At 39.4% G+C, this 144,179-nt stretch overlaps 3 protein-coding genes across 8 annotated transcripts; 1 reads left to right on the top strand and 2 right to left on the bottom strand.

The window, feature by feature from the left end:
* Positions 1 to 38,677: 38,677 nt before the first annotated feature.
* BCAS1 (brain enriched myelin associated protein 1) lies at positions 38,678 to 92,067 on the bottom strand. Of its 6 annotated transcripts, none has more exons than XM_062009019.1 (14): positions 91,958 to 92,067; positions 91,296 to 91,402; positions 86,514 to 86,587; positions 86,319 to 86,400; positions 77,670 to 78,244; positions 72,042 to 72,197; positions 71,449 to 71,493; positions 66,721 to 66,861; positions 63,699 to 63,734; positions 63,222 to 63,425; positions 55,708 to 55,875; positions 49,029 to 49,094; positions 45,104 to 45,370; positions 38,678 to 39,768 (listed from the first exon to the last, which is right to left on the bottom strand). In XM_062009019.1, the coding sequence occupies exons 3-14, from the start codon at positions 86,580 to 86,582 to the stop codon at positions 39,694 to 39,696; spliced, it is 1,884 nt and encodes a 627-aa protein (XP_061865003.1). In that variant the 5' UTR covers positions 86,583 to 86,587; positions 91,296 to 91,402; positions 91,958 to 92,067; the 3' UTR covers positions 38,678 to 39,693. The 6 variants fall into 6 exon arrangements, with proteins under 6 accessions (XP_061865003.1, XP_061865004.1, XP_061865008.1 ...); XM_062009020.1 differs by having other exon boundaries at positions 91,296 to 91,325; XM_062009024.1 differs by lacking the exon at positions 45,104 to 45,370.
* Positions 92,068 to 120,582: 28,515 nt separating this feature from the next.
* Positions 120,583 to 127,218, bottom strand: LOC104559611 (1,25-dihydroxyvitamin D(3) 24-hydroxylase, mitochondrial). Its single transcript, XM_062009311.1, has 11 exons — positions 127,123 to 127,218; positions 126,832 to 127,022; positions 126,387 to 126,480; positions 125,585 to 125,681; positions 124,353 to 124,444; positions 123,461 to 123,572; positions 122,172 to 122,317; positions 121,678 to 121,844; positions 121,416 to 121,494; positions 120,802 to 120,996; positions 120,583 to 120,693 (listed from the first exon to the last, which is right to left on the bottom strand). The coding sequence occupies exons 1-11, from the start codon at positions 127,180 to 127,182 to the stop codon at positions 120,583 to 120,585; spliced, it is 1,344 nt and encodes a 447-aa protein (XP_061865295.1). The 5' UTR covers positions 127,183 to 127,218.
* A 12,868-nt stretch (positions 127,219 to 140,086) lies between these two features.
* Positions 140,087 to 143,179, top strand: PFDN4 (prefoldin subunit 4). Its single transcript, XM_010201045.2, has 4 exons — positions 140,087 to 140,220; positions 141,216 to 141,323; positions 142,326 to 142,469; positions 142,799 to 143,179. The coding sequence occupies exons 1-4, from the start codon at positions 140,197 to 140,199 to the stop codon at positions 142,928 to 142,930; spliced, it is 408 nt and encodes a 135-aa protein (XP_010199347.1). The 5' UTR covers positions 140,087 to 140,196; the 3' UTR covers positions 142,931 to 143,179.
* Positions 143,180 to 144,179: the final 1,000 nt, after the last annotated feature.

The following is a 144,179-nucleotide window of genomic DNA, read 5'->3' as shown; positions in this document are numbered from 1 at the left end:
CCCAGGTCCCTGCACTGGCTCCTGCCCTGGGGCTCCAGACTCGCTGAAGGCAGGCTTACACTTACACGAAGTGTGGATAACACAGAGGTATGTACCTCCTCCAGCCAGATCAGCAAATGGAGTTTGTCAAGTTACTAGATATGTTAAAGTATAGACTTCAAAAGTCCCTGATCGAAAGACGGTGACAATGAAGAACACCATGTAAACAAATAATCTAACACTCTAGTCTTGTTTAAGAGCTGAAAGTAACATAGAGAAGAATTTTCTCTCCCTTGCCCCCTTGGTTTTCAGAAAAAGGTCTTTGAACTTCTTTATCTGAGCACTTATATTTTTATTACAGGAAATTAAGAGTCTGAATGATGTGTGATTCAACTGTGGATCCCTGGACATCAAATGAAGCCATAATAAAACATTTTAATATTAAATCAAAACCATAAGCTTGACTCTTTCCTACTTCTGACCTCTACTCTATGCAGGGGCAAGTACATAGTGGGAGCCAACAATGGTTCCTTCGTTCAGTTTTTGCATTAAGCCTTTAGACAGGTTATGTGCTGCTTTAGACTATAATGCTGGCCATGGAGTTTTTAAGAGCAGATCTCTTGCATAACAGAAGGCAGTCCAGGGATGCTGACCAGTGTATGCCCATGACAAGGCACGATACTAGTGTGCCTCTCTATTAACACATACTGTGTGTGCTCTCATACGCCTGGCTGGCCTTGAAACTCAAGCCTATGAGTCCCAGCCCATTAATTTGCTTTGCGTCTTCAACCACAGTAAAATGAGACACTGGGAAGATACAGATTTTGGTCTGTCTTTCAGAAGGGTAAAGTCAAGAAATGAGATTAGGCATTAGAAGGTTACTTCAAAGATATTTTTTTGCTTTGAATGTCACTACTTAGGAAGAACAAATGCAGATACTTGGTGTCATGCTGCTGCTAGCTGAGCTGGCAGAGAAAAACGTGAGAACTGTAAGCATTAGTCAAAGAAATCAAGCTAATGCTCTAATCAAGTACAGCTAAAATCTGTAATGTCCAATAAAAGACAGTCACCATAATTGGAAGAGTGCCAAACAACTGAACAATACAAATTTAGTTTTCCAAGGAGGCCCCTCATATTAAACTAAAAAATCAACAAAGACTACAGTCTGAAGTTACAGCTAAACCAGTTCAATGGCTCAGCCTGCTGCAAGCTCCTTTCCCCTCCCCTGGGCCAGCTTCTCTGCCCACAAGGATCTGGTTCAGGTGACTAAACCAGTCAAATACTAACAATTTTTTCCTGACACTCGGGCTTCGTGAAATGACAAATTGTCAGTGTCAACATAAAGAAGTGGTAAGAATATATATATCTGTGCACAGATAAGGAGAATCTTATCATTAGATTGAGTACTTTGATATTACTGGTAAGGCAAAGACAAGAACCAAAGCATCCGACCTGTACTCCATCAGGGAAACCAAACTAGGACTTGCAACAACAAGCCACAGCATGTGTGCAACAGCATAATAAATTTACACCAATGGATTTGAATTTATAATTGAATTGCAGTTGTAAATCTGAATAACTAATGGTAGAGGCAAAATGTCATGTCTAGATGTCCAGAACAGTTCTCCAGTGAGTTATCTCTGTCTGCCTTCCTGGGCTGCCTGACCTCCAAGGGAGTATTTGGAGTCACACTGACTTTTATATAGTGATCAGCTTCCAGCAGCCACAGTGTTTCTCTCAGTCTTTGGAAGTCTGAATAAACTACTATAAGAGTTCTCTGGCAAATAAATCAGGTGTATATCTGTAAACTGGGTCGCATTTATTCATTAATTAAGTCTGTAATGGAAACTTAGGGGAACTCGTGATGGCAGGAGGTTAGAGAAGGTGGCCTCCTCAGGTCCCTTCCAATTTGAATTATCCTAGAGCCCTGTGATCCTGTGAGTTATCCTTTTTCTCCCTTTGTTCACAGTAGCTACTTTGCATAGAAATTATTCACCTGTGATCCTGGAGAAAATAGCCCTTCCACTCTTCTTATGCAAGACAATAAGGAATATGGTAAGGAAAAAAAGACTGATATCTTTCAGCAGACATGGCTAGCTAAATGGGACACCTTGCTCCTGCTCCTCACTCTTCATATGGAACCGCACATTCTGCCTTTTGCGTCAGATTTCTGCTCAGAAATCTCTTTCATATTCACATACCAGACCTTTAGGGCAGCCCCTTCTTCATCTCTTCATTAAAATGGAAATAACAAGGGTAAATAAGGGATACCAGTGTTAAGCCATGATTATGCCACCTATACTGAAGAGTCAGACAGTAATAGTTCAAAACACCCAGGACAAAAGCCTCTGGCACTCTAAAGTGAAATAGTCACATTGGCACATTATACCAGAAGTGTAAATATAGGTGATGAAATGATACAGAGTGGGATGACTATTCTGTCAACTATTCCTCACCCAAAAGTCTGTACTTGAACTCACATGCTATGCAAACAAAGTGTACATTACCAACGCTATGAGAGCCTTGGTTTCTCAGAGAAAGAACACCACCAGACTTGTCAAACATGGGCAACAAAGAGGCTGTATAGTTGCCCTGTGAAGGCTGGTAGGGCGTGAGAGATTAATTACCACTGAAAAGTGATACCTAAGAAGGACAGAAACAAAACATGGAGAAGTGATACAGAAACAAGGAGATAGAAGATAAAAATCAATCCAAATCTAAGGTTGTTTTTCTGTTACTCAGATCTGAAATTAAGAGTTTGTTCTTATTCTATGTGGTCTTTGCCTTCTTTTATACTTCTGCCATCACGTATGCTTTCCAGAGCACTCAAAGTCTGAGAGGATGCAAAGGACAGGAAGACTGGGACTGCTGGTTTTGGTGCAGCTTCTGCAAGAGTGTGCTCCTGGATGTGACCAACAGCTTTCAAAAAAAAAAAAAACATCTATTGAAAGAGTTGATACTACAGCATCTTTGTCACTACTTCAGAATCAATTCACCCACCTGTAGTGCTTGGCTTTTCATTTACATTTAAAAGGATGTGAAATATACAGTAACAAAACAGTAGTAGAACAAATAAAGCCAAGTAGATAACTAAAAGAGGAAGTGAAAGGCCTAAAAACAAAAATAAAAATGAAGTATGGCACTTGTCTCTGACAATATTTGCTGATACATCTGAAGTGCAAAGTCATATGGAAAAGGCAGGCACAATGCCATGAAGTCAAGGCTCTTCCACACTATGAGAAATCTTGGAGTAGTTTTTATTTCCATTCCAAATTAGACATAAAATAAATTTGAACAGGGAACCTAATACATTCTCTATCGGTCACCTGTGTTAGAAGTGCTTCTCCCACTACTCTAACCAAGAAGTCCCCAAGTATATCTCACAGTTATTTCCTACAAAGGCCATAAGTGTGTTGGACCACAAGAGCAGATGCTATGCTGGTTAACATGACTGAAACGTGTCTCGTTCCCAAACCTTTCCTCTCACATGGCAGAGAAAACAGCAGCAGCTACTGAGTCATGAGCACTATGTGTTTCACTCCCATCTCCACTGGGGAGAAGACATCAGGAAGCATTATTTCCTTTATTTCCTTGGTGTACTGCTTCAAAATGGCTTGTGTATCACACTAGCAGATGTGGGCTTGTGTTTAGAAATTCACCATTCAACTTATGATACAATAGTCCCTAGAAGCCCTGAACTTGATTGATCAGGGTCGTAAGATCTCTCCAAGCTTTCACAATCCAGGTAATGACTTGTAGGGAAAATCCAGATACTAAATGCAGATACTAAACTGAAGGTGAGAGTCAGATAACAACCAATAATAGGAATCAGTCTTCCCCAACACCGGACATGCCATGTTCACCAGATCATATCACCTGTACACCCAGCTTGCGTGGACCAATCACTAAAGGGCTCTTACTTCATATTGAAGCATCTACAAGCTGTCATCAAGTATTTATAGCTTCAACCAGACTTTTGTGCAATGCAAGCAGATTGACAAGTATTAGAGTGAGTTAATTTATTCTGGAGTTGAACTCTTCAAAGTTTGGGAAATGCTTCTCAATTCATCATCACAACATCTCCTCCTTTCACACTGTGTATTTGAAGCCTCAGCCTGAGTTATTGAGATTATCAGAAGCCCATTGACCTTTACTAAGCACCTCTAAATCTATCAGCAAAACTCAAGAACAGAATGATGAGGATTATGATAGCTGTCATATAGAAGTTGTCTTTCCTTAATTTTCATGGATACCTGCAAGATACATGCCTTTTTATTAAAAAAATATATTTTAAGAGGAGACCTGAAAAAGGTCTTCTCTCATTCATTGATTTTGTTTAGAAGTGTATTTCCTAAACCTGAACACTTTCTGAAAGATACAGGCTTAATGAAGTAACAGTACCACAGCAACCGAGAACACCATTGTGTAACAATCAAGAAGGGAAAGGATTTTTACCTTAATAGCATACAAGAAATTGTGTTATTTTACATGGTAATGAAGGGACATTCTGGTAAGGTCCAGACTGTCTGCCAATTCACATAGCAAGAAATTACAATAAATATTTTCACACTTCCTCAGAGAGGGCAAAAGCTTTGTTGCTGTTAAAAATCCAAACCCAAACACACAAAACCAAACACAAAAGAGAAGAAATTAAAGGCAAAATATTTTTAGAATTGCCTAGTTCTCAAAATAAACACAAATTAAAGCTCAGCAACTCCCCTTTTGCCAACTTTGTAGGTCTTTAAAATGAGAAAGAATAGTTTTTAAAGTCATAATAAATTGCTGATTTTTTCAGAGTCTTTTCAGTTATACAGTATAAATCTCCTACAATACCCAGCATCTTTATTTAGGAAGCTTTTCCAAGATAGTTTCTAGGGAAAAGAAACTAGGAAATTACTATATTTGCTGTTGTTTCAGTATTGTGTTGTGGTTTTTTCTTTTAACCTGGTCATTTAGACATGACTGAAATGTACAGGAGCAACCCATATGCAGAAAAATGAAATTAAAAAATAATTTGATCACATATCCCCAAAAAACACAAGCCTGGTAATTTTTCTCATTTCCTTCTGCCACAAAATAGAAATGCTTTCTGGTTCACTGAGCAAATTGGTGGGTCTGAATTCCAGAAATTCAGATATCCTCACAAAGGCAGCATTATGACCAAACAGGTTACGTGTTCAGAATTCTGGCTGGGTGCCACTTTGTTAATAAATACAAGTGTTGAATTCAGCTGAATTTAAAGGTTGTGTTCGTTGCTTCAGCAAGTCTAAAAGTGCCAGAGTTGTAAAATTATTGTTGTAGCTTGTCCTTTGAAACTTGGAAACACTGTTGCAGATAAAAACTGTCCCTGATCCTGCAAAGAGAATCAGATGGGCAGGTCTCACACGGAGCCCAGCTAACTTCAGTGACCTAAACTAGTGGTTTGCTGCAAGGAACTGTAAAAATATTGCACAACTTGTAATAAATTAGATACTCAGATAAACTATAGAATATATTTAATATAGATATTAAAAAAGTAATAATTTTAGAAATATTAGAGAAAGCAGTAAAGAATATTACTACAGATCAGAGCTAAAATTGTTTCTTTTTTGGTTCTCTGTGCTCTAGTTTATTAAAAAGAATTTCATTTTCCTCAATAAAATGGATTATATTCCACAATCAACAACAGTAACCAGCTAGAACTTCAATGATACTCTCCTAACGGTTGTTTAGGGTTTTGTGGGGTTTTTTTGCGGGTTTTTTTGAGTTAGGATATAGTTGATTGATTGATCAAAAAACAAACAAACAAACCCTTATGTGTCTTAATTACACAAGAAAATGTTTGTATTATACAGGGGCAGTTATCAGAGCTGAACAATTCCAGGCAAGTGATTTATTTTTCTATCTGCTTCAGTTCATTAAAAAAAAAAATCTAAATTACTCAAAATATATTTGTTATTCAAAATTAGCCAGTAAGTACTGTTTGCAATTAGTGGTTAATAACCAGACAATTTTTTTTCCTGTGTGCAGAGCTACCAGATCTATCTTACAGATTAACATCTGAGGCATAGAAAGGCATCTAACCCTGCACAAAACCAGCAGCATATACTGTCTTTCTGCTGAAGCACTGGACTACATCAGTTGACAATGGTGAGATTCTTTGCAGGTAACTGCCCGTGTATATTTATCCAAGGATAGTCATACTTGGATTTTATGCATACAGGTACACATACATATGTATCTGTGCCAACACTCCAGTTTTATCAATACCAGCTTCTCCATATGCAAGACTGTTAACAACTCAAGCTTTGTTAATTTTTTGTTCTTAAATAAGTTTAAGTGCCAATGAACTGCCATCACTTAAGCAGCCTAGAGGCAAATCCTCTTTCATTGGACACCTTTCTAAGTGCTCGATATTCCCTTTCCATCTTCCTAAAAAATTGAAACTGTGCTGATATTACCAAGAAAGAGACAATTTTGGCCCTCTAACCAGTTAGAGACTCAGAGTCGAGTGAAAGCTTTGTTTCATGAGAAAAACAATTATTTGAAGTGACTCAAATAAGAACTCTATTCTGACTTGCTTCAGGGAAAACTGTTTGTAAAATCCTCTTGTTATTAGCTAAGATAGTTTATTATTGGCATAGTGCAAAAAACAGACCCTAACATCTGGACTGTCACTGTCTGCAAGAGATACACAGGTCTTCCATCAGGTGCTGAATGCTCTGACCTCTCGATTAAAGCATCTTCAACACAACATAGCTCCCTCTAGAAAGCTGAACTGAACCTTCACAACGTGTAGTAGCAAGATACAGACAGGCAGTAGTGAGAAACTTAGACAATTCCTACTTTTCCTTACCATTCAAATGCTCAAATATTTCAAGGGAGAGATACTGAGCATGTCCTAGAAGAATATGGTGAAAATTCCCTGTGCTTGAATGAGTCCCAATAACAAGGATGTTGGGATTTGGGGGGTTTGTTTGTTTGTGTTGTGTGGTTTTGTTTTGTTTTTGTCTTTAGAAGTGGCTGTAAACTCAGCAGTGCTCAGATTTCCAGCACACACGAACTGGCTGTGCACCGACACCATCCCAGATGCAGGCAGTTTGTCAAAGAAGAAAGGTTTCTTCTGGTTCTGGAACTGAGTTTAGAGCAGGAGTGAAAGCACCGTTTGAATTCTGTGTTACAGGGACAGCTCGAGCCATTATTAACATCTCAGAGGTTCCTCTCAGCCCAAAAGGATTTAATTACTGCAGCCTAATGAACCTCTGCCATGCCCCCTTGCTTTTTCCTAGGGTCGGGACACATGGGGCTGGGGGAGGGGATGAGAGGAAGGGAAAAGGAGGAAAACAAAAAGATCAGAGGTAAATTGCTTATCTGAACACTTTGCTAGGTGCTTTTCATTACATTGTGGTAACTAATCTGGTCAAAAGAACCCAAAACAGCTAGTGAAAGAGATCACTGTTTGCACAATGAAACCTTGCGAGATATTTGCACTTCTCTCAGACACCACCCACATACATGTTTGAAGATTTCCACACTTTTCCCCCGATTAAGCACATTTAAAGTCACAGATCCTCCAGCTGTACCTCATCATTTACATTGCTACATGAACTCAACACTTTCTGTGTAAATGAAAGCGCATGCAAATATACCTACACACATTCTTACACACAGAGTGAAATACGTTTGCAGAAGTGCATGCCTAGATTGACCAAGTTGTATATTTTTACTTCTGTATTTGTATAGCTCAGAAAAAGGAACAGTGTAGCTTTAACATGGTTATGCTTATGACTCTAGTTCATATACTTGGGAGATGTGTATATTACAGCATCTAGCTGCAGACATGTTGTACTGTACTCTCTTAAGAAGAGTGGGGAAGTATAAAAACGTCATTGATAGAGCTGTCTCACCAAAATGTTTTGTGCCTGTCAGGTGAGGATCAGTCACAAAAAATAACTGGTTTGATATTTAATCAAAGACAAGATGCTGCTGGAAGTTGGTGTCTCTCTACATCTGGGATCCAATGGTTCTATTTTGACTTTAAAAATACAGGGAGAAATTTCTCTTACTCTAAGCTAGGATAAAAAGCTTTTAATTGCTTTACAGATGACTTGACAGTGTATACCACATCAGTGGGCAGAAAAAAACGCCCAAACTTGTAATGACAACTCTGTGTCTATTTTTGTTCCAAGACACACTTGAAACTACAGGGCAAAGTTCCCCGGTCTTGCCTTTTCCTTACAAAGTCACCTATTACTGCCCGGTCTTTGCAGAAGGCAGTTGGAACTGAAAGGGAAATCAGATATTCCACACAGCCTGGATGGAAGAATTTTGCTGTGGTATGCCTTTAGATAGGGCTTTTATGGTTAACCTTCAAAAATCTCTCACTTTCTCCACACTTCTTATCCTTGATAACATTTTCAGTATGAGCACACTATTTTTAATAGCTGTAGTCAAAACAGAACCACAAGGATCTTAACATAGAGGTAAAAAATTGTCTCCTCCTCTTCTTACTTTGTCATATAAGTAGTAAAATGTCCTTAAGCTAGTCAAAGATCATTTTCAGGGATGTAAAAATCTTCTGAGATAAAAATAAGTTTTCTTTTTTCTTGCCTTTAGGTGCATCAGATAAATTTTATTTGATTCTCTGAGAATAAAAGCTTTTCAAATGATTTCAGACATTGCAGACCAAAATGTCTTTCTCCAAAGAACTTCCTTAGCATCAGATCATCTTCTAGCTGCAGTCTGCTTGCCTGACAATGTCGTATTTACTTTTTGCTCTTTTCTTCCACTTTTTTTTGTTTTGCTGAAATTTAGCTCACTAAGCTCAGATAAAAGGAATTAAGTTATTTAACTTTTGAGAGATTTACCAAATATAATGAGAGATTAACCTACCAAATATTCAGCTCCTTAGCCAGCTGAGCATTGAACTTACAGTTTCAGCTGTTCTGCTATTTTTCTTCAGGAAGCACAGATTTTTAAAGTTTGGCAGATAACACACAGACTCAGGTACATTTTTTTAACCCGATGATACAGAGGAAGTGGTTTTATTGCTAGCAGGTTCCTTGTTTGGGATATTAAGATAATGAAAGTTCATCACCACAGACAAATTGTGACTGCAATCCTTCCAATTTGACCTCAAGCTTGAGTTACCGAGAGAGAAGACATGCATTTATAAATTCACCCCACTAAGCTGTTAAAAGAAACTGAACTTCAAGATACGCAGATTTAGTACAGGAATCGAAAAACATTCTTTGAGAAAGGGGTGCTATATGCATGCAATAAAAGGCAACTTTAAATTTTAATTATATTTAGCTTTTTTCTCTCTCCCAGAAATTACTCATTACTTTTAGCAATCATGTTTTCAAAAAAGTTGCACAAGGAAAGATATCAAGAGGCAAATTTATTCAAAGAAATAGGATGCATTACTTGCTGACTCACAATTCTGCAAGGCCAATCTCTCACCAGAAGGTGAGCTGCTTTGGCCAAAATAGTGCATTTTGAACTATTATAGGGAAATAGAAACTCATCTGCATGTGTGTTAATCACTGCAACTGAATAACTGGGCTGAATAAATGCCAATCAAAGCCACTCCCAGGTTTTGCAGCCGTGCCTATAAAAGGTCTTCTATACAGTCAGTACTTTTCTAGTTATTTAACAGCGGGTTTAGTGCCTTGCTAGAGTGGGTGTGGTAAACACATCACAATCTCATAGGGTAATCTGGTCACCTTGCTGAAGACACTTTCTCTCTAACCTGAAATGTTCACTTTTCCTGATTAAAATGGGTAAAAAATAATTTATGTTGGTGGTTACAGATTAAATAGTCTGGTATACTTCAAAAGCCTGTTTACCTGTGATTTAAAACCAGTATCTTTTGATCAAAGAGATAAGCTGTCTCCATGCTGTCTGGTGATCACTACTTTCCTAAGGCCTTTTCTCCCCTTTTAGTTAACTTTTAGTTTTACTGAAGTATGAAAGGATGCAAGTTTCAGAATTGTCCGTGTGAGTTTGCATAGAATTTTGCTAGGGTCTATCACACAGCACAAGAGATAATGTTTCAGCAATTTAAGATTTAACAGCTGCTGCCAAGAACTGCAATTGGATAATCTCATGGCTGCTGTTACTTTGAAGTTGCCAAGTCACAATAAAATGCAGCCTCTTGCAAACTCTGCGTTTGAGATTACTACTGCTTAATTGGAGAGTCTTTTGAAAATATTGAAAAGAAAAACACAAAAATGCATTCGTACGTTTTTCTGCTAAATTCAACTTGAAACCTGCCGCAAGACAAATGAAAATCTTATTCTTAAAGGCAGCGTGGAGTAGAAAGGAAGAGATGAGAGTTTGACCTAACTTCCTTTGGTGCTTGTTTATATCATTGGAGCAGAAAGAATCTCAGTGCTTGGCAGCCCACTTCCTGAGACAGAAAACAAAATAACCTACATTTACTGCAAATTATACTGAGATTGTGAAGCTCTGATATCACCAGTCATTGATCTGGTCAAGTGTTAAAAGATAGATGTGAGACGTCCCCTTTTCAGTTACAAATTCCAGCACAGGAGACAAGAAAGCAACTATTTTCCTTGCCACCAGGATGTGTTAATTATTAAGGAAGGGAACCCTGGGATGATAATTTTCTTCCTTCTGAGAAATATCCACGTTATTTTTTTCTGACAACAACAAACAATTTGTTATATATAAAATACTGTGACTGAGCTACTCAGAGGGCATCAGCACTGATAAATATTTGCTTGAAAATATCGTGAGTTGAAACTTAATTGAAATGCTAAAGCTTTGTTTGCTTCCTCTGCTTCAGCACAGCTGAAACAACAAAACCAGTCAGACAACTTTTCTTTTTTTTTTGGTCAGGTATGTGCTGAATTACTGACAAAAACCTTTGGGGTTCTTAGAAGAGCTGCAACACCCTGGGGATTTCTCCCAGCTCCAGATAGAATGACTTCATTGCACTATCTTGAGTTCTCTTTTTGTGATTGCCTGTCACTGGCTCGGGCTGAACACCTATCTATTTTTGTGGGCAGACACAGAATTTAGTGTGAAAATACTACTAGAACACCCTTTCCCAACACATTAAAAGGTTTACAAGTGAGAGTTTAAGGTTTGTACATAATCAACTTGTGAGTGTAAAGGGACTAGGTTTTGGGTTTGCTCTAAACGTCGCTCTTCATGTGAACGAGGATTGTAGAGATAAAAAACTGTGTTCTTTATACTTCACTACTTATTTTATTTGTTTCCTGGATAAAAAGAAATTGCTGGAATTCCATGGTGACTTCTATAATTTTGTCGAATAGTCATGTTTAGTAGTTTCTTTTTTTTTCTTTAGCTTTTAAAAGTCTTTTGTTTAAAGCTTTTTTAGAGAGGTGTTTGGAGTAACTGTAATTACGCAAGTGCAGATTTCCATAAAGTACTTTTACATTTCGTGTACATAAGAATGTTAATATCAAGTGTTACTGTCTTCATTTTACAGATTGAAAACTTCAATGCAGACCCTCAAAAGCTACTCAGGCATTCAACTTTTCATCTGCTTCCCAGGCTGTATGCTGAGTGGTTCGGCAAACCTCCACTGAGCTCATCTGGGCAGATTCCGTGATTGGGCACTCAACATCATCCTGGCTTTACTTGACTCTTTCTTTGGGCCTGAGGGAGTCCAGCTGGAAACACAACTTGATGGACATGGACGGAAGAGTTTTCAGTGTTTAAAGGAGAAGGAGCAATGCCTTAGAGTATCCTGAATACAATTAGAATACTTCTTCTGCCTTCTGATTCTCCATATTGTTATTGTCTAACTGTGTTACCCAGATCAAAGGCAACAACTGCTAGTATATACTATAACACTATTCTTCTTTCACTCTGGCATGAATGCAGGCTGAATTTCTACTGCTCCAATGCTTAAAAGACCTAGCTATCTCAGCAAAAGTAATGCAAGCTGGAGAAAGCTATAGGTCATGATTCAGGAAAATTAAGTAGTCTAAATAAATGAACCATTCCCAGTATTCCCAGGCAAACTGATCTTCCAACTGAGATGAGGGGGAGTAGATATCTACACCTGCTCAGATGCTTGAAAAAACCCTGAGCTGACCAAGTTCCACAGTGTGGGAAAGCTGTATCACACTCTGAGTGTGGTATATCCTAGCTGCATGTTTTTAAGTTTTCCTTTTAGCTGTGCAATACTAGATCCACACATAAATAACACATAGACATGAAAAACCAAACTAAGAAACAAAAAAAGATGTCTCAGCCCTGGTAGGCTTGCTTTAAAACATAAATACAAAGAGTTTCATGAAATGGTACAAAAGTCATGAAAACAATGACAGCTTGAAAGATAGCGATCATTTGCAACACTCGTGTGAGGTGGGGAGGATTACAGCACAACAGAGGCTGTTTTGGCTTCTATAGCAGTTACAGTAGGTGAGAAAATGAAGAAAGTGAAGAAATACAAGTTTTTTTCTTTTAAAGAAATCTGAACAGCACACAAACTGAATGAACGGAATGTTCCAGAGACAGTACTTTTTTTCAGAAAAGGTTTTGTGTAAGGCTTTTCCAATGCAGGTCTCACCCCCCTTTTTGGAAGGAAAAAAGATAAAAGTACAAAATATTACTTTCACAATACGTGAAGATTTTCTCCTGTTTCATACAGAAAATGTAGTGATGCATACCAGGATGTGGGTGACTCAAAGGTTAACATTAGTACTATGCAAAAAAACTCATGTTAAGAGATGGGGAAATAGAATCTACAGCAAAGACGTATTAAAAATTTCTGGAACACTCATTAAAAATTCTCACCCACACGAAACCAGACAAACATTCGTGGTTTTGCCTATTTTTCAATAAGCTTTTTTTTTTTCTGTAAAGAGCTTTTTAAATGTCTGACAGGATAATAACCACCATCATCAGAGTGTGTCTCTTTGATTGCTGTTCCATGAGTTCTCAGGTAAAGGTTTTCAAACAAAGTACAATATTGGCATTCAGAGCTTCACAAGGCCATAGTCAGTACAGTATAAGACAGACCAGTAGACTCTGACCCTACAATATGAAATAATGAATCGAGATTTTTTAGGGACAAACGTAGCATCTTATTCCACATTTATTGCCACCAATGGTAATAAAGTAACTTGGCAAAATGACTAACGGCAGGGATAAAGGGCTTCTGTTGTGAAGCACTGATCATATCAATGCTTACATGTTAGGCAGCTTCTAAAGAAAATGACAGCCACGAGCCCTGGATAGCCAAAGGGCAACAGAGGTGTACAGAGGTACAAGATGTGTCATCTGCCTTGTAGACAAAACTTTCGGTATATTAAGAACACTTAGTATTCAAAAAAACCCTTATCTTTGATTCTCCTTATGAGGCTTCCTCTTAGGGCATTCACACCTCATTCTGCAGCTTTACAATCTTCTGTATTTCAAATTGAAACTACAGGATCAATGATACTTTTGTGGCATTTTTTCAAGAACGGGTTGTGCTGGGGCACATCAGAAACTCAAGAGCAAATTTATAGAGCCCTGGGTTTCTAAAGTTATGTTCATAGGAGACATCCATTTAGAAAGTGGAATAAGTGCCTTGTCATTTTGCAGAATGGCTCTAGAAACCTACTGACACTTTTATATATTTGCATTGATTTTTTCTCTGTCTTAAGATTTCTGAAATGGTGTTGTAATGGTGCAAACTGTAGCTTTATGTTGTATTTTTTGGCCAAAATGAAATACTAAACTATTTATTGAAGGGAGTTTTCTTCATCCATCCAATACACCAGGAACATAATGGTGACACTATATAGCATGCTGGAAGATTCTCTACCTGCAAGTTAAAACACTAAAGGTGATGAGTGGGTGAAAAGGATCACCAATGTAAACACTAGGCTGCAGAGGAAGACAGGCCATCTTGAAAAGCATAATTTCAGGGGACTAAACTGCAATTTCAAGAAAAAACAGCTTGTTGAAACTCTGAACACTGGTCCCAGAACTGTGATTTCCCACATCCTTCTCCTGCCTTCTCCTTTAAAACATTTCATTTGCCATTCTTAACACAGTCAACCCATGAAGAGCTCCTGAAGATCCATCCCCAAGCTAAATACCACTGCCAAGCTTATGCAGTCTGTAGCACAGGGGTGAATTTGACTTCCACTCCTGGGCTAATCAAACAGTGTGTCACAACTGGAAGCTGATAAAAAGTATTAGAGCTCCAATATAGTATATAATTTGTAACCAGGGTCTCACGTACGTTTGATGCCACAAAGACATAGTGAACAGAGGATGTGGAGGGCAGCTAGGCCTTAATGAATTCTTTTTCATAACTTGAGAATGTCAGTTATACTTTCTGTTCCCATCGTGGGAACCCATTATTAATATTTACAAGCAATTCTCTGGTAAGCAGGTAAAGACTCAGAATCAGAATCAAATTAGTATACTCCTGATGATACTTCATGAGATGAGTACGTTATTAGGAAACAAAAGCTTCCAGAGAGACTCTTTAATGATAAGTACATCAGTTTCTTTAATACTCTAATGGTAATTGCTGGTGAGACAATTATTTTTCTTGCCCAATGATTCCCCACCCCACTAGTGAGAACTGTTGTACTCAGTGCTTAGAGCATAATATAATTATTCAGAGGTCATTAATAGACAATATTGCTTTCCCTTTGTTTAAACCAGATTTGTGGATGTGTTTGAATAAGGACATATAAGTCATCAACCATGTAGTAGATGGGTTTTAATTTTTTGTAACTGTTAAGGAAGGAACAATGTGAACCTGGCACTTACTATTCAAAGAATTGAGGAAACCTGACTCCTAGTCACAGATTGCTGTTCATAGTAGCTTGAGCAAGTCTATCTATCAGCACATCTGCTCTGCTTCAGTTTCCCACATGTCAGACAAGGACAATTCCTCCCCAGCTTTGTAGGAAGCTTTGGGAATTTAAAGATGAACAATAGTAAATTACTTATTTAAACTCTTTTTAAACTTCTGTCAGGCTGAATTGAGGGCAACAAGCAGTGATAAGGTATGATAATATGACCAGCATGATGGGACGAACCTGGTGGCTCTTAGTCTTGGCCTTTTGATACTGAGTGCCAGGAGGAGATCTACAGCAATGATGATGATTTTGAGTGCTGTTTACCAGTGGCAACACTTTCCACCACAGATTTTCTTTTGAAGTCTCCATCAGCTTTATAAGCCTGTGTTACAGACACGGTGGTTAGGTTTCCTCATTGGATTTAGGTGAATGGAAGTAGTAATCAAACTTTCCTCCCTTTGCACAGCAACTGCACTGTCAGCCACACTCACATTGGGTGATATTAAAGAGAAGCTAGGACTTGATGCTGAAAAATGCAATAGACAAACCCAGAGAGCGCTCTCATGGATATTATCAGAAAAGTGAGGCTCTCACTGGGGCAGGAACAGAAAGAAACATCAGCTATATAGGTAATTGAGGGACCTCATTTACCTTGAAATATCAAAACAGCCTCCTCCCTTTGTTTGAGCTCTCCTTACGGCACTGCAGATTAGTATTAACTCCACTGTATGATTAAAGGCAGAATGTACCAATTTTTTAAAACCTGATAGTTCTTCTTACAGGAAATATATTAATTCTGAAGTTAATTTTGATTCTATTTGATTCAATTTGGCCCGTTTGCCCCACAAAGCCCTAGTCTTATTTCAACTCAAGTTAAACAATCTGAATAGTGGGAAAAGTAGTTCTGATGCAGAGCAAGTAGACCGAGGCAAGTACTTTTACTGAATGTTCCATGTGGTGCCAGTAATTACCGCCAGTAATGAGAGAAAACAAGCTAACACATCCATCTGCAGTTGTATCATAGCACCGCAGCACATAATGCTGTTTGAGTTTCCCTTCTGTATGTTTTTGCATGCGAGATGCTGATAAAGATCTTTCTCTCTAGTATCAGGTTTGCCTGGTATTCTTGTGTAATGGCCAAACCTGTTTGGTTACAGCTTCCTCTGTCTGTCCTGATTAATGTCCTCTCTTCGGACCCCACGAGGGAATGTGGGAAGCTTTTGGTACTTTTTAGGCCATTTGTTGCATTATCTGGGCTGTCATTCTCTATTTCAGCTGTAAATTGCTCAAAACCCAGCAGTTTATGCTGTGCATTTCTTGAGGTCTTACTTCTCTGTTCTCCAGAGCAACTTTCATTGAAACGGTACTGAAAACAACTTTTAGGAGTAACTGCTGTTACAAGAGCATAATGTAGATATCCTAAAATCTCTTCAGTCAAGAACTTCCAAGTACCAATTCTGCAGGCAACCAGTAAAAGCACGGCTGTTACAAACTCCATATGATTCTGGACTTGTGAATTCCCTATCGCCTCATAGTAGGGAACAAGAAATATTGGATGCCTGTCAGTTTTTTAAATGAAGAGACAAGATCTACTACTCTGTACCAACAGCAATGAAAAGAACATAATATGCAGGCATTCCAGTCCCAGTGTGAGGCAACACAGTGATAGCAAAATCTCTTCTGGGGGACAAAGTAACTACCAGAGTGGTTAGATATTCATTAATTCCTATCAACCTTAAAAAAATGAGCTCAGGGCAAAATAAGTTACACTTGTCCTAAGAAGGACTATTACTTAGCCTGAACAATCCAGCTCTATGAGAACATAAGGCACAAAAAGGTGAATTAAATAAAGTTACTTTCATGTGACATGCCCATAGAGGACATTGCTACAGCAACAAGACCTTTAGTTCCTCAAATCACTTAAAAATAAATACCACTAGTAAAAAGAGACCTTGATTCTTAAGCCATTATGAAGTTTTTTGATAAAAAAAACCCCTTGCCTGAGAAGAATCCAGGATGAACGTTGCTGTACTTGTCCCTAACACATTCAGCAGGTGTATAGCATTACAGTACCACAAGAACAACTTTTTCCTGATCTTTATTCTGAGGCAATTCATCATCCTTTTAATTAACAGCATACATTATGTCCCCTTGCCTCCCAAATACAAGAGGGAAAGAAAACTATGTTTAGCTACAAGGTACTATATTGAATGGCTAATGGAGAAATGGGGAAGGGTGCATGTGTGAAAAATGAAAAGTATATTTATTACTGATGCTCACTATTAAATTTGACAGATAGCATTTGCCTCCAACCTTTCAAGCCAGAAGTGGAACAGATGTTCATGAAAAGCCAGTTAATTTCCTGCCATTTGTGAACTGATTAGAAACTGAAACATTAGCACAGTGACACTTCTTTATTTTTAATCTTGCTCATATTTTAAAAGGAAAAGAAAAGAACCACCAGGAGCTAAGGTCTGGGTTTCAGATAGGAATAGCTGCACATTTTTGTTTCCTTTTTTAACCCCAACCCTCTCTGTTAAGGAAATAGAAAAAAGCTAAAACTGATGCCACATAGCCAGTAGCAACTTGATGTTGCAAACTGTTCCTCTGCATAGCTGATGTAGTGCTGCTAGCACAGTGAGAGAATGAGGAAGAGAACAGAGCTGTTGCTTTCTCACACACCTATCTATTGTTACAGCTGCTGAGTAAATGAACAAAGGGTCTAAAGCTGTTTTCCAATACTCCTAGTAAACAGACAGTTACATTTGCACAAGTCATTGTCAAAAACTAAATGTTCTGCCCTATAATGAGGAACAAGGAATGAGGAACTTTTCCAGTCTGAGCTTTCAGAAGTGTGTTACGGAGCTGCATTCATAAGAGGCCAAACAGCCTCTGCTTTCATAGTTCCCCAAACAGAAATTCAGACCCAAATACAAATCTGGTATAAGCAGGTTCAATTCCATTCAAAACTGAATGGTGTCTCCAGATTGAATTCAAGGACAACTCACTTTTGTTATAAATATTTATGTACTATTATTAATCCCAGTGGGAGAACTTTGGGCATGCATTATCAGTTATTTATATACCCCCTGCCCCAAGAAAGCCAAGGCTGACTCTCTTGGATCAGATGGAGGAAGTTACTCAAAAGTAAAGCCGGTCAGAAACTTTCTGACAAAGTGAGGTTTTGTTGGAAAATCACAATTTGCTAAGCTTTAAGCATGTTATTTAAAACATCCCGGGCTTTGCTGAGCAGCCATCGAGGCTGGGGCAGTGTCCAGCTTGGCTGCTGGGTCAGTGCCGCTGCTGTTCTTGTCAGTTCCCTGGCGGGCAGTGGGGCCAGAGGGGGAGGCTCGTCTGTGGTGAATTCAGGAAACTTCATCGCCCCTGTTAGCTAGAGCGAGTTGAAAATGAGCAAGCAAACAAAACAAAATAGGAAAGAAATCCTTGCAAACTGGAAACCCTGCTTTTCAAGCCAGCTGTACTCAAGAGTAATTAAAACCAAACAAAACAAGATCTCTGTATTTGAAACCAAGATTAAAGAGGAAAATCGGTCAGGAAAGATCCTCCCCCGGGTCAGCGTGCTGGTCAATATGATATATCCTTTGCCTATGTTGTGCACACATCTGTAACTGGCAAAGCACATGTTTTCAAGCGTGTAACGTGCACTTATCTCCAGTCTGAACAGTGCAACTGTGATCAAACAGAAGATTGGGCGAGCAGTAGATTTTGTCCGGGTGTGTGCATGCACATGTGTGCACACATGTGTGTTCATGAAGTCAGAGTCCAAAAAAAAAACCCTCACAGAAATGCAGAGCTGGCATAGAGTGAGAGCTGCTGGAAATGTTTTCTGTTGAAAGACAAAAGCTGGTGTGTTCCCTACAAACATTTTGTTGGCTTCGCGATGTTTTCACCCAAGGTGCGCCTTTCTGTAGGCATCTGGAAAGGTATGTAATTGTTTTTCTGACCAAGTTTCATGTTTTAGTAACAGGTGGTTGGGCTAATCCTCAGAAAATAGCGTGCAACACACAAAGCTTAACTCATTTTGAATACTGCTTTTACCATACTGAATCAGCACACACCCAGCTTAAAGGTTATGAAACCTCTTGAGTGAAACTATCCAAGTTACTTACCTCTCCCCTAGTCTATGAGCAGAGAGGATGTTACACAAATATTCTCAGCTGCGCTTTATCCTAAACCTTTAGGCCACACCTTCAGTTTGAATAAATCAGAGAAACTAAACTAATAGCAGCAAAACAATGCACATGCTTAAAATTAAATGGCTTTCTAACCCGAGTTTTCATTATCTCACAGAATTTAGCCCTTTCCAAAGATTTGCCAAAAGTGTACAGTTCCCCTTTAAATTCCTTTCCTTACTCCACTTTCAAGTTTTCTTTACTTTTTAATTCCTTTCTTCTTCCTACTTCTACTACCACTCCTCTGCTTCCTCCCTCTACTGGGGGAGGGGAAGGGGAAGAATAAGTGCTTTGTTGTTACTCCCCTCCCCCAGCTTGTAAAGTTTTCTTCTCATATCCCACTGGAAAATAGCATTTCCCCAACCACTTGGAAAAAAAAAAACCACAAAACCTGCATTTTTAAATTGACAATTAGATGTTTGAAAAAGAAAAAAAAACAAAACAAGAAAGAAGAAAAAGGCAGGCTCTATGGGGAGAAAGAATGCATCAGTTTTTTGTTGTTGTTGTGGGACACGTGATGTGTAACTCTGCAGAGTGGAACTGCATCACCGTGTCTACAGGCGTGATCCTCTCACTCCCACCAGTGAGAGTCGAGCCAACTGAACTAATTGAAAACTGAGAGAAGCCACTCCCTCCAGTTACTGCTGCTCCATCTTCCTGTTACTCACTTTTGAGGCCTTTTAGGGTTTTATTTCTCTATTCTCTGTTCTGTAGGAATTTCCTATTCCTAGTTATTTCAGTCCCTTCCCCTGCCCTTCCACTTTGTGAAGCAATCAGCTGTTAAATTATTCCCACTGACAGGAAGTACCATTCCTGCACTTGAACACTTAATGTTCCTGCACCAGCCTCCCTGCCTACTCAAGGATCATCCTAATATCAGTTTAAAACTCCAAGCAGTGTCTTTGGTATTTTCTATTTACTCCCTTTTCACCCTCTATTACACTCCAAAAGGCAGTCAATTGTTTAAAAGGAGCAATTTATTGTCTCACATAAGTTCAACTACATAATGAATAATTTCATATAATTCACAAATGTGTTAAATTAAATCACCACTGAAGGCCCTGGGGAAAAAGAAAAGAAAACAACAACAACATATCTCATCATCTAATTTTAGAATCATACAAATCTAACCACTGAAAGGAGCTCTAAACTCAGAGGGAGGGGATTGTTAAAAAAAACAACAAACAGAAACAAGACAAACCCCAGACTTAATTTACCCAACTGTTGTAAATCTTTACAGAGAGCTTTCTATTTTAAAAAAAACTTCTTAATTCTTTCAATTAAAAAAAAATGGTTATATTGCTGAGGAGATTTTAATATTTTTGTATGAACTAACTTTGATCTTTAATGATTCCTCTTTCTCCCCACCACCCACCCCTAAAAGTGTCCATCTGTTTATAGGGGTCTATTACCAACTCTATTGCTAATAGAAAGATAACTAGACTTCAGGGTGAATTAATTTATTAGAAAAAAGAAAAAAAAACAACAGAAAGGTTGAATACATGTAATTTAGTAAAGTTATGACTAAGGGAGGATATGATAACAACCTAAAATATTTGACGTGTGTAAACATTAAAGACTGGCGTGCATGGTGTGGGCTGAAATGAAATTAGACTGAATAGCAACTCAGTCTCGTAGACTATGGAATATTTTGCTAACAGGAGTGGTGTTTGAATCACTTAAAACTAGACTGGACAAGGAACTGGAGAACATACTACATGGTTAGAGACACAGTTACATCAAAGGGTGATTTTCAGTCTATGAGTCACCGTGACAGCTGTGCCCCGCTGGGAAAATGCAGATCACAAAGCTCAGGATGAAGCACATGAGAGCCAGAGACAAAGCTTTCTCTGTCAAGGGGAGCTGGCTACACAGCGGTCTTCCATGAAGAGATCAGGCAAATCAAGAGTCTGAGCATCTTTAGGACACGCTGCAAACTGTCTTCCCTAAAAAAAATTCTCTCTGCTAGGAGATAAGCACACTATTGGTAGTCCCTTCTACTCTGAAAGTGCAACTGGCTAAAATGAAGTAAGGAAAGAAGAAAACAAAACCCAACCACACCAACCCAATTTCTATATAAACAAAGATCTTATCCCTGAAGAACTTTGATCCTGAAACACAGAAATGACCAACATTCTGTGAAGTTCACTAGACTGTCCTGTGCAGCGGACATACTGACCTCGAAATAAAACCCTCTCATCCAAAAGAAGAGTTCTCTCAGTAAGATTATTAAACATGTTTTTTTCTAGTAGTTGATTTTCTCATATGAATAACCTTAGGTTGAGAGTGCAGAAGAATGCTGAAATGACAGGGAAGTGGACCATTTGTCCTGACTCTTTTCATTTTTTGTTTTGAACTCATAATTTAAAATTTGCATGTACAATCTGCCCAGAAACACACTACTGTTTCAGTGTGTTGAATGAAGATAAACTGAGGCATATACCAATTTGCACTCAGAGTGTACATATGTGTCCCTAAATCAAAGTTAGCTAGCATTCTTTTTTAATATTTTGTTGTAGAAATCCAACCTAGTCATCAAGGCCTCACGTGGTCAGTAAGTTTGCTCTGAGGATTTGTGACATTTCTATACCTCAGGTAACTCTCTGTTCAAATGACCAAAATGGAAGCAACTGTTCCAAATAGGCTCCACAAAACTAAAAGCTGTAACAACAGAAATCCCCCTTCCTCATCCAAAATAACTGCAGCTGGAAATTACCTATAAGCAATTTTCTAATTATGAAATTCATTTTCATCTGAATTCATCTGGGAATTTGGAAACAGACAGTGGTCATTCTTATTGTGAGACAAAGCTACTCCCAGTGCACTTCTAGGAAAGTCCACCCTGCTGTAACAGTGAAGAACAAGGCATTTAACAGGCATGAATTTGTGCAAACAATAGTTCTCATGTACTGGCAAACTCATCTAAAAATCATAAATATTGTTTCACATACTGTAGTTTTAAGTGGTAGTATTCTAACCTAATTACTACAAAATTCATTCAGCCCTTTCTCCCTCCCCATATACACCTAAAACCAGAAAATAATGCTACAGTCCTACAGAAAATTTGACTTGACTGTGGATTGAGAAATACTGAATTACTGGATTTATTCCAAATGATAAAATGTCTCACATTTTTAGACATGAAAACTCTGTATTTTTCTTTTAAACATAGATAACACCATAGTCTAAACTGTAAAATAAATAGACAAAACCAAATGCCATGTTTTTCTCCTTAAAATGAGTTTAAATGTAAGCTTGTCAAACCTTTCTGGTTTTGACCTAAACAGAATTCTGGTTACATTGATGTGATTTCATAAAGCACTTTTAACTCCAAGAGTCCTGCATCTAATCAGCTCTTGATTTCCTATGGGTGAATTATCCACTTTGCAGATCAAACCACACTCTGCCATCTCCAGGAACACCGCTTGCTGCTTAGACAGTGACACAGAGTACGTGCTACATTGCCTGGCCTTCTTTATTGCTTGATAATGTATATGTTTTTAAAACAGGAATTTAATGTAACCTGCTATTCTGCATGATGAGTTTTGTCTCCTCCTCCTCCATCTCCAGCACCCTTGATTTCTAAAGGTAACTGAAAGTGAACTACAATTAGAAAGTATAATTTTGTCAAATGACTGAGTTTGCTGACAGACACTGCTTGAACATTTACTTTTTTTCTCGACTGTCTTCTCACTAAACATACCTTTACAAAATGTATCTTTTCTAGCAGACAGGGAATTAGCTTAGTGACCTTTGGGTTTTGTGTGATCTTATCTTCTGGTCTTTCATTTTCATTTAAACAAATGTTAAACTACGAGGCTGAGATTATTAAAAGAAGTGTTATGTAGGTTACAGGAAATGAATGTGAGATTGTTTTAAATCTCTTCCTCCACCATCCTTCACATGTACTACTTTTTTCTTTTTTGGTTCAATTACTAATAGACAATAATGTTGGAGCCTTAAGAGCACTCCCATTGCAACTGAAAGGTACTATTTTTGTATGGTCTGACAGGCCTGCAATGTTCCTGTGGCTTTTGCACAAAGTTTCATGTCTAATTTAAATTGTATTAGTACCTACAATTAGTGCCAGCGTGGCAATACACAGATGCTTGTGCATGTAGCTGTGCAGGCTTTATATGAAATCTTTGATCTGTCTGTCCACAGGGAGATGAGGAAAGTAGCCCATGTCAATATATCAAATGAACAACTGTCCAGCTTCAAAGTTTCCATGTAGCTTTTTTAAAAAAGATACTTAAAGCCAAAGAAATAAAGCAAAGTGTTTAAGTGCAGAGAAGAAAGATTTGTGCCTCTTTGTTCTCCAGAATATTGAGGGAAAACAGTTCCATTACGTATGAAAACACATATTGGGTCAAACAATCAGAAGGAAGAGTGTTCTTGGGACAATTCTCAAAAGCTGGGGTTTTATTTGCATAATAGATCAGATAATTTGCAAGACCTGCCATCTCTTATTTCTGTCATCAAACAGGAAACAGAAATAACAGAATGTGACTTGTGGCCAATCATGTGACAAAAAAACAGAGCAGCATGAACCTCCTTCTGGACTGTCTACAGAAAAATCACAGGACATGGTTTGTTTGCACAAGCTGTTTGATGAATCATTGTGAACGATAGACTTGAATCAGGTGATTCAAAACCAAAAAAGGGTTAAAATAGATTATTCATTATGCCTGTGATAAAATCTGGAAGTAGCTTATTTTATCTTGTTCCACCAAATACTACTTTTTTATCTAAAGAGATTACCCATGCCTCCATTTAAGGCATTTAAATCTTTCACAATAAAGTGAGACACACTGAGCAGTATTTTGAGTGAAGAAGAAAGTTTTGAGCCTCTTGCAGATTTGGATCACTTTACTCTGCTCATTCCATTTCAGTCTTCTCGTTCCAAACTCAACTCTCACTGGCGTCCCTTGCCCTATTCCAGATACTATGAGTCTTTTCTTCTTTTTAAGCACACTAATATTCAAACACGTTCTGTGTGGAAACCAAATCAGCAGTTTCTTTTCCTATAACTATCTCTGACATAGATAGCACCAACGACTTCTGGAACAAACAGACAGGAGCTTTCAGATAGGTTATCAGTCACTGCACACAGCCTAGGTATAGATCTCCAAATCTTCCTGGATGTATCATGTTCCAGAATTAGAGTTTCTGGCTCAATTCCATTGTCACTTGGTTTTGAAGAAGGAACCACTGTCCCTGCTTCATAGAATAAATCATCCTGCAAAATATTGATTTCTTGGTTCCAATAAACCACTCTGAATCTTGCAAACTATATTCTTAACTGTACTTGGTAGATTGTTCCTCTTTCAGTACTCTCTTTCTCCATCTCTCTCTCCAGAGTTTTATCGACAAACCTAAAATAAGTGATTTCTCTGAGTACAGACACGCTCTTTCTAAGAACACAGCTATCTCTTAAGAAAATCTGCACTGAGATGTTCAAGAAGCATTGCTGCACGCGGGAAGTTGCATTTCACAAGCCTCTCATGACACTGCCTCCATTATGTATGCCAATAAAACCAAGGCCCTCGGAGGTGAGCACTGCATTTATTTGGTCTTTAAGCTTTGGTAGAGTATTAGCTGCTGTGCGATCTTATTAGAAGTAAGGAACAGTGTAGTTTGTCAGGCAGTTGCAGATGTGAAGTACTGTGGGGTTATTTTTGTTTTTTTATTCCTAGCAAGTCCTGACAGCCCTGCAAACAAACATTTGACCATATACTGTGTATCAGGTACATCGTGCACTTGATGGTGCTGTTTATTTCAAGCTTTCATTTGCTATAGTGGGATTACAGTCAGAAAAGAACTATCTGAAAATATGCCCTTCCTCACTATGCACCTTACTGTCTTATTAACAAGAACTTTTATGGTATCTGCTTGTACTATGCAGAGAGGGAAGCATATAAACTAGATTTATGCTGGTTGCCCAGGTTGACCCTGGTGACAGCCCCCGTTTTATATAATAAATCAATACCTCTCCGTGGAGGAAAAGCTGGAAGTAGCTTATCACTGAATCTTAAACCACAGGCAGGTCTCCGTCCCCACTCAGCTTCTCATTGCTGTCATCAGAATTTGCTGGCAAGCTGCTTTTTATATCTGCCTTTGGCTCATTTGGCCTGAAATCAATGAATTCAAGCACAAAAGCAGGAAGGTTTCTGCCAACCTGACTCTGTTTGCCTGCAGTGAGCTTAGGGCCAATTCCATAAAAAGTTGGCCCCTGGACTGCGTAGGAGGCAGCAAGTCTTCAGCCTCAGCCAGGTGAACATGGGGATCCATGGCCCTTGCATATGGGTACACATCATCCCACAGTGGAATCAGAAGCCTGTGTCCCTTCTGGGCACCGCCCCATATTTCCCAAGCACCCTGAAATCTCAGAGCTCCAGCCTGTGCCATCTCTTCCCTTCTAAGAAGATGATTGACTTATAGGAATGGCACTGCTGATGATGTTTGCTTGACAGGAATGCAACAGGAATATCTAAGCACATTATCTCACCCTTTCTTTTGCCAGGCAAAGCTACAAGCCAATGAAATACTCTTTACTAGACTGACAAATTATTTTTCTTTCTCATTGTAGATCATGTTAAAAAAAACAAAGATCTTCCTGGTGGTGGTAACTGGGCCTTTGTCCATCATAGGATTCAAATGCATGGAGAGTCAGAAATATATACCAAACCTTCCAGGAATGAGAACACAGCAGTTGTAAGCACAAGGACTGCAAGCTAAATTTAGCTTTATGGGTTTTTTCCTGTTTTATATATATATATATATATATGTATATATAAGCATAATAAAACTTGCATTAACTTTTTAACCTGCAAATTGTGATTAAAGGGTAAATTGCTAATTGCTTCAGCCAACAAGCTCAAATACTTATCACCAAAGAAATCTCACTGCAGTGGTGTACCTGTCAGAACTGACTAAAGAATCTGAAGATTCACCTCATTTACACAAAAATTTGATCTGGATCCCTGACTCATATCTGCCTGAACCAGAATGCTGACACCAAATACAGGAACTTCAGACACCACCTTAAGTAGGAACCATCCTTTATCTTTAAAATGAGAGTTCAGAATACACTTTTTCCATTATTAAACCGAAATATGTATTAGTCAGTTTTAAAAGAGTTTCACCATTTTCAGTCTCTGGAAATATCACAGTTCCTAAGAGCCACAGCCATAAGCTAGGACCTAGTTGTGTGAACTGTTGTACAAAAAGACTGAGATACTTTACAGACAATGCCTTCTTCGATTTAGATTGAAAGTAGGAAATGAAACATTTTCCTTTACGCTGAAAGGATGTAACTGATAACACACAGTCTACACGAGTCCTGCTGAATGTGCTTTTTAAATCTGGGTGAATTTGCACTAGAAATCGTAACGGAAACACTATCAAATTATTTCTCAGCTTCGGCTTAGGGCAGCGACTGAGAACACTTTGGACTAGTGCAGGCTGTGGGATAAAAATACTTCCTTTTATAAGCGACTAATTCTCCAGCAGCTACTCAGCTGAGGTTACATAGATGACAAGTTAAGGATCCCAATTGTTCCAATATACACAAGGCATTCTCATTAATAACTCATCTTCCTGCCCAATCTCAGCCTATTGTGACACATATGACTACACTCCTGTTTTACTTCTGCAGTTACAATTGCATATGGTATTTAATTAATTACATACACAACTAGGCAGTTATGTATCTCACAAAGCAGTTCTACAGCTGACATACATGAACTGAAAGCATAGAACTGATTGTACAACTGTACATACACTTATGACAAAGGTAAATCACAAATCAGTTTTCTCTGCTTAGCTGTGTGCAATTGTCAGCCCTCAACCCCATTTATATTTTGTACCAGACACACTTCAGTTACTTTTATTAGGTAACAGCTCTGGCAGTTGGATGGCAGTGTTAGGAGAGAAAGGTTTACAGTAAGATATTTCATAGGTCTCAAGCAGAAAATGGAAAGGTGCTTTTTTTGAGAAGGGTATGGTGAGAGTAAACAGTACAGCTTTTCTTCAAAGAAATGTGGCAAAGTACACAGGTAAGCATATTTCCTCTGCAATAGCCATCTGGCCCAGGGCAGGCTTTGTCCCTCTCTTGTCATTAGCATTGTTTTTATTTCATTCTTAATTTGAACAAGGCAGTAAGAGAAGAATAATAACACATCCACAACAGCACAATAAGTGACTTCCACTTTAGCGGTCTGACCAAATCTCTCTTGACCTTTTTGTTTCTTCTGCATTTGAAAGACAAAGAGAGACTGGAGTGGGGAATATGTCTTTTCATATACACAGGGTACTTAGCCTCATTTATCTTCTGTCTTTTTAATTTAAAGGCATTTTTTGTGGCACTTGTTTAACATTCATGTCACACTGTGCATAGATACATTTTTAGGCATGTTATTTTTTTTTATGTCCAAAGTACCTTAGTCTTTGCAAGGCAGCAGATAAAGAAGCCAGAGCTGTCTCATTTCCCCTTTACTGTCACCTCTCTCCCCATCAGTGACACTCTTTCACTTTTGTCTGCTCCACTCCTGCAGTCACACACCTCATACCACCTTTTAATCTGTGAAATCCCAGAAAAGGTACCAAATGAAACCCCATCTCCAGTAATAACCTGAACAGTGCTAAGCAGGAGCAATCTTTAGCCAAATATTCAGAATTAAACCCTAGAATATTATTGCTTTATTCTTTGACAAGAAGGGCAGGATTAACAGAAAACCAGAACAGAGATTATTGGACAAAACATCCATTTTGGGCTATAAATTTAAGGGGGAAAATATTATCAAAGAGAAAACAGAGGAAGGAGCAGGGGGGATTGTAGGTGTCCGCTGCTGTCCTGCACTCAACATTGAGCTGTAGTTGGGATAAGCCATCATTTAGCTGAGGCTGCAGAAGGGTTATTTATCCAAAGCACCGCTGTGAAGAAATTGCTCTGAAAACATTTCGGAGGACCCTTTCATTAGTTTCCCTCCATGGTCAAAAACATCCTCCTAAAGAAAACAGATTGCTTGGAGTCCTTGGCACACCTGCAAGCACCACTCTTCTGTCCCTGATCTCCATACAAATTTTGATCATATAGGTCTGGCTTGTTGCGGTTTTGTTGGGCTTTTTGCCTTGTTTCTTTTTTTTTTCCTTTCAGTCTCCAGGTTTCTATGAATGGGATGACAGGATAAAAGCAACTTGCAAGTGGAACGGCTTTGTAGTTTCAGGGACTGAGACGTCCAAGAAACTAAGTCCAAGTGCCCTCTACTGGCATTGGAGGGAAGATGTGTCTGGCTAACGTGGGTGGAGAGAGAAGGGGTGTCGGAAGAGAAGTGCTATTAAGCAATGGTAAAAGGAAACTGTGTCAATAAAATGGGTATGACTCGAAAACTGTAATCACATAGCAGTGCTATTCAGCGCTTGGTAGGCTGGGTTGTTAGTGTAATGTACAATATATGGTAAAAAAGCCTTTTGCTCCTATGAAAGCAGTAACAAGCCAGGATGTTGAAACAACTTCTGTTTTGAGGGTGGAGAGGAGGAAGATAATGAAACTCTTTGTAATGCAAGATAATGTCTGTACTTCTAATAGAGAAGATCACTTTTTTTTCCTCCTTAATTTTTGCCTTTTAAATTTTACATTAAAAAAAATAGGAGGAAAGTAAGGAAAAACCTTTTCATTATTTAGTACTTAATGTCTTTATTGTAAAGCAGAGAAAAGCAGTTGTGCAACAATGACATTACCAAATGAATCTGCTCCTGGAAGAAATTATATCATGTGTGCTTATGGGAACTTAATCCTTGAGGTCCCAGGAATGCTGGGATTGTATGTGTGTATATGCACGCACATACACACACTGACAAAACAGTTCATGGAAAAAATCTCTTTCAGACAAGTCATTTTTGGATAGAACAACTCATTCTTCCCCTGTTAGGAAAGCTGTGTGTACAATTTTATTGCTAGCACTGTACTGACATTTAGCGAGCTTGCAAGATGAAGAAGTATGGTGTAATACACATTTGTAGGGCATTCAGATTTTACTGAGTACAGTAATCCATAACATCTTATCAATTGCCTCAATAAAAGTTAAAACAAATCTAACACTATTATAGGTAAACAGATTAACTGCAGTAGAACAGCAGGGCTATGTAAGAACAGGGTTTAACCGAAATTCAAGCAGCAAAAATTGATAAACTGGTGTTTTAAAATAGGTGTAATTCTGGGAAAGTACTTTTCAATTCCTGTAATAACGGCAGCAACTTTTTTTCAGATTTACTGAAGAGACCATGTCAAGAATGGAGAGTCACACAGCATTTACAAGACACAAAGGCACTGGGGAAGTGAAGCCCAGAAGAGGAGAGTTGGAAGGAGATGGGATTCAGCTGCTGCATGAGGAAGCAACTTGGGGAAGTGACAATTTTGTTTGTTTTTCTGCCAGAAAGGCAGAGTAGGAGACTGCTCTGTACAGTCTGAATAGATCTGGATGGGATTGTGATTACTCACTGGAAGAATGATATGATGATTGCAAATCTATGTACAGTGTCCTTTCCCCTCTGCTATGTCCAGAATCCATTTCAGAAATGTCATACGCTAGGTAGCTCAGTAAGTAGCTGCAATATTTATCACGATGGGAGAGGACGGGCACCATTCAAGATTTGCAGCATCGCATCTGTTCTACACTCTGTGATTCTACTAAATCCAGTTTAAAAAATCCTGCTGTATTCCTATTCAATTACAGTAAAAGCAACTAAATTTTTTACACCTAAGTTATCCTAGTGCATGTTGAAACCTACCAGAAATGACCTTGTGTCAAACAAGATTCATGCATTAGACTTTTTCTTGAAAAATATGTAAGATGAATTTGTTAGACTGGAACTTGAGGTGAAGATCATATTGAATTCCCAGTAATCACCACCAGTATCAGCCTAAGAAAGCTTAAAATCTTAGTCATCTTTCTGATATAAAAACAAACAAATACAAAAATTCTCCTGCTAGCCTGTTAGCTTAGGGTCTCTTTCTGTATGAAAGATGTTGATATTTGATTACTCCCTTTAATAGTGTCCATCTGTGGAAAGGGTTGCAGTGCCAATACACATGTATGAAAACAGTAATCTTATTTTCAATACCAAAGATTGTTTTATCTGCTTCATCTTTAATATTTCACTACTTAGAATAGATTATGCATATGGTTCTGCAGCAGCTTGGTTGCAGTCCATTTCATTGTGAACACCTCCCCTTTTCCACCTGAGCTGAGCCTTTACACAGTTCAGCAACATAAGCTTTTATACAGTGTTCATCATCTGGCTCAAGCTTAAAACTCCCCATGGGCCGGATATTAAATCATAAACAGTTCAGAACTAGTCCTGATAATGAAAGTTAAATATCCCACCACATGCAACAGCGGGGAAAAAAAAGCCTTAGCTTGCCTAAGTGTGGACAAATCTCACTTGAACAAAAATCACATGTGAATCAGAGCTATGGCAAGGCTGGAAACATTGTCCCCTGGACACAGTTACCAAACTTGTCTTGTGGAGAAATGCCTTAGGTAAAACACATACTGGGAAAAGTGAAATTAAACACATATAAGCAGATATCTGCTTATCTGCATGTCCTTGCATAGCATTCTGGGAAAAGCCTGCCTTGTCCCTGCATGGTTTAGTTCGGGGTCTTCCACTTGGCGTGGAAGTCCCAGGTTCTGTGAGCTCCCATGAGCAGCAGAGGATAAGCAAGCCCCACAGCCTCATTTTGTCTCATTTATGAGAAGTATTAGCTGTATAAGGCCTCCATCTGTCTCACACTGCACTTCCAGGAGGCTATGAGGAACTGGGAAAAGCCCTAAGGGTGACCTGTACTGCTCTCACTGCACCACAAACTCCCCTCCTCTGTTGGGTGTTGCTTTAGCACTTTCTGTATCTCTGGCTTTAATGCAAGGAAGTCAAATGAAACATCCATGAAACACAAATAAGTGGAGGAACAATAATGCACTATCTTACTGAGGGTCAGAGAAGATTTTTTTCCCCCTCAATAGACAGTTAACAACAAGATCCCAATTCAAGATCCCGATTCAGACTAACAATTAGTATAAGGATTTCATTTTAAATAGCTAAGATGTTTGTTTGTGATAACAACTGGATTACTCACATTAGTTTTGGTTATCTCAGATTGCAAGTTGAGATCTTTCAGAAGTACTCCAATACTTTGTGTTCTCTTGTTGGTAGGGCAGAGATCAACTAATTTATTATGAGGAAGTCAGATATAAAAAAACCCCCTCAGATAAATGCTACCAATGCATGGAGTCTGACAATACATGTTTGAGCCTGAAAACATAAAAAGTATTTATCTGAAACAGAAGTAAATTGTCTCCAAACTTAAAAATCCAGTTCCAAACAGCATATTTTTCAGCTTTTATAGAAACTAACACTGAAGTTTCACAAAAAGTCAACTTCAGGGAGTACATTAAAAATAAATAAAAATGAAAGCATGCTAATACAGTCAATGTGGGGTGACTTTTACAATATCTCACTGCCAAAGAACCAGCATTCATAAAAGGTTAAGTTCTTTGAGAAGTTACAAGCTAAATACCTCAAAATTGAAGCATGCATAATCATTAGTTGCTTAGGAAATTCTTGGCAAAAGTGTGTACATAAGAACAAAGATACATCTGTGAACAAAAAGTTTAAGGAACACTTTTGCAAAACCATAACTACTATTTCCAGCCTAGAATATAGACATTTACAAGTAATTCTGCCAGTAACCAGTAGTAATTTTAGCACAATGTTTGTTTCCAAGTACTTGAAAGCACCTACTCTTGTGTAATGGACTGAGAATAGTAACTACCATCTTTACCCTGTCTATGACAATTACTTTTTTTTTTTTCCTTAAAACTGGAAAAATGAGGCACAGACTTGATGGAAATAGAGCAAATTTTTCTAAATTCTTCCCCTTTCAGCATATGGCTTAATTTGAGATCTCTTCAAGCTAGAACAATCTGCTTTACAGGAGACAAGATGATGAATGCTGAATTTTGGGTTCAGTTAAAACAAACAACTTTCTCTAAAAGCACATGCTTTGTTTCAAAGTGACATTTGTTAAAAGCTTTAGTGTCCATATTGTATTACATCACTGCAGGTCAGCTATCGTGACTGACACAGTGACACAGGACAATAAAAGAAGGCAGATTTGCCTTAACCCTTACCATACCACACCTCCTGTACAGTAAACATGCCACAGACTCCAGATTCCTTTTGTACTGTTTCTAAACCTTTATGCAATAGTCAAGATAAGGCTGCAAACTTAATACACAGAAAGATTTCTCCTTGTCAAGAAGGGAAAAAAAAAAAAAAAGCCAACCAACTAAAACTGGCTCCTCTCAAAATTAACTTAAAATACAGCATTTCATGCAGGTTTTCAGGCTTTCTGATGACGATATGTCAACATCCACCCTCATTCTCTCACATCAAGATATTCAATACAAGCCCTGCTTGAGTCTGAACTAGGCTTTAAAGTGACATACCTCCTACATGCAAAGCACCAGAACATTTTACAGGGAAAGGCAACTTTAAAAAGCTTGTTATTTCTGTGATGAATAGCAACTATTTACTTCTGGGCTTCAGTAAATTCACATTTTCACATTGCCACTCACCTTTAAATAAATATTGATGGAGGTCAAAGTTGTTTCTGTTTTCAGGATTGAAGTTCAGTGTCTAAGTCCACGTTTAGACTTCCAGCAAAAAGGTGGGAGAGCATATAGTTTGACTGGGTTACAGGTGTGCAACATTTCTGAAAAAGCAGTTTTTAACAAGGGCTTCAGCTAAGGCACTGGCATTGCACTTGCAGATAAATCACATCACGTGCTCCTGAGAAGGCTAAACCCAGGAAAGTTAATCAAGGACTAGTGTCTCCTTGGGAGGCCATAAATGGACTCCATGAGAAAGGCTGAGCACATGGTCCAGATTCAAAAGACGGCAAAAGAATCCCACTCTGGTCTGTCTGCCTGAGGGACATTGGTAAAGCAGCTCTCCAACCTAGTCCTATCTGAACCTGGCCTTTCTTCTAAAAGCTAACAGGCTAGCTCTATCTTCCTTTCTACTCCCTTTCAAAGGAGCTTAAATCTTCTCAGCATGAAGAAAACCACCTGGGCTAACTCATCTCACTGCAGTAATAACCATTGCTAGGCCTCTATGGGAGCTGCAGACCCCACTGCAATAGCAGATTGATGGAGACAAAAACCTAGTTTTTACTAGGCAGTTTTACTGGCAGGATGGTGTAGAGGCAAGAGGATGGGAAAAGAGAACCAGAAATGATTTTCAAGTATGGTCACAACAATGATAAATACCTCAATGTGAATTTAGTCACACTGGAGTTAAATTTGTGTAGCTCACGGCTCTGTCAGGAGTGCTCTGCTAGCAGAGTTACAAGCACTTAGCAGCAATCACCCCAACGTGTTTCTAGTGTGCACCATTAGTGAGTTCTCTGCCTACAGAAACTTTTTTCAATAAAATCTAAGACCTGGTTCTGCTTCATGATTGGGTATTTGAATATAGATGCAGCTATTTTGTGTCAATAAATAGGTGCTAATAAAGTTATCTAGCCTTAATTACTGAATTTGATGAAGGCTGCTTGCTAATTTGTGTTTCAGATATTTAAGAGGTTACTGTCTCCACCTACTTGTCCTGCTCAAGCAGCTGAGTGAGGGGACACCTTTCAGTCACCTCAGGTTGTACACAGGGATTTTAGTTTACAGAGATAAATACCCAAGGCTGTGAAATACTTTAGCTGAAGAGTTAGAACAGATTTACTTCATCCAGTCTCCTATAGTATTTCCAGTGAGAATCACCAGCCTTTAGGAGCTCAAAAAGTGTCTGTTTATCTAGATGTTTATACGAACCTGATCTCCTCAGTAGTGAAGCATGATGTGCATTCACATGTAACATGGTCTCACCTCCAGAGCGGTGGCAACAAGCACTTATATTCATATATTTACTGGAAATAGTGTAAACTGTGCAGAGATAGGAATGTATGGTGTCCTATACAGAGAGAAGGCTTAGAGAAGGAACAAATACGGGATCAGAAGCAAGCAACAGGACATCTGCAAGCTAAACTCTTGCTGTTCCTACAAGATTCACGTTGTAGCAATGATTACAGAGCTGCCCACTGCCCTGTTAACCCACGCTCCCTCCCAACCCACACAGATGAAGGCTGAAGCCAGCTGCTAGAAAAATCTCATGCTTTCTTCCAAACCCTCTGTTTGTGCCCTTGAAGGGAGATGTTCCCTGAATGCAGTACTCTATGACAGCCTGCCTGCAGAAGAATCGTGACAGCCGTGTTTTGATTTGGGACTTCTAAAGTGAATGAGTGATAGGAAGATTTTCAGTTCTACCAGACATACATATGTTCTTATTTCTATCAGTCTTTTGCTTATCAGGAGTTATGTAATCTATTTGTGTAGGACTAAGACATTTGATAATTATATGCTTTTCCAATACTGGGAATCAGTGATTAAAAAAAATAGAAGAAAAAAAGCCTGCATCAGAGGCAAGCTCAATTTTACAAGCAAATTTTTCACAAGCAACTCTTTTCCTCCACTTATGACAGCAACTGCCAGTGCTCAAAGCTGCCAAGAGAAAGCTTCCTGTGATGACAGTGTCTCAACATACTGGGTTACTTTTCTCTTATTTACTCAAGTAATACAATTTCAGTTTATACCAACTATGAATATATTTCTCCAGTTGACTAGAAGCTGCTGACAGAAAAAAAGTGAAAACTGAAACTTAATCCTCAATTCCCTTATGTCTTCCAAGTAACTCTAATGAAGTAATCACAAACATCCTTAAAATTTGGGAAGTACTGCAACAAAGACGAGTCTGCAAAATTCTAGTAAATGTCCTGAAGATTGAGTCCAAGGTCTGGCTTTATCATTCCTCTTGCATTGTGATAATCAAAAGGACCTTACTGTTACTCTGTGTAAAGGTAGGTGAAGGGGTAATGTCAAATGCTGCATCACCTGCTTACAGTGGCATGTGATAAAGAAGGAATTTGGACTTTGTACCTTTCCGGTTTGAAGTCAAATCGCTGTTTCCCGTGCAGGAGCCTGTTTTCCTACACAGTTTATTAGATGACAAATTTGAAAGGAAATGATTAAGTAACAGCAAAGAGAATTGATAAGGGTTTTACTCTTCTTCAAGGCTTTTTATAATTTGTTTTTTTGAAAATAATAAAATCTTTAAGGAATTTATATGCATTTTCAGCCTCTGTCAAGGCTGCTGCAGAATTTCCTGTTTTTGTGTTCTCAGAACTGCTAAACTGCTGAGGTTGCCAGTAAAGACCTGGGTGTGTTATGCAGAAGAGGTGGAGTCTATAGCAAATCCAGATTCTTCATTGATATTCTCAAATGAGTATACTGAAGTTTAAGCTATTCTATCTCTAACCTCACAAATGGGGTCAGCTCCCATAGCCACAAGTAATCTGTGCACTAACCCTTTCTGGTTTTCTTTCATCCTGCTATCTTTCTATATATGAAACCATGGATCTTGTTGCATAAGTCACTTCAAAGCCTGCTGTAAACATTTACGCATAAAAAGATGTTAAGGTAGTCTTAAAACAAGTTCTAAGCCCTGGGTGCAGGGCCAGCAATGTGAAACACCCAAACCCTGGAAGCAGCTTTGTTAGTACTTTAGATGTCAAATCCTGGTCTCAGTGTGAGCAGACCTACCTGTCTCCTGAAGTGAAGAATCTTACATGGGTCAAGATCCCGATCAGATTCCCAAACGGAAAGCTGCTCCAGTTTAACACCAGACTGAGGGTAAATACAGGTCTGGCATGGTCAACAGGCAAAAAGTCTGTGCTGTCTAGATAGACTCAGTTTTTATCACTTTGCAAACCTCCCTTGGAATGCAAGTACAACCTGATTGATGGATGCACACAATTCAATAAAACAAATGCTTTTAGCAGACAGGTGACGCAACAGAAACCTTCAAAGATCCTATTATACAGGAACAAATGTGTAGTTAGTATATTTCCAGGTATATATTCTGCAGGAGCTGGGACCTGCAGAAACTCCTCAGTTTTTCTTTGTCTGAGGCAGGCAGAGGAGGTTGAGGGGGCCTGGAAGTGTGTGGACCAGGTCATGGGGCTGCAAGGTGTGGTGCCTGCACACACAAGCAGTCGACACTGTCCTGACACCAGCCACCACAGGTCACATGCAGCAAGACCTGTTTCTTTCTGTGACTCATCAAGCAATTCCTTATACTTCATGGCCATTCTGCAGCTGACAACAGGCCCTGTCTCAGCGCTCCCACCAGAGAGAAGCCAGGCAGGGTCACAGCAGCCATCATAAACCTGCTGTCCCTGAGCACAGACATGGGCAGACCCAGCATTCAGCACTGCCTCAGTTTCCCTCTGTCATCTAATATGTGTGTGAGGACGTGTGACAACTTTCAGTCCCTTCTGTACCCTGGGAACAAGATGAAGGGACTTTGGGCCAAGTGGATCTGCTGACCATGGAGATGGTCCTGGCCATGGAGACAGGCATGGTCACAGTGACCAGCATGGCCTCCAATAGGGCCCCTCAGAGACATCCTCTCTGAGACAAGCACAAGACAACCAATACACAGGGCAGCCCAAAAAACCATCAGGCTTTTGAAGGATTTTCTTTTAGGCAAGAGTCTGTAGACAATTCTAAATAATAGCTGCTGAAGTACAATTACCTGTTTATGTGTGCTGGTAATTAGCTATTGGTCCCGCACACAATTAATGGGCGGACTGTGCAGTACGGGAAATCACATTGTTCTCCTCAGGCTGCGCATGGTAAGTGTCAGAGCAGGGCAGTTTTGCCAGGAGTTATCTGTAAACACCTTCTTGAATTGCAATGAAGTTAAACATCTGGACAGCTTCCAGAGAAGAACAACTGGGCTTAGATATATTTCATGGGAGATAATTTGCTTTCAGGGTACAAAAACCTGCAGCACCCAACCTGCTGCAAAGCTGCTCTCTTCAACAGCACACGTGGGGCACAGCCCTGAACCTTACCTGGGAATGAGCTCATTTATGGAGGGAAAGGATAAACATCTGTTTGTTGGAGGAAAGCATTTCCTACACAAAAGTTGCAATTTGAATCCATCCCCTGTGATTTTTATATTCATGAGATTACATTAACTTCTTAAAACTCTTCTGAAATTCCTACATGAAGCACACCTTAAGATTCTTGAAGCAATCTGATCTGCTTCAGTTTCCCTCAAAAGTTCCTAAGAATAGAACCAGAGCTTATTTGTTGACAACAAATGTATTGCTTTGGCTGCTCTTCTCCTTTGTCTTGGACTGCAGCCTCTTCCAAAGCTTTGATTTCCAAATGACTTGTTAAACTTTACCTACCAGTCCTGAACATAAAAGCTGTACTTTTATGTTTCTTATATGGCATGTGGAATGCGGAAGCTCAACTAACCATGGATGCATCTCCTAAGACCTTTTTTCCTCTTGGGGCTCCATGTGTTGCTGCTTTATGAGAAGGCTGACTGCTTTGTCAAAGCTTTTGTTTTTCCTGTTATCAGAGTGGAATCAAACAAAACGGGGAGTTTCTATGTGGGAGGCAGTGCCAACACTAATCGTTACTTCATCTGCTATAATAGCAGTGGCATAAGGGGCATCCACAGCCAAACTTACTGTTTTTCTTGTTTTTCTGCCAAGAGGATTTCCTGATTCCTGAAATTAGCCCTATTGCCAAGTGATACGGTCAAGTCACGTGGTCAGTAGTCCTAATTACCTCAGGAATACAGGATTCAATCAATGCAGACCAGTTCCTAAAGCAGGGGCTAAGGAAAAGTTGTTTTCCACAGAAGGCCTGATCCATCCATTAATAGCTACTAATAGCTACACTATATATCATATATATACAGTGTTAATATAATTAACTAGAGCATGTCTTTATTTGAAAATTGCTTAAATACTATTCTAATACAGAGGCAATTATGGCAAGAAGAAGTCAGCAAATAACATGATAGCCTATTCCTCTTTCCTGATAACACTCACTATGTTGACATCTGGCACTTTCACACCAGCATGTAACCATGGTGGTTGCCTCACTGTATGTAGCTTTATGTGCATTGATTTATTTAAAGCTGTACACACTTGTAGTGTGGGCAAAGCCTGAGATTTTTGTGTGCAGCAAAGCTGGATATAACAAGCCCAGTTCTTCTCTCATGCTACTGTAGATGGGGATGCAAAGAAGTCACTGTCCTACACAGATGCAGAAGTAGGTTGTTAGGAATCTGGTTTTACTCTAAGCAGTCACTCTTGATTGATATCACTTTATATGACATCAAAGGCCCCTTGTGCTAGGAACAAGAACAGAAAGTACTATTATAACCAAAGGACCTTTTGTGTGTGCTCTCTGTGTAGAACCATCAGCAAGTTTTGGTTATCTGCCCCAAGTCCACAGGTTTTCAGAGGCCAGTGAAAAAATACCACCTGCCTACAATGGCTCGTATGAAGAAACAAGGTTTTTTTGCCTCTGTCTTCTATGACTAGTTAGAAATGGAATTCTGTAGATTTTACATAATTCTCACTTGATTTCCAGTTATAATATTTACTCAAATGAAGAAAGAATGACAGCTATTCGCTCTGCAGGCAGGGATTTTCTGTGTTGATTTATGCTTTAATGTCACATCAATCATCAAAAAGCAGGGATGTAAATAATAAACTTTGTTTTAACGTTAAAGCAACAAATAATATTTTCAAAGGGTAAGTATTTGTTTATTTAATCATAAGGACATCAAAATATACAGTACTGTATCAGTGGATTACAACGTCAGGCCCACAGGTACCTATCCAGGTTAGCCCAGGTTTGAATAAACAGAAATCTTAATTTTCTGTAAGATTTATTAACTACAGTTATTACAGAAGTCTTGTGAAGCAAGGAATTGCCTGAAGAGCCTTGATTTTGGTTTTTATTAGGATTAATTACAAGCGTGGATATAAACAAATATCTGATGAAACGACTAAGTTTCCTATCATCTGAAAAACATGAATCCCAGGATTGTAGGTCCAGCCTGGCGTTAGGGCTGTGCTGGGGACGCGGGTGCCCCCTTGTGCTCCTATTAAAACCTTCAATCGTTTTTAATTTGTTATCCCACCTCACCAGGACAAGAGGAAGCTATCTCAATCATGTAAAGCCTTTGCATTATAGCATTTTAATTTACATTAATAACCAATACGAAGCGTTACTTTATAACCGCTGATTCTATTATACTGCAAACATTTTGCTAATTTCATCTCTATTGAAAACCACAAAAGATGACTTGGTTGTTTTTACATTTAACATTTATCAAAGGAGACTTTTTTCTTCTTTGTTTTTTTTTTTTTCCTGGCTGCTTTAAAGTTCTCTGAAGTAGAGGATTTGTTGCTCATGCTTTCCTGCACAAACTGCATTCCTTTGTCACATGCATCTTTCTCTGCCATTTATTCAATTCACTGCCACCTTCTTAACTTACATTCCCTACCTTCTAGAGACTGAAAATCATCCACGTAACCTTTCTTTAAATATACTACACATAGCTTGATGATCTTTAGAGTTGCTTCCTAATATCTAATCAACAAACTCAGTAAATGATATACCTTAAATGATACACCAATGTTTGCTTTAGCCTCAGGCATTTGATGACAGCCATGTAAAGGGAAATAGTGAGTCTTCTCTACTGCAAGGGAGCTTATAAGTTGCTGTGGATCCTTCAGCAGCCGAGTGTCTCCATTACTTGGATTTCCCAGCAGGTAGGATAGACACTGGATCCGTTTGCACTTCTGCATCAGACATCCTTTTGGAACCCTGTAGAATAAGATATGGAAATTTATAAAGATTTTCAAATGTTTCAGAACAGTTAAGTCTAGTTAAGTCTAGGATTATGTGTTAGAGTTTTGCTCACAGATCTTTTCCACTCATTTCACCTCTCTGCTTTTCTTAATTTGCCTTTTATTAATATGCATAAGTACACAAGCACCATCTGTATCATGGCAATCACAGAAAGCTACTGCTTGGAACTTTGCCTAAATATGTTGGTTATTGTAATACAATTTTTCCAGTCAGCATAGAAAGTAATTGTCTTCAGAAACTGTAACAGATCAGAGACACAATGTTGTGTACATGTAGTGTGGTAGTTCTGGCATAAGTTTCTCTAAAATTTCCCTGGCCTAAACGGTTCAGTGAAACCATGCTAAGAGTCCTTGAAGCATGATTAATAGTGTATTATAGCCAGCCTTGGTCTGCTCTAAGTTAAAGCAACATTAAATACTTTTATGCGTGACAGGTATTTGACAATGTTAGAATGATAAAGCTTTTTTACACTACAAATATAATTCTGGTTTTGGAACCAGTTCAAGACACTAATCTGGCTTAGATGAAGGAAATGCACAGATCTAGCTATACCAAATACATTTTTGCCTAATAATTGATAAAGACTTGGCTGTAGTTTAAGATGCCTTGACCTAATTTTACTGGCCTTGAAACCAACAAAACTTTAATAGGTGATATCAAAATGGATCCATAAACACTGTTTCAGAGGTCACTGTTTGCATCACTTAGGATGCCAATCCTGTTTGTAGCCAGATGCCTAAATCATTACGTGCTAAACTGAAAAAAACAGCATGACAAAGCTAAAGGTGGCTCTCCCTACAATAGGAACTGTGCCGAATCCTATACGAATTGTCCTTTCACACAATAAGTTTCACACTAGAAACCTGACTCATCACTTGAGGTCACCATAGGACTATTCTGTATCAGACTGGGAAAGTGAAAGATCTCAACTTCCTCATCCTTTTCAGGGAAGTAAAAACTGTGGGGTTTTTAATACTGATTAGACTCCACTGATATTCTTTTAACTTTTCACCTTTCAGAATCTAAGTATAAAAAAGAGCAGCCAAAAATCACAACAGACTAAAAAAAATCCTCTGTCTTTAACTGTAATCTTGTGTGGCTCCACTGGCTATAATAGATTTGCTTCTGCTTACACTGATGTTGAATTTGGAAAAAGCTCTAGAACAGATTAAAATTTGTATTGGCCACTTATGTGCAGCAGAAAATTAAAGACATATAAAAAAAGATAATAGTTTCTAATATCCAACAAATAATATCAAATGAGCTAGTCATTCCAAATGTAACCAGCAACCCTAAAAACCTCCCCATCAGTTAAAAGATTTCCCACATTACAACAGTAATGGAGTCTGTCAACTGTAGCTGCTCTTACCTGATGCATGAAGATATTAAGACATTTCTAGACTGATCTAGGAAACAAGATGATACTGTTATCCTTCCTATAAATGGGTGGAGAGAGGAATAAAGGAGAGGGAGCTCGTGAGATAATCCCCATTTTGACTCATTTAGCATATTTGCAGAAGTGTCAGATGTTATTTGCTTATACTACAGTCTCTGCTGCACCCATTTTCAAGGTGGTTGCTGATTAAAGCAGGAAGCTTTGAGGGAGATTGGCTGATAATTCTTGTTAAACAGGTATTTCCAAGCCTGGTGTGAAATAAAGAACTTTGTTCCTGCCCTTTTAACGGACAAATTCCAGCTCTGCCCTCAAGTTCAGAAGCACAGGTACCACTGGCTCATATCTTGCTCTCAGTTACTTTGCATAACCCCTTTCAGTGCTGTGTACATTGCCCACACTTGTGACAGCTAAGCTGGAACATATTATTTTGGGCAGAGCACTTTAAAGTGCACACAGAGAAATGTCACAGTATTGGAATATATATTTTTTTTTTCCAGTTTGTACTCAGGAGAAGTTTGTGTCAGTAAACCAGATACTCTGATCAGAATAGTTTCCACATGCTAAGCACTCCCAGCTTCTGACAACTTAAGTATGAGTTATTCCAGCTCAAAAAACAAGGTCATTAATCTTTTTTTTTCCTTCCACTTTTTCCTTCTAATCTAATCTTTTTAAGTCTCACTAAATAACTTTGCAATTTATATAGCTTATAAATTAATCTCTTTTACCATAGGAACAACCACTAGACCTTATCATCTGTGCTAAAACCATGCAGCCAGGCCATAACACTGTTTGCTTGCATAAGTGGCTTCATTTGTATTTATAGTTTCAGCATTTGTTAACCCAACTGAGAGCAGATGCTTAAACTGCAGTGTTCTCATCAGCTGCATTCCTGCACTATGACATCCTCTTACTCTGTGCCCTTTCTCAGAAGAATCAATAGATTCAGGAGAGAGTGGTGTTAAAATAGCTGCTGTTGAAATAGCTCATCAGAATTTGGGAGGAGCATGGTGTGAGCAGGTTGTGTGAGCAGGTAAGGTCTACTGGATCCCCTGCTAAATACCTCTTGCTTCCATTTTATCAGAATAAAGTCTAATATTTCTGCTGAGTTGTTAGCAGACATTTGAGTTGTTATCTTGAAACAGAAATTCTGGCATGGGTTTGTGTGTGATCTAATATTTAAAGATTAATGGTTACACCTTCCTGGGACTTAGTGTGATCACCTAGGAGATGTGTAGGTTATTTTTTAGGAGCATTGCAGAACTAGATTTCTTAGGTACAGGCAATCTTGGGGATATTCAAAGAGAGGTAGTAATTTTCTGTGAGATATTTTCCATACATAGTTGTTGTGGCTTTTTTTGTTTTATTTTCTCCCAGCTCAAAAGCTCAATAAACTGATCAAATTAGCAATATTGTTGTCAAAAATTTGTTACCTTCTGTTAATGGGAAAGAGAAGCTGTAAGAATACTATTGGCCTCTATAATTGCAACAGAAGATAAGGAGCTATACAGCCAAACTGTCTGGCATACTCCTTGAGCAAGCAAAAATATCTTACAGAACATTTCTACTTTCTCTACATTTATTCTGCATTTTTTTCCCCAAATGATCTTTCTACCTCTTCACAATCTCCTCTCTTGATCAAAAAACTTTTTCTTGAACTTTAAGTCAGAAATACTTTTCCTGCCTCTCTGTTTTTCATGAACTTGCACTTGAAAGCACGTTTCTGCTCTATCTTGTACTTTCTCATATCTCCTTTCCTGGAATAGTTCTTGAGTTGTATCTATTCTTAAACGCTATGAAAGATTTTTGGATACAATTTGATTGACTGACACTATGCAAAATAAAGTGCAATTGTCAACAGACAAAATCTTTCTCATACAGTGGCTACAGAGAAAATTTTGACAAAGGAGAGCTATCAGTTAATTTCAACAAATCTCCACATCAGAAAAACAAATCTCAATTACCTTCAGAAATCATAGAGGTGGTTAACATTTGCCCTATTTCTAGATAACCTATGCCAGAAAAATGTGGCTGTCTTCCTCCTCTCCAGCTGACATAAGAGATCTGTTACTATCATCTTAAGTGGTTTAAGCAGAACTGATTTCACTGCTGGGGGAAGACTGCAAATACCCAGGGCAGGATATGACACTTACACACCTTGTGAGTGTGGGTCAGACGTTACATACATGCACAATGGAAATTTCATATAGAATTTGGAGGCAAATGGGGTGAGGAAAGTGCACATGAGCATCCATGTGCTTGATAGCTTCAATCAGCTGGTATAGTTCACAGATATGTATAAAACAATACCCTAGCTTTTTCCAGATGTGCTAAACAGAAAGATTTCTCCTCTTGCCTTCACTGGGAGCCAGGATAAGTGGAAGCCAGTGGAAGTTGATAATTACTCCAGGTATGTTTCAGGACTTCCTTGCTCCACTGAAACTACAGGAAAATCCCACTGATTCATGGTGGACCAGGATTTTAACCCAGAACAATGAGATGAAACAGAAAGCAGAAATGGTTGAACTGTTGCCAATCAGTATTGCAGAAAGTTATTTTTCTTTGGTTCTTAATTCTCCTTCTAATATGTGATTATTTTGCAAATGCAAATCACTTTCTGTAGGATACTTAGTAATTCTGTGAAATGTGTGCAAATTAAACACTTCTTATGATGTGGAAAAACATCTGCCTCTGAATGAGTCATACTGGTCTGCATGGCAGCTGAACTCTGTAACCCAGTGTCCTAACAGGGTTAATTTAAAAATCTGCATCACTTGACTTTTCTTCTTTCAGACTTGGAGATTGCCTATCCCACAGCCTTAGAAGTAAGGTAGGGAGGATGCAAAAAAAGCTGTATGTCTCGCAGGGAAGCCAGATTCGGTAGGAATCATCGCAGGTAACAGTCAAATCTGCTTAGGTTCTTTATATCACTTGAGATTTGTGATGAAGCTCAGTTTACACACAAGGTTTTCCAAAATATGCTAAAACTGATCCCATAGCTCTGTGGATTCATTGCTGTTGTGGCAAGAGGAGTATCCTTCCAATTTTTATAAAAAGCAACAGAATTCTGCCTTCTTTCTGAGGCTTGAGAGACAGTCACAGGTTTAACCTGTGCTTTTGTTTCTACATTAGCCTCTGAATATGGACAAAAGGAGGGGTGGGAAATCCATCTATTCAATGCTCTGAGGAATTACTACTTGCATCAGTAACACCAAACCTTATAGAAACTCAGATTTCTCAGTATGCCGAATTATTTCATTTCTACATTTCAGGTTTCAGTGAAGGGTAATATCAAACTTAGGGTAAGATTAAACAAAAAAGCAGGGAGAAAAAAACCCCAAACATGTATCTTTTGGTGTGCTTTAACTAGTTTGTAATTGATTACTAACATGAGGTGCTTATCTTATGACCACTATGCTGATTCCCACCCACCTAGTGACATATCTTGTTTTTTTCTCTTTGCAGAGATTTTCCACCTTTCAGGGATGCCTCGACTGCTCTGAAGCAGCAGCTGTAACCTGGCAGGCAGGTTACTCTGGCAAACTGGTGCCATCTCTACTTTTCCATAATGAACACACTACAAATTGTAGGTGGTTCAGTACCTGCTTCAGGAACAGTTGAGTCATCCTTGTAGGCAAGGCATGAACCTCTAAAACAGGAGTGTGGGAGCAATTATAGCTCTTCCATAGTAAACTGTGCCCACTGTGAATCTGTATCCTGAGGCTAAAGTTTTCTCACCTTTGCCCAAAAACTTGCTGCTGTTTGGCCTTAGTCCTGCAAGCTGCTTGTGAAATTGCACTCCATTCGAGCACAAGTCTCACAAAGTTAACAGCTTGCAGGCTGGGCAGTTAAAACCAGCTGAAAAATTACTAAAAAGATAAGAAGAAGTTAACGTACAAAGCCCTTAAAAAACCCTCCAAGTGACTGCCTCTTCTCTGTCTTCTTGAAGGAGGGTTCCTTTGAAGCATCTCCTCCGTTCTGGATGGAGTCGGTCTCGGCTGCTTGCTGCTCCCTGGAGTCTGGCTGCTCCCTGGTTTCCTGTTTGCTGCCTTTCTGCTTGCTCAGCTCCACTGTAGACTTCTTGTCTTTTGAACTCTCTTTGCTCTTTTGGCCCATAGGTTCACTTTCAGCTGGGGCAACTGGCCTCTCTGTGGAGTTTAATGTCTAAAGCAGTTTCAAACAATGGTTATTTTTAGTGTGAAATGTAAACATTTCGGAAGGCGATCCATAAATATATTAAAAAATGAAAGGCCACCTGGCAGGGAGAACTCCTGCTGTTCAACAGGTTTTCATTTACAGAGTTTGGGATGAACTCCTGCAGCCTTCTCTTAGGGAAGGACTCCCAGAGAGATGATAGAATTACTTACATGAGCAAAGACTGCAAGATCAAACCACCCCTGCATGGACTTTATTTACATGCATGTCTGCTGAAGCTGTTTTAGAAGGCAGAGAACATGCATGACAAGATGCAGAGAGCCAAAAGCATGCCAGCTGAGACTTCCCCAGCTTTTGCATCCCAGACTATGAAAGCACCCAAAAAGTACAAGGGAAAGATCTGGGAAAGAAAAGAAGTAAAAGATACCATAAAGCCAAGGATAAAAACAACTCTGCTTTAAAACTACAACACTCCACCAAAACAATTAACAATATTGAGTTTAGCTGTGGAAGGCCACAGTCAAAGAAGATTTAACATTCAAGTGCAAAAGGAGATACCAAATACTCCAGAGACTAGAACAATAACCAAGCATCTATTTATAGTAAAGCAAAAGATTCTGAAACTCAGAGAAGTACAGTCGAAGGGATATGTTTGAAGTTCACAGGAGAAAAATCATATCTGGCAAACAAAGGACAAGGCAATGAAACTGTTTTCAGAGCAGAAAATGACGAGCTGTTTTTCCCAGGAAATCTGTTTACAAATGGGATTTTCTATTTCTTATGCAAAAAATCATATTGCCTTATTTATTAGCATAGTAATTGAAATAGCAAACAAATCTGCATGTTGAAAAGCTGGAAATCTTACATCCACCCTTGGAGCACAGCCCAGAGCTTAATACTGTGCAATTTTCCCAACTCTGAGGATTTTACCACGAGTCTTGAAATATTTGGTGTCCTTCTAAAGGCCTGAGGGTTATACACATACACGACAAACTTAGCTTTCATTCAAAACACGTACATTTTTAGACATCATGATTTCAGAGAAAAACCTGAAAGCAAAAACTCTGAAGAAACAGAATGCAAATACACCTCTCATGTCTATTTAAAACAAACCACTTCAAGCCTCTCTAATTTTGGAGAAACAAGAATGAGAGCAAGTAACAATACTACCACTGGCCTTTTTCTCTTGAAGCACCTTTCTTCCTCAGCTAATTTTAAAATACCCCACTTTTAAATTATTAATCCTTCAGCCATTTAATACATTCAGTGTTGGCTAGTTCAGCTTAGGTCCTCAACAAAGTATGTGCTTGCATTTAACAATTTCCTTTCTCAAAGGACAGATGTATGTGGGTGTATATTTTCTTACTTCTGGATTTGTCTGCTTTTAGACAAACTAGTCTTTGCTCTAGTTCTGCAGGAGATATGTGAAGATAGCACTTGAAACTTGGAGATGTGGGTGTGATCAATAGCTCCATACCCTACTGGCAGGCACCATCTCAATTTATTAAAGCAAAATCAATAACCTTAAAGTACAGAGAACTATCACCTGGGGCTCCATCGCCACCACACACTAGCTGCATCTTGTTCACCTCACTCGAGGAGACTGAACTGCTTGGATGCATTTCTGAGTGTCCAAGTAATGCAGGAACAAGGACCAAAGGACTCCATAAACTCGAATTGAGTTCTATCTCTTTCTGACTCATTCTATCAGACAAGAAGCTCTCAGTTGCTGAACTCATTGGTTTGCTGACAAGATCCTTCTTACGCTTTCATTAGCTCACTTCTGAAATGTTTCTCTTTGGGACAGTTGTAAATGTGCATGTTCAGTTCAAAAATAACTACAGCGCTTAAAATATAATGTTGAGACTGGATATATCTGAGTTCAAAGGTACCAGAACAACTTTTAACCTTTACTAACACTCTGTGGGTTTATTCTGTGGGTGTAAAATTAGAGTTGAGTCTTGCTCACCACACATGTTTAACTGTGGAGGTGCCTGATAGTTACAGTATTGCAGCCACATCCAAACTGGATGCGACAGGACTATTTCTGTGAGCAGGTTTTGGCCTTTGATGTTAGTCAAAACGATTAAAAAAATATTCATAATACATTTTCCAGGCAAAATAAGAAAAAAAAAAATCCCAATCAGATAATCTCTTTGAGGTGTTTCATATTAACCTTGAAAGGCAGGAAATTGGCATATTTTATATTGATGGAAGCAGCTCAGGAAATACAAAGTGAAGCCTATGAATAATGAAACATGTTAACGTTTCTTATTCTAAAGGGTGATCTGCACCTGACAGATTGCTTTCACTCCCTCAACAGCATTGCTGAAAAAAGGAGAAAGATTTAACAGGATAGTGTTTTCCTCCGTCATGTTACAGGAGACTTTAATCCAAGGTTGCCTTTTAAGTGCAAAAGGCAGACCCTGGAATTTCTGCAGATTTTGGATCAGGTTGTAAAGCATTTCTGTAGCATACAGAATGGCAGTGCTGAAAAGCAAAAAAGAATCATGGCATTCCAGAGATGTGATAGCATAATTTAAGGAGATCTAAAAAAGGAAAAAGTCAACAGCAGATACAGTCTTCCTTGAGCTCTTCCATGTTATAAAACTCTGCCAATCTACATCAGTGTGAGCAGGAGAAGGAGGAAGAATAATAAGTTGATTTAAAAAACAAAAGGAAACAGGCTGCTAATTAAAATAACAAAATAATAAAGAGCAGATCCAGGACTGTAACTTTTAGTCCCTTACCCACGTCATTTCACAAAGCTGTTGTATGAAATAAGGAATAAATGTCACAAGACATGACCATCTATATTTGGGGTTCTTTTAGAGAAATATTTCAGAAAGATTAACCTTAGTGTCATAGGACATCATGAAAACAGGAAGAACAAGAACATAATTTTACTATTAATTACAAACGGAAATTCTGAAGGGTCAGTTTTCAATACAACTTCATTTTGGCTCCCAGGTTAAAGGAAACCCTGTGTCTATATACATAACCCATTTCTCAGTGTAATTATTCTTGCTATCTTGACTTGTAACAGACGAGGGTTTCACTCTCAGAAAAGGTAACTTTCTAATGAAAATGTGATTTTTCCAAGCAATTCTAGAGCCATAAAGAGCAGAATATAAAGGTCACATCCAAAGTTTTGGTTTAGTTTTTACAAAGGTAGAATTAAAGAAAAAAAACTAAATAAGAAAAAAATATTTTCACATCTTTTGTTAAATTGCAGTGAACAGTTTTCATTCTCACTTTCACTTCTCTTCTTTAGTTTCCACCTAAATGATCCTTTCCACAGCAGACAAGTAAATGAACAAAGTAAACATTCTAGCTGTGTGTATTTAGTTTTACTGCCTAAGCCAAGGTACATGCAGAAAGTAAAATAGTAACAAGAGAGATAGGAATAAAATTGAACATAAATCCACAATTTTTTTAAGAAAAGGAAAAAAAACCAATTTAAAACAATCTGACAGTGACCTTTCAAAATCTTGCTTAATAGTATAAGTAAAATAAATAGATAAGTAAAGAAAAAATGTAAATATATGAAGCTCAGTGAGCATGTAGCACTTTTCTTTCAATGATTTTTATGTTTCAAAAGCTAGAGTTGTATGGAAGAAGGTCACAACAACCCATCACCAGAAGATAAAAAAATCCGGGCACTTACTTGGTGACTGGGGCTTGGGCCATTTACCTCTTCTGTACAGGTTGTCCCTCCATCACCCTTGACTGACTAAAATAACAAAGGATTATAGGACTTCTAACTGAGTTCCTGTTTGAGGCATTAATTCAGTATGAAAATACACATGAATTTAAAAAATGCAAGGTTTGATTTCAGGATATTCTGTACAACCCCAAAGCAAAACCAGACATTCCAGAAACTATCAATGTTTTTGAAATACCCATGTTTCCAGGGTGGACTTTTACTAGTTCTTTTCTATGTGAAGTGACTGTCTTTTGCAAGCCAATTTCCCCATTAAGGCCTGAGAAATATGAATGAGGTCTCAGCAGCCCAGAGATCATATCACCTGGTAAACAAGACACTGTTATCAGCCCTGCCACTCAGTTTTCTAGGAAAGAGCTTTCTACTTGCTTTTCAGAGGCAAATCTGTTTTATAAGATCTAGTGGGACTTCCTTTCTATTTAACTATCACACTAAGTGCATATTGTGTGAATAATTAAAATCCACTCAGCTTTAGAGATATATTTTTTATGTTTTATCATCAGCATATTTTTTTTTCAATTTTACTTTCCAGTTTATACTTTCTCTCTCCATATATCTAAGCACTGACTTTTCTTGGTGTCCACTCTTCCCAGCCTGGACAATCTCAGCAGACCTTCAGGCTGCAGCACTGGCAAGTCATTAACAACAAACTTTGACCCTGAAATAAGTTTTTAAGGTATGATATCCTGTTTCTATCCAGATTTAAAAATGAGAAAAACTTGTTTGACAAAACTAGCTCAATGATAAAAAATTACAAGCTTTGTGACAATTAGATTAAGGTTAACTTACAATTAGTAACACAAAAGAAACAAAAAGGAACAGTATGTACATGTTTAATTAATAAGCACGTTAGAGGGTTCAACTTGATATTCTCCTGAGTACTGTATAAGCCACAGAGCTTAACAGTAAAGCATAAAATAAACTGCAGAATTTCAAAGTGCCCAAATTTAAATGTCATTTTTCATCGCATAAGTTCAGTGAAAACAATGAAAGGATGTGACTTTTGTTCTAAAGATAGATCAGGCGGATTTGTGGTTTTCTGCAGCTTCTAGATTTGTCACTTGAAGCACAACAGTATCAGCTTCATCTTATGTATGGTGTTATTGCAAGGACCTATTTCAGTCTCTGATTTTGCTATAAAACCCCTGAAAATCAATATGCAGCAGCAGCAGCATGATAGAATGTGAAACCACTCCATTCATTATTTGTCACAAATGGTGGGAAAAATACTCTTTCTGGAACATGCTGCTGCACAGTCTCTTGCATGTTTATGCTCGTGACTCTTTATCTATGTAAGGGGTTGCAGAAATGGAAGGGAGGAAGCACAATGTGGTCTGTCTTAACATTACAGGATAGAAACTCAGTCTGAAGTGAATGAATAGGTATTGTAATAAGATCTAGTTTGTATTTCTATTTCAATAAGTTTTTAAGTGCCTTGAGAAAAACAAAAAGCCAGTTTGTAACAGCAATCACTTTGTTAGCCTTTTTTCCCCTAAGAAAAAACAAAACAAAACACCACCAAACAACAAACTGAAAAGCCCTGCTTTAGACAACCTTCAGTAATCCATCTCTTTGTATTTTTTTTTTTAATAGAACATAAATAACAGAATAAAGACCTTGGGATCTTTGCTTAGATAAAGTTCCCTCTTGCCTTCAGTGAGACATATATGTAACAATCACAAGGATTTCTCTCTCCTCTTATCCTTGCCTTTGGTCGTTTATGATTGTTGTTGCCAAATGATTCCTGAAAGGGTTTTCTGCTTTGTGCAGCACTAAGGGTGGATTTAAATCTTTAAATGGAGAAGAATGGGAACAGGCCATAGTCTTACTACATTGTCCTGAGTAATGAAGGAATATTAAATTGAGTCAACATAAAATAGATATTCTTGGTTCCAAAAGTGATTTATCACACACAAGTTTATTTATGCAGGGAAGCAGGCCAGCACAGACACTGAAGACAATTTGGAAATAATATTTCTTATTGTTTTAGATAGATACATTCTGCTTGGGAGCATCTTCATCAATCCAGAAATATGACATTTGCTTTGCAAAACCATACTGAATACTATCTTAGACCAATCATGCTACCAGTCAGCTTCCCTGGTAAGGACAAAGGCCACAACCTCTGTTTATAGTTGGCAATTCTTCTCCTTCTGATTAAAAAAAAAGAAGCCATTTTACACCCTTATCTCCACAAAATATCTGCAAACAGACATTTTGAAAGGAGTTACCTTACTTAGTTTTCCATCTGTTTATATTCTATGGAGTGTATCAGGAACTTTCAAGGCTCACATCATCTCACACATCTGGATCCTAAGGGGCTCTCAGACCTGCTTGCCCCTACCTGAGGTGACTAAATCAGGTGTAGCTGTTTCTGTCAAGACATCTGCATTGGATCTGATATATCCCACCCTGTAAATAACAACATAGCTCTTTGATATTGGTTAACTGAGGCATGGGTGATTTTCATCTGGAAACAGAGGATTCACATAGGTGTGGCTTGCTTAGATAAACAAGCAGTGGTATTTCTTCACCTCTTGTTGAATCACAGAGCTTCAAACTAATGCTTTACACCTTTCTTTCAATTTGCCAATAGCTTTCACATCATTAGTTAACCCTGTCCTATTTTAGCCACAACAATTACTTCTGTAACATTTGCCATTGCAAATAATTAATCAGAATTAAGAAAGGACTTCTGTTCTGAGCAAGTCAGCAATCTTCAAGATACATACTACCTTTCCAAAGTAACTGACTCCCAGTTCTCTCCGTGGCTATCCTTGTGTCAATAACGGCTACCATAGCGCTGTAGATCTAAACATCTGTTTGCTATTGGCCTGTGCTCTCTGAGCAGAGTATGTCAAAACTGAAGCACATCGAAAAGAACCAATTTGCCTGTCAGAGGCTCACAACAGACTGAAATAGAATTAAATTTAATTTGAGTCCCACTCTTGAATAGTAAGAAGGTGGTAAGCTACCTTTCCTTAGGCACCTGGGCAGTTGGCCTGTGTAACTTACTTGTGGATGTTATCAGCTTACCTTGGGAGCATCTTCTGCAGGCAGAAGAGAAATGCAAGAAACAATCATATTAACATAAAACTAAAAGATGACCTCTTTCAGCAGCCAGAGCAATAATCCATCTATTGCCAGGCTGAAGAGTAAACCATAAAATGTATCAGTAAACAGGAGCCTTGGTCTTATCAAAGTCCTGCCACATTCCTTCTTGCTGACAAGCACAGTATGTTTCAGAGACTAAGTACTTGTGCTTGTTAACATCCTGTCTTAAAAGTATTCATGGACTGTTCCATCTGCAATGAGACAGTAGTGCTCCAAAACGACCTGCTGGATGAGTTAGTGACCAGCATACTATGCATGGCATGGTCTGTATAGGCTCTGATACCATTCCAAGGCATACTCTTGCCCAGTGTAACCTGTGGGAGGTGAACACAAGGTACATTCAAGCACTGGCTGTGGTTTGTCCAGATTTGCAAGTGAAAGAGGTTAAAAGACTTTTTTTTTTCTGCAACCACAGGAAAATATCATTTTATCTCTGGTGCTTCAGGTAAGAGGTACTAAGCATTGAGTTCATCCCACAGGTAGAAAGCAAAAAGGCATGATCTGACATCAGGACCTTTCTGTGCTTCTCAAATGTACATTCACATTGTGGTCAGAGCTGCAGCAAAACTGTCATACATCTGAGTTTTAAATTACTCAGCAATAGTATGAACAACAGACTAAGGACATTCACATGAGGACAGTAGAGGCTCTAAACTGCAAGGCCCCAAAACATGCAAATACTTTGCTCCGAATCCCACAGTTACTCTGCTCCTGGAATGTGAGTTAGCTGCTCCACAGCTGGCTTGGGAATTCCTTCACTTTATGGATCTCAAGAGAAAATTACGTGGAAATTGATCTTTTCTGAGTGGAAATTATACCTTCCAGTAACCAGGCTGCCAATATAACTATTTGGAGCAATACACCTCTCTATAGTGTTCATCTCGGCTCTCAGCCCCACAGCACTGCAGCTTTCCCTCTTCCTTGGGAGGAAATCAAGCCTCTGTGAAGGGAGATGAAGGTGTAAATGGAGAAGTCAACACTTAAAACATTTGGAAGTCTTAAACGTTTTGTGCATTTTCAGTGCTCACCATTAGTTCAAAAGCTCTACAGAAGCTGTTTGTTCAGCAGTGTCTTAAAATCCCTCTATTTGCTTTAAGAATCAGAAATACTACCTAATGAGACAGGTGACCTGGTGTCACGAAGCTGTGTGGCAGCTACATAACATGGCAGTGATCCAGTAATCTAGAAGTTATTCAGAGGAAACAACCTGGGACATACTTCAAGGACAATAGATTAATTATCCATCTGGAAATTGATAGCCAAAAGTAGAGCAGATGAATAATAAAGGTTTAAAAAGCCATAAAAGCAGTTACATAGATAATACAATTCTCCTTCCTAAGAGGACTGATGTTTGCCTACACGCTAATTCTATCTTTCTAGGCCAAAATCTGGATTAACCCCTTGATCCAATTAAAGTGGCATTACTGCCACTGCTTTTAACTCTTTTCTTCCTGGACGACCAAAATAGGTGTGGCAACAGCTTTATTTTTTAATCCATGCTAATTTTTTTGTTAGAGTGACATGATGTGAAGACATGTTTGCCACAGATGTCAGTGTTTGATGTGCATTGCTCCAGGGACATCTTCTACACACCTAGCACGTGCCATGGTGACAAGTCTTTATGCAGGATGAGCACAAGTCCCCTCAGATTTTAGAATAAGGTTGAGACTTTTCCAAACTGACTAATTTTGTAAAATCTTATGTAGAATTAAAGGCACATTAGGTGCACAATTCTTAGCTGATATTAAGAATTTTAGCTTGGATGTTCAAATATGCCAGAATCACTATGAAGTGAAGTAACTCTTAAGTACAAAAAGTAAATGCAGCCATCATGGGTTGGGCTGAGGCTAACAAACAACTGACTAAAAGAAACACCAATCTTTTAGAAATAAAAAATGATTCAGGATTTGGGTTGTTGTGTGTCCCTTCTGTGGTTTGACTCACAAATTTTAACCTTTGGCAATGTAACAGTTCACAGCTATATGTACCAGCAGGTACCTGTGAGCAGACAATCCGGGAGATTTATTACATTACATGATAAGAAACTATGTGTTTTACATTTTAATGTCTAAGCTACTCTGACACTCACACCATGTAGCTGCCTGAAATTAAACTAGCATTGATTAAAATAGAAATCTTCCATACACATTTATAAACTTTGCCAAAACAAATCAATTGCTGTTTAAATTCCCAAGGCCTGCTACAGTTTTAATCTAAGAAGTGCTTTCTGGATTTTTTTGAGGAGTACTGTCTGGCTGTCCTTTGTGCACAAATCCATCTGGCAGCTTCATACCTATAACCATGAGGCAAAACCAGCTATGTTATCACCTCAGTGGTTTCCTTCTTTCATCAGTCTTCTTCTGAGAAGGATTAGATCTTACTTTGTGCCTTTCTTTTTGCCATCTCACATATAACATCTTTGAAGCAGCCACTGTATCCTTTCAGGTAGAAGCTTATCTAACCTACATAAACTGGAAAAAAGTTTCACTGCTAAAAATATGACGCCCTGATGCAAGCACAGGATTAGCAATGGTGCTGTGCAGGGACATCTAATACTACTAATACATAGTTTCTTCTAGGAGTGTCTGCCTAGGTCTTATCACCCAGAGATTCACACCCACTGTGTTCAGTGTTGGGCCTCTCACTAGAAGAAACACACTGAGGGGCTGGAGCATGTCCAGAGATGGGAAATTAAACTGGTGAAGGGTCTGGAGCACAAGTCTGATGGAGAGCAGCTGAGGGAACTGTGAGTATTTACTGTGGAGAAGAGGAGGCTGAGGGGAGACGTGATTGCTCTCTACAACTAAATAAAAGGGCATGGTTGCTGGTCTCTTCTCCCAGGTAATGAGCGATGGGACAAGAGGAAATGGCCTCAAGTTGCACCAGGGGAGCTTTAGATTGGAGATTAGCAAGATTTTTTCCCCTGAGAGGGTTGTTAGGCATAGGCTGCTCAGGGAGGTGGTGGATTCCCTATCCCTGGAGATGTTTAAAAGTGATGGTTTAGTAATGGGCTTGGCAACGTGAGTCGTTGCACTCAATGATGTTCAAGGTCTTTTCCAAACAAAACGGTTCCATGACTCTGTGAGGTTGAAGGCTCCCTCAGTGTCAATCACGAGTGCTGCCTCAAACCCCGTGAACTGCCCTGTGCCACCTCGGCGGGGAAAAGGGCGCAGCGGGGAAAAGGGCGCAGCGGGGAAAGGGCGCAGCGGGGAAAGGGCGCAGCGGGGAAAGGGCGCAGCGGGGAAAGGGCGCAGCGGGGAGCACACGGAGCCGGGGCCGCGTGGAGCAGTGCCGGGAGCGGCCGCGAGAGGGAGCTGCAGAACGCGGAACGCGCGGGGGGGCGGCGGGGCCGGGGCGCTGACGGGCACACGCCTCCCGAGAGGGGCACAGCTCCCGCCTGCATTCCTGCAGACAGGTAGCTGTCTTCAACCGGCTTTCTTCAAGAACTGCACCCCCGTCCCCCCGCACTGAGCACATCACACTCCACTCTTGAGATTGTCTCGCTTACCAGTTTAAAAAACTTCCTCAGGTTTGCTTTGGGAGTTTTACTTTCTTCTCTTCTAGGTTTCACTTCTGCAGCTTCTGGGCTCTTACTCTCATCTTTGTCAGGAGCTGCTGCTTCTGGAGAGGCGTCTGCTTTCTCGTTGCTCACGATCTCTGCTTCTTCCGATGCGTTCTGGGGTTATTTCAGGCAAACATTAAGAAAGTGGAAAAAACATTCAGATGTAATCAGTGAGAGTTTGTTTGTTTGTTTTTTAAAACAGGTTCCAATCAAAGTACTTCAGCAGTGTGGTAAATTGGTACATCAGAAACAAACGTTGCATGAAAGCATTTTCAGTGTTACTATATCTGTAGGGGTCTCTTCAAGGATTGGATTAATCTCAATTCAAGGTATATAAACCAGTGGGATTTTAAGCACTTGCTTAAACTCAAGCAGCAGTTTTGCTTGAATTGCAGTTCGCAAAGACAATATTTTTTATTACAATTTAAAAAGAAATGTAAATTATGTACAGTAATATGTGACCCGAGTAGATGACACGGGGAAAGCCAGTAAAAATGAGGATCATATCCAGGAGTTTGCACACAAAAGAGGGAATAGGATTAAACAAAACACATCATGGACGTTATGAATTGTTAAAACTCTGTTTAACTCTTTTCTTTGTGAAATAGAGAAGTGCAACATCCTTGGATAAGGCACAGTGTTCTCAGGCTGGTCACATTCACAATGTCATCTCCCTCAAAGATATAAATGATTTCTTGAGGTACAAGGTAGTTAAATAGCTCATCTGTTACTTCATCTAATCCCATGGGTCACAGCCACACTTTTTGATAGCGTTGACCCTCATGTGAGTTCAAGAAAAGTTGTTGGCTACTCAGCAACTTTGCCTTTGTAGAAGGATTTTGGGTCCCACTGAGCTTTTGCGAATTACTGGAAAGTTCCTTCTGTTATAATAGTACTTCAGCCAGAGGCATGCAGTTGGTAATTTCCTCTGAAATATGGATTGCCATAAGATTTATTGATTAATCTCCTGCATGTCTCATTCCATAGCCTTCTCAAGGCTATCCTGGGAATGCTCAATGTGTTTAACTGAACAAGACCTGTGCAATGAATATGTGAACAGGAGGCACATTTCTGTTGTAGCATGAGGCTGAACATTCATTTCCTTCTAGCTTTTATAAATGGTAAGTAATATTCTTCTGTGCCCTCAAGAACCACTAATTAATTCCAGTGTAACTGTACAAAGATGTATCTTCCTTTCTGCCATAAAAAGAAGCTATTATGCTAATAACCAGGTAATTTAACCTGGAGCAAGCCCTTTATAATTTTGCAGCCTTTTGCAGGAAGATGTGGAACATTATAAATGCAGGATAAGTTACACCCTCAGCCTCTAATACTGACTCAACCAGAAACAGTTACCCTAGGTATCGGCATTTCAACACACATGACTGCTTAAAAACACAGCACAGTTAAAACTGAAACTTATACTATGGCTCCTATAGGCAAGAACTACTGTAAGTAAATCTCAGAATGATATTTGACAATTTTTACCTTTACTCACAGGAGCATACATGTAAGTCATACTCATGGTTACTCTGACCAAAGGAATTTTAGCCATGTGGACATGAGAGCAATTTAAAAGACGATACCAAATATTTACCCTTGCTCCAGATCCTGGTGCACAGTGGTGAGGAATGGAACCTCCAGCAGCAGTGGCTAGTGCTACTGCCCTCATATACATTTTAATTGTTTTAAATTTGATGATTCCTATGTAATATCTTTGATATAGAAACCTCTACACTGCTAAATCTACCACCAAACTGTGTCCCTCAGTACCTCAGCTACAAGGCTTTTAAATATCTCCAGAGTTGGGGACTCTCAGTCTCCTCTTCTCCAGGCTCATCATCTCCAGATCCCTCACCCACTCCTCATAAGACTTGTGCACTCCAGGTAGTTTAACAGCCTTTGACTGATTTTTTTTCCTCCAGAAATTTAGCTGGACATTTTCCAACTTGATATAAATTCTTGACATCCAGCAGCCTCCTGTGACAAAGGATTCTATAGCTAATGTATGCTTTATTTTTCAAGAGCACTTTCTTTTTGCTTGTCACCAAGTAACTTTATTTTATACTGTACTACTTTCATTTTGAGCAACAATTGATCTTTCCTGATTACTTTCAGTATTACTGTATTTGTTTTCTATGCTGTTGTCATTTCCTTTCCCTTCAAAAAATCCTAATTTCTGTAGAGTCTTCATACAGAAGGCATTCAATATATTTATGTAATTTTTCTGTCAATATTACATGTTTCAGTTCCATTTATTCTTTTTTAGTTGAAGGGGACTCTACATGCAAGATAAGGACTCACCCTGGACTTCTACAGCAGCACAAGAGATTTTGCTTTGTTCTTTACTCTTGTGGAAGGAGTCAGCATTTTGGGAATGGAGTAGAGGGAAGAAGAATGATGAGGGAATAAAACGTCCCTCTCCTCTGCTGCCTGCTTCCCCATGGAATTGTAGATTTCATTTCTATTTATGAAAATTTGAAATAACCAATTTATAATAATTTTAATCTAGATTTCTGCATTTTCACATATACATATAGGCAATTTGCCATCTATTTGCTTGAAGGAAATGATTCACTGCATGACTTGAAACAGTGGCTCAATAAAGCGGCAACCTAGCTTCTGGGAGCTCATCATTCAAAGACTACAGCTTGGGATCGTGTTACTGCTACGCTGTTATAGCTGCAACCCAAATGAGTTTTGTCTCTCAAGCTGTGCCTATGCAATGGTGTTAGTGTCACTACTGATAACAAAATGCAGCCTGGGGTGAAATGCCAGACTCTGAAAAGCACCGCCTATTTGAAGAGCTAAGTGATAGTCAAATATCCAGAGAGGCTGATTTATTTAAAGTAATGAATAATATTTTGTACATTGTTTGATGGATTCCATAGAAGAGGGAAAGTTTAAACCTTGTTTTAGGATACCTTATTCTTTTTATTTAGTTATTTTTTTATACTTAGATATCCCATATACTGATGCAGTTACTTTAATTTGGTACCATTAAACATGTCAAAAATGTGGCGGAAGTTACTTGTTACCTTGTTTGAGATCATAGGCTTGCTATTAAAAGTTAGGGCAAAAGTCTTGTGATTGTGTTTAGGAACCACTCTTTTATACCTGTGTCCCAATGTAAGATTGAGTTAATTGATGTTGAAGATTTTGTTTTACAATTTTGTCATCTCAAAGATATCCCTGGAGACCTAGTCCAGCCTCCTGCTCAAGGCTGCTGAGGAACTTGAATCGAGCTTTTAGTGTCTTCAAGGCTGGAGGTTCCACAGCTTCTGTGCAACCAAGTCAGGAACCTGAATTTTTTAAAGGCACTTTACCAAGCTTAGAAAACTTTTCAAGATACAGCTGCTTGAAGATGAGCACCGTCCTTTTTTCTTCCTATTACAGAGCTACCTTGGGTTTCACTTTGAAATCACGTTGTAATTTATCTTTGCTAGCTGTGTTTTGTACAGGTATTTTACTAGCCTCTTTATTTCACTATGTTTGGGAAGCATTCTTCCATCTCTTAAAAGAGTGTGTCTCATTCTTTTAGTAACAAGGTTACCTAAAATAGCTGTGGTGGAAAGTTTGTGTCTACTCTCCAAGCGATCTTCTGATTCTTACAAACCCTCCTATTGTTTCAGGGAACTATTACTACATCGTTTTCTTATCTACATTGCTGGCTAAATAAATTGCTGCCTTATGATAGTGTAACTTATTTTGTGACCTGGATAACTTTGATAGGAGTTTTCATTTTACTTGTGTCTTTCCTGAAAGTTGAAGTAAACACTACACCATGCTTTGATCTTGTGCTGGAGTCTGAGCCGGCACTCTCCACTGCATTTCATTAAACTCAAGGAACAGTTCTTCTATTTTTTTTCCTGGGTCATATCTTCTTTATGAAGCAGCTTTTCTTTTATCTTAACAATATATATGAGACGACCTTTTGCTCAAGAAATTTCCACTTAAAAGAGCAGTCATATTTGAGATTTGTTCCTACTGCTCTCAGATTCACAGGCAGGAAGCAGAGAGGGTTAGAGAGACTTTAACCCGCCTTTCTGCCCTCCTTTGCCAATGTAAAGATGACAGAGATTGCTGCAGATAATGTAGCTTCAGCCATCATTGGGCTCAGACCTCTACCCTGTGACCTACGGCTACTGCCTGAAGGTGCCAATCAGCAGATCTTCAGCTATAACAGCTCAGACTATTAACCAATTTACATTAACCCCTGCCAGTTTATAGTTAAACCACACTGGTCTGTAAACAGCACAGGAGCATGGTTCTGACAAGTCCTATTGGTCTTATTCCCTGGGTTGAGGAGGTTAAAGATCCTCCCTGCTGTAAGGATGGCACCTGTACCAGCAGGTTGTAAAATAGCACCCAATAAGCTCAAAAGCTTATTGTCCTCTCACTGCCTCAACCAGGAGGAATTCTAGTTAAAGTTCCTTCACCTATTTACCCAGAAAACAAAAAGTCAAGAATCTCCTCCTCTCCTGCCTGATAAGCAGTATATTCTGGGTAAACTGCTCCCATATTGGAATATATGGGGCCTGGATAAGTCCTCAGTAATTTTAACATTTATCTTACACACTCCACCTAAATATCTATTTTCACTTTCCTATGGCAAAGTATAGTTGCAGACTCAGCAATAAAAGACATTATTCTGATTCACTTATTAGCTAACCAGTTTCCCTGTTTCTATTATCAGTGCATAAATCACCCTCAGTAGAAAGGGCACGAGTTTGCTGTGTGTATGGCAATGAAATTGCAACAGTTTAAAATTCTAGTTTAAAAAAAAAATATATCTACTTTTAAAGATACTTCACAGAGCAGTCTAAATAATACTCCCTCACTTTCCTCCATCATTTACTGGCATGCTTTGATCAGATATAAATGAAGCATCATATTTCTGTGCCCCGATCATATATCTACAGGGTCTTGTACACCAGGTTTCCAACACAAATATACGAAATTTTTAACTGTAGTTTTCTATTAATACTCCTTAGTATTTGAAAAAACAACAGCTAGTATGACAAACATTTGAGAAACTGTTAGGAAAACTTTTATGCAGACTGATCAGGAAATGGGGCAAATACAGATGAAGTGGTTCCCAACTGAGGAGGTGAATAAGGGTTTTTCTCTTTTACATATTTATGCATCTGTAGTCAGAGCAGCAGCATTAACTGCAGCGTGTCAACAGGCACTTCATTAGCTTTACTTTGAAGTAAAAGCTCATCAGAAGATAGATATTTGAGAGAATGCCTGGCAAGAGAGAAGCTGGATCTGAATCCTGGATCTATTGAGTGTTGTTGCTATTTGTTAGTTCAAAAGAAAAATTACACGACTGAGCTATACACCTATTTGGAACAGCTGCTAGCTTCAGCTCCCTGGCTTAGTGAAAGAACAGTACATTAAGGGTGCCAGAAAGATAAAAATCACTGCAGAAAAAAAAAAAAGTCAGAAGCCTCAAATCAAGCTGAGTTTGAGGCTAACCTGTAGTCTAAGGACATTTTTTTTTTTTTTTAACATCTATCTTCATTTTTTAAAGCTGCAAGCTGTCTGGGTCACAAAGGTCTTTCATCAAAGGAAATATATTATTCTCTGTCAAGAAAGTCCAGTAAGCAACATTAGCTTTTTATAGGTAAGATGTCAATGCTCTAACGTGCAGATACATATATGTATTTTAAACTTTAGGACCAAATTAAGCTACTTCTGCAGAAAACTTACAGAAATGTTTGATCTTGGGATAACTTTGGACCCAAGAAGTTCTAACTTAGCAGAAATGGCCTAATTTTACAAAGTTAAAAAGTTCTGTGTCTGTGGGCAAATTATTTAACTATCCCTTAGCAGTTTTTAGTAGCAACCAAATCCTACCTGGAGCTGTAGAGAGTTCTCTATAAATATTCCATTCACTGACGTAAGTAGGTTTATTTAATGATGATGCAGGATGAATGAAACCCAACATTATGAACAAACAGAAGTGAAAGCCAGAATTTTGGTACAAGGTTCATACCCTTGAGATGTTTGAGAAACCAGAACTTCAGTGGAGATTGTCATAAGGTTACAGACACATGGTGGGTTTAGCTTAGAGATATGGGTAGCCAGTGTTCACTGTGGGCAGAATCTATGTTATATAAAGCAGTAGAATATCTGTAACTACATAAGCTTTCCACAAGATTACAAAACCTTATATTGAAAAATTAACCCAAATTAATCAGTTTGGTTTTCAACCATCACCACCAACCATACTTTCACAGGAGCACTTTCACTGTTTTTCTGCAAGAAAATGTTCCCTTCTTACATGCTGCTTCTTTTTCAAGCACAAGAGGTCTTATTGCTTATGAAACTACTGAACTTCAGACCAGATTTATTACTCTCAGTTTTACACCAAAACTACATACAAATGTTTGCCAGAGTACCTCTTTTCTTTTTTTATCCTGATGTTTAGCATACATCCTGCTTCCCATCTCTGTCTTCAAATAAGCCAGACTACTCAGAGGATGAAGTTTCCATAGCAATAACAAGTATATTAAAACCCTTCCTCTCAACTTTTCTCTCATTTTAAATACCTGATCCACCCAGTTCCAAAGGAAATGAAGTCCCAAGGAGCAAATGTTTACAGAGCACAATACTTGAACTACCTAAACACCTTATTTTTATTTAGTGCAAGTAACATGCCCAAACTGTATCTCAAGTATCACTGTTCAGTAGGAAAAATACAGCTGAAGAAGCTGAAGGATTAATAACTCCCTCTGTGTGTTTGGAAGCAGTTCATTTCTGGGATTTGAACTTGAACAGAAGCCCATGAAAGCAGTTATTCAACATACAGTGATTCAGTAAAGTTTCATACAGCTCTTCCCTTAGATGAAATGAGAAAATAATAATCTTTCAGTTTATAAATCCACTTGGAAACAAGGCTATGTTTTCATAGTTTTATTTAAAATCATTGTTTAACCTGAAGGAAAAAATATATCTTCCCAAGCAATTGACCTCAATCCCCAAACTTAAAGACTGATCCACTGTGGTATAAAATCTGTTCTATTGAATTCTTACATACTCTCCAGATTCTGGGTTCATCCATTTAGAATGAAGTCCAACAGTTCTCCAAAGTGAAATGCTTTTTTAGCTATAGCTCTGTTAATGATGGAATTTGGGAAAAATTACTATAATCTTTGTGATTTTAAACAAATGTGTAGAATTGATCAAGCAATATTCCTTCTTCCATAAAATTATTCAAAAATAGCACAAATAGGTTCAAGACTACAACTTTATAAGATTCTTCTACAGGACTAACTGCCATTAGCTAAGTATGTATTTATCTGTCCAAAGCTCAGCTATGCATTTGTAACTGCATATATCATATTTACCCTTTGTACGTTTAAGATGGGGGATGTGCTCAACTTGGCAGATTTGACTGCTTTACTGTAACTCTTTATGCTGTGTGAAGATGGAGCTCTGGAGTCCAGACATACCTTTTTCCAAAAGAGCTTGCTCAGTGGCATAGGAGTGGATGCTGTTTTCTCCTTTGCTGCCTCTTTGAAGGCTTCTCCTGTTGCTACCTGCTGTTGGGCTGCAGGCTCAGGGGCTTTTGTATTCTGCTTAGTTGTCTGTGGCTCTTGGGAGGAAGGGACATTTTTGTCTACTTTTACAGAGGCAACAGGCTGCTGTTCAGGGCTCTAGAAACAAGCATGAACACACAGGCTATTTGAAATGTGTGAAGGACAAGATACCTTAAGGCATCACCTGGTACAACAGATAAACCCACAGCAGACCACCACTGTGCAGGACAACCAAATAATATCTTGAACAGAGGAAGCACCCCACCCTTCATAAGAGATGATTAATTGATGAAGAAATGAAAACATTGTCTGTAAGACTGGAAATGACAGTGAGAATAATTACCCTTTGACTGCATTATTCATAGAGATAACTGGAATCATCCTACTCACTTTGGTGTTAGTCGTCTGTTGGGTCTCTTTTGCAGCCTGAAGAGAAACAAAGCACAAAGATAAGTCTGTCTCTGGCAATGTAAGTGCTCACAGTTTCACAGTTCAGGAATTGTCTGTATCACAAATTATTTTTAGTGAATGTTTGTGAAAGTCATGGTTCCTGCAACCATGGAAACTGATCTCTGGCAGAGGGGAGGCTCCCTGAAGGGACTGTCAGCTCACATCCTTCTACCTGCAAGCAGCTGTGTGTTGAATCAGTTTGTGCTCATGCTGCTGTGTTTGCAGCCCTCAACTTGTTCTTTAAAAACCTGGCCATTTACATATGTGCTCCAAGTTTCTTCAAGTAAGGTATCACACAGTTTTAAGATATTAGCAGAGACCTTGTGGAGCTGGGTCTGCATGTGCGGCTTCCAGCACACAGGTACAAGCCACAGTTGTGTCTTTTCCACAGTGGGACTTGTGTTCCAGTCAGGGACATACTAACATTGCCTTGAAGGCTGGAAGCTTTGCTTGCTGGGATACAAAACACAGGCAGATGACTGCCTGGAAATGAAGGGCACAGAAGAGCAGTGATTTTGTAATCTAAGAAGTGGAAGTTGCAGCTCTACAAAAAGAAGATCTACAGGCTGCTGGGAGTTGGTTTAGTCCAGCCACTCATTCTGTTGTAAAAAAACCTCAAAAGACTAAAACAACACAACTTGGGAAACAGTCTCCTGGTTTTACCAAATACATGAAGCCAGGAGGGATACCAGTTTAAACTCTTTCCTGGCCAGTGTTTTATACCAGTATCCATTGACCGTAACATGCAGCATACTGAGCTGTACAAAAAGTCAAGCCCAGCTCCCCTGGGCTCAGGCAGCCTGCCACATACAATATGGATTTCTTGAAAGAATGGACAAGAGTTATTTTGCAGGAGCCAAGAACTACTTTTTGTGGTTATCTCTATTGACCAAGTGGTAATACCCAGTGTGATGCCATGAGGTGGCTTCAGTGCTAATGATGAAAACAAATTAACTCCTCTCTTCCCAGTAAAAATTCCATAAGTCAGTACAGTTATACTGCAAAACTGGCATGCAATGCAAAGTAAATGCACACGGAAGCAAGTTAAAAAAAGAAAGGGACCTAACTGGCAAATTCTATCCAAAAATCAGCCTTTGAGGTCAAGAGGCCAGATCATGTTTCATCAGCTTATGTTATGGATTCGTTTTAGAATGCATGCTGCTCTTTGAAAACATTCTCAAGTTGCTTTAAAGTTAGTATTCATGTAAACACAGGACACCGAGAAACAACGTCTCAACCTAATACTCAACCTGTTCTTAACTAAGGTCCAAAGCGTTTGTTTGGAAGGCTTGCAGAAAGAGAACTTTCAGAGGAGATACTGAAATGCTTAAAATTAAATAGGAATACAAATATTAAAGTGATAATTTCAAATAAAGAAATTCATTACCCATTCATCTAGTTGACACATCATGCTAAAGCATTTCAAATGAAGAGAGATAAAGAGAACTATCTTTTAATAGAGCTGATAACTTCAGGGCCTTCCTGTCACATCAGCACTCTGATCTGAATTTCTGCTTTCAATCAGCCTTAAAAGCAAATTATTGACACCATTTTTATCCATCTTCTTCATTTTAATATGTCATAAATAATACCTCAGTTACTGCTTCTGTATTTTATATGTGGAAATAAAGCTGTAAAAATAAACTTAGAAACAAGAAACTATTTAAAAATAATATTTTAAAAGACAGCTTTTGCTGGTGTTAAAATGTAATGCTGTTGCCTTTCTTCAAGATAACAGCTTTAATTTCAGGTAAAGTATTTAAAATCCTAACAGATAGCCTAATGAAATAAAATCTTGTAATGAGCTGTTGGGAGAGATGATTGGTTTTATTGTAGAGAGGCTTAGCACCTTAAAAAATGCTAGCCAGGTATGTTACTTACTGGGAAGCTCTATTTCATTGTGAACAAGTAATTAATATTGTACTTCTATTAAATAACACTATCAACTATCAATGTAGTATATACGAGATGAGATCTTTAAACTGTTGGCAAGAGCCATAGACTTAAAACCACTGGGACAATTATTATTCCTTCAGTCATGTGCAGATGACATTTTTCTCTCAAAAATGAGACAGTGGAAAGAACATTTGTTTTGAAAATATCTTTAAGAACTCCTTTTCCTTTGTGCCCTTGACAATAAAGCCCCCTACTCACCAGAAATTCCGTGTGGGTGTTTCGAGTGAGCATTAAATATTAATTACTTTCCTCCCCCAGTGGAAGGGTCTGCTGCTGCATTCTTTGGGCTAAAAAGCTACAATTCTCTGGATTTTCTCTACAGAACATTGTGGCAGATTATCTTCAGAGAATGCAGAAATGTCCAAATATGGACCTTGAGACAAAAAGATTTTGGTGATTTTAAAGATAAATCTAATGTCCTCTGAAACAACCATTAAAGTATCCTCAAAGATCAGGATTGTTCCCTTCAAACTGCAATTAACATTTAATTGCTTTTGCTGTTTTCAAGGGAAAAATAAGCATTTATGAAGCAAATGCCACGTGCCAACCTTCTGTGCTATCAGATGCTCATTCACCAGTTTTAACCACATGGCAGTGCTTGTTAGAGCAATGTGCATCAAAGTCTCAATTGTAGTTGGACTGAGCATTTAAACCTGTCCTACAATTGCAGCCACTGTTCATATCTGCATAATCCATTGTTTTTCAGTACCTTTGAAGTGTCCAGGGAAGTTTAGTCAGCATTAGTAAGTGTAACTGGGAAGCAGGTAGCAGAGGATGTTAGAGAAACTGTTTCAGAATCCTGAATTCACAGATGGTACGAGAGAGACATTGCACATGAAAATAGTTTTAATAATGAGTGGCACAAAAGTGCTCACATCAGTAGTTTTCAGAGCTCTGCCCAGCTGGCCAGATGCTGACTTCAGTTATCAATTAAATAACTTTACTCTGTCACAAGAGCCATCTGTTACTGCTCAGGATTCTGCTCTTGCTAGAGTTTCATACAGACCTTATGCCTAAAGAGTTTACTAAATGTACTGTGTCCTAGCTTGGGACTCTCTGCCTTCTTTTTCTTGGCTCCTTTAGTCTGGGATTCTGCTGTTGTCTTCGGAGCAGGTTGCCCACCATGGCCTTTTTCCACTTTTGATCCCTTTTGTACAACAACATTTGAAGTTCTTATTTGGTTCATGAAAGACATTCAAACACTCACACATGTACTATTAAAACCAAACATTTCATTTTTGTCTTAAACAGCGAATTATGTTTTCTTCTAAACGATTCCTCAGTTCACCTTGGACTTTCTTTCATGTGTCTAGCAAAATAAATATAAAAGCTCGGACAATCCAGTCGGCTCAAAGTTAAAGCCAAATTTGCCCCCTAAAGCCACTCTTAAATTGAGACCCAAATCCCACAGAGACTTCTGTACTTTAAAATTAGAAATAGACAATTCAATTTGGGATTTCTGATAGGCAGATATATAAATCTTTGAAAATAACCTTCATTCTCCTTACTGAAATGACTTTATAATATTTTTGCATAAAGCATTGGTTAGGAAAAGGGCAATATGAAGATTTATGAGATATGCTACCAAATATTTGAAGTTTGCACAAAAATTCCTGAAATTAGAAGTGAAAGTGTCAGGAAAAATAGTCATGATAGACTGATACTAAAAACGTTGAATGAGAACTGCTTCCTTTTCACTCCATTCTAAATACCTTTAGGAGGCATCTGTTTTTGTGAATCATAGCCCACTGATGTTAGAGACTGGATCTTAAAAACACTAGGCAGCACTGAAAAATTCACTACGAAGAGCTATAAAGTAAAAGAAACATTGATAGACACCTATCTAGGAAAAAGGCAGTATCAGGTTATATTTCAGAAGTGGTAGCAGACTACCTGCTGCTCAGCGTAGAAGAGATTAAACTGCAGGGTGAGGCTTACTCAAATACCTGACTCTTCTACAAGTCTTGAAAAAAACATTTATTAAAATGCCCCATTTAACTTTGCAGATCATTGGAAAAAATATAAGTCAAACAGCTCCTCAAAATTCCACTCTTCAGTTGCTGGTGTTGTCCCTCTTATATCTCCCACCAGTATTCAACACAACCTCCTGCGTTTATCAATGAAGGAAAACAGCTTAAGTTTCCATTATATGAAACTAGAGGTTCTTTTTTTCTTCCACACCATTTTCATCTCTTCAGTAATAAAAAAAGGAGGGGAGGCAAAACAAGAAGTATCCAGGGTTGCTTAACTGAACTTGAAAATACAGACAAGTTAACATGAGTCTATTCTATGGTAACTGCACAGTACATGTACCCATAACATACAACTCATCATAAATATTATGTGATAGCATTCTCCAGTGGCTCAGTGTCAGGTTTTAAAGCAGAAAGATGCCTTCAATTACATAGTACAACAGAGGATGTAGAATTTTTTACTTTTACTAATATTGTGGACTTCATTCTGATCTCCCTTAGCTAATTTATTCTCTGATTTAATTGAGAAGGCCAATATATAGTGAAAACAAATAAAAAAAATGATATTTCAATAACAAGTGACTCAGCTGTTAACTCCACCAGGTAATCACCTTGTCTCCTTGCCAGTTTAATTGTTTTATTTTACACTTGGACAAAGCAAGAATAAAGTCTCCCAACCAGTAAAAAGCTTTAAAATGCATAACAAAAATTTCTAGGGGTTATAGAAGCATAAAGAGACTCAAACTGCAAAGAAACAATCAGCCTACTGTATTTACAATGTGAAGCATCATGAGCTGTGGTTCACTACAACTAAGGGGAAAAGTCCAGAGTATCAAATGCAACACGAATGTAACATGAAGCTGAGATCTTCATCTCAGAATTGTTTCCTTCAGTGCAATTTCATGCTTCCTACAAAGTGCTTTGTATTATAAAGAGGCTGCAGACAAGTACATCAAAATTGTCCTTCTCCTACTGTGGTACTCTGTACAATTCTCAGCATTCCCAGAAGTACAGTGATGTGGGAACAGGTCAGTATCTGCTACACAAGGGTCAAATAGATGGTCTTGGGCAGATTCAGTCCTAATGCCACATTGGTTAGTATAAAAATTTCAAAGGATTAATTAATCCAAATAAATGTGACTCAATTGATATTAAACTCCTGTGTTTACATAGGTGAGACGACAACCATTAAGTGTGCCCACACTGCTGAGAGGGTGCATGTCATTAGGCAGCTGGTTAAAGCCAGAGGCACTGCTGATGACAGTGTGGTGCTACAGAAGACACTGAGTTCAACTTCCCTGACCTTCCATAAACCTCTGCTCAGCAGGAGGAAGGATGCTGCTGTGCTTTGCAAAGCTGAAGAGGGCTTTGGTCATTTTTCAGACTTGTGAGATAACCTGGCTGTTCTCTTCACCATGGGAGAGAAGTGCCGAGAGACACTGGGAGTGTATAAGCCCTTATGTGATAAAGCTCATCTCCTCCTGGCAAAGGGGGTGTGCGAACAGCCAAAACAAAAGCATGACCAGGACTCAAAGGCACAGTGGTCCCTGTGACAGACAAATCATACAAAAATCCCACAGCATTCAGGAGAGGCTCAGGCTGCACAAAGAGGAAAGCCTCACTGAAGAGCACATCCTTACCATTGAGGCAGAAGTTATTTCTCAAGGGGAAAATGACCATTATTTCATTACACACATCAGCTGAAAAATCTACAGCTTTTTTCTATGACAGTTGATAAACTAAACCTTTTAAATATGGAATTCTTTGTCTCAGGAAGACAGCAAAGATAAATGCATCAAAAACAACTCCCATTTAACCTCTAGATTATGAGTTTGCATATCCTGCTAGTCATCGGGATGTGTTTACCCTCACAGGTGTGATAGCAAACCAAACCCAAACAGCATATTTGTTTCCAAATTACAGTACACTCACACCAAGAGTCACCTGTTGCAGCAGCACTTGGGTGCACTCGATAAAGGCAGTTATGCAAACATACTTGAGCTGCTGGATTTTTCAGAAGTTGTTGAAAGAGCTGCAAGTGTCAGTGAAACAGTGCAATTTCATAACTCCCTTCTCTGGATGTCTTGGGAGACCTTAGGCCTGGTTGACAATTTGCAGAATTATTAAGCTATAACTAAGGACTGATGTGTATCCCCCCCATTACCAAGCTTTCTGGAAAGCCTGACTTCATTTTAGTACCAGGCTGTATAAAACAATTGAAAAGGGACAGAAAGGATAAAAAAATAGGGTAGAAAACAAAAATGTTGATGTCTATAGTGATTTTGGCTACCAAATATTTACATGGAAAGATAATGAACTTAATTTAATTTTATCATAAAACCTTAAACAGATAAAGAATAGGCATTGCAAAAAAAACCAGTTATAGAAATATGTAAGGATATTTAGTCTGGAAGCTTCCAGTTGTGCAGTGGTATGCCTGTAACCCCCTGAAACACCAAAAGAGACAGGGCAGCTTGATACAAATAATCTCACTTCTGCTTCTGTTAAAACTATTGTAATTTCTGGCACTAACAGAACAAGAGAAAAGGGGAAAGGAAAAATCTTTGAACACCTACATTTTTCCATTTTAGAAGATTATGTTTTTAACTTTTTTACAGTTTAGGTTTTCCCACATTTCTTTAATCCAACTTATTTAACAAACTTGTAAATCTGATATTTTCATTATCTATAATAGCAAATGAAAGCTATAAGAAAGCTTTTCTGAAATAACATATAAAGGACAATCATTACTCATGTACACTATAACCAAGTTTCCTCTTGTCAGTGGAATCCAAGAGCAAATGGTTTGTTAAAAGGAAAGTAAGAGGCGACATCTGAAGGTCTCTCAGACTGGTTCTGTACTTGTCCAGCCAACATGGATTTCAATTTCCAGTAGTGTCACATATGCTTGCAGTCAGCCTGATATATGGTATTATAACATCTTTAGTGTTCAATTTACCCTGCTTAAAGGATATCCCTACTTGATCCTCATCTCTGTATGTAAAGGGAAGAACCCCAAGGGGTCAGGAAAGGACAGCCCTCTCTAAGTCACAGTCATCTTCAGAGGTTCCAGCTGCTGCTTTGGAACAACTCAGCATCATTGACTGTAACACAGTCCATAAGAGGTGCTTCAAGTTAGAGTCCTAGATGGGAAATGTTGGGATCTTCTTCTGCTTTTTATTAATTAATTTTTATTAATGGGAAATTAATTCTTGGCAATCCCCCTGCATCCCAAGGAGGGACCCAGCAATAGCTGTGGATGCACTGAAGGGCAAGAGTGGGGAGGAGGCTCCTGCCCACAGCCCTTGCCCACCTATCCAGAGTTGCCACAGGCAGGGGGACATTGCTAGTCCACCCCTCAAGACATGACAGCTCCAGCAGATGTGAACAGAGAGAGCTTAGACATGTATATACACAACTAGAAATTTAAAAAAATTGAAGCTTTGAACAACTCTGTGGAAACGGAATTTTCTGTGGACTCAGAAGGATTTCACTGCATGGACCCTTAGATTTAGGTCAAGGACAAGTCAACGTAACAACTACAAGCACTACCAGATCATCAACTTCATAGAAAAGGCTACATATCACATGCTACAATCAATGGTTATCAAGATCTGAGCTGAAGACTTACACAGTTTATGCTCATTTTACTTTCAATTTATTCAATTAAACATCAACAGAGGAAGAAGCAACACAATGAAGAGGAAATACCTTTGTCAAAAACATCTAGTGACCAGTGACAGAATGAGGAATCTGCCTACCTTGTCTTCAGAATCACTTTTGGCTTCAGCTTTGCTTGGGGAGACCTTGAATGTATTTTAGAAGAAAAATAGTCACACCAAATGCAGCCTTTCAAAAGATGTGAAATGCCATATATTTGAAACTAGCAATTTTAACACCAAAGTGAAAGAAATACAAATATTCCTTTCCTCTCCATGTGGGAAAAAACAAACCTACAAACTGTTTTTCTTGTGAAGTTAAAGTCAGTGTCTAAAATGAAAAATATCTGGACAAAAACTTATATTTTTCAATCTTACACATCCAATTAATCTGTAAATTGAACTTTTAGAAACAAGATCAAGTTTCATCATGCAGAAAATCCTTAAGACAGCTAAATACCCCCAAATCTACAAGTATCTATGGAGGAGTTTCCAGAGTAAGTCATCCTAATTTGATCATAACTGCACTCTACCTACCTATTTCTGTCACTATCAAGTCATGCTCTAAGGCAACTGTTTGACTTCATTACTTCTCAATGCCACGTAACAAACATGTTACATTTAACATATCCACATAGGATTTTTTTTATAAGCAATTTCAAGTATAGCCTAGAGATGAAGAGGCAAAAGCTTACCAGAGTTTTGAGGAAACTCATGACGGAGTTATCTACTGCAGCAGCTGGATGGGGGTTATCTTGTTTTACCTCTGCCTTTTCAGGTTGCTCAGCAGTGAGACTGTTGACACCTGCAGATTCCTGCTGAAGGTCTTTTTGATTGCAGTCATCTATCTCCTAACAAAACAACACAAAAAGGGGGCAGAGTTTCCTCACTCCTAGCTTGCTTAATTTCCAGTGGAATGCAAAAGTAACATTTGTGACTTGCATTATGTTGCTCTGAGAGTCACAACCCTAATTCCAGCCATACTTCTCCAGCCTACGTATTCAGAACAATTGAGCAATTATACACTTCTTTCCCCTCTTTTCTAATATATTCATCACTTGCTGTTGGTTGGTGGAACATTGTTCTCAGCTACCAAGTATAACAAGCACAAGTAAAGTTGCACACAGCATCCCAAATACTGTTTTTCTCTTTTCAAGGCTAACCTTGGCACGAGGAGCAAACAGATTTTGGCCTCTGATGGCTCAGTGGCTCACTGTAACACACCAAGACTGCTTCTGATACTTTGTATTCTGCAATTCCAGAAATAATTTTTATCTAGCAAAGACAAACATGGTACAAATTAAAAGAAGGAAAAAAAAGAAACAATCCAAAGTAATTTTCAAGCCAGATGAAGCTTCCTTCTCTATTCCTGGAATTACAGTTGCCAGAGCCTCAAAATAGTTTTCCAGTGCTCAAACACAAGTATGTAATATTAAGTTACTCAGTTTCTGTTTAGACACCTGTTTAGACCTAAACAAGGGTCTGGTTTAAAAAAAACTTCTTCTTGGACTAACTTGGGATAGCTTGGCACCCTTCTGTGTTGAAGTTGCCTGACATTCTAGTCACTTTTGCCTTGATACTGCACAATTAAAGCCAACACAAATGTTGTGCAGGAAGGAGCAACTAAAGTCCTCATGTACCATTCAGCATTGCCTTTAATATTAAAGAGTATTACATCTGCTTAGTAATGTCTGCATCTGTTACCAATAATCTTCCTCTCTCTTGTTTATCTACATTGTAAATGAAGGGCTGGATCTATCAATTTTTACTTAAGTAAAATGTGCCTAGCACAATGGTATCCTCAACGTTGGTAGGGGATTTGAGACATTATTGAATGGACAGTCATAGCAGTGCCAAAATTCTTCAGCAGAAGTTATCATTTCCAACTATTTATACACTGGTACACATCAGGTCACTTGGGAAACAGTGACCAGAGAAGAAGTTGTTAGGCTACCAGAAGCTTAGACGACTCCAGAGGGGGGAAAAATAAAAATTCATGAGGAGAAATAAAACTGGTAAGCCTGTCCAGGTGTTTGTAGTAAACAGCATCTTTGGGCTGCTGCTCTCAAAGACTGTCTGGAAGTTTAAGAGATAACCTGAGATTTCCAACCTATGATTAGAGATATTTGTTCAGTGTTGTTTTTACCAGGAAAAATTAAAATAAAATGGCACTCTTGGGAACCTTTGCCTGTACTGGGTGGTTAAAAAAGCCATAATAGTTATATAAAGGTGCATAAATGCCTTAAAACATTGGAGGAATAATATAACGTCAGGAAAGACATGTCTCCATGCAGCATTTAAGGAGTTAAAGTGCATAAGTTTTTAACTTCAAGAAGAGACTTCTATCTAAAACTCCACCCACCATTTTGCAAGTTTACCCAGGAACAAACACAACACAGCAGTTCAGAATGCTTCAACAGGCTATTTAGAAGTTTCTTACAAGGGTCTAACACACCACTTTGTCCAGCTGCCAGTTAGGGGTGAGAATGGCTCCAAGAACAATATGTCTCATGCAGAACATGCACAGCCATACCAGCTTCAGCAGCCCTGATACCAAGAATGCCATCTAAATAGCTCTGGTCATACGAAAAATGCTGGCTCTGTTTCAGATATGAAAGGGACAAAGGCATGAGACAAACATGAGGCAAGAGACCAAAGAAGCAAGAGGCAGAAGAAATGTTGCTAAACAAAGCAGCTTCGTAACTGAAGTACTTGATGCTACCGAGCAAAAATAAGCAAGTTACATTTTTGGAGTTTTTGGTTGATTGGTTGGTTGTAGTTTTTTTAACCATACACAAGCCCAAGCTCTGGTGTTGGGCTACACTCTAGAAGGAAGAGGCCTTTTTGCTATGTGCTGTAGCAGACAGCTGTTTTCAGCAACAGATTCCATCTGGGACAACTGCCAAGGTGACAGGTACCACCACTGGCAGCACAAGCTGTTCTGGGGCATCTCCCTGCTAAAGCCACACTTTATCCTACAGAAGTGAAAGCCACTGCAGACTGTGCAGAGCTTGAGGCACAAGACCATCTCAAAATCCCTGAACTCCAACTTGCAGAGCACAAATGGGCCCTGTAATGACCCGCTACTGCACGAGGAACACAGCCAAGGCTGCTGTTAAATACCAAGATAAACTCAGATCTGGACTTTGATTTTTCTTTTTCAGGAATACTGCTGTAGGAGGGAGCACAGACTTGTGCCATCAGCATATAAATCAGGGAGAGATAATTTAGAGTCCTACAATATCACGTTTTCAGAGCCATAGTCAAATAACCAAAAAAACCTTGGTAGCAGTTCCCTGCATAAAATGCTACACAAAGCCCTGGAGGCAAATCATGAAAGAAAACTCTAAAAATAAGAGAAGACAGACAGTGTTGCAAGTTAACAGATACTACGTAAATGTTCAATTCATTTCTTTGAGGAGACAAATTTGGGGGTAATGAACACCTTAATTACTTATACTGTAGTTTCAGTTCAGCCATTAGAAAAACATATCAAAAGAATGTATTCCTGCCAGCACTTCTCTTTGTATGAATCATGGCTCAGTGAAACATTTCAGGCATATAATTTATCTTTTCTTTGGCTTACATAGTAAATGCTTCATGAATTCATGAATTCTGTCCTTGTTTTAATTATGCTGTGTTCTGAATGTAGTTTTGTAGACCACAAAAATAAAGAGTGGTTCACCAAACACAGAATGTTTGTGCAGCTCTTAAGCTACAACTGTGGAGCCTCTCTCTTACTTAGCAGCAATGTTGTTTGTTTTGTGTTGGCACTCAATTCAAGGAAACTTTGCTTTGCTTTTAGCTCTTACAGATACTACAAGTCATAATCCACAAGAAAAAAAAAAAAGAGAGAAGAAACTGTTGGCAGCAATATCTGGGGTTTTATTACTATTATTTGGTAACAGTTTGTAGTTACTACAGTAACAGCAATTAAATCACACTCAGTCCTTCTCCCATCCTGTATGAGAACTAGCAACTTTAGAGGGAATAGAAAGCAACTGTGCTGCAAGACAGAGCCATAGCCTTTGTTTTAGGAATGGAATTAAAGTAAGTTTGGTAACACATCAGAAGTGTGTAGTGGGTAGGTTTTTCCCCAGCAAAGGTCCTTAACTCCTCTCTGTTCCCAACCTATAGTCCTTTTCATATTTGAAGAATGAAAGAAAAATCACAGTCCAGAAATTCAAGGATAAGGTTAAAATTTCACTCTCCCTTGTGATACAGCTCTGCCACTCATTCACATCGAACACCTTGGACCTTGATTTTGGGAGTCTTTCAAAATTTTCAGTGGTACAGCTTTAAGCACATGTGTAAAAGACATATTAGACATTTTTGTTAAAGAGGAGACCTGTCCTCAAGCAGTAGCCCAAGCACTAAAAAGCTGTTGTGATGGTCAGGAGTCTGCAAACACATACACCTCAAACATAACCTACAGCTGATAAGTGTCTGGGATTTCCAAATTATTCCCATCAGTGAGGTTCAGGATGCAGATAGACTGGGGCAGAACTCAAAATTAATACTAAAACTAGACACTACTGGTACAAAAAAACCCCACCCTTAATCTGAATGAATGGTTCTTTCAGTATCTGTTTGAACAGGCAGATTAAGATCTGGATTATTGTGCCCTGTCCCCTTGATAGTTCGTTGTTACAGACACTTGCTTACTTGATCTTTACCAACATGACTATATGTTGCAGCAAATGTTTAACTCTGACTTTGAGTTAAAGCTACTTCAGTTTGTGAAACTCTCTGAAATAACACTGTATAATGTCAACAGCATGAACTGTGACCTTTCACACTGTGATTTGCAATCACAGCAAAATAGGAAATTATGACTTTTGTATTTAATTGTAACAGTAACAATGCTTATGAGCCACAGGCAAAACTTATTCTTTGTGGTTACTAGTCAAAAATATCCACAGAAATTTATAGCGTTGAAAAGATTCAGTCTTATAAGCTACAAACTGAAGTGCCAGTATGCACTGAATAGATGGTCCATTCTAAATTATTCATCCTGTCTGTTTATGTGGTGAATGACTTGACATTCTGCTGGACTGAGACTACAGATGCTTTAAATGCACATATATAGCTGTCTATAATACTAGTGGTTGGCGCCACTCTTGAAGGGCAATGGTCAAAAATACAACTGTTCGTCTTACAAATTAATCTTAAAAAAAATCATTGAGAGCTTTAAGTTTATCAAAAAAATGCAATATTCACATTTGAGGAGGCATAAAATGGAGAAGACAAGGTAGAACAACAGAAATTGGAGAGGCTTTTGGGGACAGCCTGCAATGTCATCAGTGCAAGCAGTGATCATCTTGGGAACTATGTTCAACACTATTCATAGCATTAGTGATCATACAGCAGACTTCATTGGAAGCCTGAACCAGGTCAATAAAGCTGTTGCTATTAAAATAGTGTTTGCACAAATTCTGATAAGAGGCTATTGAGCTACTTCTTCCCTTCTGTTTAAGGTAAGGATTTGAGGTAGATTATCAATTAGTGTAAACCGGCACCTTGCCAGCAGAGCTAATAAAAGTTATGCCACTTATCCCCATTCTGGGAATGGGCTTTTTCAGTTGTTAATTACCTGAACATTCATCCTGTAGTATACTTGCCAATATTAAACTTTGTAGGAAGTGTAAAATCTACACTCATGTCTACTTTCAGCTCCTTTGATTAACGTACTGTCTCAAATAAGTTGCTTAAATTCTCATATTCCATTGTCAGCTTGTAATATCCACTCTAAGAGACCACAGTTCCTTGAGCAATTAAAAAAACTCAACATAACCAGGAGCAAAAGTTGCCACTGAATAATATTCCTTATTCTGATATGTAGGGTATGCAACAATCAGTTACAGCTCAAGAAGAGTGACTGCTTTAAACATGACACAAAACACACTGAAGAACTTCTTTAAGACCATCCAGTGTCAAACCCAAAGCTCCTAAAGCATCAGAAACAATATTTCTTTCAGATATTTTTGCTTTCCCTTGTAGCTGGCTGCTGTTCATCATCCTGGCAACTGAAGCACAAGCATAGCTACCTTGCCCAAACCTTTCAAAGAAATACAAATGAATTTAAACTTGAGGTCAGATGCCAACACTCAGTCATGATGCAGACATCAGAGTTATTACCACTCCACCATGGGCTCTTTTCTCATCCCTCCATTCAGACTCGCCTGTGGGGGTTACCTGCAGTAACTTTAAGAGCCACACCGATTCATTCACACGGTCATCATGACATCAGACTGTCCTGCACTATTAATATTCCTAAGAAGTTTCATTAAGACCAAAATGGATATTCCCACTCAAGCACTTGCCTTCCCCAGTGGGACACTGTTTGATGTGCTCTGTAATCCCGCAGCCTCTTGCGCTGTGACTTGCCCGTCAGGAAGGTCTGGAGTCTGCCTTTCCTCCTGGGTATCAATTTGCCTTTTACTCCTTTCTGTTCCCTTCTCCAGTTTGAAGATCCTGTCAAAGAAGGTCACTTGTTTTGGCTTTGAGGCAGCCACATCCTCTCCCTCAGGTGTCACTGATGCTGCGGGGTCGGTGTCACGGAGCAGTGGTGCCGGGCTCAGGGCTTTATGTGCTCCTTCCTCCAGCGCAGCTGCTGCGGGAACCTCCGCACTCTCACTTGGGGCTTTGTTCACTCCGGGTGCCTCTGAGCTGACATCAAGTTTCGCCGATCCAACTGATGAATCTGTAGCTGGATCTTCAGTACGCCCTGGTACAGACCATGAAAATGTGAAGACAGAGCGGGATTTAGCAGATGGCAGAGCTCTCCTGGCAGTGCTCCCGAGACTCTGCCCGCCCGCCTCGGGAACAGGGCTCTGCTCCATTGTCTTTGAAGAAGAAACGGCCACATTATCTCGTGCAACACTTGCCTTTGCATCCACTACAAAAAGAAGCATAAAACAGTGATTATCCAGCACAGCAAAGAAGTTATATTGGTTGTACAATTAATCATGGTGACTTTGCTCTTTAATAAACTAATTCTGAAACATGGAGCCTTGGAGAGGACCACACAGAGTGCAACTTGTTTAGAGACCTTGTTGTCTTCCTGTGCTAAATACAAGCTGCCACACATCAGACCTGTCTGTCTGATTTTTCTTCCCTGTCATTCTTCATTGAAATCTGTGCAAATTTTATATTCTCCATAGTCCTGAAGCCAGATAACAGCACAGGTTTTTGACTGCTTATCCCACTGGACATACTGAGGATGTTTTACTTTCCAATTAAAATTTAGAAAGTGATATGCCAAAAAACTCCTTTTAAAAAAGAAAAAAATCAATATGACTAGAGACAAGGTTGTACATTCATTTATTACACTTTCCTGTGTTGAAGCTAAATGAGGAAAAAAAGAATGGAAACTGTGAGGACTGATTTTGTTTCCTGGCTTGCTAAACTCCCCACAGGGTTCCACAGTCATAACCTATTTCATTCATTTTTCCAATGCTCTTCCTTGCCTTGCTGCCTACTCTCCACAGTGCAGTTTTTACTTGCACTTCTCTATTGTCTATAGATTAGTTTAAGCCTGATTTGAATACTTATACATCACATCTGAGCCAGGCTTCTTATCCTCACACTTCTGACTCTTTTAACACACAGGATATGGCTCTCTATCACATTTCCCTCCCTCCAAAATTGTTGTAACTAACTCCCCTCTGTGTATACACCTGGGCATTGTACTTCAGGTGTAAAAAAACTAATAATCTTTAAAGTATATTTTATGATTTCTATGATGCACTGGTACTTTGATAGTAAAGATGAAGTGAAAAATCCTTAAAAGGTATCTAAAGACAGGAGGAAAAGACTCCTGCTTCATAGAAGACAAGAAAAAAAACCCTATCTATAAAACAAGTACAAGATACAAAACAGAATCACAAATTATGCGGAGTTTCACAAGAAGAGGCTTGATGAGAGGTAAAACCTACAGCTCCCCCTCAGCTTGCATTTCTCTTCTCTACTTTGTCTAGAATACAGATATGATTTCCCTGTCAGTCACCACCACAGATTTCAAGGATGAATATAAGTCGACTTAATTATAACTGAAAACCTGACAGACTCAAACTGACTTGCTAAATTAGAATTTTAAAGTTGTCAGTTTCAGTGTAAAATTGAAATTATTTCAAGTGATAATTGTAATAATTTAGTCAATATTATGCCCTTTACAGTTTAACAGAAATAAACCCCCAGATACCAACAACATCCAATACATCTGTCTTCTACAGTGCAGACGTTCAGTGTTCAGTTTTACCTTGAAACTTCCTTTAAGATAAGCAGAATATTTTTGATCACAGCTTTTAAAATTAACACTTAGCTTTTCACAACTAAATTCCCCCAACTTTTGCCCAGCTCCAAGGATTTTGCAGAATAACACACAAGCATCAGTAGGCATAGTATAACATGTGTCTGTATCCATTTGATACTGTCCTCCCGCAGCAGTGCCCAGGGACCTTGGTCATGTCCCTGGGCAAATTCAGGAGTAGAGTAGAGCCCCAATATCCAACTGTGACATCTCCTTTCCTCCAGCCTTAGTGATTGAGAGTCCCCACTGGACCCGTTTCACAGTTGATGGTTGGTCCTGACTAACAAGAGATGCAAGCTTCCATAAACCTGGGAATGTGCCAACATGAATCTTGAGTGACTTTACTTAAATACTTGCCAGCAGCAGAAGCAACAGCTGACAAAGCAGAGGCTGTGGTGGCAGGATTCACAATTGCAGACAGCATTTTATGAGCTGCTAGGGAATTGGTTCCTAATTTCTCTACTTCTAATGCTTTTCATCTGCCATTTGCTTTCTTACTGAGATTTGGGCATATGCTAGCATACAGAGGGGCCTGAGCATCTCAGTACAGCCTGTTCTATCGAGGTAAATAGATTTTCACTTCTTTGTGTGCACTCCATTAGAGAAAATTTCTTTCATGGGATTCTTGTTTACTCTTAATGTAAGAAAATAACACACTGGCAAGAACTCTTTGCCAGTAATATTCTTCTGCAACATTTCATGAGCATCTATTTCAACATATTGACATGTAAAGACAAGGTACAAATAACTAGCTGCTCAATCATCTATTGAGCTATTCAGTCAGGGCCAATATCAGTTATAGTTTCCTAAGTCTCCTGTAGTACTATGAGAAATAACTGAAGCAGTGCCTTCTAATTATAGCTGGAAACTTGGGAAGGAAGCAAAAAGCAAATGCTTCTCCAGCTGAAGAAAGCAGAAACAATATCCATTGGAAAATAATTGTAACAGATACTGAACTTCTGCTTTATGTAACAGATAAAAAATGAAACACAGGAAAACTGTCTTTGGTATAAAAATAGGAATATAAGCTCATCATTAAGAAACCCAACCAAAAGTAGCTCATGAACCTATCAAGCTCCTTTTATCTCTAATTATCATGGAAGGAATGAAAGACCTGGAAAATATCACTTGCATGAGCTCTGCAGCATGTCTCTTGTGTCAGAACAGTTCAGACTGTTTCAGGGAAGTCTGCTCAGATTGCAGGCAAAGCAGATCCAGCCACCAGATAGGAGATACTACTGTAGTGGGCTGGACAGAAGAGCAACTCAAAAAGAAAGGCTTGGAAATTGCCATGGTTGGGTGAAAAGTGCATGCTATTTTTGTTTTCAGAGATACAAAAGTGCCATTCTTTCTAAAATAATTCCATAATCCAGAGGCAGAATTAGGAATAGAAGAAAAGTCTCCAAAATTCTAGGCCAGGTCTGCAAGTACATCAAAGCTGTGTACTCTAAATGAGATTAACTTCTTGAAAAGTAAAAATCAATATACACTTTACAGCACTGCTATGAGATTACATTTCATGCTACTACTACTACACAGGCATTTTTCTTTCAAGTATTTAACAAAAGACAGTCACACTACAAAAGACTTGTCCTTTCTTTCCCTTCATGTTTTCAGGATATGTTAAAAAGACAATACTATAGCTGCACAAAGATCCTCTTCTGTAAGTGTAGACTCAAAATAAGGGTTGTTTTCCTGCAATTTGCTAGATTAGATCAACTTTTTTTTCCTTAATAAAAGCTGTAATTGTTAGGCAATATTATGTCAAAACTATTTTTCTGCTTAGAATTAATTATTGACAGACTTTCTTCCTTTCACATCCTTGACTTTAGTATTTTAAGCACTTCCATAGGCTGAGGATGAAGAACGTCATGTTTGCTGGCACGGAATGAGACCAAGTTAGCAGAATTAACACTGAATTTGAAAACAGCAAATACTCATGTTTTAATAGAGACTCAGCAAACAAAATATTAACGTGGACAAACTTATAAGGCAAGCACAGGCTTTGACCATGTGAGCTGCAAAACAGACCATATAGATATGGAATTATTTCTCTGCATTGTAAGACCTGCTGTACCCAGAACCCCATGGACAGACAACAGAGCTCAGAAAGCATCAATGTAAAGTGCCTTCAGCAAAGTGTCTGTTTCATGTGTTTGAGACCAAGATGTATAATTCAAAGGAACTGCAGATGCAGGCAGGAATCTTGAGGATGCAATTGGCATAAAAAAATTCAGAGCTATGAGCTAAACATAAGTAAAAAATTACCTTCGCTGGTTAGTGGGGTATAACCAGACTTCAGCCTGGTGCATATAGCAGATGGCAACCAAAGTCTCTCAAGTGGGACCAAAAGCAATTTTGTCCAGTGCTTCCAGATTTCCTTCCCTCCTCCTCTACCACAACCTGATTTTCTCTGCAGCTTAGCTTGCTCTTTTTATTTTTGGCAGCAGCTGAAGCCATGTACTAGAGAAATGTCTATTTTTGATACTCAGTTTACCCAAATTGAATCCTTCAGATGCTTTCTTAAAACACACTCCTTTTCCTCAGCCTTTGATTGCTAGTCCAGTTTCAGCAGTTAAATGTACCCTCTTAGCTAATGCTTACACATAGGGAGTATATAAAATAAGGTCCTGTGATGCTGCCAATGCAAGACTTCTCACCTTCTGTCATTCATCCTTTCATAGTTCAAGTAACTTTTAGCTGTTGAATGAAGAACTGGCAAGGTCTTCACAGACATCTCTCATAGGCCACTAGCATATGAACATGTCACAAAACAAATGCTAGGAGAAACTGTTTTCTGATGTTGTGTTTTTCTACTATCAAGAGCAACAATGTTTTTTTCTAAACTGAACTGAGCAATCCATTAGCTACAAATACCAGTTTAGTATCGTCAACTATTTTGAATACAAGCCAGTTACAAACAGATATTTTCTTAGCAGTGTAATTATAGCACCACAGCATTATCTTGTTCCCTGGAGTTCAGATAATCATGTAGACAATAGATTTTAACAGCCATGAATGAGCCATTAAAGGCTACAAGGCAACACTTGGCTCCAAGAAATTCATCAGTAGGATGAGTTATAATAGCCCTGAATGAATTACTGCAGCAAATACTAGGCTTAAAAATCTAAACACCTAGCAAGAAAGATCGAATTTTCTAACTTAACATTTCTGATATGTTTTATGGATACCATGTAGGTTGTTTCTCCTTTCATTATTTAGGACTAAATTGGTGTCAGAATGCTACATAGCAGGTATCAAATTTTCATCTCTCCACATACACCTCATGTTTGTGTGGCAGCCCTCCAAAAACTATTGTGACAAGACTAAATGACTGAGTTTTCAGAAGCATTAATGACTTCCAAAAAGACATTTTCCCCTCTTCCTTAAAACAGCCCCATATCAAAGTTCTTTTGCAATCTTGCACAACTTTCCTGTGCAGATAAAGTTGATGGTACATTTACACTCTAAGAATACTTTTGTTTCACTAAGTTAACTAACAGTGTTATTTACCTAACAGATTTACTGAAATTAATGGAAACAGGGCAAGAGCAGTTATCAACAAGAATAGTAACAATCATTCTTAAAACAAAAAACCTACACAAAATCAAGCAAAGTGCATAAACAGTACACAGTTACTGCAACACACCCATTTCTGTTAGATACCAGCTAGTAGCAGCATTTGCTGAATCAGATTTATCCTCTGGAATAATGGAGTTGCATCTTAACTGAACTTTTCTTCCTTGTGTGATCTTCTCACAAGTGGGTCATTGTTTAAATGTGTATGTAATTGCCACTCAAATGCCAACAACATCTTTCCTATTTTGTCCTCCTGATACATTTCTGCTCTATGTAGTGCACATCTCAGATATTCCTCTTTTACTTCTGGTCTCCTTCTCTTTATCGGTTGTCTATCAAATACTTATACTACTTAAAGCTCAAAAAGGTCAACACAAGTCATTGGGAAAAGTCAGAATCAAATTTGCTAAACTTTGTTTTCAAAGCAACATATCATGAAGTAGCAAGGACACTGCTACTACTTAAATGGCATTACAGGAGAAGGTAGATGCTAGTACTCTGCACAATGTCTGCAGCCCTGATAATCAAGAGGAGCAGGAAAGGCAAGTCATGGAAAGAATCCCTCAGTCCACACATCTGTCAGCCTGTTTGAGCAGAAGCAGCAAATGTAGGGAACCAGTCACCAATCTGCTCACCCAGATGTGAAGCAGATGGTGACGGGACTCTTCCAAATAACATTACTTCCTCTAGTCATATTAAGTTAACTCTCTGGATTCTTTTTTCATTATATTAGCAGATATAGATTACATAGACTCATTTATCAACTATACCATTTAATGCAGAGCACATGGGCAGATCACTGGCAATCACGGAAATGCAAACTAACAAGACAAAGACCACAAACACGCATCCAACATTATTAATAAAATCCTTTTGCTTCACTTGCCTTTTTACAGCTCTTTTGTCTTCTGCAGAAGTGCTCATTTTATAACCATAGACTAGATTACAATACTGTTCCTTGCATTATTTCATTTTAGAGATATTAATAAGTACATTCTCTATAGAAGTAACTTCTATCTCCAAATACCACTCACACTTTTACTTCACCGAGATCTTGATTACATTACACACAGCAGTGAGATTCCAGAGGTATCTAAGTAGTTAATGATTTTAACTGCTTTTCTAAGTATTAACAGTTAAAATGTAAGCAATATTAACACAGGACAGACCAATTTTTCAACTTACTAATTAAGCTGGTTTAGTAATTACCTTAATTAAACCATCTAAATAAAGCCACGTTACATGCTTCATTTTGTAGGTTTTAAGTAGGATGTATACTTATTTTCTAGGTCTTCAGCAGTGTAAATAATCTGGCTTTTGCCTGCTTCCCAGAACTCTGCTGGTTTACACCAGCAGAAACACACAACTACAGGCTCTCATTTTCCAGTAGGCAACTGTTTAAACTGACTTATTATAGCTAGATGGCATTAGGAAATTAGCCATGGAACGGATACTCTGAACCATAATCAGTACCATCTGCATACTGCCATACCAATCTTTGATTATTTTTGTCTAAGCTCTGCTTTTTCAACTGGATGTAACAGGCTGAGAGGGTTCTCTTAATGAATAATAAAATTCTTTCCTTACAGGGATAGGAGAGAATTTTAAGGTTTTGTTTCATTCTGAAAAGAGAGAGAAATCCTACGCAAGGAAAACACTGGTAAATTATTGTGGCTGAATCTGCAGAGATGTGAACTGGAGCAAAGCTGTTCCAAATGAACACCCTCTGAATACTCCTCAAAAATGCTCCAAAGCCAACAAGAGGTCAAAGGAAAAAATAATGAGGTGCTGAAAGCTGAAGAGAGATACATGCTTGTGGATGAGAGCAATTGCCCATGAATATGTGAAGATAAGTTTTCAAAACTACTTGAAGTCAAATTTTTGATGCTCAGGCCATGTACTTCACACCAGATTGTCAAGATGTCAACACTGGAAGTGGGGCTCAGCTGCTAATAGGCACGCTTGCATGGGGAGTTGAGTCCACTTTGCCACTGGTGTAATCACTCCAAAACTCAGTTGCCGCCCTGCTATGAACACAAACAGGTCTTAAACAGAGGCACTGAGTAGTAATTTCCTCATACCCCCTTACCAATGACACAACTTCCACACTGACACCCACAGTGTATACATAATAAGGCCATTGATTTTATTTCATTAGTGTACAGAGAAATAAGTAAGTCATCATCATTCCGCTATGGCCACACTCTTGATGCCCTGGCAGTAGTTAAGTTAATATCCAATACATCCTATAAAAGTAACAGGAAAGAAGTGGTCAGCCTTAGAACATCCATCTTGCAACATAGTTTGAATAAATTCTGGTAAACAGGACTGATTCTTTGGTAACAATGTTGTTGTCCATTTTCCGAGCTACCACTTATCTAGCTCTAGAAATTACTATGCTTTACCCTAAACTCACTAGAACCCAAACATGGGCAGCTGCCAGATTTTGTTCACCAAGATCTCACTGTAGATTAAAGAAGAGCCTAGAGGTTAATCAGAAGAAAAGGCTGAGAGAACACATGATCACTCTCTACAGCTACCTGAAGGGGAGCTGTAGTGAGGTGGAGGTTGATCTCCTCTCTCCAGGAAGGAATAATAAAACACGAGGAAATGGGTTTAAGTTGTGCCTGAGGCAGTTTAGTTTGGACATCAGGAAAAACATTTTCACCAAAGAGAGTTATTAAGCATTGGAACAGGCTGCCCAGGGAAGTGTTGGAGTTACCATTCCTAGAGATAATAATAAAAAAATGCATAGATGAAGTACTGAAGGATATGGTTTAGTTTAGTGGTGGGCTTGGCAGTGTGAGGTGACTGGTTAAACTCAAGGATCTTAAAGATCTTTTCCAACCATAACTATCTATGATTCTCCTCTCTTTAAAGTCTACTACCTTATTTTCTTATTTGTTAACTTCAAACTTTCAAGCTCCTGAAAAACCACACACTGAGCCAAAAGTGAGAGCTGAAACATGGACTTAGCTTTTATGTTGAGACCACGCAACAATATTTTGCTGCACTATAAACCTTTCCCTGCCTGTTGGGTGGCAAAACAATTGTAAACATCTAACCCTTCCTCAGTACGTACCTTCACCATTCATTACAGGAGAATGAGCCTGAACAGATGCAACAGATCCATTCTTAATATTGTCAGGAGATTCAGATAGAGCCTGAAACAGTAAATCATACAGTTCTTAAGGCTGGGTACATTGTGAAGTTGGAAAATTGCAGTATTGCAATATGCAACAGCCAGGGAAGATGAAAGTGGGCAGCTCTTGCTTACCTGATAACTCTTTACTGTGCAGGTATTGTCTTCTTCAGCTTCCTCTGGGATGCTCATTGTATTCCCCATGGTTCCTGTAAGAGAAAGGAAAAAAACCCCAAACAACTGGATAACCCTTTATTTCTCATTAATGTGAATTTATTGCCTAATTCAAATTACAAGATAGCCAATGGTGACAGGCTGTTTAAATTCCTAATAAGACACAGCTGCTTTCCCAAAGGCACCCAGCCTAGTCATCTCAATAATGAACAGGGGCCTACAGCTGCTCATGAAAAATGGTACAAACTAACAAATTTCTCTTGTTTGTTGAGGAAAACTGGATATGATGACATGTGCATCATCCATTAGGACTCAGTAGATAGTAATACGGAGTTAACAGCAGAATAAAGTTAAAGAGACCAAAATGAATAAGATGAAGCATCTTGATGAGATTTTATCATTTTGGTTGATTTTCATTTAAAAAAAAAAGAAGAGAGGAAAGTGGTATTGTGGAAAGCCATTGTGCACACAAACTCTGAACATGAGGTCCTGTATGTCCTTCAGCTATGTATAAGAAATTCTCTGGGGAAAACTTTCACCTGTGGCTGTGGAAGTATTTGTCTTTTTCTAGACAGCTTCATCATGTGACTGTAGCTCACAGAAGTAACTGAGGTACTTTTCCTCAGTTAGTTTGAGCACTGCCAAGACTGTAGCTGCAGCAAGTCAGAGACAACATGAACCACTCACTGCAGAATTCATCTATGGTCCTGGATGTGTTTTCTGAGCATCTTTTGTTGCCACAGATGCAGCACTACAGACAGCCAAGCTAGTCAGTTTTAAATGGCTTTCTTATGGTCATACCTGCTGGAGCCACAGCTCAGAAAACAATCCAGGAATAATCTTAGGTAGTTAGTTACTATTAATCTATTAGTTAATTTAACACTTAGTGAAAGTGTTCTGATATCTTTAAACTTTGTTTCAGAAGCAGTGTGGTTTATTTAATTTCAGCCTTTTTGCTATGCACAAGTACACAAAAATCTGTTGTAGTTTCTTTGCTGGGTATTTTTTTTTTGGTGCTGTTTTTGTTTTTCATTTTCCCAGAATTTAAAACACATTTATCTATTTTCTGAACTCACTGTGCTTTAGGACTGTAAGTTCTCACACAATTGCACATTCCCTGCAAGGATTAAGGGCAAACCAGACTGAAGTCGAGAGGAAGGTTCCTATTGACTTTGGCTCAGGGTATATATGTATATCTACTGTTAAAGCTACACAAATAAACAAGGAGAAACCATTCTCAGCCACACCTTGTAAGAGGAAGGTCTCCAAAGTGGGAAAGGCAGTAGACTGGAGCCAACTGTAGCCTCAGTGCTCATTCTGTGGGATGTCCTGCACAGCTACCATAGGTATCAAGCCCTTCTGTTTTATTATTGCTCTGGCTTCTGCCTGCATATATCAGTGAAACTGCAGATGTATAGCTGAAGGCAACTTTTTCAGTGTCTTAATTCAATAGCTCTTGGCTATTGGAGAAAAGATGGAAAGATGTAATTTTGCTAACGTGAATTTGAATGTGAGAAGTGAGGGCAGCTCTCAGCCCACAGTTCCAAGTGTCTGCTTCCAGGTACTTTTTACAGAGCTCAGACTCACGTTTTATTCCTAATTCCAATCTACAAACCTTTTCTTTACAGGGATGGTCCAGATCCGGCTTCTATTTTATGCTGCATCCTAGCTGGGTCTCTCTGCAGAGGTGATTATTACTCTCTGAGTATCCAGTGCTGCTGTGCTGGACACTGGATGGTTCCCACAGATGCCAAAACATCACAGACTGCAGTTGTACACTGCTGAGAATCACTGCATGAATAGTGGCCCTAGGACTAAGCCTTGATTTTAGAGTACAGTTACAGGGATTTTATCTTCTCAGTTGATATTTCCACTATAAATCAGAACTTCTGATTTATGGTGGAGAACAGCCAATGTTTCCCTGCGGATGTACAATGGCCTCTTGTCCTTGCTATGTAATTCTGTTTCCTAGCAACTTTTGGTATTATCCTATTGGAAGAGAAAAAAAAAAAGATTCAAATCCTACTGCTCAATCTCGATGGTAAATTTAGTATCTGGTTGAATCTGGAGGATTTACTTTTGTTTTCCATTCACAAGGCTGTCTGGTTTATGCCAGGAGACCATTTGAGCAGGGGATGGAATATTTGCAGGTTATGTGCTTCTTTTTTAACATGTGCTGCAAAACTTTCACATATCTGCAGGGAGTCAGAGAAGCAAATTCATTTTTTAAAAGAACCTGAAATTTAACAAAGGTTTGCAGCTTGATTCTCAATTTCTCCAGTTTCCTGTTGATGTAGTTCTGCTGTTGCCAGGTAAGTTATCTTTAGCTGATACAGAACGAAGATCACAGGCTCTGATCTTTGGTATGTTTTGCTCTAGGAGAGATTACCCATTCTCTACAATCAAGTTTATAATTCTCACTGAAATAAAACACACATGATGGTAATACAGAATTTTTACAGATTTTACCTTATCAGAACCCTGTCTCATAGAAAGCTGGACAAGAGTTACATAATCCTCCTGGGAACATGAGTCCAAAACACCTAATACAGTGCCCCACCATGCATGCATATAATACTTTTTCAGACTTTCCTCCCCCTTATAAATGATGGTTGTATTGAGTTTTGTATTGTATGAGCAGTATTACAGCTGCACATTCAGTGCACTCAGAGGCAAAGTGGCTACTGAAGAAAGGGGATAAGTCTATGGCCATTCCTCTGGGTACAGAACTCAGCCTATGGCACAGTCTCACAGTGCTGGCCCAGATCCTTCAGTAAAATTAGGAGAATATGCATGCATGCATGCCTCTGCCCTATTTTAAAGAAAAAATGAAAGGTCACTGCCACCTATGGACAAAACTGAGTATCAGCAGAAGCGATGAGAGACACACAAAATGGTATCAAATTGGCAGAGTTTCAAGCTGCCAAGCAAGCCATGTCACAGCTATTTGCTTCTGCCATTGCATCTAGAGATTGTTGCTGTAAAGCCTATTGCATCTGACTGCACCTGCACATGGCTCTAGAGGTGCATAATCGAGCAACTCCAGTTCCAACACAAATCAGTTACATTTTTCCCCAAAGTGCTCATGCCTCTGGTTTATAGAAACAAATCCATTTTCCTCTGTTTCAAATATCATCTTTTGAAGCTAAAACTATTAAATGTGGAACCAAAGAAGTTTTCTGAAAAATAAAGGGCTCCCACAAGTCTCTCATTTGGTGTCTTTTTTCACCAATGCATTTACAAAGAGCATCATTTTGAGTGTGGGCTGACAAAAGCTAAGCATCAAACCCCATTTTGGCACCCAGTTACAATACTCACGAAAGCAAATGGTGTTTCAAAAGTTGCTGAGGACTCCCATTTTGCAGAGACTTACGTGAGAACTGTGAGTCTTTGAGTGCTCTCAGGATCTGTTCACAAACTTGTTCCTAGTGCCAGACTCAGGTATTACCAAACATTGAGGACCTCTGTCCAGCTGTGAACCCTACACTGTCTCCTGGGATGCTGACTTGGTGTTTTCATTGGATGTTTTTACTGTTTCAGTTATTAATCATGGTTATTTATCAATGGTAAAACCACCAGGCAGGACCTATTTGTACCCTTATTCTAGATCTGAAAAGCACAAAGCTGGTCTCTGCAGTAAGATGTGAGTACAGAGTAAACCTCCACAGATCTTGTTGCTGGCAAGATACCTGTTTTATGAGGGAAGGTTTGACAACATTTACAGGGACAGGATAACTTTTGGGGATTGAAATGAGAAGAAAGATGATGCTGAAACAAGACCATTTTTTTTTCAAGAGGGGAAGAGAACCTTTAGAAAGGAACTGGAGTAATCTCATTTTCGTCCCCAGGTTTAATCAATGTATTTATTAAGTTTCAAGGATATAATCCTCAAGGGGGCAGAGGGGCTCATGCAGACCAGCTGGAATGCAGTCTGACTGGTTTAAAAAGGAACATGAACTACCAGCTTCCAGGTCAGACACAGCTCTGAAACAGTCCTCAAATTATGTTGTTAATTTATGCTTTGCTGCCTCTATTGTAATGCAGACACGAATCCAAAATAAATATTGTCATTTTTAGATTTGGGTTTTTTTTGTTCTGACAACTGCAAGTGTGCCCTGAGCATGAGCTTAAGGCTGGCTAAAATTCTTCTTTTCTCGCTCTCAAAAATTGTTGTTTTGCTCCTGGCAGAGAGGTAAAAGTTTTGAAAACTATGAGAGAAAATTACATCAAAATCCATGATGACTATGGATGCCAGGTAAAGCCAGACAAGCCTGACCTTTCTAGGTATTGACCAACCTATATTGTTATAATCACCTGTGTCACGGTGCCTATTAATAAAAAAGCAAAAGTAGACAATTAATTCCTCACTAAAACTTGCCTTATGTTGTATTAAATGCCAGGAAAAAAACCAATCAAGTTTACTTAGTTCTCTTCGCACCTTAGTTCGTGTGTTCACTATGCAGGTGTTGGGGAAATACTGACAAAAATTCGGGTTTACTCCAGAGGCAGAAGGAGGACTTTATATGCATTAATTCATGAAACAAACAGCCTGTATTGTGGTTGCAGGGCAAGGACTGGATCCTAAGCCCTTTAGTACATCCCTGCCCTCTATCCTGCCTCTTGGAAAACAGGTGAACATGGAGACATGTCATTGTCCAGCCAGAAAGGCAAAGATCCACTTCTGATTCATGTGGAGCTAAGGAAGGACTTGTTATAGGATAGAGTTTTAGAAAGTGTCCTTACCTTCCTTCAATGCAGTTCTCAATTGCTCTCCTGCAGAAAAAGATAGCTCAGACACGTGTTGGGTATGATGAAACCAGGGGATGAATGCATCTGGGCACTGTCAGTGGCTGAGGAAGAGCAATGCATCCACAATTGAGAGCAGTGAAGGGACAGGAGAAGGAAGGATTGAGATGACTCACTAGAGCAAACAAGAAACACCCAAGAACAATATGAACAACAATCTGGCAGCTGGCCATGCATCCAGGACATGCAGAATTACAGTCCTTAGGGCTCTATGGGCAGTTTTTAATACAATTCTTTCAGCTGTTCTGCATTGTAGCCAAATGGGAAAAGCAACTTAGTTCAAACATTCATGCCCTGAGCTTCAGAGAGGGAACAGTTCAACAATGCCACAAAGCTGAACAATCTCAACCTGGCTGGTAGAAACTCTCTGTCAGAAAATTGATCATTTCATTCTTCTGTCCTTTTGCAGAAAAGGAAAATTTATACCAGGCACTTCAAGGCCCAAACAAAATAAGCCAAGCACTTTGTGAAAGCTCCCAAGATCTTTTAGCACCAGAGCACATGCAGGACTCCACTCAATGTGGAGTAGAAGTGGCAGCAGAGGATGAGCAAAAGCAAAACCCAAGACAAGCCAAAGCAACAGCAGTGACATGAGTTACCTGGGGGAGGGCAACCAGGGCACCCAGCACCCCTGGGAGCCGGAGCTGGTCTGGGCAAGGAGCTGCTCACCCAGCCCCAGCAGCTCTGCCTCCTGCAATCAGCCCAGGGAGTGCTCACAAACACTGGGTGCAAACACACAGAGGGGTGGAGTAGTCCACCTTCCCAGCCCTTCTTGAAATATTTTTTTGTTCTTAAGCATTCCAACCACCCAAACTTGCTCAAATACATACTTGACTTTATGGCTTTGGGGCAGCCCAGTGTAGACACTGCTACTAGAAATCAGGACTTGATGCTGAACACCTAAAACCCCCTTCCAAATACAGATTCTTCCCACAATGGCAGAAAAACTCCAAAGTGTGTTTAATGACATGACTGTTTGCTGTAGTCAAAGTGCATCTTAATATCCTTCCATAACGTGCAAACTGACTAAATGTTTATATTTTAACCCTATTGCCACAGTTTACTGCTCCCTGTATGAGTCACTAAGCCCATGCTCAGACTGGGGGTGTCTGGAGCAGGGAAATGTTTTTTGCTCTGAATTTTCACACCACTTCAACCAATAAAACTTGGTTTCAGGAACAGAGGTTCCCACAGGCTGTTGTAATACCAACAAAAAATTCCTCATTTTATAGTTTGAGAAAGTGATAGCAAAGAGTTGTAAAAGATTCACACAGGGTGATACCATAAACTAGTTTTGGGACTGGTTGGAACTCCTGCTGCAAGGCCCAGAGAGAGACCATGCTCCTCTCCAACACAGTGGATGACAGCAGCAATGCTGTTAACACTGTCATGATGTGAAGATACTAAAACCTCAATGTTAACTTCTCCTTTGTTGTCAATGGAATATCCTGAGGCCAGGGGTTCCCAGAAGTTCTCTTGAGGCTTCCTTTCATCCAAGCCTGGTGTACATACATCACTTGAGTGTCAGCTTTGAGTATGCAAATGTATTAATCAACTTGCTTCAGGTAGTGCATTGTCTGCACAGTATGTGTCTCCAGATTGCAATAAACCAGAATACCATTGCAATCCCCACAACCTTTTTCACTACTGACTTGCTCATATTGTCTGGATGGCACTTTTATTTCTGTGTTTCTTTATGGTTTTGAATATAATTCTGTTATTAGCCATGCTAAGGAAACAAGGAGATTTGCAACAAGGGTGATGTGCTGGCTGTGAATGGTGTCAGATGCTTCAAGGGAGATGAAGAAATTGTAAGCATGAAAACAGATTTGGTTACATCCAGCACCTTAGCAGTGCATAGGAGGATGAGTGGGTATTCTGATTCCCTCAGGTCTTCAACAGTTGATTCAAGCATCTTTATAATTTCCCCCTTATTTTGACACCTTGAATACTGCAAATCCTTGCTTGCAACAAGCTCAGATGATAATCCACAAACTCAGTCTCATAACCCTGTCCAGAGAAAGAATATGACTTTGGGAACTATCTCTGGGTTACACATGTGATGTTGGCAACAAAGCTGTCTGCAGGCTAAGGCAGAAAATAGCAAACTGTCTATGAACCAGTCACCCATTCAGTGGCTCTGGACTAGTTTTCATACACTTTCTTAAAATGAATTTTTTGTCTTCCTCCTTGGGTTTAAATGATATCATGAAGTAATTTTGAAATGCATTACATAAATATTTCATTCCAGAAAGCCTTCTTTTCTATCAGAAAATGTCATTAAGATTTGGTTTAAGTTTGCACCACATTCTGTTTTCCGTGGATTTATTTCCTCCAAAAATGCCATTCAATTCAGCCTTAAAAACTTCATGTGCATCATGAAAAAAAGCCAAATCAGAATTATCTTACTCTTCACCTTAGGGAATGTACTGTGAATATAAGAATAAAAATACTCCTTTTCCTCAAAAAGGGCTATTCCTAGAATTGAGCCCAAACATATAATAGTATTGCTGAAGGATATTTGTACAGTTTGCTTCATTTTTCACAGAATTGTGTTATTCATCCAGGCATTTTTCTCCCCTTCATGACTTCACTTGTGCAGGAATAATTGAGGTACTATTAAAAGAAAAGGTCAATGCTTAGCTTTGAGCATTTAACAGCAGTGCTGAAGTGAGGGGACAAATCTTTGGATGCTGCATAGGCTGTGTGGGACAAATCAGGAGAGTGCTCTGACACCCATCTGAAATGCCTTTTTTCTCTGAAGTCTGATCCCTGAATTTTGGTTGCTAAGTTGGATGTCTGCAACCAAGCAGTGTGAATACTCTGTGTCCCCACGTGTCTTTACACAGTATCAAGGCTCTCCATGTTGAGATCAAAGCTGTTTCTTTGCTCCTCCTTTTAGCTCATCCTTCTCTGACCTGGTTTGGCAGCACTTACAGCAACAGAAGTAACTGCACCAAATATCAGAGGAAGCATGTTTCTGCTGTGACTCCTCCAGCATCAGTGCAATTATACTGAGAGCTAATTTGATGTGCAGTCATTGAGATACTCTTCTTGATTATACTGGTGCAACCTTATTAAATTAGAGAGATCAGAGTTAGGTTTATACTGATTTAATTTTTCACAGTTATGTGATCCTAATGGACAATCAACCATTCATTCTTTGAAGTATATTTCAGGTCTGGTTTTATTATTCTTTTTACTGATATTTCAAAGCCATCCCATGTATTCATCAAGGATAGACCAGAGGGAGACACAGTGAGTTTTGTATTGCGTCATGCTTAGGAATGACTGGTAGCAAGGGAAGCAGCATGATGGGCAGAGAGAAGAATTCTTCGCAAAGCAGAGGAACCTGTGTGCTTCTTTTATGATTTTTCAGTGATCAAAACGCTCTTTTTTCTATCAAAATCTATAATGAAACTATCACCAAAGAAATCTTCCTCCCCTGCAGGAAATGCTCAGTTTGAGCATCTGACAGCTGCATAAAACTTCCTGTTAATTAATGGCACTGAGCTCCCAACAATTATATATGATTAGCCAGTTTCTTTTATTACTGTCCAGAATGAGAGCCAACACCATTCAAATATTGACAACTGAAGAGTGCATTAATATTGGTCTATATTTGGATCTGCTTTTGCTATATGTAGTCTTGAAAGGGACTGACATTAACTCAAGGCGAGGATTGTCATCTGGCTGTTATGGTCAAGGTTTATTTAGCAGAGCAGAGGGGAGGAGTAGCAATACATCCTTAGCAACGCTATGGAGAGCTGAGAGGAGGAACTTGCAGGAGAATAGCTGAGGGGCAAAAAAAATTAGGCGGAACTCCAATCAAATTCTGACAGTTTCAGACAAGATATAAATGAAGCTTTGACTCAGCCTTTCCTGTCTCAGTCCCAAGAGGATGGATGAAGTGAGTCACGGACTTCCTTCATCTTCAGACAAGGGAGGTCTAACCCAGCATTTACGTTCTTATTTTATCCCGAATCCCAAGTGAGGAGAGCTGTGTGAGCCACTCAAATCCCAGAGCCAGTCATGCCCTTTGCACCTGGGCAGGTCTGGACTGACTGCCCAAGGCAGGATGCACTGGTTACCAAGGTCTACAGGGTTTGCCCTGCACCAGTGGCTGAGTAACAGCCATAAATAGGAATGCATTATGAAACAAAAGATGCTTTGTTTACAGTGAAATATTCCAAGTTCATTCAGTCCAGCTGCATTTCTGTCCAAGAAGACCTTGGAAAGGGTAAATTTGGAACATTTTCACCTTCTTTGGTAGGAAGAACAGGCTGAAGTACAAGGAATCCAGAAGGCTTGCAAGTCTGATGTAGGTAATTTCATTCCAGCCCATACTGGAAGGAAGCAGACACCAAAGTCAATGGAGTTGGTGATGTAGAGTCATTTCTCATGGAAACTCAATAAATCCATCAGCAGCTACATAACCATCTCACCACCGTTCTGTGGGTTCAGCTTAATCTAAACATCCAAACCACATTATTTCATCTGGATATCCCAGTAAGGAATTTTCCCCAGTGAAATTGTTGGCCAAATATGTCATTTAATACCATATCTCATGGAAGGCTGTCATGGTAGTGAGAAATTTTGCACTCTGGCACAGTCATTTTGGAATAAAGGGAGAGACAGTGTCCCATCCATCACCTCAGTACAGATGGAAAACACCACAGAAGCTCTTAGTTTTCAGATGTAATCTTGCATTTCTGTGAAACTTTGAGTGGGACCTCTGAGGTTCAGATTTGTGTGATTGATATAAGTTACTTTAGTACCTCATTGCAGAGTAGATTTCCAGAAATTCTGAAATGCCTGACTCAGAGTTAGAGGGAAAACTGTTTCTGTTTAAGTTCTGTCAAAGTTTTAAGCTTTATGGGATCTGGCTCCCTTACAGTTAGTGATTCCTAGTGATTAGTGAAGAATTATGTTTTCAGCAAGTAGGTTTTCCCCACTGTTTCTTATGGAGCCCATATTAATTGTTGAATCTGTCTTGTGTTTAGGCAATGTGGTCTGAATAGGTCATGAAAAGGAGAGAATAATTGCTTCAGTGCAGGGAGCTCCAGGGAAGCAGAGTCATCAGTAATTATTACCATGCTCCCTATACCTCTCAGCAGGGACTGCAAGAGAAGCTGTAGCCTGAGTTACTGTGGCCTAGCTCTGAAATAACTTCATCAAACCCCATGGAATCCCTCCAGATTCTCACGAATATGAAAGTGGAATTTGGTTCACGCACTTGAGCTGGAACAGTGTGCTGAATGAGAAACAGTCACTCATGCTGCTCACCAGAAAGGGCCTGAATATGATTGTTCAGACTATAGATTGCAACCTCTAGTTTCTCCAGATGCTGACTGTGGTTCACAGTGTTGATGTAGGAAGAGAACTGGTAATCTGTTATTGTCTCTCTTTCCCCCATCACAAAACAACAGGTTCCTGCTGTCAGTAATTTTTTTTAAAGAAAGAGAATTACAAAATATACACCAGCTATTTCTTCATGTGGGAGCTTCTAGAACAGAAAAAAGGTTACTGTGTCAGGATTGAAACAGAGAGTTATTGTATACATGGTGCCTTAGTGGGTGGGACAGGCATTTGAACCACAATTATTCTCCTGTATGAGCATTTTATGTTTCCATCAAATATGCACTGATGATAACAATACTATGTTAAATATTTCACTTCATTAATACAGCTTCTGCAAAGGCTGGGTCATGACTTTGACCAGCTCTCACAGCTTTGAAGCATCCCCCCCTCAGTCTATCACCCTGACCCTTCTCAAGCCTGAAATATAAAATGTGAGGAGCTTGGCTTACTAAAATGAAAAAAACAGGGAAAAGAAAGACTTATTATAGACCACGTATTTAATTCTTCACTGTAGTGAGGAATTGGCCCAGTCACAATCAGCATGAACCCACAGTAGCAGTAGCAGTAAGAGAAATAATATCTTTAAGAGAGTGCTTGAGCTATGTGGATCATGTTCCTGAATAAGGTGTGAGGTTAAGAGTACAGCAGCAGACAACAGGATGGGCTGCACTGGGAATAAGTGTTGGCTTTCAGGAAAAGGGCAAGACACTCCAGTCAGATTTTGGCTTGGCAAATGCCTTATGCCAATTGCCATGAGGTTATGTGGTATTGGCTGTCCTTCCTTTCTGTCATGGTGTTGATTTTAAATCTTTATTTCACCACCAGCTGCCCTCTTGGCTTTGAGATGAGGAAAATGTCAAAATTTCCTTCCCTTTCCCTTTCCCTTTCCCTTTCCCTTTCCCTTTCCCTTTCCCTTTCCCTTTCCCTTCCCCTTCTCTTTTGACTTATTCCCAAAAGACAATATTGACTGGGCTCTTAAGCACTTTGATCTGATGCTTCATGATCACAGGGCAGTCTCCACACAACTCCAGTTATGAATCTCTGCAGCTGCCACACTGTGCAGAGTTAACACTTCTCTGCAGCCCTGGAGAGGTCTCTCAGGTTACTGTAGGATCAGGACAGCTGGAGCCAATTTTGTTTCCTGGAAAAATATTGTTTGCTAAACTTGTGTCAAATGAAAACAGAAGCATGGATAGCACTAACTTTACCACACTGAAGGGCTAAAACTATGTAAGGAAACTATTTCAGTGACTGGCTGTGAAGTATAAGAATAATATAGTTTTGTTGCTACCACTGGAGATGAGCTTTCCCTGAAATACCAGCTATGACCTGTGCCAGCTCCCACATGGCCCCTCTCCCTCTGTGACCCCACCATATTACTCAGCAAGTTCTTGAGTCTTACAAGCTAAAGCTTTATTTCAGCTGGGATAACTACCAGCTTCACAGAGCAGTGCTGTCCTTCAGCACAGCTCCACGGCAGTCAATGTCATTACACCAGCACATCAGCTCAGCAGATAGTGAGTGTGACACAAGTCAGCTGGGAGAAACAAAGCAAGAATTTCAGGCAGCACAGAAGGGCTTCTTGTAAATCCTTCTGCCTCATGAAACCAGTTGCTTCAAGTACAAAAAAAAAAAAGACACACATCTTGGGATTTCACAGCTTTATTGATTCAGTGGTGCTTGGGATTGAATGCATTGAGAAATATTTTTATAGGTTTGTGGTGTTTTTAAAATTAATTATTGACTTGCAAAAAAATTTCAATACACTAAAAAGAGGCAAAGAAGAGTTATCAGGTATTCAGAATTCATGCTGCAATTTAAGAGATCTACAGTGGAACTCTTACTCATTGGCAGTAAAATGGGTAATACATAAATCCAGTAATATTATGCATTTTTGAAGGGGATAATATTACCAGATAGTAACTTCATCGCTAAATATAATACTTAAAACTATAGATTCTCAAAGGCAAAAATGAGAGCTATGCTCAAGAAGCTAGCAGCTAAACAAATTTATCTCATCCACAGTTCTGACGTTGCAGTTCAGCTCTGACCTGCCTGTGTGATTCTTCCCACAAGTGATCGGGGCTGTGTGAAAGCTCTTTGATATTAATTTTGAAGTGAGGAGCGATATTTCTGGGGCAGAAGTGAAACTGAGTTGATTTTCATTTGTCAAATCTGACTTAAAAATTAGGAAACAAAAACCATAGATTTCTGGGCCTGATACATCTTGGAGCAAGTACCTCTGGAGTCAAAATCATATATCCATTTTGGAGCTTTAAATTAAGAAGAATCACCTAATTCAGGTGGAGCCCTCTGGGAGTTACAGGTTGCTATCTGGCACCATGTTCTGTTTGATGACCAGGTGATGACCTGATTTGTTCTCTGTGACCGAGGCTTGGGATTTGTACATTCCATGTAACCTTCATTTTGACCATTTGCAAAATGGAATAACTGTACCTCCAACCACATGCTCAGTATCAGTTTGCAGAGGCTTGCAAAGCACTGTCAGTGCAAAGGAACTTCCCAGTGTCCCAAGAGAAGCCAAACTTCAAGTCCTTACTCTTGGACTTCAAGAAAAAAGACATGCAATCTCTTGAAGAAATGCAAAAACTTTTGTTCTTTCCCCATTTCACAGATGCATCTTCAAACCTTGTTGATTTCTTGCTCTTCAATAGCTAAAGTGTGTTCCTTCACAAATTAATCTGAAAACATCTACGATGTGGGGTTTTTAAAGGGAGAACTTACTGTCAGTTCTTTTCTTCCCCGTCCTTCAGGACCAGTTGTAATGGTATTCTCTTATCCCACTTCAGTCCTCATAACACCCAAAACCCAGTTCACAGCCAGGCTGTGGAGAGCTTTTCCAGTCAGGCTCTTTGGAACCACTTCATTATACAGATGCAGGGCCAAAATAACATTCCCTTTGGTTTCATGGACTTGACTTTGAGGTTATCTTCCTTTATACATCTCTAGCCAATATTGCTCAGATTCCTAATGCTTTCATATAGTATCACAAAGCCTTGCATGTCTCTAAAAAACAACACTGAAGAAACAGAAGAAAACAATCCAATTGACAGCTGAATGAGTAATGCTCACCAAAGAGATAAACAAAGCCCAGAAGCTCTGTGTGAAAGCACCTATTAGTCTTGTTAGTAGTGACTGATTGCACCTTACCTTAGGAACCATGCCAAAGGGAATGCCTTCTGGGTGGAAAAGCATGTCTGCTGGTGAGCTTTGCTACTGGCTTGGGTTGAGGCTGTGTATTGACTGCCTCTGCTAGTTTAATTCTCCAGTTGGGAGGTGAAATGTTAGCAGCACAGATTTAGGCCCATCTGACTGTAAGAAATGAGAGTTATCTCTCCCTTGTCAATAAACATTAATCCATCCCTGGAGATGACCAGAATGTCTTGGTTGGCAACAGCATGTACAGTGAATCAGTGTGTGTGAGTGCAGGACAGGAGGTCCTTCTGCCTTCCTGTGAACCCCAATGTAGATGTGGCTGGTCTGAGGTGCTTGCTTTGATAATTAGGGCTAAGTAAAGGTAGAATAGCACAGAAACAACTATATTTAAAATAAAACAACACAAGATGGGTCAAAGAACTTCAGCACAATAGGAAGGCACAATATAGGCAGGCAGACGTGAGACAGTGTGGACAAAACAGAGCGAATTTACAGGTGCCTGTTTCTCTCTCACTTTGCCCACACAGTTGCACAGCTTTTGCTGAGGCAACTCCCAGATGGGCCTATTTGCAGAGCTGGGAGTTGACGTGTGCCAGTATCCAGCCCTGCTGGTTGTGACTAAGCTGGGTGGCCCTGTGACATGTCCCTGTTCAGGCCCTGCAGTGGCTTCCAGACAGCCTCAACGCATGCTTCTTTCACACGAGGGGACCGGGGAGTGTGTCTGGATGTGGCACTAGTAGCCATCCTGCACAGCACGCTCTTCAGGAGAGTCAAGACCTGAAAAGAGTCAAAAGATTCCTGTCTTTTTCCCAATTTTCCAAAAGAAAACAGGCAGTTCAGTTTTAAAATATTCAATCAAGAAGATTTCCTTACATATCTTAAAACAGAAATGAAATACAGAGTGCAAACATTTGAACCACATACCATTTTTTCTCCCAATCTACCCTTTGAAGGAGTAGCTTAAGGGCAAGTGATGGGATTATTTTGTTGACAGCTTTCTCATATTGCTTCTAGTAAAGACTCAAGAATATGTCTTCTCACTCTATGATATCTTTTAATTGAATAATCCTCTGATAACCATGAAGCACTCAACCTTTCCTTTGATACTTAAACATAAGGAGTTCTTCTAATATCTCTTTTTCTCTCAGGCTTCAGTTCAAGTGTTACTCTTGGGCCTTTCTCTAATTTGGCCAATTTGGAAATGAAGCACATAAACTAAATGCCTAAATGTCACCCTAATTCCTAAGGAGGTTACATGAAGTTCAATTTGTTTTAATGAATGCACCCTGATATACATAAAAGTCTCTTATGTACTTATGCTATAAGTTAGATGATGAATTTGTTACTCTTTGCTACTTGTGCCTCTTCATATTAGTTGCATCTTGCTTTTCTTCTTCCCTGTAAGTCTCTACTTTGAAGCATATTTTTTTCACAGTTAAATCTGCTTCATTCTTTTCGACTGTGAACTATTCTTTATCCTCTCTAAACTGCTTCTTCGTAGGCCCTTTACAGCAGTGCAATAAATAGTGGCTTCTCTCCACATCATTATTTTCTGCTAATTAAATAAAATGAAAGTTTATCTTGAACAAGGTGAGTCATTGTCAGGTGAGTCATGGCTAGCAGGAAATCATATCAATTAAACAAAACTAACAGCCAGGCTTCCTACAGCTGTATTGTGATAAACAGGAAAAAAAATCCTCTTTGTCTACCAAGGCTCTCTAATTTTTGTATTCTAGCTATATAAAAGCTCAGACAACCCTCTGAGTCAAGATTTCACCTAGGATTTCTGTTGACAGATAGGCAAGAAGAAATTAAGTCTTCACTAATACCTCTTCCAGTACAGAGGCTTAAGTATTTTCCTGTTAGTAAACTTCTCCAGCTGTTAGTAAGCATATTTAATTATGGAAGTCGATGACCTTTGACATCTCTTTTCACAATTTTAAGAGGCCCATTCCCTACTTTGCACCTTTTATTCCTCTCTGCTCAGTTCTTCTATGGCCTTTAGTCCCTCCCACATTAAGACTGAATGGAGTAGGAAAAGACATGGGCTGGTGTTTAGATGGCACAAATGCCGGGGAATAAACGTCTAGAAATGTAGTTTGAAAGTACTACAGCATTAAAAGTTAAAAAATGCTGCCAGCAGCAGTTAACAGAGACACTGGACTGGGGATTTTTTGTTTGTTTGTTTTACAAAGAATCAGGGCACAGATCAGACTGTTGCTGCTCCTGATGTAATTCATTCATGTATAGAAACCAGTTTACCCTATAGATTTTATTTGGAAATGATAATTAAATTGTAGAACCAACTCCACTCTTTCTGTAGTGGTGCAGTTTGTCAGGTTTTTTAATGATTATGAATTAGGGAGATGATGGTACCTGTAATGCACGAGATAAAGCAAAAATTATTAAAACCCCTCACCCCTTCCATAGGGCAACAATTCTGAAATGTGGAAACACTAGTGAATCCACGCTGCTAAAAACATGTTCCCCCTTCTAACAGCAAAAGCTGGGGCTGTGCCCTGGTGCCCAGGGGTGCTGCTGCTGGGCAGCCTGACGGCAGATGGCAGCCGGCAGCTTTAAACCCTGCTCAGTCTGGCACTCTGATCTCCAGTTTAGAACAAAAGAGGCAGCAGTGGAACAGTCGCAGGGGTTTGAAAGGCAAGGTCCACTTGAGAGGTTTTAGAGTCTGAAATCTGCTTTGGGAGACAAAGCTCACTGTTTTCTAACCTCCCCAACCTCCCTAAAGAGGTGAAACCACACCTGGGGGCAGATGCTCATTTCTGTGTCTGAGTGGTTGATGCTTCTTAGCACTATTGTGAATGGTAAGAGATGTTCCCAGTAACACCAAATGTCTCTGGAGAGCAATTTTCTACTTGAAGTATCAGACTACATTTACAGCATAGTTCTGTCACGCATTCACAGCTGACCTGGGAAATATTTCTTAACTTTTAACAACGAGCTTTGCAGTTCAATGGGTGAAAAAAATGAGTGATGACTCAAAATGAAAATATTTCTCAGAAAAGTGAAAAGAAATCCTCAAATGAGCTAAATCATCTGGAAGATTTTATTTGACCAGAAACTATGCATTACAAACCCCACTGTAATTCATTTCAAAACCCCCAGATGTCAAGAATTTACAAACTGAAAGCAAAACTTTGGAATTTATTGGAATATTTTTCCCTTCTCTTTTTTTCCCCTGCCAAAGTTGTTCACAGGATTTAAGTAGTTTCATCCTAAGAACAATTTCCTATCTGCTTTATTTGACAATGTAAGATTTACCTGCTGAAAAGAATTTGCCTTAATCATTAAACACAGGATGATTTTGGCTACACACTTACACTCAATACTTTTATGCCTGTATAACCTGACCTGAATCACTTTATATTCATCCGTTTACAAACTGGCTGAGCCCACACCTAAACATTTGAGCCAGACAAAAGGTCATTCTCATTTACCACTGCTGTGATGACAGATACTCTTGCACTTGTTCACACTTAGAGAAGGAATGCCCTCAAGTCAAAGGAAGCCTGTTGTCTGGCAATGGCAACGTTAAGTGCTGCTACTGCAAATTCTACAAATGGATTTGGGGAAATATGTGGCTCACTTGTTGTGAGTGATTGATGTAGGCAGCTGGAAAGAGCATGGTCTCTCTGGTTTATAACTGAGGATTCTTGGAGGCCAAACTCTTTCTTGAGCGGCACACTGGCATTTTTGTTACTCTGAAAGCTGGTGAGAGCTGCAGACAGGTGACTGGCAGGAAGGAGCTGTTCAGAAGAGTTCAACAGCTCAAGGAAGAGATTTGTGAAGGGCAATGTTATGGAAGCAATACCTGGAGAAAGAATGGAAAACTAGCACTCAGCATTGCTCATTGATGTTGCCTGCTGCAATAGTGACTCACTGGGAGTGCCTGGAACACTGTGTCTCATTTTCATTTCACTTTCCCCATCAATCTGATTAGCAAGGTCAGCTACACATGTCATGGGGTGAGCCATCACAACCAGTGTTTCTTATGGACTTGGAGCTTTTTTGGATTTCATCATTAGAGCACTGCTTCATATATACACAGTCGTGTCATCATTTGGCTCCTTTGTACCCCTGATAAGCTGTAGCGTTTATACATTTGGTAAATGCTGTTCTTCCTGCCACACTTATCTTCTTCACAATGTCACACCTTGCACTTTTAAGCTTGGCATCTCCTGTTTTTCAAATGCTAGTGTATTGATAAACACAGCAACCATTACTATGGCAAAGTTTGAACTGAAGCACACATCAAGATAAGATTTCAGAAACCTTCAAAGGAGATGGGTTGCTACATGAAAAAAACACAACAGGATAAAAATGATTCCTGCTGGTGTGCTTTTGAAATAGTGTTAAATAAAATATTTTAGGGTTTAAGGTGATCTCTTTCTAGAGATTAAGAGAGCCCTAGCAAGGAATGTGTTTGTTACCTAGCTAAAACCATCCATCTCTTGTCTTGCTTTGAAGGTCTTGGATCCTGGAGACAGCACGATCATTGACTGACCAAAGGCCTTACCTGGAATAGTAATTCCAATGGTTCAGTGGTCTGACTGTTCAATAATTTAGGTGGTAGATAGGTAACTGCAGTAAAGGAGACCACCCCTAGGAAAAACCCATTTTCTTTCATGTTATTCCCACCCAATGACTCTATTATACACACCAAAAGGTTCCATTGATCCAGCAAGCTTAAATTTCATCCAGTATTTGATATTTTCTTCCAATTAAGGTTCAAGTTCCTTGAGGACATTGCAGTGATTACAATCTGAGTATGTGAATTTCTGGCTTTCTCAACTCATCCTGCAGGTTTGACTTTACCAGTTTGACTTTCCAAACCTGTTTGGTCTGGTTCACAGCTGTCCACCGTGTTTATCTTTGTGTAATTGTTTTGCAGTTAGTTTATGGATTCTGGGTTAGAAAGAACTCAATGCCTCAACTCAAGTCCTGTTAAAACCACCAATTTTTTGTTGCAACCAGTATGGTTTGCATCATTTCCCCAACAGAAACTACCTTTCAGCCATATGCTGTCCTTGACAACAAGCTAAATGCCATCTGAAATGTCAGACCTAGGATTATTGGAAACAGAGATTTGGACTGTTTGGGAGTTTGGCAGAGGTTACCTTGCCATGGGATACTGACTCATTTGGCAGCTGGTATAGGATAGTGTGAAACAGAGTTTGCCTAATCCGTTCTCAAATCCAAGTGTCAGCAAGGGGCTGAGGTTCAGGACATACTTTACACAGCTGTTTTTAGCTTCTGTGTCCTGCAACTTCCATTGCCAGAAAACAAGCCATCCCCTGTTGCCTTTTCCTCATTGACAGCAGGTGTAACAAGGTAATGAACCTCATTTTTAAGTTTCTGAACATTTCTGTGACTCAAAATGTGATACTGTCATGCACTCTCATGCTTTGTAGCTCTTCATGGCTACTTCCAGCCACTTCCTCCCTCCTGCAAGGGAATTTTCTATCTTCTCTCTTTTACTTTCAACTAAGGATAAACTTGACTGATTAATTGCACATGTATGTGCATGTTTGTATAACTCAAACTGGAAGTGATATTTCTACGATATTTCTACTACTTAATTGCCAACCCTGAAGAAGACTCATCTTTTCAAGCACTCTGCTTTTTCTTCATGCTGCTACAATACATGCTGTTTCCCTCATGTTATTAATATAGACAAACTGTGGTGACTGTGGTGGCTGAATGGAGAGTTTGTCTGCAAAAGATCTCTTATTGTCATGACATACTCATAGCAAGGTCTGTTTTTAGCTTTTGTAGTAAAACCATAAGTCACAGCTGTGAAAATAATATCCAGGTATCATCAGGTCAAGGACAGACTCATACATCCTTAAAAGAAATTAGGTACTCCCCACAGAGTGTTGTAATTTTCATTATACATAATAACATCAAAAGATAAGGAAACACTTCTTCATTGTTCAGGGAGCACTGGAAGGGGCTGCCTGGATGGGTTGTTGAGCCTCCTCCTCTGTAGACATTCAAAACCCACCTGGGCAAGTTCCTGTGTGACCTACTCTAGGTGGTCCTGCTCTGGCAGGGAGGTTGCACTGGATGATCTTTCAAGGTCCCTTCCAACCCTTAAGATTCTGTGATTCATTGCCTTTTAAATAAAGAAATACAATCAAAACTCAGGAGAAGCTAGGATTTTTCTTTGAAACTTGGCTAATCAAGAGTAAGTTGTAAAATTTCTTTACCTTACTGTCAAATTTTTCTCTTTAGCATAGACTGGAGAGAACATGACCATGTTAGCTGTTATGATCAACTCCTTGGGCAGCCAAATGACTTCTTATTCTGGCTTCATTCTTTTGTTCTCATTGTGAACAAAAAGTCCAATTTAGGCATAAGAAACCTTCTGAAGATGTGTCTGCCTCCCTGTCTGGTCCTGCCAGGGCCTCACTGTGTGTAAGCCATGACATGACTCAGACTGTCTCTCAAGCCACAGAACTGGCTATGTTTGGTCTGAAGTAGTCTCATTTTAAAGCTAGCTTTTTTTTTTTTTTTCAGATCAAGTTTTTTGTGTTGCTAAATTTGTTCCCTGGGGTCATAGAGTCCATAGTGATATTTTCAGGTGGGGTTAATGATTTAGTGTGACTCATATGTCAGTGCTAACTCACTCAGGTCCCACAACAAATCCAACTGATGACTCTGGAAGCCTTTTTATTGTTGTATTTAGATGATGTGTGCTTACAGTGACCAAGATTTCTTAAAGAAAGAGGAGTAATATATATTTAGCAATTTTTTTTTGTCCCTACTATCTCTTTTCAACTTTGTGCAGTGATTAGATAGCCCTTATCAGAAATAGACCACATCACTCAGAAAACATCAGGTTATGGCCTCCCTGCTGCTGATAGTCAGTTGGGTTTAAAGAGGACATAGTGGTTAATGTTTTTGCAGTTAGCATGTGACTTCAGCCAGAGGGGACACACAAGAAGAGAAAGGGGATCTACATATCATGTGGCACTGCCAGGGTTGCCGAGTGCAAGAAGACAGAATCATCTAAACATGTTCAAATTCAATATCAAACAATCCATCAATTTTAGTATGCTTTGAAAACCACCTTTAAGGTGTATGCAGATTAATAACAAGGACGTTCTAGAAATAGTGTTATGCAGGTGATGGCGTGCACCACCTTGGCACTCATGTTTGTTCTCAAGGAGAGGAAGAATGGCCCACAGCTTAGATGTATGAGCATATCCCATGTCCACGCACAACTCTTGTTATCCTGCTCCTGACTTCCCTAGTACAAAAAAGAGGCATAAGATGTTCCAGATAAATGTAGTCACCATCTGCTCTGCAGATTAGAAGTAGTCAACAAGAAGCTCTAATTCTACTGGACAAGCATTCATTCAGTAGAACACTTTCAAGTGTATTTCCTTCTTCATTTCTGAAAATGAGCTGTGATTGGATTTTCTGGATGTAGCCTGAAACTAGACACTGAAAGCTTTCTTAAGCACTTTTATTTTTTGTAAACAACTAAGAGTAAGAAGTTGCTTATGCAACATTGAATTTAATTGATTTTCAAAACGGTGCTGAGCAGGAATTACAGGAGATGTGATTCCTGTGTGCCACTGTTCCCGTTGATTTGTCAGAGGCAGAGGTAATATAAACAGAAGCTGAGTTTTTGGTCAAAAGTAAAAAACGAACTTGAAATGTTGAGTCATAATAGACACCACACAGAAGTATGGGCTGGGATCTGGAGGTGGCTTGTAAAATGAGACTTTTTTAGCAAGCATTAGTAAGAGCTTAAATATCATGTTCCATAAATGTAAGTCTTCATTATGGTGGTGAGAGGTAGGGACTACCTTTTTTTTCTAGAAAAAATTGGGTTAGAATTCTAAGAGCATCTTTATTGTATTTGTGGATCCTGCAAATTCATATTAAAACACTTCCAAAGAGTGATCTGGATAGTTACCCAACTCTGGATTCTTAAGAGTTATAAATAACTGGTAGGAAGTACTACACGTACCACTAGTTTGTATAATATTTAAACGGGGTCAGTGTGCAGTGAACTCTTCAGGTAACGGAGTCCAGTAGACAATTATTGCCTGACACTTCAGTTTTCTATTTGGATAATTTGACCTTTTAATTGAGCACTTAACCTGAAAGTTTACACGGTTTGAGGCCACTTTCAGGGGACAAACTCCTCCTCCATTACATACATTTCTCTCTGAATTTCCTATTGAAAAGGAAAAAAAAAGAGAAATTAAAAACTTTTCATTTAGCTGATGATTGATGCTAAAGCTAACAGGAAAAATACAGAGGTGTTTTTTACCTCAAGCAGTAGTGCCCATATTTTCCATCAGGGTAGAGTGGGTCATGTACTCGTGTCAGAGTTGGGATAGGCTGCACTCTTTGGCCTTTTTCTTATCATGTAGGGATTCGTGCTGTATATTTGTCCTGCATGCACATAGTAGACCTAGTGTGAGCTAGGTTTGCTGGGCATACATAACATGACTATATTTTCTGTTTTTCCAAAACTACTTTCCTGGAAGCACTGGATTCACCGTGGAGTGAATTCACTCAGCAAATTCTTAAGGACGCACTTCGAAAAGGCTGAAGGAGGCTTCAACCAGGACCAGGCTGTTCCTGCTGCCCAGTGGAGCCTGTCTGCAACCTGTTCCCAAAGTGCCCCCAAGAAGAAGTGTTTTGAATACTCACCTGAGCATTCTTTTAATTGTCTTGATGGTCTAGATACTACCTGCAAGTTGTAAGATGAGTTGCACACCTAAAGGTTGAGACTGGTTACAAAAGAGAATTCTGCTGAAAATGTTGTTTGTTTAGAAAAGTCAAATCCTGATTTAACACAAAAAAAATGAATCTTTGTGTACTTTCTGCAGAAGCTAGTTAATTTTACAACTTTTATGAGCTGACCACCTGGTAAAATGGGTTGTAACACTCCCAAAGAACTAGCACGGAGTTTCTGAGGCCTCAGAATCCAATGTTTTTTTTCCACCCTTAACAGTGTCTAATAAAAGATAAAGGATGAGAAGCAAGCTGTTTTCCTTTAGATCAACGATTGCTGAAAGCAAGGGCAATGCTCTTACTCATATGCAAGCTTGATAATCCCAGAAAACTCATCCATCCATTGTGAGACAAACAGATTCCAGGTCAGATCATGCAGTTCATTGCTGGTAAAAAGGAGAGACGAACTTTTGCAATAAATTCCTATGAGCTGGTCATAATTTTCTACTAGTTTCTTTTTAACAGATTACTAAAGGAAATTAAAGAAAAGCCCAAGCAGATTTCTGCACACCAGTGATTATCCAATGCTTTTGTTGGCTGCAGCAAACCTGGATTTAGAAGACTTTGTGCAACGTGTAGATGGAATGGGCAGTGGGGAGAATAAGTGAAAATGCAAAATTGTGCTCAGGGTTTAGGCTGTGGGATTTAGGATGCTTCTGCTTTGGGTGAGAGAGAGAGTTGAAAGAGAAAAAAGTTTGACACAGAACTAGTTGTAGCAGAAATTTCTTACTGTAATTATAGGGAATTCCGGAAAAAAAGATTGTGGATGATAATTTTTATCACAGTTCTCAAAACATTGGCATGCAAAGGAAAAACGGTGGCTATAAAGACTTGCATGTCTTCATTGCCAGCTATCTTGCTACTGAATATTTTCAGTATACTCTGTGCAACAAGAAAGTGGTCTTAACTCAAGCCTCATTGGACAAGATGTCCTCAATTGTCCTTACTGGCAGTTTTACCTGAAAAGAACAAGCAATTAACATGCAAAATTAATGACAGTTGCTCCCCTGGAACAAAACCCTTGAGGTAAAGGCTAATGGAGGTTTAAAAATGTCCATCTATAAAATGGAAAGGGTGGTTTCCAGCACAGACAGCTATATCCCTTTTAAAATACCATTAGACAGAAGAGTGTCATATATTGTTCTGAAAGAAATGCATCTCTCCTGGTCTCATGCTCCTACCATGTTTCCTTTCTTCCACAGTCAGATACAATGTGCCAGTTAGCCACACACTGACACTGACTCTCACTTGCTGCATCATAACCCATGGTGGCATTTTTGGTTTACACACATTGTCTTTGTGCAGCAAGGCATTTTGAAATGATCTGAATTTACTTCCTCTTAATTCATGGCTCTCCCCTACTTTTCAGATTCACACCAGCTCCTAACATGCTAATATAAGGAAGTCTGGGAAACACGTACAGCTGAGATGTGTGAATCTGCATCTGCCGTTTGACCCCGCATCCCCAGTCCCTGGGAGACATCCTTCTGAGAGCCCTGTGCTGCTCTTCTCCTACATCAACAGGCGTGTTGGGGCAGGAAGCTTGTGGCAATCCGTCTGCAATTCTAAATATTGAGGATGTGGCTGCTGGGTCATGGGCCAGGGGGAAGTTCACCCTCCCCCCGAGAGCAGCCAGCATGGGCCACGCTCCCGCACACGGTGTGGGGCTGAGTCACCACGGTGCTGCCGGCAACATTGCAGGCACCTGCTCCTTCTTGCTCAGACATCCTGGCAGAGTCCTTATTTTTATTTTTTTAAGTGGATACCAAGTCATAAAGTTCACAGAAGCAGACTGCAAAGAAGTGGGAATGTATTATCATGCACTGTGAGACCGGTTACCTATTAAATCCTTTTGCTATTAATAGCAAAACAACACCAAGAGGTTAGGAGTGCAAGTTCAGCCAGTGCATTTTTCAATGAAGGGTGCCAAAAATAGACACACAAAAGTCCAATCCTGATAAAAGTTTAATTTTTTTTAGTAAAACCCACATACTATACTAACTCTGTGAGCCCTGGAGGCACTGATCCCTGATGCTCACTTGCTAGTTCCTCGGAAGTTATAGAATAAACATTAAAGGGTTTTTTCTACTTTTTGGCTTGAGTTGAAATGAAGTTTAAGGACATTGTAATGCATTTATTATCGATAGTAAAAAATTAATACGAAGCAACTGTTTAGTCAGTTTTAAATCAAATAAAACATTAGATTTCTGTTTTAGTGCTATGAAGCTGCTAGTATTAATCCTGCAACTGCAACAGTCCCTAGTTGGACAAGTGCTGATATAGCTGAGAACCTATCTGGTCCAGAAGATATTCTGGAACAGATATCATGGGGCAGGTTGTCTACTCAATGAGAAGTTTGGTGTAGAAGGAAATTAAGCATACCAAGAACGTATCTGTGGAGGTGTAGAGTGTACCTGGCCTTTCCACACACAAAATGTCAATAGCTTAATTAGCATCTACAAAATTTCAGATGGTTATCACTCATACTGCAATCATTAAGGAGTAAAGGAATGTTCACCATAAAGCTCCCAGACTTAAAAGTCTTTGGGGAAAAGGGTGTGTTTTAAAAGCAGACTCAAGAGTTCCTTGGACACTTTCTGCTCAGACAGACTTTGTCCGAGGTGTTTACAAAATTTATTCATGCCTGAAGATGTTTGGACAGAACAACTTTCTGCTCTGAGATAAGGCAGTTTTGATGAAACGTCTTTTCAAAATGAAAATGAGGAGTTGTTAACATAATAATGTTAAAACCTACCAGTTAGGATCTTGACTGAAAGAAAAATCTTTTTCCTGGCATAATTTCTTGTAACAGACCTATTATTTCTTAAAAACAATTCCAAGTTTTCCAAAAAATGCCTTTCCATCAAATTTTCATTCACCCTGTGTTATTTACTCTCTCTCAAACTTGTTTTTGCTTAAAAAATCTTATTTTCATTCAAATTTCCAAACACAATAGAATTTTAAACTTTAAGATTGTAAAAAAAAAAATAGCAAACCTAGTTCTCTTCAGTTGCAATATAAGGCACCAGCCCTATGCAAGGTGTAAAGACAAGGTTCTCTCAGCTTTAACACATGTTGCACAGAAGTATAATATACCTCCTGAAAGATGAATGACAAGCAAAGGAATTTGAATGTGGCCAACATTGGTCAGGTGTGTTCATGGGGCTGCACAGCCACATAAAATTTCAAGCATCCTATGAGACCATTTGGGAAAATGACAGACGTTCATGTCTTGAATTGTGTATTTCCTTATATATAAGCCCATTTCTCATCAGTTTAACTGTCCTTGCATGTCTGTCCTGCACTCATCTTCCTTCCTGGGACACCATGCCTGAGAGGATGAAGAGCTGTGAGAGCAGCAAGCCTAGCCAAGGTTGCCCTGCTCTCCAGCTCTGCCCTGACATGAGCACCCAGGCTGCCCTCATGAGCCAAATATCCATTTCCTTTCATAATCCCCATCATTCTTGTACCCAATGTCTGTCTGTTGAGACAGGCATGTTAGTGTTTGCTGTGTGATCTGTCTGAACACTCTCTAACTTCCTTTATGAGCATGTTATTTCCATTGCACAGGATTCATACCTTTGTTTATTTGCCCAGGAGCTCTGATTTTCCCTAAACCTGCCAGTTGCCTCTTCTATTGTTTTTTCTCTGGATCCCATTAACTTCTATATATAGCACAACAGTCTTCATGTCCTCAAAAATCTGTTGCCTTTTCCAGTGAAGCACATTGGGTGCCGATCACAACCCGAGAAGGGCTGAGAGGAAACAGTGGCTTCCCAAGGGGCTACTGAGTATACAGAAAAATGTATGCTCTATTTTTTTAAGAGCACCTGCCAGGACCCTGTTGCTGGATCAAAGGACAGATCAAATATTTGGCATCAGCCATATCTATCCCCAAACATTTTCACTTGCAAGAAGTATATGCTATTTTAAAACACTTATTCCATTCATTTGTAGAAACACATAAATAAAACCTCACCCCTGTAGTGAATGGTATCTGCATGCCATTGGCTCCCAGCTAACTCTTTGATTCCTTCAGCAATGTGCTGATTTAGATTCTTTTTCCATACTGCCTCTGGACATGAAAAACTTTGCAAAAGTTATGAATTAACTGTAGTTGAAGCCACTCTGCTTCTTGGAAAATGTCCTTAAGCACATCTTCCCATTTGTTAGTTGCCAATCTTCCTTCTGAGTTTGTCCCTTTGCTGGAGATTTGGTTTGCCATGGTTCAGTAACAAGGACATCTTTTGCATTTAGTTCTTGTTTTCTGATTGGCTCAAAACACAAGGGAAGTTCCTGAGAGATTTTTGAAACTTTGTCTTTTAGGGGAAAAAACAAAACAAAACAAAACATCTGGATTTTAGGGCTTAATTTCACCTAAATATTTAAGAACCTGAAGGTCTGCATGTCAAACCGAATGACTTAGCACCTGTATTTCTGTTAAAGAATGATCTTGGGAATTGCTCCCTAGATCAATCTCTGCATATGCAGGTACAGTTACATAGTTCCTTTGACTAATATAATGCTATACTGCAGCTCAGAGTGGTTTTGCCCTTTCCAGCTTCATGGTGTCATCTCCCAGATACATGCTCACGCCACTTTCCTACTGTTGACTCCAGCAATTTTGTAGCCAAGAAGTGAGTCAGAGAAGCTCTCTGATCCTGCTAAATCCAACCCTGCAAAAAAGGTTTTTGACTAGATCAAAGTCTCTTGGTTGAGAAAGAGCAGGATACATGGTCGTGACAGGAGAAGAGGACAACAGCCCATAATCAGTCTGTGAAGCCACAAAGTTCCCTTGGGATGCAATCTCCACCTGGCTTTTATTGCAGGTTAGCTAACCACACCTAAAAATTCACACACCTACCCTATCTATTATTTTGAATTGGTAGGAATGGCTACTAGGGACAAGTCCTTTCCATTTTCAGAAGAGGCAGCAGAGTTTGTGACAGAAAATGTAAACGAAGACCTAGATGTCTAAATCAATGGTGAAAGCATCATTTCTAAAACAGCTTCAATAAATAAGATATCCTTACAATTATGGGCCTCCATTCTTCTTGTAACTCTACTGCACTTTCTGTCTTTGAAAAGTCCTTTTTCCATTTGCGTGTAAGTAGGTATTTAACAGACAGGTAGGTTGAGCAAAAGCCTACACAAAGATGCAACACTACTTCTGGGTTTACTAAAGCTGATAAAGCAAATGTTTCCCACAGTCTGCACTTTTTCAGTCCTCTCAAGAGAAAACACTTAGATGTGAACTTTGAAACAGGAATTTTTCTTATAATTCCTGATATCTCATGGAGCCAAATTCCCATCACATGTCTTGAGTTAAATATCTTTCCATTTCCCTCTTTTCTGGAACTTGGTAATGAAAAATAATATAGTTATTCTCAGTCTAATTAATATTTCTTTCTCTCATTCAAGCTTTGGAATGGATAAAACGTGTTTATTGAACATTTGTATGGAGCATTGTTTTGAATTGATCTGGTTGCCATTAATAGCAAAGTGTACTTGGATCCTTGTTATTTGGAATAGTAACATCTTTTCATTAAATAAATCACTCTTGGCTAGAAATTGTCTTTTTCTTTGTACAAAAAATCCAATGTTTTTTCTAAGGGTCATCTTCAGGGAGATATACTTTTGACGTGCACCAAAATGTGACATTTTCGTAGCTCCATACTGCCCAAGGTATGACTTTTTCAAAGACTTCCTTCCATTATTTCCATTAAATTTAGAGAACATTTTTCCTTTCTTCAACTTGAGACAACTCTGTGCTTCTGAAAGTCCATCTGACAGTGAGGATATCCTTTAGTTTAAGGAAAGAAAGACTCACACCATTGCCTCGCTACTATCTCCTGTTTTTATGTGGAACTCTGTTTGATAATGGGATTAATCAGATGTGACTTCTTTGATTGACTATCCAGATTCTGGGAACCTAAGTCAACAGCAGAGGGTCAAGTATCATGAAAGTGCATACCAATTTGGGAAGACTAAATTCAGAAGGGTAGCTCTGGAACTCAGAATTGTGTATTATTACCCTGTTGTACTCCCTGCCAGCAGCTGCCTCCACCGCCTTCTCTCCTCTGACATGTAGGGCCTGGAGTTCATTCAACACACTTAACAGTTAAAGGCAAAGAGTTCGAACTTGTCAAGAGGAACGTGTCCAAGAAAGCAAAGTATAATTTACCCTGATTATAAAATGCATTCCATTCCATACTTGTTTTGACATTGTTCCTTGGAGAAAAAACATTTTATCTCATAAAGAAGTCTTATTGTTGCTTTCCTTGTCAGGAGGAGGATTGCTCCATAAGTGTTCAGCTCCATCCAACCCCCACGATGTAAAGAGTTCTAAAATTCCTTCTGGATCCAAATGCTATAGCTTAAGTTTAACTTTTTATGTTTCTCCAAAGCCACAAGCTACTGATCAAAGATATGAGATCAAAACTATGGACAAGAGTTGAAAGCCAATGTAGTCCTTCTGCCAGATAAGAAGAAAATGGGGATATAGGAGATAAGGTGCAGAGACGTATTGTATGAAGTGTTAATGCATTTCTGGACAAACAGACAAGGAGGAAGAGAACAGCAGCATTCACATGAAGAGTTGGACTGTCTTGGAGAAATACACTGTAGCGTTGAACCAGATGCCAAGTGCAGTCTCCATCTACTCCAGTTACACTTTCTTGCCCAAAGAATTATACTGATTCTGTAGTGGCTGATACTAATTTCTTGTTAGTTTACATTTCTCAGTGTCAATAAATGCATTCCTGGCTTATACCTCAGCATATGAAAGGGATTTAAGGCAGCGGGATTGCAGCCCTGAGCTACAGTACAAGGGAGCAGAGAGTTGGCAGTATCGCCAGAAGGATCAGAGTGTGATGTTTCTGGGACAAAACTATTTATCCTCTCTCTGTTCTTCACTCTTTTGAAAGCTGATACTCAGAAACACCCAAGGATAAATGTAAGTGAATAATCATAATGCAGAGTTTTGTAATATAATACAGTACAATATTCATACCTTTTTTCCCAGGCCATGCCTGGAAGGACACACCAGAAAAAAATTGAACGCAGCCACCCACACTATGGTAGATCAATCCACAGGTTACTAAAACAACACACTCATCCAGGAAAAGGAACTGATGAGACTGCTCATAGTTTCAATTTCAATAGGCTCTTTGTTTCAATTATCTGAAGTAAAAATGCAGCTTTGTTCTTCTGAAGCTAAAACCCTTACATGAATTTTGAATGTGTGTGCCACAAACAACATGCTGGAAACTGTTAAACCTTCTCCTTTTAGAAAAAGTTATCATGAAAAGCCCACACATAGACTGCAGACCCACTGCATCATCAGTGTGATGTTTCACATATTTAAAATTAAGTATGTGATGAGCTGTTCTCCTAAAATTTGTTCTGAAATGAACTTCTGTGAACATTTGGCAGAATTAATATTTCAGAGCCTAGGTTATTTTGCCCCATCAGTTAAAGGTAGCACTAACACAGATATCAGTTCTGTCTCTAGTTGTTGAGAATAAAGATCCTTCTCAGTATGGAAGAAGATAAACTAGAACACATTACCTGTCGTCTAATCACAGCACTGAAAGGTGTATGCAGAGAGTGACTCAGAGTATGCTGAATTACAGCCAGCTTGTAATGAACAGAACACGTACGAAAAATGACAGATTGGCAGTCCTGGAAACTGGCATTCTTTATTGATAAAAAAAGCACAGATTAGTTGGCTCTGACTTTATATCATTCCCATTAGCATGCCTAAAGCCTGAACAGAATTAGCTTCCTTTTGGACAGGTAAACCTTGTTCACTTCTGTGTTGAGAAAGTTAATGCGGAGGCCAATTAATTCCATTCACTTTACAATCCAATTATCTTCCTCTGAGAAGTGTCTGTAGAAAATAACAGGGATGTAGTGTTGCCATTATCTTTTAGTAAGTAATTCTGAATGAGCAAATCATTTCAAAGAAGTGAACTGACTTTATCCAGCTGACTATGGGCAAAAGTTTTCCTAGACATTTATCAATCTCAGATAAATTTCATGCTTCTGAAACACAAGAAAAATAAAGCTGTATGGGTTTCTTAATGTGAAAGTTAGGCTTGGTCATTCATTACCCATGTAGCTTGATAATTACCTATTTCCTAGGCAAATTGTTTTGGACATTTACTTTGAGGTAGCAGATTAATGAAGTTCTTTGTAAACTTCAGGAACTTGAAAATCTACAAAGCTTCCGGAACAAAACTTTCTAGGTCAGTAGTTATTGTACTTTTAGAAATCTAGAAGACAGCACACATTTGTACCTCAGCTTGTAAACAGCTGGTCAAAACCTTACTCAGAGCAACACTTACAGAGATCTTTGAGTCCACTAAACTTAAATAATAAAAATAATAAGTAGTCCAGTAAACATGAACCTGTGATTTACTATACAGAAGCAATAAAGGATTTTGAAATAGCTGATAACTAGGCTGTCAAGGTCAGTTCAACTAGATAACACCTCTTCTCTTTACTTGTCTTTAGAAGTTAGATTGTCAGAACATTTGTGAGCAATGTGATATGCCTGGAATTGAACAATAGACTGACTTGCTGTTAACACTTGTTTCATATTGGCACAAGTCCATTGGCTCTAATGGAGTAATACTCATTTATAATACTATCAGAAGAGACTCAGTGTATACTATTGTTGTAACAGCTTAGGTAGATCTCCTCACACAGTTTTGTACCTTAGCATGAGCTGCCAAAGCTCCCAGGGATCGGATGAGCACCCACAGTCTCCCATCCCACCGTCCCCAGGCTCTGGGATTCAGTGCTCCCAGCTGTCAGATGAGTTTCAGCAATACAAACTACAGTCTCTCTAAAGTACACATTGCTAGATGATTTTCAGAAAAGCAATATTCTCACATGGTGTCATATGATTTTTCTTACACCACCATTCACTCAGCCTGAGGCAGCCTTCACTTGGCCAAGACAGCGTGGTTTTGATAACTGTCAGATTTGCTCTTTGCATAACCATCAGGCTGTCAGTCACAGTGCTGGATGGATGGCTTTTTTGTGTGTGTTTTTTTTAAGTATACATAATTTCTTTTGATTCTGCAAAGGTTCAAACTATTTTCATCCTTCCTCAAAGCTTCATATTGATTTCATCTTGTCATAATGGCAGAGAAATGTAACAACCCCATCCCTGGAGATCTGAGTGCTGTGCATGGTGGGGAGAAATGTGTTCAGACTGTGCTCTGGATGTAAAAAGCCTCCTAATATTAGCATTCACTGAGGTCTGATAAGATTATACAGAGGGAAAGTGGCTGTAGGCATGGATTTAACACATTCCTGAATACTAGGGCTAGCTTGGATTGAAGGAATGACAAAATTAACAGCACAAAAGGACTGTATCATCAAAGCTCTGTGCTGCAGGGCTTGACTCTCCTCTACTTGTTAAGGTGGGTTCCACTTCCCTGGGGCTGGCTGGATGCCAAGCAGTGCCCACTATACCCTCTCACCAGGAGCCTGCTTTGCAAACAGTTTCTCAGATGGAGTGTCATTATAGCACACGAACAAGAAACTTGAGGATATCATAAAGCAGGATTTTTTCACAATAGAATTAAAGTAACTTGGTTTTGTAGAATTCCAGGCTCAACCTCATTGAGGATATTAAGCACCAGGATGAAAGTACCACAGCAACTTTTTGGAAGAAGTTGTCATGAAAGATGAGATTTTTGTAATGCTACAAAGATGTTATAATAAACTATGGAAGACTATTTATAGACAAAAAAATAGAAAACTTTATTTTATTACAAAATTGTATTAGCAAATCAAATAGAAATATTCAGGTACACACTGTAATATGACTACATTTATATGCCTGAGAATAACAGCAGAGGAAAACACAGAAAAACCCACAGAGGACAGAGCAACAAGTGCAAAGAACTTGTATACTTTCAGAAAGTAAAAAAAACCACAAAATGGAGCATTCATATATTTACAAACCTGTACTTGAAACTGCATCATGTGAAAAAGACACTAGTGACCATAATAGCTAACAGACAGTACTATATGCAGGGCAGTGACAACTTTAACCTTTAGATACAGGTATTGAAATGTCCACAAGAAATGGATCTGTTTGAAATGTTTACTATCCTTATTTCCTGTGGTTCTTTGAAACATACATCTTATGTCACTCATCTGACAAGTAACTATCCTGTTAGGATAATCAATATTTAACAGTGGCAGAACCCATAGGATTCCAGTAATTGCATTCATGGATAAGGCCTTTCATGTAATAAAAGACCTGTAAAGGTTTACAACAAAGATGTGATAAAATGGCTGGTTTGGGAGTTGGAGACATGAAATGTTTTGAATATGAGCAGAGTATGTGGCAGGCACAGTATTGCAACTGTATGAATCGAAGCACTGTGCAAGCTTGAGGAATAAATCCTGTCATATACCTTTGTCCTTATTTGCCTTTTATTAAGGAATCAAATAATGTTAGGGAATGTATATTGCTTTAACTATCCTGATTTTTAAGCCCTATTGTTAGCCTTATTACAGGCTGCCATCTTACTGCTCAGTTTCACTCATGATATTGGTAATTTGGCAAGGACTGTCCCTTAAGCTGACTTATCCAGGCTCTTCAACTCTGAGATGACAGGGACAGTTCAGTTGTGACTGCTGTTCCCACAAGTGTCCTATGTGACACCTGCAAACTGGAAACCAGCTCTTTCCAAGCTGGCCTGTTCAACAGCTTCAGGTTATAATAATTTCACTGTGCATTAACAAGAACTATACATAACACTCCACAGCTCATTATCAAGCTCTAGCCTGTACAGTCCCTCAGCTGCACTAAATCAGTATATTTGCATAGGTATATGAATGTCCATAGTATTTTTCTTTCCTTTTAACATTGCTAAGTACAGCTGAACTAACCAACCACACTTTTCCAATAAAACAGCATGGGAGCTTTTCTTGCTACTATTTCTGGCCAAGAAGTTGTTCAAGGGACATGAGTTGCAGTTTCTCCACCGATTACCATAGGCTTTGATTTTCCCAGTTGATGTTTTTTTTTTCAGAGGAGGCAGCAGCAGGTTTGTAATTTATTTTCTGCAAACTGTATTGAAGAGAAAAATAATCTATATTGTGATCGATTATTTAAAAGCAAACAACACTGAGCAACCTTCAGCTAAAGGAGATAAAAAGCTCACTCAGGTTATTAGTGGGTGATTTTTTTCCTGAGGTGTTGGCAAGCAAAAAAAAATATCTGAGGACTTAATTCTAGATCAAAGACTCTGGTTTCCAATTTAGATTTTCATATAAATAAGCTTTTTTATTTTTGCTATTTGTATAAGATTGTGAATAGATAAAATCTTATATTCCTTTTTTTTAAAACCAAAAATGTATCATAAATTACAATATTCCATGGCTATTTACAAATACATATTTCCTTTCTTTGTCCTTCTGCCTAAAATCAACTTTTCTTATCTAAACTCTGTAGTATACTGCTGTACTGTTCTTTCACTATGGTATTTTCTTTTCAGTCTGACATTGATGCTCTAAGTCAAATGCTGTTTTTTCAAGAAATGTTCTAGAAATGTAGTAGAGAAGTTATAACAAAATAATGGCTATTATTTTCTCCAACACTAGATACATCATGATTTCTCTGATCTGTATCATTCACAGAAGACACGCTCTCTTGGAGATTAAAAACACACAACTAATTTCAGAGCCATACACATTTTTTCTTCTTAGTACCTACAATATTTTCTGTTAAAAGTTACAAAAGGTGATGGCATTTAATAAATCTCACATTGTGAGAATAAAGCTTAGGAAAATATCTGTTCTCTTACACTCACAGTTCTATGAAAACTGAAAATGAGGTTCAAAGAAAAGTCCCACACCCTCAGGAGACCCTTGTGCACATACCTTACCGCCTGTGAAAGGCAATGGGCAGTTCCCTGCTGGGAATCAGTATTCCTGAATGGAGTGTTTCTACTGGTTTGCTGTCAGTTGCTACAATTTGGTATTTGCGAATGAGCTGAAACACAAACATTTCAGTTAGCAGCTTTGCCTTCTAGAGCTTCTGACCAGGTTAGGTGTTGAACAATCAGGCACTGTGTAGGGAACATCATTGTAGAGTATTTACCCAGCAAAGGGCCAAGTGGAGCTGCAGCTCTGCTACGCGGCGCCCGATGCACATCCTCTTCCCAATGCCAAAGGGAACGTGAGAAAAAGGATTTATGAAGCTCTTCTGAAACCAGCGTTCTGGTTTAAACTGAGTCCAGCCACTAAAGTACTCTTCATTGCAACCCAGAGCATGGCTATTTATCATAAGTACAGTCTAGAAAGAAAGCAATGGAGAGTTTCATTACAAATTGGCTGAGAGCTAACAAGTGAATCAGCTTGGTAATGGAAAAGAAAAACAGTGAGAGAATAAAGGTGATAGAGTTTCCTCAGATGTTGTGTAATCCTCTGAAGATTAAATCAAACACAGGAAAGGTTTTCGTTTCCTCAGAAAATCATGGGAAAGTTTTTTTTTTGGAAATAGCACACCAAAATAGGTTTGTCTAAAAACAACAGCAATGTGGGCAGGTGTGCTCTGCAGTGTATGGGAATCCTCAGTGTGAATTCCCCACTCCTTATCCCAGAACTCATCCTCTGGCAAAGTCATTTTGAGACGGAAATATGACCAACTTCAGTGGTTTACAGGACACTTAATCAATGACAAAATATTCTAGCAAAGTCGATTAATTGCCTTACCCCTTTGGGCAGTACATAATCTCCCAGAACCATTTCTGTGTGGATGGTGCGAGTGGTAAATGGCACCGATGGTGTTAATCTACAATGAAAGAAACAAAATGGGGTAAATTTCCAGCAGTTTTCTTTTCTATGTCTCACAGTTTACCTTAAACAGTAAGGAGAACAAAATTATCTATCCTAGAAAATTCTTCCTCCCTAGTACACACCAGCTGGTAAAAAACTTTGTGATCATTTTGCTCTTCACATTCTTCGAGAATTTTACCTCATGGATTCTTTCAGACATGCTTTTAGGTAAGGCATATTCCTCAAGTTCTCAGCACTTGGACTCTCATTGGCAGTCAAAACACTCTGTATTTCCTGGAAAAGCTTCTGCTGAACATGTGGGTTGCGTGAAATGTTATACAAAGCCCATAGTAAACTATTGGCCGTCTGGAACAAAACAAAAAGAAATGGAAGACCTTCATTTGTGGTCCCAAAACCAAGAAATTGCCAAAAGTTCAAAGCAACATTTATGGCTGGTCACTATCTTACGGTATTTTGTAAACCTAAAGGGTTATGAGCCATCCCAGGTGTTCTCTAGGAGTAATGAACAGAAGAAAGAATCTAGTGATTTCAGGTAAAAGTTCACTTTGCACTTAGGCCATTGAAGCAACTACAGGACTGGCTCACTCTCAGAGGCTGTGACGGTTAGATTAGGGAAGAAAGCAGAGTTGGAAAGATGATAATTTTAATAAGCTCTTGGAGAGTTGGGTTTACCGTTTCAACTCCTGCAATCTGGAGCTCTGCAATAGCAGCATACAGCTCCTTCTTGGAAAGTTGTCCTCCAGAATAGATGTCACACAGGAAATCCTCCTGAGGGTTTGCAGAGTGTTTTTCCAGTCGACAGTCAATTGAGTGCTTGGCTGAAGAGGGAGGAGCAGGAGGTAATTAACAGAAAATCACTAAAAATGCTAGAAAAATAAAAGCACAAATATGTCTCGTACAAGATTTTGAAACAAGAGATCAAGCTGTGCTCTTTTTTCAAGCAATGAGAATTATAATGTACAAATAATAGTATTTTCACTTTTTAGATCAAAAAAACTCAGTCACAAAAATAACTTTGTTTACTCTTGCAAACTATGAGGGATTCTGCTTTCTTAAATTAGGAAATCAGTGTTGTATTGAGTAAAGCATTTAGCAAGCACAAATACAAGTGTGTAAAATTTATTAGCTTGGATTTTCAAAGGGGATCAAGGTGTAAAAAAATCAAAGAGACTTAGCACTCAGACTCCCTGAGGGGAAATTTAAGCCTTTGATTTACTAGGAAAGGTAAAAACAGATGTCAAATTTCTACATTCTGTTTAAAAAAAAAATATGTACAGGACTAGATGTCACCCACCCTTTCTCATGAATATCCCAATTGTTAAAGCCAGTTGCTAGTAAGGAGCTATTCCTGTCAAATGGAGGTGTCAAATTGTGTTTTTTTTCTGAACAAAACTGGTTTAAAATGTCTTTCCTAAACCCCATAAACTTAAAATCAATAAAATAAGTTCACATATGGCTGGCATGACCAAAAGTCCTGAAGTATTAACTACTGAAATACCCAAGACAAATGTACCACTCAGTGTCACATCATCCAAATGCCAAAACCTTTCTTAATCTTTAGCTATAATTGTCACTGTCTAGCAAAATATTGAAAAGCATAAACTTCATATATGGAATTACAGGACTTTTTCTCACTTGTATACCCTGCCTTTAAAAGTATTATATATTTACTCTCTCTTTACTTCTATGACAAAGTGGACTCATGATGTTGATGGCTCCCAAATTTCTGGGGCTTCTCTAGGGACTAACAGCCTCACAACCAGACCTAAGTGTTAGTCATAAGAAAACAGTGCTCTCATGCTTGGAATAGGTTTGTGGTTAGCTGCAGCAAAGTTGTCTCAATCTGTGCTGAAGGCAGCAATTAGCAACATATGGCAGGAGGAACTATGAAGAAAGTGAATTCTACAAAGTAGGAAATGGAGACAAAGGAAAAGGAGAGAAATTATGTTTAAAACAATAACCTGTTTTAAATATATCATCCCACGCTTTAGTATGAGCTTGCCAGACTTTTGTGTTCAGACCCTTGTGAAGTTCCACGGGGGTCACCATCATCATTCCAAAAGTAGCCATCATCTGTGGTGGAGAATGAGTTTTTGAAATCTTTAATCTATCTACTTGCAATCTCTGAACAAAATTAGACTGGAAAGTAAATTCTCAGGAAGCCAAGATTCTGGCAGAGTTTCCATCCTGGACAGAAAGGATGGGTCTCAACCTACTTAGACCATATCCACCTAAAAATTAGGGACAGCCAGTGGAAGATAGGAGGAGGCTTCTCCAGTGGGTGATTCATCCTATTTTAGGCATTTGTTTTAGAATGGGACAAGCTACCCTTTGTTAACGTCTCTCTCTTGACAACAGATACAGCTAAAAAGCTAGGCTAGATGCTTATCTTCTAGATGGTTAAAATTAGACAGATGTATATCACCAGAGTCCAAGTTGCAGCAAAACACAGAGCAGGTATGTTTGCAGGAATGACTAACCTCCAAATCCAATGGATTTGCATAATCCTACACAACTCCAAGAGTCCCACCCAACAAATAGCTGAGTTGCACAACAGGTGTCTCAGAGGGAGAGGGAAGTTAACCAATCGACCTGACAACTCGATTTCCCTGGCAACTCTGATGTCTGTACAGCATTTTCCCCTACAGATTTAGACCTTTCATAAGTGAGACAGTCAGATGTTCTGTACTAGTTCTGCACATAGAAGTGGCACCTTGGATGTGCAAGGCTGCCAATACACATGTAGCACAGAAGCTTGAGTTTCTTTTTCCAGGAAATCCATTTAAACTGGTACCCTTTCACTAGTAGTAGGGGTAGAAAATCACAGCAGCCACAGTGGAAACTCTTCCATACCGTTTTTACAGCCTTGATGAAGTTCAAACTTTCTTCTTCTACATCCTTCTGTAGAAGACCAAATCTCTTTCCATATAGCACCAGACAGATACCTGTGGTTAAGCAATATTATCATTACAGGATACAAAACTGTGCATCGTGTCCAAGGAACAGTTCAAATTATCCTTCTGGAAAATGTTCTGTGATACACAGCTGTGAGAGCAGTACTTCAAAACACCTTCTGCACATTTGCCTCAGATGCAAGCAGCATCTTAGTATATCTAGCTAAGATGCCCTTGCAACAACACTTCCTTCATAATAAGAATCATCACTGATCCCCTCACAAGCAGCATAATTGACAAACAAGCTATTAGGCAATGCTATTGAGCAGAACTGAGTTGCAGGAGAACAAGCCCCGAAAAAGCTCCAGTGTCCAGTCAGAAACCACTTGCAAACACTGGCAGCATTCTACACTCCACCAGTTTCTACCTGTTTCTAGTTTCTTTCTCTCTTTTTTTTTTTTTAAAGCTGTCATTTCCTATTTCCTCCTTTCCAAAAGTAGCCATCACCACTGACAGTGGAAAAAAAAACCCACTTCCAAAAACTCAGCACACGGGTTGGTGAGAAAAGCCAATCAAGAGCAGAGAGGTCTGGCAGGGTTTATTCAGTTCCACATTATAGCTGACCACCCACCTTTTGGGAACCACCAATGCTGTTTTTTCTGCCCTAAGTCATTCCTGGCAGATGGCTCCTTAGTGTACTCTGAAAGCTTTCTAAAGATGGAGGCTCCTGGTTTTGTAATTTATTCCAGTTCTTCTCAATCCCAACGTAAATATTTCAAATGGGATTTTCCGCCCTTGTCTACAATGAATACTTCTTCACTGACATTGGATCACTTCATTGATCTCGTGCTGCTGATAATTAACAAATGTCAGATGGACAGAAATGGTCATGTGCTATCTGATCCAACTCTAGATAAATGCATTGCCATTCCCCCAGGTTTTGGATTTACAAATCACTACAATGCTTGATTTTTTTTATAAGCCACATAGACAACTAGACAGAATTTGTATGGCTGCTGAATTTTGCACGTGTACTGATAGCCCCTTGGGTTTTCTGCAAGCCACTTTCCATGATATTGTAGCTAGTAGTTTGGAAATAATCAGCCTACACATTCATCACTGACTGTACTTTAACTAAAATGCCATGGCAGGTATGAAATTCACACCACTCACAGGCAAAACCTAACTTACTTTCAAATGACCATTTGTTGAATTCTGAATAGACATCTTGCATTTGTCCATTGTGGTTACAAATGTCATCTATTCTGTGCATGAAGTCCTCCAGGACCTAAGTGGTGGAGAGGAGAAAAGAAGGGAATAAATTAATAAAAAAGCTGTGTAATTTAGCATTTCAACTCTCTTTTAAATAGATAAGAGTCTCATATAAGAGATAAATACTTGTTTGCCATTCTTTGAAGATTCAGTTTCTTTCTGTGTTAAGATAGGTTTGGATTTTCCATGACTCTCACGTTATTACTGCTGCTTCTTTGACAAACTGAGCTTTCCTCTACAGGGATGAAATGCTTCAGTCTGACACTGGCATACTACTGGAGTTTCACAATAAAGAGGATTATGCTCTTTATCACAGATGTTCCTCAAACTCAATGAGGAACACAGAGGTTAAAGAGGTAGGTGTTCCCTAATGGGAGGAACATAAGAATGGAAAGGTAAAGGCAAAAAAAAAAAAAAAGCTGAACGCAAGAGAAGCAAACACTTTGTTTTCAGGGGCTCATATCATTGTGGAATTATCTTTCTGTTCAGTGGAGACAGAAAATCTCAACTGTAGGTTTCCATGTGATCTCAGTTTTGGTCAGATCTTGATAATCAGTTTGTACACACCACTCCCTGAATGATTTCAGAGTAAAATTCATGTTTTTACCACAGTAGAGCAAATTAACAGCTGTCCAGGTAAACTGTTAACATTTGATCAGCTTTTGTTTCCCAGGTTTCCAAGGGAGCAGGGATAGGGAAAGGATTTCTCAAAGCCCAGTACCTCATTGATTGTAGCATCCAGCTTTGCAACTTCTCTGGGTTTCATTAATTTCTTTTGAAAGGCACTTCTTACCCTCTGCCAGTCCTTTCCTTCCCTAGATTGAATTAAACATATCGAGGTTCAAACAAGAAAGACTTAAAGTAAAAATAACCCAACATGAAGCATGTGAACAGGACATCTCCGGCAACGCCGATGGCCGATGCCTCTCCATCGCTCGGATTGGCACAAACTTGACCCCGCAGCTGCTTTTTGGGGGATGAAACCAGCTCCGGGCAGGTTGGAGGGCGGCAGCCTCCCGCCCGCAGCATCCCCCGGGCAACTCGGAAATCCGCCTGCCCGCAGCATCCCTCGGGCATCTCGGAAATCTTCCCGCCCTGTCACTCACTCCCCGACTGCCTTTCCTGCATCTCCCCAGGGCCGCCCGGGTGCTGCGTGTGCCACTTACAAGATCAGTAGCCCGTAGCCCTCGTCGCGATAGTCCCGATAAGCTTTCCAGGGCTTGATCTCCAGGCGCTGGGGACAGGCGCTCTCCCGGCGGTACAGGGCTTCTAGGAGGCAGGGCGCTGCGATGTGCACGGAGTCGAAAGCTCCCAGCTTCATGCGGAAGATCTTGCCAAACCTCCTGTGGTACTCAGCCTGGAGGCACGGAAAAGACACCCCCCACACATTTCGATGAGCGCGAAGCGCTGCCCCGCCGCCCCCCTCCGCCGCATCCCCATCTCTCCGCCCGTCTCACCAGGGTCTCATGCTGCCTCTTGAGTCCCCCCTTCCAGAGGACGTCGGGCAGGCTGCCCATCAGCGGCCAGCTTGGGGGGCCGGGCAGGGCGTCCAGCGGATGCGGAGCGGGGGTCGCCGCCGGTCGCAGGGCGCAGAGGGAGGATGCGAGCAAGCGCTGCGCGGGGGCTCCGCGCCCGGCGAGGCTCATCGCGGCGCGGTCGCAGGTGAAGGCGGGGTGCCGGAGGAAGATGCTATAGCCTCTCATCGCTGCGGTGACGGACGCTCATCCGCATATACGTATATATAGAGCAGCCAGGAGGCTCGCTGGACTTTCATCGGGGGCCAATGGGAGCCCTGGGTGGGGTGAGGTGGGGCCGCCCGGCACGGGGAGGCTGCGGGGCAAGCGGTTCATGAAAGGGTTCAGGCAAGGCGGGAGGGCACCGCGCCAGCACCGGCCACGTCTCCACCCGCGGAACTCCCCGGGCGCTGCCCCTGCTCCAGACCCCGCGGCGAGCGGCAGGCAGGCGGCGACCAGCGCGGCAGGTAGTGGCACCCGCTCCCCGGCGAAGCTGCCTGGTGTTCGTGACAACGGTCTCATAAAGCTGTTTCTTAATCTTTTTGGTTCAGTTTTACTGTTTTGGTTTTATGTTGTTTTAATTTGGGATTTTTTTGTTGTTCTGTTTTTTAGGGAAGCGAGGCAGCCAGGGCACCTCTGCACAAAGCACGGGGGTCTGTGGTATTCACACTGCAATGCACAGGTGCCTGACCAGTTCAGTTCTCTTCCACTATTTGCACTTTGAAATGATAGAATAAAATTGAAGAGAGCTGAGGAATAGTAAGTTTTGATGGGTGGACTGCTCTTATCCTATCTGACTGACTAACCACCTATTTATGAAGAGGGCATGTGAGTGTACTGCTTGAGAAAGCAAAATTCCCTTCACTATTAGTGTTGGCAACCATTAAATTCTGACAAAAACCAGTTATTGCCATGAGTCTTTTAACGGGAAATTGCACAGTAACCCTCCCAGAGAGACAAAGGTTTTAATCCCAAGTGAAGACAGGAGAGGTGCTAGCACAGATAAAGCAGCTCAGGTCATGCAGGTGCTTAGCTCTGTCCTCTGTTTGCAAGACAAGTCAGAGAAGCTATGGATCTTGCTGCAAGACAAAAAAAGCTACCTGTAAACCAGATGATTTCCAGGAAAGACAGATATGCTACAATGATGACTTGATTTTTTTCCCCATCCTAAACTACCTTTTTTCTTTCCTAAGCTGTGTTTTGTGACTCAGATCTTAATCCACTTTATTTAAGTGTCTGATGGCAAAATGCAGAGTGTGAAGACAGATGGGAGGAACGATCAAGACAAGTGGACAAACCATCAGAAGATGGGTTCGACACAAAACCTGAAACCCATAAAGGCACATGTCTCAAAGCCAAATGGATAACAATAAAAAGACCAAGGCAGCACGGATCAATACAGAGAAAAAAATGGATAAAAGCATGACATCTCACTGCAGACTTTTTCTCTGATTTTTGTATGTCTTTCCCAGTCTTCACTGAATTCCCAAAATTCAGTGATTTTCTTCTATGGGACCACACTACATGGGTCACAAGACCAGAGCACTTTCTCAGTGGGCTTTAAAATTGAAGCTGGTTCAAAGGTTTGTTTTGGTTTTTTTTTTTAGAGAAACACCACAAGTTGATATTCTTGTTACTTGTTTTCTTTGAATCAGTTCTACTGAAAACACAACTTGCTGTCCTTGCAGACTGAGTACAGTACAGGCTTTGTTCAAGAAATTCTTCTGAGAAGCCAAACAAGAAGAGACAAATTATGTGCTCTCTGGACCCCTGTCTATTTAAGGAGTCCAAATGAACTCATTTGAAGGGTCACAGCTTAGCGCCTGTGAAACGATCTCTTTAGAATAGTTTGGAAGAGGCAAGTCAAGACTAAACTGAGCACAGGTCAATTTTTCCATGTTCGTTGCTGCTACAGGGAAGAAAACACCCTGTTAATACGAAATCTTCTCTATTAAGCTGTTTTTAAATTACAGAATGGAAAGGGTTTTATTTAACTTTTGTGGTCGTGATGTAACTCTCTGGCAGGGAAGTCAGTGTATTTGTAGCTCAGCTAGGCCTGGAGCTGAGAGAGCTAATGATTGCCTCAATTTCTGGTAAAGTGCAGTTCTAAGGGCATTTTCAGCCTTGGTTTCTTCCTCCCCTCCCTTTCAAGAGATCTCAAAAACAAGCCTTTAATTTTCAGCAAGATGCTTTCTTGTGACCTTCAGAACATATCAAGGGTTATCTTGGGAGTAAAATGATGCTCGTTACAGGATTCTTGGGCTGAATTTTGGGGACATATCCTCACAAGAGTATCACTGCACTGAAGGTGTCACCATCATCCCACATATGCCTATCTGTGAGACTTCCCAATAGTTTCTAATAATTATAGCAATTAATGACAATTGTGAATGAAAAGCCCTCTTCACTCCTACACTGTGGCAAGGAGTATTTTTAGGCCAAAGACCAGGAAATGTCTGTAGATCAAAACTAAGTAGCTTATAATACATATTCTTCTATGCTGCTCTTTTGCTACAAAAAATGTTTTGATTTCTGCAGCCTCAGATGTCAGGAGACAATGTTCCTTGAAAAATGATCCACCAGTGTGATGTTTCTTTAGATCTGATAGAGACTGCTGCAGAGGTACAGGAAGGCAGTATCACAGCATATCTTTTTCCTCACTAAAATATTTAATGAGTACCTAAGTCCAAGTTTTAGAGCTGTTTCCTGAGCAGAAATAATTGCTAGTCCTACCTGATGGGAAATAATAGTAGTATACTCTTAAAATAAAGCCTGGAAATCCCCATCAAGTTAAGAACTCCTCACCAGGACTGAAGCGACTGAGGTGTACTTGGACATTTCACCAAAACACAACAGCTGAACTTCCAATATAGTGTAAAACATACCAAAAGCACAGAGCTCATACAAAGTGAACTGACTGATTTTCATATAGTGCATTTTAAATGCACTAAATGCTACAAAAATAACTCCTCAGTGGGAAAGAGTTTTAGTTTAGTAGTGGATTTTCCTCCTTAACACCTGTAATTCCAGGAGGTTTGTTTTGTGACACATTACACGATTCCTGTCTCTTGACTCTTTCTCCTTGTTGGAAAAAGCTGTTTCCCATTTTGGCCCTAAAAAATGTTTTGAAGTCTCCTGTGTGTTTTCTAAAGTGTTACAACATAAAAGTATTATAGGAGAATGGGTAAGACTATGCAGGGAGTATCTCTGTCATGGGAAGGTATTTCACAATGCTGGGGAAGACAGGCTGAGTGTAAGCTCTAGTGTCAAAACACAGAGTTGTTATTGCAGGTTTTTGCTCATGTTTGTTTATGCATTTTTAATTCAATGTCTCTTTCCAGCTGAGGATCTTACTGTTTTCTAAATATTGTTGAATTAAGCCTCATCTTAGGAAATGGGAAAGTACAGTAATTCCCATTCCACAGAAGAGAAACTGAAATGTATTTGAAAATTGAGGTCTCAAAGTTGTTATCTGGAAGCAAAGGAAATTTTCATTGTATTTTTTACTCAAACACTAGTTTTTTAACTTTAAACTCTTACAATCTCACTGCATACTAGATGATTACACTCCTACAAAACAACACCAACAGTATGGGAAAAAAGTCTGCTGAGCAAACTGAGAACAAGGTAATCAAAACCAAAAAGACAGATGAACAGCTCAAACTCCACCAGCTAAGGGATCTGCTAGCTGGCCATGACCTGTTTGAGATACCTACCTCTGCAATAAACATTGCAACATTCAACTATTGAAGGAGTCTCAATGAAGTAAGTATATGGTTCAAGAAAATTAAGTTTTCTTGACTTAAATTAAGCATAGTTAATATTTGCTTAAAAAAAAGTTGAACCATATTTTCTTTGAATAAGTATTTATTATTTGCTGTAAATGAAAAAAAATATGCTCCATTCATACTTAATTCTCTAGAGAGACTGAGCTTATAGGGGATAAGTCAGGGAGAAAGTGGTGACCATAGACCAAGAAATTGAGGTCCATGAGCTTGGAAATACTCAAGCCTCGACTGGATCTTCTTTTTTCTTCTGCTATCTAGAACCACTCTCTCGGATTTTTCTTTTTTCTTTTTTTTTAATATCTTTTCTCAGTCTTGTCTTCCTCAAGCAGGAAAAGGAGTTGTAGAATGGGATTTGTGCACTAGGATGCTGCAAGAATGAATTAACTGTCCCAGGCTGAATATTTCTCTCTGAATAGAAGCTTGCTTTACCTTCTACACAGCACTGTCGAAGGCACAATTAGTTTAAAAAGCAGTACATTTAGGAATCTGTCAGAACATTTTATTTTTCAAAGCATACGGTTTATGTTCAGGAGGTGGGAATTTCACTAGTGGATATTGTGCCATGGAAGGTGGTACTGGATGTCTTGGTTTCGCTTTACTGGTTTTCAGTGCTTCCAGAGGGAAATTGAGGGAATTCAGAGTGAATTGAATCCATCAGGATGGTTCAGAAGTACTTATTGGAATAATGGTTTTGTGACTGAGCAACAATTCAGGGTGGATACATTTATACTAAGCTAGTATAGGACAAGCCCTGTTGCTTCTCTCAGCCTTGTTTCTCCCAGATATCCATAACCTGTGTTTTTCCTGGTGCCTCCCATCCTATCCTCTCTGTGCCACAATTATTGACAGGCTTAACTGTATTTTACATTTGTCTCAATGAGTAGAGATGCAATTTGTTTATTTACTCGAAAAAGAATTATGTATGTTTATGACAGTGTAAAAATAAAAGTGTCAATTTATTGCAGATATTATCAGCACAACATGATGTTGTGCAATAAAAATCTTAGAGGATACAAAAAGGTATAATGTAAATAGTATTTTCCTTACTGTTTGAACTGGGTGATTTATCTTCTTTTATGCTACCTAATGATCCATGAAATATAAGCACTGTACCTTTAGATCAAGTCTATACGGAAACATTTTTGTTTAGGAGTATCAGAAAAAGTCTAGAATTATAGAGATTCAATAAATCATCAATAAATTCCTTTCTCTGTGTGTGTATGTGTGGTGGTGACTTTAGATGATGTATCGATGAATCAGGCTAGCATGTATCCACATTGGACCTGCAGACAGTCCTGTGTAAATACACAATCATAGAATCACAGAATGGTAGGGGTTGGAAGGGACCTTTAGAAGAGATCATCTAGTCCAACCCCCCTGCCAAAGCAGGTCCATCAAGATCAGATCACACAGGAATATGTCCAAGCAGGTCTTGAAGACCTCCAGAGAGGAGACTCCCCAACCTTCCTGGGCACCTTATGCCAGTGCTCTGTCACCCTCACTGTAAATAATACCTAGATATCTATCTTTATTAACTGATACTAAAGGTAAAGGTAAAGGTAAAGGTAAAGGTAAAGGTAAAGGTAAAGGTAAAGGTAAAGGTAAAGGTAAAGGTAAGGGTAAAGGTAAAGGCAGGAGGGACCTTGTAAGTATTAAGAGGAACTGTGAAAAATTCAACACAAAGTCTAAGGAAGCATTTGAGTGGTCAAGTTTTGCCCAAGGAGGCCAAAGGAGTCAGTTAAAGTTTGCTACATCACCCGGAGGCAAGGAGTGTTAGATCTTTATACAGTGCAAAATGTAGATCCCCAGGCATCCCAAATCCAAAAGGAGCCTAAGTTCTGTAGATATTTATGTATTTATGTTTCCAGCTGTGCAAACCTCTAATAGTGTCTCTGCAAAGATGAATGCATGCAGCTATCTGCATTCTGAGACAGTAATTCTTAGTAATTCTTCCCCATTGAGAAGTTAATCTTGATTTTAGCTCTGCCGCCAGGAACAGTGTACTTAAGAGCAATTGTGTATATTTGTACTTAATTTTTATGTGCAATTATGCATTTAACCTTCTGCTAAGACATTGTACATGTGCAGTTAACTTTTTCACATGCAGATAGTGCATCAAATGCAATTTGTGTCATGGTACTGAAAAATTAGGTCAACATTATCTGTTTTAGTGGTATTAATAACTCTGCAATGTAAGTGTCCCAAAAGTATTTGCCAAAAGCAAGGAAAGCTTTCAGAAGCAGGAAATGATGAGTATCTCTTTTATTTGAACAACATTTGAAATCTGAAATAAAGATTCTCATTTATGAATCTGAAGCTTTTGGTTATTGTGTGCCTGTCTCAATTTCCTGGAAAAATAGCTGTTATATGACTTCTTTAGAGACTTTGCTAAAGCTGGTTATACAAACACTTGCATCAGACTCAAACTCATGCAATTTACTGGATTCGTTGATTAAGCCTGTTACATTTGCACATATTATTTTACTTTCAATCTGATGGATGTGTTTCTCCTGAGGTAAAACTGATCTCATACCAAGTCTTTTGGAAGCACAGATGGGTGTTACTTACTAAGATTTTGAAGCTTCAATTTCTATGAGACACTATTAGCCAGTTTGTTACAGAAAAGATAATAGCAATATTCTTGTACATTTTGCTTTTATTATCTCATAATGTTCCTGCACTGACATGTTGTTACAAAATCTCATAAATCATGATTGTGTGAGTATAGTATTTCATGTTATTTTTGTATTATACTGTATTATGTTTCTAGAATCAGAGTTTCACAGATAGTAATATCTGTTCTCTAAATTCCCCTGAAATACCAAGATAAGAGGTGATGCCCTCATCTTGAGGTTAGTATCTTGAATGCTTGCCATTATTTAACAAAGACGGTTTAGGAGGTTAAGTTGGTGGCCAAGTAAGCATTGTCTCCCCTCTGAGCCAGTACAGAACTCAGAGCTTCAGCACATTATCAGTAGCTTTCATGCCACTTGCAGCTAACGACTTCTAAATGATATGCAACACCACAGTTACAACCGTCTGCAAGTGCTTAGAGAGGAGGAGTGTCAGTTATTAGTATTATCATCATCTTGCCCATGATTACAGTTTGGTAACAACATCTGGTTTCTAAATCTCCCAGAAATGGAAAAAAAATAGATTTTCAGTGTCTTTTACTATTATGGAGCATTGCAGTTTCATCCCAGGGAGGGGATGTGTGAAACAGTCCCTGCCTGTGTCCTTTGGAGTATGCTCTGATGAAAGGTCTAACAGATATGTAAAAGATACTATTAATCCAGCAGTAGTTCTGTAAAACCACAAAGAGATGAGTTTGAACTTTAACTAGGGAATTGTTGTGAACTGAGTGCATTTCGTTTCCATTGTCTTCATTAGAGCCATAAGAAAATATGAAAACTCTATCTCCCTTTACCATTAGTCAGCCAAAAGGCACTTGGGCTATGCTTCACTGAACTCAATACCCTCTGGGCCACATCCTGGTTACTCCTGTTCATTGCTTTTGGAGGGATTAGAGCAGACTGCATCAGTACTTTATCAGATAAATCCCTTGCCTGAAATCCTGAGGTTTATTTCAGTTCAAATGCCTGGCCACAGACTCCTCTAGGGAAGAGTTTAGTTTCCTCAAATATATGACTACTGAATGTAACTATTACCCCTGGGAAAACATTTAATATATTTATTGCTTTATTTGGTGAACCACCAAATGAACACATCTGATATGTCCCCGAAGAAAAGTCTTCTCCCAAACTCCCCTGTGATTCTGTCAACACTCCACACACCAAATAAAAAGTACAAAAAAAAAAGAGAAAAATGGCAAACTTGTGCAAATTGAAAAAGTGCTGAGTAACACAACAGACAGGGCATGATACTAACAGACCTGCTAGGAGTTTAGAACCAGCCCCCAGATACAGCAGCAAATAAATTTGTAATGCTTTAAGGTGAAAGGATCCAGGAGGGTGATGGTTAAGGAGGGAACAGGATTCTACTCCTTCTCACATGGATTTTTCATAGAATCATAGAATCGTAGAATCATCATAGAATCATAGAATGGTAGGGGTTGGAAGGGACCTTTAGAGATCATCTAGTCCAACCCCCCTGCAGAAGCAGGGTCACCTAGATCAGGTTGCATAGGAACATGTCCAGGTGGGTCTTGAGGACCTCCGAGGAAGGAGCCTCCACAATCCCTCTGGGCAGCCTGCTCCACTGCTCTGTCACCCTCACAGTGAAATAGTTTTTTCTTATGTTTAGGTGGAACTTTTTGTGTTCCAGCTTCATCCTATTACTCCTTGTCCTGTTGCTAGCTACAATAGAACCCCTACCATTCTATGATTCTATGATTCTACCTCCCAATCTCCTGACACCCACCCTTTAGATATTTATAAATGTATACTGATTTTAGAAACTGGCATTGACAGTGTTGCTCTTAGGAAGAAAATTCTTTCTACCTGTAAAGGCATAACTGAAGATCTAATTTCAGGTAGTTTGTGAGCAGTTCTCAACAAAGAGGAACCACAAAAGCTAAAAAACATGAGAAAGACTGATGTTGCAGTTGTAGGCCCTGTAGGAAGACTTATAGTATGGGCTACAAAACTTTCCTGATAAACTGAGATGTTCCACCACTAGAAATATCTCTGGAAAAAGGATGGATTGTGGAGTAACTTAAAATCTGAGCTAATATTTTGGACCCTGGTATATTTCTTGTTGATACTGAGATGCCAAATAGTGGTGAGGAAGGGCAGGACTGTAGAGATAGCTCCTACTTTCAATTTTAAATAAAATCAGCATGAAGCAACAACTGTTCTGCTGGGTCAGAATTAAGGGATTAGAAAACACCATGTTACAGACTATCCCATCCAGAAAGGTGGAGTAAGGTCTTCTAATGTACACAAACATAAAGGGATTTTCCAGCAAAAGGGAATCTCCAGTTTCTATCTCAGGCATAAACAGCCAACAGAAACTCCCCTTGGCTTCATGGGATCAGCTGATGCTGTAGAACTATCTGCAAAACACTACAGGGAGGAAAAAGAGAAGTTTCCTTCACAGAGGTGGGATCACTTGCAGAAAAGAGCTAATGCAATTTAATAACTCTAAAGCTGGATATATATGAACATGGAGGAAGGCTTGAATGATGAAATGGTGATGTTGCTTTTGATTTAACAGGAGAGATTTTCTTTCTTTGAAGGAACAAGGTTAGAAAGCGGAGAAAATTTGCCTGTTTTTCTTGAGACTACAAAAAAATGAAAAACAAAGGGGGATTTGTCCTGTAAATAATTCAGACTTACACCACTAAGAGCTGGCATGTCTTTTGGAAAAAGAAAACCCTTGCAAGGGAATATTTTTCTCTTCAATCTCCATTCCCTTCACAGGGCTGGTACAAGAGGGGCAGACAGGCTTTCTGACATAAAGTTGTTTGTACCACAATAAGTCACATTGTCTAATTTTGGTACTGCCACACTACTGCTGGTGCTGCACCTACATGATATGGGAGCTGTACCCCTTTAGCATACTGACACCATTAAGTCAGAACAATTTTGTGTGGCTTTTCCTAATAGCGATCCACTTCACAAAGGCTCAATCTAGATAAACCAACCACTTCATCTCCATTAAGTTTTCTCCATTGCTAATGCATCTTGTATTAACAAACATTGTTGATGTGTGGGTGTTTCAAGATGCTCAAAGTCTGAGAAAGAGCTCTGTGTAACTTCAGGGAAAAGGGTAAAAAGTTTGGTAATTCCAAACTTTAGGCAGCAAAGAGCATGGGAAGACTTTTTCCCACTGAGCTGTATTGCCAAAAGCTACAGCAAGTCACACGAAAATGTGGAAAAGAACCACATAGGAGATGTAAGATGAAGGGTGTGGGGGTTATGCACACCATGGAAGGCATCTCATCTGAGTACAAGGTGAACCTAACCACACTTGCAACAACAACAAGGACCAGTGCAAGAAAGAGCAAGTTCTTTTATGCAACTGAAAGAGAAATGAGGTCAGTGAGTTCAATGAGTTTATCTTACTCCACCACTAGATGTTTGCACTCGTGCACTGTTTTCACTTTTATTTACATAAGAAAGGTCTACAGTGAGTTACTCTTGGCAACATGCTCACACCACATATCTTGCCTGAGCATGTGGAAGAGAAAAGATTTATTTTCAAAGCCTTCAAGTCATTGAATTCTTACGAAATCCACTCCATTTCTCTTGAAGGAAATTACATTGGCTCAGATCTAACATGTATTATTCAGTTAATCCACCCATGGAAATAACCATGGTTTGGACTATATCCTTTCACACTAGGATCTTTGAGAAAACAGCTGACTTAGGGAAGAGTAGGAGAATGGCCAGAGAGGTGAGAGTTCTCTGATAAAGAGATTTAGAAATATGTTTTTACATAAGTTAATAATAGCATAGTTCACCAAGGAGAACTTTTGTGATGATTTTTTTCCCTCAGTGAGAAATAAGTCAAAATTATGCACCCAAATATAATGTAACAATCAGCCTGAGGGCTACTCAAAGTATTTCCTTTTCTATGCCTTTTTTTTTTCCTGCTAGATTGTAACAGGAGTTTTTAAAAGAGCAGTCATTCCAAAGAAAAAGAACCTTTTCATTCAGTAAATATCCATTATAGAATATTTTGATGGTTCTGGGTTTTTTTCTCCTTAACTAATTTTTAACAGAGAAACCTTTCCTGCCAGCAGTTGTGACTTTTTTATAATTATTCAGAAAAATGCAGTTACTGAAAGTTAGCTCCCAAAACAACTTGACTGTGGAATGATGCTGAACACCATTGGTGTAAGCTCATTTCCATAAGCAATCGAGCAGGAACCCAAACTTTTCATTTCTTTAGGCAGTAGGGCTGCTATACAGTTTCCATCTATGATGGACAAAGACAAGGCTGAGAGAGAACAGTGTTAGTATATGTGCTAAGACTTGAGTGAAGCATGCCATATTTCACCTCTTCCTAATAAGGTCTAATTGCAGGAAATCAATAGTAAACTTTTTGAAATATACACTCATTCATCTGTTAGGTGTTGTCTTCTGTTGTTCTCCACAGATTGCCTTTGGAATGGACTCTTATGAGCTATTGTAGAGCAAGGATTCTCCTGCAGCTGCAAGATTGACTCTCCCTCAGCAGCAAGGGTTTCTGACAAAAGCAAACAGAAGAACTCTGATTATCCCTATTGTTTTAATTAAAGTGGTCATTGGATAACTTACAGAGCTATTTATATTTCAGGTGTTAGGAGGGTTGTGGGGAACGTGAATTTGGATACCATCAGACAGCAGTGAAGTGTACATCAGCCTCTCATATCATGAACAAGTGTTTGAAGAACAAGACCATTCCATGCAACCAGTATATCAGCCTTTTTAAAGCATAGCTTGAGAAAGAAAGATTTTAAGTTTTGCCTTCAGAAAATGTTTTTGATTGTTGGACTCCAGATTGGTTGAGACAATTCTCAGTAGCACTGAGAAAATGTTCAGCAGTTTTGGCTGCCTTGGACTGAATGTGCTGACTCTTAGACAGCTTCTTAGTCACAATGCTGTTTGGTTTTCCTTCTGGAGTTCCAACTCTCCCCAGACACAGCTCACTGAGCTGCAGACTCAAAATCATCTTTCCAAATTCTTTTCCAAAGTCAGACACTTTAAAAGCACATCATCCATATCCAGGCTTTCCATACCCAGGTACTTTCTTTGGATCTAACTCTAACAGCTAACAACTGCAGCTCATAGGAGGGCATAGCAGAATGATGAATCATGGTAAAACATCTGAAGATGTTTTCAAACACCTTTCTGATGCCATCCCCATCTGACACTGGCACAACAGCGTATCACTTGGAAATCATTGTAGCTGAGGTGCATTTAAACTTTTGAAAGCTGGCAGATACCAGAGTTGCTCATCAAAGGACTTGGCAGACCCAAGCAGGAACCGATCAGAGTCTCAGGGAGTCTCAGCCAGCATCTCTCAGTGTCAGTTTTACATCCACATGTGCCCTAGGCTCCAGGCTTTTGGGTCATGGGCCTTGTACCCACTGCAGCTGAGCATCAGGAACATGCAGTGCCAGGGCTCTGCCTTCGTACCCACTGCAGCTGAGCATCAGGGACATGCAGTGCCAGGGCTCTACCCTTGTACCCACTGCAGCTGAGCATCAGGGACATGCAGTGCCAGGGCTCTACCCTTGTACCCACTGCAGCTGAGCGTCAGGGACATGCAGTGCCAGGGCTCTGCCTTCGTACCCACTGCAGCTGAGCATCAGGGACATGCAGTGCCAGGGCTCTACCCTTGTACCCACTGCAGCTGAGCATCAGGGACATGCAGTGCCAGGGCTCTACCCTTGTACCCACTGCAGCTGAGCGTCACGGACATGCAGTGCCAGGGCTCTACCCTTGTACCCACTGCAGCTGAGCATCAGGGACATGCAATGCCATGCTCTACCCCACGGCTGTGAAATGTTATGATGACCCAGTTTGATTTTTTTGATCTATTTTGTAGCTGTGAGAAGCCACAGAAACTTAAGCATGTGGAGACAATTATGCAGTGTAAATGCCAGCTAACCCTGTTTCTGTTCAGAAGCCATCAACCAGACTTTTCAGAAAAATATTTATTTTTGCTTAAAAAAGTCCCTCTGCAACGATTTGAACTTGAAGGCCTCTTCCATCTCTGTTCCCAGAAAGACAGCTGGCTTGGCCGGTACGGGCTGGAGATGGCTGGAAGGAGTCCCTGAGCACGGCCCCACCACCCTCTCTCAGGAGGCACCTCGTACCCCACCGCCCCTGAGCACGGCCCCACGCAGGGCCCGCCCTCCCTCAGGAGGCACCTCGTACCCCACCGCGCCGCTGCCGCGCCTGCGGCCTGGGCGCCCGGAGGGCGGGATGCCGAGCGTGGGAAGCCGAAGACGACGCCCCGAGACCGAAGCGTCGACTTCGGCTCATCGCGCCCCCTGGCGGCGGTGGCGTCACGCAGCAGCCACAGCCCGTTTGTGTCGGCAGAGTCGCGTTTCTTCCCCTTTAAACAGGACGTACCAAGGGCGGTAGGGATGGGTTGAGGTTTTATGTGTGTCCTGTGGCACCTAAGGGCAGCCTGCTGGACCGAAGGGGGTGAGGAGAAGGAGAAGGCCCTAGACGAGCAGGGTTGCCGCTGCCGGGAGCTTTCCCTCGTCTTCCCTCGTTTCCCATGCCCCCAGCTCCTCCTCTGTTGGGAGAGTGAATGGTTCAGTCCTTCCAACATGGCCGCCACCATGAAGAAAGCGGTGAGTGCGGGAGGAAGGCATGGCGGTGGTTTTTCTCTTCCCGGCTTCTCCCTCCGCTCTTGGCTTTCCTCAAGGAGGGCGCAGCTCCTCTGGCGCCTTCCGGGCCGGGCTGGCCGGGTCCTCCGGCCCTGGGAGGCCGTCGTCCCTTGGTGCTGTGGAGCGACGCAGCCATGCCGCCTCAGCGCTGCCTCCTGCCACCTCCCACCCCTCACTCCGGCATCCTAGAGGTGCTTCCTTGAACACTGGCCTTCCCCCCGGTTCACGCAGCTCCCGGACGGCAGCCCTGTGCGGGGTCGGAGGGTAGTGGTCCCAGTCCCATCCTGCCAGATCAGGCCAGCTCCGGGTTAGGCCGTGCCCAAAATACCTGCTCCTGGCGGTGGATTAAGGTTCTGGCGTTTCCTTGGCTCTATCGAAATCAGTTTTCGTACCATCAAACACGACAGTGTGGGTGTTTTTACACAGATGTTACAGAGCGTTGTGCTGGTGTGGAGCAGTTTGTTGTGAAATGGGAAAAGCTGTTCAGGGTGAACAAACTACCTGTCAATGGAGGACAGTCTTGTCCAGCACCTGCTGCAGCCCCTACCACCACCTCTGCAGGTCATTCAGGGAGAGTCTGACTGAGGCACTGGTTAGCGGACTTAAAATCTCCTATAGTACCGTAGCACCTCACAGCTAACCAGTTGGCATAAAATGATGTTGCTGAGAGATTCCATTGATGAGTTACACTGTAGCCTGCAGTGATCCTGGAGCAGAGGTATCTGGTTCAACTGGCAGTATTGTGAAGGAAATCACCTCTGGCATTAGGATGCCATGTGTAGCTCATGTTTCAATTGGATATCACCAAGGCCTTGGTGGATATTGCTGATGTCCCTCAGAAGGTGTTTTTGAAGAATCAAGTGGTGGCTGTAAGACTATTTCTCAGAAGCTTTGTAGAAATAATCTTATAGTGAGATTCAAGTTAATGTAAGAAATGTTTTGACCTCTCTTTCTTGCAGGCTGCAGAAGACGTTAATGTTACTTTTGAAGATCAACAGAAAATTAACAAGTTTGCAAGAAATACTAGCAGGATCACAGAGCTGAAAGAAGAAATAGAAGTGAAAAAGGTATATTTGCTTCAGATATCGCTTATTTTTTATTGCCCTGCAATAGTTTTTAGCTGTAACACAGAATATGGGGCCGTGGATTACTCATCAGTAATGCATTGATTCTAACATAGGATTTCGGATACTTTGAAAATAGCCAGAGGACATTAAAGTGGAAAAACAAGTCATGAGAAACAAATATCAATAGCATGTTTCTGTATGCAGTTCTTAGTAAGAATTCCTTAGTTGTCATATATGAAACATTGTCTATGTAATAGCTGTTTGTAGTGTTCTTAACATTTCCTGGCCGAGATGGTTTGTGTTTATTTTCCCTTGAACCATAAACGCTGTTGTTTGTTACATTAGATGTGTTGACAGAGATTGTCATTACAAGTGTATAGATTTTCTTTTGGTAGGCTGAAGAGGATACATCATTCTGCTTTGCTTTTTTAGTATCTACTTTCCTTCCAGCCACGACATTTCCAACAAAGTTTTACTGAGTTTTTAAAAAATGCTAGTACTGTCACAAAATGTTTTTTTATAATTACTTTGATATGTGTATTGTAAAGATGTTGTCTTTTTATGTTGATGTTTGACTTGTGGCTTAATATGCTGGACTCTTAAGTTATCCTACTTTTGCAATAAAGTAATTAACACTTCTGTCCTCTTTATTATTTTTTTCTCTTCTCTTCTCTAGCTAAATTAAAAAAAAAATCTGTGTAAGAGCATATCAGATAGTGAAATTTAAATCTGCTATATTTCTTTTGTCTAGACAGTTAATTATCCTATTAATGATGGATAATGAGTATCGACCAAAAATTTCTACTGGTACAGCTCCATTGAATTTAATACTTACTCTGAATTACAGTGCTGGAACTGTTGTATTAAACATGCTGATATCATCTTGGAGGGCAGGATTTTTGCCCAAAATGCAGACTCACTGAGTTAATTATTCAACTGGCAGCATGACAGTGTATCCATTGAAATAATTTACCTACACATCTTTTATGTCTTGATAAATAGAAACAACTTCAGAATTTGGAAGATGCTTGTGATGACATCATGATGCTTGATGATGAGGATTCATTTCTGATACCCTACCAAATTGGTGATGTTTTCATTAGTCATTCCCAAGAAGAGACACAAGAGATGCTGGAGGAGGCAAAGGTTTGTCTGGACAAAAAGAGAGCTTCTTTACTGGCTGCTATAGTGTGACAAGCATTAGAATGGGATGATTTATTAATCCTTTGAATTTTTACTTTCTAAATTTCCTATTTGATTTACGATTTAAGGAGAGGGATGTGCATGCAGGGTGAATCATAACTGGGATGTCAGTATACAAAGTCATACTAACCTTTGTTTGGCCCCATAGTAAGTCTTGCAGCCTGACTTGGCAAAAAGTTGAGAAAGGGATACCTCTTTATATGTTGCTGGCAAACATGACTTAGTTGGCTTTATGTAACTCATTAATGTTTTCTTTTTGTTGTTTTTTTCAGAAAAGTTTACAAGAAGAAATAGAAGCATTAGAATCACGAGTGGAGTCAATTCAGAGAGTGTTGTCTGACTTAAAAGTTCAGCTCTATGCAAAGTTTGGAAATAACATAAATCTTGAGGCTGAGGACAGTTAAAGGTTTTCTACATATACCATACAACTTTTTCTTGTTTTATTAAATGTTTTGATAATGTCGTTCCACTTACATTTAAAAATAAATCAAACGCATTCTTTTTTTGTTTTTTACTTTCCTGTCTGGGATTCCATCTATTTAACAAGAGCTTTCTTATTTTGGTTATTGCAGTTATTTATTTGTTCAAGAAAGCATTAGCTTCATACCATTGGTAAAGCATCAAGATAGGAATATTTGTGTTGTTTATTAAATTAATAAAATCAGGCACATATTGGAGTTTCCTTGGTCTTGTTTTCCACTCATGAAAATACTTGAGCATAAAAGCAATAGAAATGGGGAATTTCTGATTTGCACTGTAATGGCTGTTTGATAAAAGTTTCTCTGTAGTATACAGGGCATGATTCAGCTCTAATGCTATTTAGTTGTTTTTATCATCCCTCCTGGAAATACTAAATCTCTCCTTTGTCTTTCAGTCTTAGCTCAGATAGCATAGACACCATTAGCTCAGTGCACAATGTGACAAGTTGACAGGAGAGAAAAGAGGGCTCTTTAAAGCTCATGTTGGTATTGAAGAAAAGCTTTTGGAGTCACACTCATAGTCACTGTATTTGGGAATCACAAAAGATGCTGTAAGTCAGAATGGTGAGTCTCAATTTCTTTTAATAATCCTGAACAGTCCTTTTGTAAATCCATGTTTATATACCAAATCACTGTCAGAATTGTTCATAGATGATGTTGCTATGCCAGCATCAATCCCTGGAACAATACCTCTGTCATGATGTGGAGTTGAATGTAACTTTAAAATGTCTTAATTTGCTGACTCCTTACATCCTTAAAACAGTCATGTACCAACTCACTGTAAGTTTTAACAGGGAAGTGATATTGAATATCTTGATCCTCAGTATATCTGAGCAGTACACCTCACCAGTGCATTTTTTGTGAATTACAGCATCGTAGCTTACATAGTTGTTTGCATAAGTTTATGAACATTTTATATGAGGTTTAGCACAGCCATAGGAGAAGACTCTCTTTGACAGTGAAGATCCAATGCCTCAACACAAGCACTTGTATTACATGCAGTGTGTAACAGCTGATGGCTGTGAATCTCCAAATCTGTTTCCCAAGTTTCTTTTAGGTTTAAATCCCAATGGTTTATGTGTTTTTTTAAATCCCAATGGTTTATGTGTTTCTGCTGCTGGACATGTCTATACCCTGACTATAACTGTACATATTTTTTAGTCCTATTTTGTAA

This window comes from Colius striatus, chromosome 16 (assembly GCF_028858725.1).
Source record: "Colius striatus isolate bColStr4 chromosome 16, bColStr4.1.hap1, whole genome shotgun sequence".
Lineage (NCBI taxonomy): Eukaryota > Metazoa > Chordata > Aves > Coliiformes > Coliidae > Colius > Colius striatus.
Note: the sequence above shows the minus strand (reverse complement) of the source record. Positions and strands in the feature narration are given on the sequence as shown.

Coding starts and splice junctions, on each gene's coding strand:
- LOC104559611 (XM_062009311.1), bottom strand. CDS start 127,182: ATGGGCAGCCTGCCCGACGTCCTCTGGAAGGGGGGACTCAAGAGGCAG. Junction 124,445..125,584: donor CAACAAATGGTCATTTGAAA/GTAAGTTAGGTT, acceptor GCTTAACCACAG/GTATCTGTCTGGTGCTATAT. Junction 121,845..122,171: donor AGATTGCAGGAGTTGAAACG/GTAAACCCAACT, acceptor GTTTTGTTCCAG/ACGGCCAATAGTTTACTATG.
- BCAS1 (XM_062009019.1), bottom strand. CDS start 86,582: ATGGGGAATACAATGAGCATCCCAGAGGAAGCTGAAGAAGACAATACC. Junction 72,198..77,669: donor ACAGTGTCCCACTGGGGAAG/GCAAGTGCTTGA, acceptor TTGTTTTGTTAG/GAGATAGATGACTGCAATCA. Junction 55,876..63,221: donor GCAAGCTCTTTTGGAAAAAG/GTATGTCTGGAC, acceptor AAATAACCCCAG/AACGCATCGGAAGAAGCAGA.
- PFDN4 (XM_010201045.2), top strand. CDS start 140,197: ATGGCCGCCACCATGAAGAAAGCG. Junction 140,221..141,215: donor CCGCCACCATGAAGAAAGCG/GTGAGTGCGGGA, acceptor TCTTTCTTGCAG/GCTGCAGAAGACGTTAATGT. Junction 141,324..142,325: donor AAGAAATAGAAGTGAAAAAG/GTATATTTGCTT, acceptor CTTGATAAATAG/AAACAACTTCAGAATTTGGA.